Below are 144,179 nucleotides of genomic sequence, written 5' to 3'. Positions count from 1 at the left end.
GCCCCCCGGCAGCAAAAGTGGTGCCGAGAGCCTCTTCAGCACCGGCAGCAACAGCAGCACTGGGGATCGCATCGGCACCAGATTCCCAACCGGCACTGACATCCATGCTGGCACCGCTGCCGCTGGCACCGCTGCCACTGGCACCGCCAGAGCAGGCACAGCCGGTGCTGCACTAGGCTAAGAGCAGCACTGATAGACCAACGCTGCAGACTCCTCCATCTTGGATCCGTTCTCCCTCGCTCCTCTTCTCGCCGGCACTGTCCTTATCTCCACTGGCACTGCACTCGGCACCATGCTCCCCACCTTACCGCAGCAGCCGGCAAACCTCTCATCGGTCTCCGCGGTGTTTACCATCTCTCTTCCTTGAGTCAGACCCTCACTATAGGAGATATCACTAGTGTCGCTGGTCCATCTCACCTGCCTCCTCCAGCCCTTCTTACACCCGCTCTTGCTCCCCGCACCCCCCACAGGGTCATCGTTGGGAGCATACCATGTCTACTTACTTTGAAGCCTGCTCACTGCTGGACAGATTATATCACCGTGATGAGCCCTACAGCTATGATTCTCGCAGCAGTTCCTCATATAATCAGGTCCAGGTCTCATGGATAATCCTGCTGTGATTGTGCCTCTCCTAGACGATCCCTAACTCTGGCTCCCACTACATGAACAGGGCAAACTACATTCCTGCCCCACCCCCCTTCGCAACCGGAATACAGCCACCAGATAACCAGCCACCAGAGGTATCCCCCATCGAGTCGTCTTCTCCGGATTAAGCTGTCATCCCAGGGGACGTTTCTCCACCAGACGATCTCCGACAGTTTCAGGAGCTGTTCAAACGCGTTGCAGTCAGTCACGAAATACCTCTGCAAGAGATGAAGGACAAACATCACCTTTTTAAGAACCTTCAACCTCAGCACAGATCCAGATTGGCTATTCTCCTAGATGAAGCAATTCTGGAGATTGCTGAAGATATCTGGCATACACCAGCGTCCGCACCTCCAGCGAATAAGAAATGTTACCGGTCTATCGAACAGAGTAAGGAAGATCAAAGGTGTTTAAAGACTTCCCAGAGAGTTATTAAATAACCCGACTCATCTGCTTAGGGATGGTATTTCAGGTTGGGACTCCTCTTTCCATATCTAATCACCGGCAGAGTGTCAACGCTTAGATTGAGATGGCGCGTTAAATAAAAACTTAAGACTTGGGTTTTCAGTGATAACCACAAGACTATATTAATCAGATTAAATTTAACAAACAGTAGAATTTATAGAATGGTATACCTCTAATTAGCAAATAAGGGGGCAGTCCCCTATTAAACTACACGGACAAGAAGGGGAAGTCCCTCCAAGTCCCTATGCCTACCACAGAGTCTTCGACGCAGGACGATTGATGGGAAGCTGGTGACCTTCAATCCGTTGGCTATTTGAAAGCCGCAGGAGAGGAACAACCAGGTGTCCCTCGTCGGCTGTCTCAGGGTCGAAGCTGGTGACGTCAATCCGTTGGTCCTTCCAGACCTCAAGAGAGGAACAACCAGGAGTCCCACGGAGAGCTGAGCAGAATTGTTGACTTCACCTTCCGCGAAGCGCGATTCTTCAGGCTCTTCGGCGCCTCTGGAACAGGCGATGGATGCTAGACTCTGCTCTATCTAACCTAACCCTAACCTAAAAATAAAACCTTAAACTAATCCCGACGCGCCCGACGTACAGACACGACGACGGCCAACATGCGTGGACCGACGCAGCCTGACGTACAGACTCGATGACGGGAACTAACCTAACTAACTACTAAACTAACTAATCCTAACCTTAAGTGAGAAGGTCTGACCTTCTGTCAGCCTAACTCACAGAAAAATACTAGATTATATAGACTGGAGGGAACATAGCCTTCCACTAGCTTCTCCAGATAAAGCTTTACAGGACCTTTCTCATACCAGCATTCGCTCCTATGCCTAAGCCTAAGCCCGAGGCAAGCGAGACCCTGATCTCAGGATAAGCCCGAGGACCAGAATGAACTGATGCACAGCAAGAGCTTTTATAGCTTCTACTCATACATATGCATAAATGCTTCACTTTAAAATGATTGGTTGAATTAGGATGCTTTTACAGCGTGGTTTAAACTAATTGGTTGGCTTAGAATGCTCATACATATTCATAACTTATGCAAATTATAACCAACGGTGAGTGAGTTTTTAAATCCTAACAGCCACCTATGGACGTGTCAGAATGTATAACTCAAATGGATGACACCAGAGAGAATGTCTGAATACAAAATTTCATAAAATCTTAAGCTTACAGGTATTTGAATAAACAAGTTGACCTTTACATTTGAAAAATCATCAGCCCTGAACACTATACAGAGGTTCATGGTACATGGTACATTTTACATCATCAAGATATTATACATTTGCATTTCTTTTACATATTCATTTCTACCTTACAGAAAGCTGATAGGAAATATTTTGTTTCCCCTAAAGGGATGGAATTTCTTTTCACCCATCCCCAACCACATTCTTTAGTTGTGGACGTGAAAGATCGAAGACCCCACAATACAAAGAACTAGGATCGGACAAGGACACAAAGAGATTAGATTTGTTGGGAAGGAAAGTCTATACATTGGCAACTTTAATGCTCCGCATCGCCAACTATGCAGCTCATCTCGCTAATCACACCTTTGACATATTCTCAAAACTAACTCCCTTGATGGACTACCTACTGGACACCAAGAAACCCATATTAAAATTGCTAGTTCAGGAAGGCTTCACCTCAGTCAGGACAGCCCTCCAAATAGCCAGCGATGTGGCGCCACTGGCGTAGTTAGGCGAAGGGCTTCATACCTTCAAGCAGCCGGTGTCCCCAAGGAATTACAAAATAAGGTAGAAGATCTGCCCTTTGATAGAGAAAAGCTGTTTGCAGAAAAGACTGACAGTGTGCTACACTCGTCAAAAGATTCCCGTACAACTCTCAGAACATTGGGCATGTATACACCCCTATTTAGACTGCAAAGATACACTCCATTCCAACGTCAGTATGATTATTCATACGTACAGCATCAATGGCAACAACAATAGCAGAGGAATTTCGACCACCAACGCTCGCGACAGAGACCCCAGAGACACCAGAACATGGGTAACCGCGGTCAGAACACATCGAACAACAAGCAGCAAGTTTGATGCTTTGGTCAGGGGTTCATGACCAGTTCTTCACAGCAGCAACCATCACCGACACCCTACTCTTCCATCAATGCCTAAAGCCTTATTACCATCAATGGGCCAACATCACTACAGACAAATGGGTGCTGGAAATTGTTCAAACAGGTTATGCCATCCCTCTCACCTCCATTCCTCCCACCACCCCTCCTACCCCTTCCCTTTTCAGGGACCCATCTCACGAGGCCTTGTTCTGAATGATGACCCTAGCTGCTATAATCCCTGCATTAGATCGCAACGACTGGTTCGTGGCCCTCGACCTCCAGAACGCCTACTTTCACTTCTTGATCCATCCGGCACACAGAAGATTCTTAAGATTTGTTGTGGGCATGGACCACTATCAGTACAAGGTCCTGCCATTTGGTCTCTTCTCCACCCACAGGGTATTCTCAAAAATCCTGGCGGTGGTTGCAGCCTATCTCCATCGTCAAGGAGTTATTATCTTCCCATATCTGGACGACTGCCTGCTCAAGGGCTGGACTGCCGACGAAACCCTTCATATGATCCACAATACCAAACAAACCTTTCGAGCTCTGGGACTCCTCATCAACAAACGAAAGTCCACTTTGCATCTGACACAAGATCTGGAATTCATAGGAGTCCGCCTGGACTCCACAACAGCCGGGCCCTACTTACCCCTACGGAGATTCCAGGCTATCCAAGACATTATTCAGATAATCCAAGGCAGCCCCACGGCACAGGTCATTCATTACCTGCCTGAGGCTCATGGGTCACTTCGCCGCCACCACTTACGTCATACACCACGCCAGACTACACTTCCGGGCTCTTCAATACTGGCTGACACTCGTGTACAATCACACCACACATGATCTACACAGATCGGTGAATCCGCCACAATCTGTACTTCTATCACTCATCTGGTGGACAAGCCATACGAACCTTCTTTCCAGGGTTCCATTTCAACAACAACAACCACAGCATCACATCACCACAGATGCTTCTATTCTGGGTTGGGGAGCACATATGGAATCGATTTCTGTCCAAGGATGATGGTCGGCATCAGAGACCCACGTCCATATAAATTTTCTAGGACTATGAGCCATTTTCAACACTTGCAAATGTTTCCGTGCACGCATTTACGGTACAACAGTGAGAATCCTCACATACAATGTCACAGCCATGTACTACGTGAACTGCCAAAGCGGTGCCTGATCTCGCTCCTTTTGTGCAGAGTCAATCCAATTTTGGAATTGGTGCATTCGCCACTACATAACACCTGTGGTGTCCTACTTTCCAGGAATCACAAATGTCATTGCGGATTTTCTCAGCAGGCACTTCTCCACGGAACACGAATGGGAACTACATGATGGCATTCTCCACGACCTCTTTCAACAATGGGGTTTTCCCACAATAGATCTCTTCGCGACCTATTGCAACAGGAAGTGCCTCAAATACTGTTCCAGAGCCAGTCTAGGCCCCAGATCCCTAGGAGACGCATTCCTTACCAACGGGAAAGGATCTCTCCTAAACGCCTTTCCGCCCATAGTCCTCATCCCCAAAGTCTTACAGAAAGTGAAATCAGACAGAGCCAAGATCATATTGATAGCTCCAGCATGGGCTCGCCACCATTAGTTTCCATTCCTCCGTCGTATGTCGTCTCGCAGACTGATCCAGCTTCCACTACTTCCGGATCTCCTTACCCAGAACGGCAGCTCTCTGCGACACCCCCAGATTCACACCCTGAAACTTACGGCATGGCTCCTAACTGGCTGAACCCATCCGAATCTTTATGCTCTGAGCAGGTGAAACGTATCCTCATCCACAGTAGACAACTAACAACCAGGAAAACTTACCTTTCCAAATGGCATAGATTCGCATCCTGGTGTACCACCGACCATGAGCTTCCTGAGTCAACGGCTCTTCCGAACATTCTTGATTACTTACTCTACCTAAAGCAGACAGGACTCTCATTAGCATCGCTCAGAGTCCACCTGGTGGCAATCTCAGCATTCAGGCAACCGATTGATGGCACCTCCCTCTTCGCCCACCCAATCATTAAACGATTTTTCAGGGGCCTTACAAACATGAGTCCACCACGCAATCCCACTCCTCTGGTATGGAACTTAGATACCATCCTGGAAGCCTTAATGGCTCACCTATTTGAAGCACTCGCCACCATACCTTTACGATTTTTGATGATGAAAATGGTCTTTCTATTAGCCATTATATCAGCACATCGAGTGGGCAAGTTATCAGCTGTAATGGCAATGCCCCCATATACCATTTTTAATAAAGAGGGGTAGTCCTCAGACTCCATTCTAGATTCATTCCTAAGATAGCATCGAGTTTTCACGTGAATGAACCAATTATTCTTCCGGTATTCTACCCAAAACCTCATGCCTTTCCACGAGACATGGCTCTCCACACCCTCGATGTCTGAAGAGCCTTGGCCTTCTACTTAGACCATATCAGACCGTTTAGACAAAAACTGATCAGCTAATTCTGTCCCTAGCTGATAGATTAAAAGGCCAGCCCTTATCATCCCAGTGAATTTCTGAACTGATAACCTGCATAACAGAGGCCTGTGCCTCGAAGAATATTCCGCACCCTCACACACATTCCACAAGGGCTATGGCAACCTCTATGGTCTTCCTTCGGGGAGTTCCCCTGATAGATATTTGCAGAGCAGCCACGTGGTCCACGCACGACACCTTTATTAAACACCACTCCTTCTTTCAGAGGAGGCAGTCGAACTTCTCTGAAGGACTCCTTCAGAGGAGGCAGTGCTTTCCACAGCGGAAAGATAGTGACTCCATTTTTCCCGCCTTCCGATTTGGCAACTACTGCTGTTCAGTCACCAACAGTAGAACACCCACGGGGACATCCTTGAAGAAGAAAGTGAAGTTACTCACCTCGGTACAGTAACTGTCATTCTTCGAGATGGTGTCCTCATGGGTGTTCCACTACCTGCCCTCCTCCCCGCTTTGGAGTCCGTTTTTCTCTTGTGTATTATAGCTTCCGAGGCAGCCTCCAGGAACTGGCGGGAGCTGGACCGCGCATTGAGTCAAAAGAGCGCGAACGTCGCGAAACACCGCGGCTCATGCGTGGTCCAGTGGGGTAGTGCTTCTGGAAAAATCTCCGTTCAGCGGTGCCGGGGCAAGCCCAGCACCAACAGTGGAGCACACACAGGGACACCATCTTGAAGAACGACAGTTACTGCACCGAGGTTAGTAACTTCTCTTTCTCTTCATCTTCCTCGATGATAACTATATCATCTGCGAGCTCTTAAATATCTCCAGTGATGGAGATTCCACAACCTCCCTAGGCAATTTATTCCCGTATTTAACCACCCTGACAATTAGGATGTCCAACCTAACCCTCCATTGCTGCAATTTAAGCCCCATTGCTTTTTGTCCTATCGTCAGAGGCCAATGAGAATAATTTTTCTCCTTCATCCTTGTAACAGCAGTTTTGTAGTACCTAAAATGGTATCAGGACTCCTCGCAGTCTTCTCTTTGCTAAACTAAACAAGCCCAGTTCTTTGAGTCTTTCCTCATAGGTCATGTTTTCTAGACCTTTAATCATTTTTGTTGCTCTTCTTTGGACCTTCTCCAATTTTTCTCTGTCATTCTTGAAATGTGCCCAGAACTGGGCACAATACTGCCAAGGGGGGAGAACCAAAGACAGGAGGGTTGGCAAGCTTAGCAAGCAGGGGGCACTACCCCCTATGGAAAATAAAAATAGTTTTCTTGTATTTTGGCAGACGGGAAGGTGAAAAGCTTCCCATCTGTGGTTTACATAAGGATTTCTGATTTGGTTTTTCTGCAGTCTTTTCTTTTTTCAATTCTGCAAAATATTTGAGGAATTTTAAGTTACATGTACTTTTACTGTAATTCTATTTTCAAACATGTACTTATTAGAAATTGGCACAGGATATTTTTCTGAGTGGAACAATCAGATTACTGCCAAAAGAATCTTTATTCCCGACTTAATAAGTAACAATCACAGAAGCAGTTGATAGTTTGGGAAAAATTTGAGTGTGAATCATACTTTTGTAGCATGTGTTGATGACACATGATCATTTGTTGTTGTTTGTGATTTATATAGCACCACAAGTTTTGTGAGGCACTTTACAATTAGAATAAAAAACAAACTGCATGCTGAAACACTGATGCTGAACATTTAAGTAGGACTACTCACATGCATAAAGTTAACTATGTCCCTGTTGCAGGTCCAGAGTCTCTGAAAATTAAACTATCTTAATTTAGATAATTTAAGATGGATTTATATGTCAAGCACCCAAACTTTAAAAAACAACTTTGCTTAACTTTGTACATTTGTACCTGTTCATAGCCTACCTTGCCCAAGGATTAGTTTTTGCAATTATTTTTTCTTTTCAGCTCACCTGTAAGGGGTAAGAGGTGTGGGTACTTCAAAGCTGCATGCAGCGTTTCAAAGCAGCAGTGTCATGTGGAGCCCGGGATCAGCTGGGGACTCCTCCGATGACCCCAGGCTCTGTGCGGCACTGCCACTTTAAAATAGCGCGTGCACTGCAGCCTGGCACCAGGCTCCCTGTGGGTTTCAAAGTGGTAGCACCACACAGAACCCGGGATCAGCAGAGTCCCCAATTATCCTGGGCTCCATACAGCACGTGCGCCTTTGAAGTGTAGCAACATCCCTAAGGCTGTTGCTGCACTTCAAAGGCAGAGGCGCCCTATTGACTAATCGAATAGTCAGTGAAAAAAGCATCGACTATTCAATTAGTCAATATTTAACATCCTTAATCCCCTTTTTAAAAACTTGGAACTGAGCCACAGAAAGATTAAATGACTTGTCCAAGATCACACAGGAAGTCTGTGAATTGAATTGAATTGAATTGAATTGAATTGAATTGAATTGAATTGAATTGAACTGCATCTCCTAAGTTCTAGTGAACCATCCTTCCTCTTCTCTCAGGAAAGAAGTAGTATGTTGAGATATATTACAATTTTTCAGGTTTTTTACTTCTAGTCACATAAACCAAATTCTACCTACAAACACGTATACACACAACCATTGAAGAAGGTCATTCTGCATGATGTTGGTGGAAACCTATTGATCCAAATTCAAATCAATTGGAATTGCAGTCATTTGATAGCAGGACAGAATTTGATTCAATATGGTTGTATGTGCATCTGAAAACAGAATCAGACATGGAAATGTAAACAATTGAACTGCTATTTCTGTCAGCTTAAGAGTCAGGCTGCAGGAAAAGGGTAAATATATGGATATTAGGGATGTAATAATGTAGTCGATTAACCAATAAGCAAAAGCTTATCAATTAATGCTTTAGACTACATTTCCCTTCCCTCCCCCACCAATACATTTTTTAGCCGTCTGGCCAGCAACCCAGCACAGTCCTGGCTTGCGACGGGTCCAGGACCTCCCCAGCTGCAGCTCTGCATTTAAAGTTAACATAGCCTGAAGCTATTTCAGATTTCCTGAGGCATCTCAGCTGAGATGATAAAGAGTAATGTGCATCCCTTTCCAGCCCTACCTGTCCCACTCACTCCTTCCCAGCACACCAAGTCTTCCACCAGCTCCCCACTTATGGATTGTAGGTAGCCTGGGCAGGTAGCCTGTCTCAGTCCTCACTCATGCTGTGTCTGGGAGCTACCTCTGCTGTGGCTCTGCAATGAAAGTGTATTAGGAGCTGGGTGCGTGGGTGGGCAGCCCAGCTCAGTTTCGGCTTGTGTGGAGTCCAGGAGCTCACACCCCTTTACCAGAGGCAGCAGCACAGGGCGACAGGCAGCCGGTCCGTGAGGGGAGCTGGTTTTTAGACTGGCTCACCTTGCTGACCAGCTCTTGCCTGGCACCCCGTGCTGCTGCCTCTGATACAGAGACAGCAGCACAGAGTGGCAGGGGGCTATTTGGGAATGGGGCCCGAGCGTGCTGCTGGCCTCACCCCTGGTGAATATCCAAGAGTCGACTAACCTATAAGAGTTCATGAGGTTACTCGACTAATCAATTCATCAATATTTAACATCCCTAATGGAACTCCATGATGCTCACCCACAATGGGGATACCTCTATAAGTGTAGATCACACCTCAGATGGAGCATTCAGAATTAACTAGCGTCATGCCAGTAACCTTGCTAAAACCCACAAACTAAATAGGGTGCTTCTTGGATTTGGCAATTCATAAATGGGGAGCTGGTGGAAGACTTGATATGCTGGGAAGGAGTGAGTGGGACGGGTAGGGCTAGAAAGGGATGCACTTTACTCTTTATCATCTCAGCTGATATGCTTCAGGAAATCTGAAATAGCTTCAGGCTATGTTAACTTTCCATTATTCCCATTTCCCACTATGAATCCAACTTTAAGAAGGCTCCACAGGGCAGCCAGAGGCTGGAAAAAGGCTTGGTTGCATGGGTCCAACGGAGCCATCGTATGGAGGCAGGTCATAGGACTGGGATATAGTGCCAGCGGAAGCACAGGGCCTCTGCTTATGTGACTCCTGGGATCCAGGCAGGTCCCTCCATATCTGCAAGGTTTTAGTGCTGGTCCCATACTTTTTTACATGGCAAATCTCTGTGAGGTAAATTTCACTGAGATTTCCTTCCATTTAATCCACTCCTGTGTGTTTACCTGTGAGGAGATGAATGAATGGAACCTTGATAAGGTACAGATGGATTTCAAAAGAAGTCACTGTTGAAGAACACTTGTGCTTAACCAAATCAATAACACTGAATTTAGGAGGTGATGATCTCCATAGCAACGGACTCTCATATCACAAATACAGGATTTTATGGTCTAGTAACTGGAGAATCAAGCAGAAGAACATGGAGGGTGAGAAAGCACAATCCTGCTCACAATTTCCTCTTAGGCTGTGCAGCAGTATAACATCCCAAAGTGGGATAATGGCTTTATTTTTAAGGGTATGTCTACACTACAAAGTTAATTCGAACTAACGTCCGTTAGTTCGAATTAACTTTGATAGGCGCTACACTAGCGCTCCGCTAGTTCGAACTTAATTCGAACTAGCGGAGTGCTTAGTTCGAACTAGGTAAACCTCATTTTACGAGGACTAAGCCTAGTTCGAACTTACTAGTTCGAATTAAGGGGTGTGTAGCCCCTTAATTCGTACTAGTGGGAGGCTAGCCCTCCCCGGCTTTCTCTGGTGGCCACTCTGGCCAACACCAGGGAAACTCTATTGCCCCCCTCCCGGCCCCGGACCCCTTAAAGGGGCACGGGCTGGCTACGATGCCCGTGCAAGGTGCAAGCCTGCCAGCACCCAGCTAGCAGACCCTGCACCTGGCACAGCTCGAGCCAGCCACCCGATGCCCCCCAGCCCTCCCCCTCTTCCCGGGACCAGGCTGGCGGCTCCCGGGAGCTTGCCTGGGACCACAAGAGGTGGGCACCTGCCTGGTCTAGTGCGGACATCGTGGACCTCGTCCACGACCTCCGCACTAGGCACAGGAAAGCGGCCGTCTAGGGCAGGAGAGCTGACAGCCTGGCCACCCAGGAGCAGGTGTGCATGAAAATCAAGGTGGTCCACTGAGACCCCCTACCCTGAGCCCTGAGCTTACAATGGCCGTACTGGGTCAGACCAAAGGTCCATCTAGCCCAGTAGCCTGTCTGCCGACAGCGGCCAACCCTAGGGACCCTGGAGAGGATGGACCGAAGACAGTGACCAAGCCATTTGTCTCGTGCCATCCCTCTCCAGCCTTTCACAAACTTTGGGCAGGGACACCACTCCCACCCCCTGGCTAATACCACTTCATGGAACCAACCTCCATGACTTTATCTCACTTCTCTTTAAACTCTGTTCTAGTTCTAGCCTTCACAGCCTCCTGCAGCAAGGAGTTCCACAGGTTGACTCTTTGCTTTGTGAAGAACAACTTTCTGTTACTAGTTTGAAGCCTGCTACCCATTCCTTTCCTTTGGTGTCCTCTAGTCCTTCTATTATGGGAACTAATGAAGAACTTTTCTTGATGCACCCTCTCCACCCCACTCATGCTTTTATAGACCTCTATCCTATCCCCCCTCAGTCTCCTCTTTTCTAAACTGAAAAGTCCCAGTCTCTTTAGCCTCTCTTCATATGGGACCTGTTCCAAACCCCTCATCATTGTAGTTGCCCTCCCCTCTCCCACCCTCTCTCTTCCCCTCTCCCACCTCCTTTTCCCAGTCTCCCTGAGTTTTGTTCAATAAAGAGAGATTCTATTTTTGATCACACATTTTCTTTATTTTGTAAATCAGGAAGGGGGGCTAGGGAAGGGTAAGTGGAAGGAGGTGAGGGAGGAATGGGGTACGAGCCCCCGATGGGGAGGACTGGGCTGACTCTGCGGGCTTCTGGGGGTGGAAGATCTCCTGCAGCCCCCCAATTGCCCCCTCTCCCCACATGGCAGCCTGCGGCAAGTGCAGCACGTCTGATGGCCGAGTGCTGTGATGTGCCCAGTGTGGGCACTCAGGGAGCTCCAAGACAGGACTGCTTTGCAAGCGGGGCACCCCTGAGAACTGTCTGTCCGGGGTGGGGGTCGGGTCCCTTTAAGCACAGCCCTCGGCTAGCCCTCGGCAGCAGCTCCACACTCTAAGTCCTCATCTGATGCCCTGCCGGCACTGCTTCCAGCCATCCTTAATCCCGGTTCAGGGTCTACTTAATGTGGACATGCTAGTTCGAATTAGCAAAACGCTAATTCGAACTAGTTTTTTAGTCTGGATCCGTTAGTTCGAATTAGCTTAGTTCGAATTAACTAATTTGAACTAAGTTAGTTCGAATTAGCGCTGTAGTGTAGACATACCCTAAGTTACCAACAGTTTGATGTAATGGCTATTATTATTATTTATTCATTGCCTTCCATGCCCATCACAGGCTAGAGATAAGGGCCCAGATCCTCAAAGGCTCCAGTTTAATCCTAGTTTTGGCTTTATTGCAGTCCACAAAACAACTGTCAAATTGAGTAGGTGCCTAAATGCACTCAGTGCCTATTCTTTCTAGATAAAAGTTCCGTAGGCATTCAAGTTTCAGCCTCTGGGCAAGTGCACAGCTGCCTCCCTGCCATCACAATTGACAAACCAGGGAAAGATAGATGCACATCTGTTTAAGTTGTAAGCAGAGACTGGGTCAAACCAACAGTCCATCTAGCCCAATATCCTCTGTCTGCTGACAGTGGCCAATACCAGATTCCCTAGAGGGAGGGAAAACAACAGGTAATCCTCACGTGATCCCTCCCCATCACCCATTTCCCTAATCCAGTAACTATGCTCAGAGGTTCCCTACTAAATCAGATCCCATTCAGAATCCAGACAGATGAGGAAGTGCTGCCAGTCAGAGCTGGACTAAGGTGGGCGAGGCGGGCAGCTGCCCGGGGCACCAACCAATGGGGGGATCCTTATGGCAGCTGTAAGTGGTGTGTGGCATCCCTTATAGCTGCCATCAGGTGCTGCGCGCCCGGCTCTCGTAGCACCCCCCGCCCCATCCCCGAGGTGCCACCCAGCAGTTCCATTCCCCCCACAGCTGCGGGGCCCTGCACGGCTAGGAACAGCCTATCCCAGGCTGTGCACCAGCAGCAGTGGCTGGGCCGTGCATGCGCTGTGTGCCTGGGGGTGGCGCCATGCGCCTGGGCCCAGGGTGCCAAAATGGCTCAGGTTGGCCCTGCTGCCAGTACCCACCTTATAACTTTTAGCTCAGTGGTTAATATACTCATTTGGTGGGTGGGAGACCCACATTTAATTCCCTATCTGAGGTAAAGAGCATGTTAGAACTGGAGTATCCCACCTTTCAGGAGTGTGCGCTAATGACTGAAGAATGGGATATTCTGATATGGGGCTCCTTCAGTCTCCTATGTTTGGGGCTGTTCCACTGTGGATAGCTAATGAAAGAGTCATTGGAGGAAGGGGACTGGATCCTGAGTTTCCCACTTCCTAGGTGGATGCCCTAACCATTGGACTACCTTTTGGCTTAAAGTTATAATGCTGGTAACAACAGCACTCTGCTGTTCCTTTTCCTACCCACCTGATTTGTGAGGAGTTAGGGAGGCACTTATTACTGCAACAGATGCCTAAATTACCTGATACCAGGCACTTTGTTCCTGCCCATGGATTGCTAAGCAGAATAGGATCCTGTCTCTGTGAGGAGGATGCTCCAGGAAGGGCTTAGGTTACATTCCTGTTAAATCTTCCATATGCTATCTTAGGTGGCTCCTTGCCAAAAATGCTGACTTTCATAGATCACATTTTAGACTGCTTCTTTCTCCTCATTCAGTGTATATGGAGTTGAGGTGCCTAACTCAGCTTTGCAGATCAAGCTATTGGTCCTGTGATTTTTCTGGGTGCATAAAATAGTCCAAAGCCTAAGTTCCTTTGTGAATCCCATTCAAGTTTCCTACACTGAGGTGTTTAAGACCCTGATCTTGTCCGGATTTAAATACATGTTTACTACAAACTTTAGTGAAAGTACTTGTGTGTAAAATTAAGCACAGATTTAAGTGTTGCCATGACCAAGGATTAAATCAGATAACACAATGAGAGAGTCCAATACAACATAGTGAAAGAAGAGGATGGGAAATAAACACGACACAAAAGTGAACACTAACTGGGCAGCCATTATTTACAAAGACTCCTGAACATATATTTTGTTTTATTAATTTTTGTGGATGGTTCCCTCTAGATTTATTGTTTGAGTTATTTGTGTTGCTTTCCAAATAATCAGGGACATGAGAGGGAAAAGAGCTGAAATTGTATTAGCAAGTTTGCATCTGGGTTTTTATAAGATGTAATGAACAGAGCTGTGTAAGATTACCAATCAAAGAATTGACTTTAATTAAAATTAAATAGAAGCTGAATAAACCACTTCTATGTAAAAACAATTTAAGAATATTGTGGTGGGTTGTTACTCCCAGGTGCAATTTGGGAGCTGTAGGAACTGTTGTGCCTTTCTAACCATCCAGGTGGGCTGCCCGTGCCCACACTTCTTGGTTGGAGACACAGCCAATCTCACTAGGCCCTGTTATCATCTAACATGACAGCAGGTGGCACCGAACAACCAATGTGAGCTATATGAGTGCTTACCTAAACCACTTAAACAGACAGCCACTTTCACAGCTTCCCAGACTTGCACCTCCCCACTAAAACCAAAATTATACTGTCTTGAATTGCACAGGGATCTGTACAACGTAAGCTCATTAATAAAGTTTGCCTTCCCCTCAATGTGGGAAAGATATGCAACAAGGTTGTGTTAACTAATCTGAGATTTTTTTCCTAGATGCTTCACTAAAGGCACACTGAGTTAAACACAAGTTTATTAACTACAAAAGTAGGGTTACCAGATGGTTTCAACAAAAACACCGGACACACTTGACATTATATCACAATCTACATTACATCTTATTTAGAAAATACCAGACATTTATATTTTCTCATTTATAATTTCTCCATTTGTTTACCGAACAGAAAGCTCAAATACTGGACTGTCCGGTTCAAAACCAGACAGCTGACAACCCTAACAAAAAGCTAGATTTAAAGTGATTGTAAGTGATAGCAAACAGCTCAAAGTAGATTATTTAGTAGATAAACCTAATATACTATTAGCTAGATTGGATATTGCCAAGTTTTCATCCTGGCGAGTAATACAAGCAGTACTCCAAATTTCCATATATAGGCTAGAAATCCATTTAGCCTGGGAACAGCACTTCCCTCAGTTCAGTTTTTGTTTCTGAGATGTTTCCACGAGTGCTCTTGGATGGAGAAAGAGGTCACTAGATGACATCACACCCACCTTATATAGTTTTAACATATAGTAGGAACCATTTATTCCAAACTATGTTTCTAGCTCAGTTTATGAGAAATACAAGTATCCAAAATGGAGTTCAGTTTCATGTGACATAGTCACATATCCTTGTTGAGTTATTGCAGTCATTACTTACAGGCCAACTGAAATATTCCAGGAATCCATAGTTCATTGTCTTTGCTGATGGACCATCAACAGTGTCTAGCTTCTTCATTGTTGTATCTAAAAGGCCACCTTTGGGTTTTCCCAAAGTAAACATATTTGAAATACAGATAGCTAGTGAACATTCATAACTTCACATATCAAAATAATATTTGCATATGTAATCCACACACCTAGTGTGGTTACTGAGTACTGCAAGTGGCACCTAGACCACTGCAATAGTTAAGATCAAGAGACCTCTACAGCATGGGCTGGGAGCCAGCTGGCTTTTAGTTCAAAGGGTAGAGGCTCCTATAGTCAGCTCCCGAAGTCCCAGGTTCAAATCCGCCTTGGTGGTGGTTATAAGTGGGGGTTCGTCCGGGATCTCAACTGGGTCTTGGAAGCTCGGGACATGCTTCCTCACCTAGGGGAAGTATGTAACCCACACACCTACGCTATGTCTACACCTGCAGCTTCTTGTGTGAGTAATATGCAAATGAAGCTAAGTGTGGAATATCGCCGAGCCTCATTTGCATACCTAATGAGCCACCATTTTTTTCAGAAGAGGCTCTTGTGCAAGAAGGAGCGTCTACACTGCCCCTTCTTGCGCAAGAAAAACCCTCTTGTGCAATGCTGTTACACCTATTACTTTTCAGGAAGAACGGCACTACGCAAGAGGGTTTTTCTTGCGCAAGAAGGGGCAGTGTAGACGCTCCTTCTTGCACAAGAGCCTCTTCTGAAAAAAATGGTGGGTCATTAGGTATGCAAATGAGGCTCGGCGATATTCCACGCTTGGCCTCATTTGCATATTACTCGTGTAAGAAGCCGTGAGTGTAGACATAGCCCTAGTGTGGTTACTGAGTACTGCAAGTGGCACCTAGACCACTGCAACAGTTAAGATCAAGAGACCTCTACAACATGGGCTGGGAGCCAGATGGCTTTTAGCTCAGAGAGTAGAGGTTCCTATAGTCAGCTTACAAAGTCCCAAGTTCAAATCTGCCTTGGTGGTGCTTACACATACAACTAGGATAATCATATTCAGCAAATCATTACTTTTCCATAGACATCTGGCAAGACATATCTTATGCAAAAATTAAATGCATCATAATTATATAATTACACATTATGAATAATATGAGGTGCAGTGTCACACATTTTTTACACATTTTATTATGATCTGCATTATAATGTGCAACATTTAAAAGAGCCACTGGGGGGCTCACTGATTCCATATTAAATGACTAGACAGTCTTTAAAAACTAATATTTTCCCTAGTTATTGGCTCTAGTAGTATCAAGAAATCAAAATGTATTCAATATTCTTTAAAAATTGGAAGATAATTGAATTTTTGCAGATAATTTTGCTGCATGTCTACTTTTGACTTTCAACTGCAAATCAATATGCTACATGTTAAAATGTCATGGTGTAGAAACATTTCCAAAGGTAGGAGTATGTAAATGACACATAATAAACACCTAGGGCCAGATTGTTTCCTTTTGAGGTAAAAGTCAGAAGAGGGGACAACATTGTATAAGGGTTTTGCTGCCTATGGAAAAGTTACCCTCCAAATGTGGCAGACACACCATTCTCTTCTTTTACAGGGTGGGTGACTGCTATAAATAAAGCAGGTCTGGCTTCCCTGTATCGGAACATGTGCAGCTAAACTGGCCAATTAAAAGGCTGGGGCTGCACCTTAGCTATAACAAATTAGGGAGAGCTGGAGGGTAGGGTAGATCTAGACTAAGGATATTAGCAGGGCTCGCTGAACCGCAGCAAGCCCTGCTCGTGCGTAGATTGCCCAAACCCAGCTCTTCTGGATTGTAGATTGCATTATTTGTCAAGCCCTGGATATTAAGTATTGGGTAATTGACTAATCAAATAGTTGATGCATTTTTGCATTGACTAGTTGATAGAGTGCCTCTGCTTTTGAAGTGTAGCAACAGCTCTAGGCTGCTGCTCCTGCCCTGCAAGGGGGTGGGTGCCTAGAGAGAAGTGGTAGCTCTTCAGAACAGCTGCCAGTTCTCTCTAGACAGGGTAAGAACATGGGCAAAGACTTATATGGAGATATACCATCTCATGGAGCTGGAAGTGACCTTGAGAGGTCATCAAATCCAGTCCCCTATGCTCACAGCAGGACCAAGTGCTATCCCTAACAAATTTGCCCTGATCCCTAAATTGCCCTCTCAAGAGCTGAACTCACAACCCTGCGTTTAGCAGGCCAATGTTCAAACCACTGAGCTATCCCTCCCCCCCAGGCCATGCCAGATCTACGGGAGGGGGAGCATGGAAGTGTCCTGACCCCCACCCCTTCTGCCAGAAGCCCCGCCCTTTCTGGGGTGGTCTGAGGCCACTTCAAAAATAGTGAAGTGGTCCCCCCATCTAAAATTATTGCTCACCCTTGACATAGAGGATAGGGGCAAAGCACTAGTTGTGATATATCATAATGTTTTTAGTAAGGCTTTGACACAGTCCTGCATAACATTGTCACAAGCAAACTTCGTAAATATGGCCTAGATTAAATGATTCAGTATGGGTACAAAACTGATGGAAATATTCTAAACAAAGAATAGTTATCAATGGCTTGTTGTCAAGTTGGGAGGGCATATGCAGAGGTCCATTCATAGCTCTGACACTTGTCAATATTTTGTATTAATTATTTGTATAATGGAGTGGAAGGTATGCTTAAAAATGTATGAATGACACCAACTTGGGGGGAGTTGCAAGCAGTGTTTCCTCTAATTTTTTATGTCTACATTCAGAATGACTTTTGTTATATGCACCAATATGGAGGTGATGTATCCATATTATTTTGGATGTATTGTTTGGGATGTATCACCTCCATATTGGTGCATGTAACAAGTCATTCTGCACATGGACAGTGTGTGTTGGGGGGTAGAGCCAAGGGGTTTGGGTGTGAGAGGGCTTAGAATTGGGACATAAGGTTAGAGTGTAGGATTGTGAGGCTTCCAGCTAAAGTTTCAGAACTAGGCAGAGGGTTCAGGTTTGGGGTTTGGATACTGGCTAGGAGTATGTCTACACTGCAGCATTTTTCCGGAACAATGACCGTTTTTCTGGAAAAATTATATTTGTGTTCACACTGCTGTTGCGTTCTTTCGATAGAAAGTTGAAAGAACGGAGTGGTTTTTCCGACAGTGGTAAACCTCTTTCTATGAGGAAGAAGCCTTTTTCTGAAATTTTTTTTTCAGAAAACGGCGTGTGTGGATGCAGAAGAGGGAGTTCTTTTGAAAGAAGAGGCCTCCAGGAAATAACACAGGTGCACTGGTGGCCACTCTGTCCATACTAATCACAACTTAAATGCAAGATAGCATCCAATCAATGTGGACACTATCTTTCGAAAAAACACATCGCTTTTTCATTGACCTTTTGCTGTGTGGACACTCTTTTTCTAAATAAGCTTTTCTGGAAGATCTCTTCCAGAAAAACTTCTTCCAAAAGAAGCCTGCAGTCTAGACATAGCCTAGGCGTGCAAGCTGTGGAGTGGGACTGAGGATGAAGGGTTTGGGGTGTAGGATACTTTGGGGACAGAGGACTCCTCTCAGCCCTCTCTCATTACAGCAATTCAGAGCAAGGTTGGAGGTGCTTCTCTATTGCTCTCGCAGTCCAGCAAGCATGGCTGAGAGAGGGACATTATCCTCCTGCCTGGGCAGGTCTGAGCTAGGCTGGGTGGGGGACCTTGGAAGGAGCAACTATCTCTCAGCTGCAGCAGTACTGGGACAGCTCCATATGGAAGCCAGAAGATATTGGGTTATAATGCAACACAAATTGAATATGGGCCAACAATGTGATGCAGTTGTGAAAGAGGCTAATATCATTCCGGAGTGTATTAACAGGAATGTCATTTGTCAGACAGATGAGGTAATTGTCCCACTGTACTTGGCAGTGGTGAGGGCTCAGCTGGAGTAATGCAAACAGAACTGGATGTAACTCTTTGAGAAAAATATGGACCCAAGTTGGTGAGAGTCCAGAGAACAGCAACAAAAATGATAAAACATTTAGAAAAGCTAGCCTATAAGGAAAGGTTTAAAAAGCTGGGCATGTTTCTTCTTAAGAAAAGAAGACTGAGGAAGGACCTGCTAAGTCTTCAGACATGCTAAGAGCTGTTATAAGAGGATGACTATCAATTGTTCTCCATGGTGTCCCTAGCCTCTGTTTGTCAGAGGGTGGAGATGGATGGCAGGAGAGAGATCGCTTGATCATTACCTGTTTGATTCACTCTCTTTGGGGCACTTGGTATTGGCCAGTGTTGGTAGACAGGATACTGGGCTGGATGGACTTCTTATGTTCTTATGTCCACTGAAGTTAGGAAAAGAAGTAATCAATTTAACTTGCAGCAAGGAAGATTTAAGTTACGTGTCAGGAAAATCTTTTGAACTGTAAGGATAGATAAATATTGGAACAGGCTTTCACTAAATACTGTGTAATCCCCATCATTGGAAGTTTTAAATAACTAGTTTGACAAACATCTGTCAGGGATGATCTTCGCATATTTGGTTCTGCTGAGCATGTGTATGTATGTGTGAATCAGATGACTTCTTGACATCCCTTCCAGACTTCTATTTCTGTGATGTCTCCCCTTTTGACTTCCACTCCCTTTTTTTGAGTCATTCTAGGTAGCCATCTGGTTGAAATGTTACTTGGTGGTCTTCCAGTGGAGAACATCTACACGCTTTCAGGTTGTATAGTAAACCTCTGTGTAGAATAGTCTGAATTTAATAAAATTAAGCAAATGCATAATTCAGAAACCAGACAAACTGATTCATCTAGCTGTACAAGTATTAAACCTTAATGCCTTTGTCTTGTTTTTAGCAACACATAAGTGGAGTTGTCATGGATACTGAATTGCGCCCTGGTTTTGCATCTTGCAGAAGTGTTGAAGAATGTAGGGTTTTTTGTTGTTGTTGTGTTTTAATTGTGTGAAAGTTTTTTTTTCTGCTCTAGTCCTAGAGTCATCCCGAGCTTATGAGCTTGATACAAAGTCCTCTGTTCGACTTCAGTGGGATTTGGATTGGGCCCTAAGTGAATAGTACAATGCTGGTAAACTTGCTATTTTAGAGTAATTCCCAGACACTTATTTAGTTTTACAATATTTTATACCACTCTTGGAACACTATCCCTCTCTCTATATTTAAATTCAATTTTTTTCCCCTGCGGGATGACAGAGTGATATCATCACATCACTCTGTGTCCACAGGAGCCAAGCCCCATCCACTCCCAGCCTGGCCCACATAGAGAGCTGGGGCTGCCGCGCTGAGATCTATGCCAGGCCTTCCCCTCCCCAGCGGTTGGAGTTGGGGGAGAGACTGGGGTGATGTGACCTCAGCCCCGGCCCTCTGCTGCATCCAGGTTGGGGCCGAGAGCTTGGGGCTGGCACGGCCTTGGCCCCAGCCCTCCCCAGCAGCTGGGGAGCGGGGTGGAGAAACTGGGGCTGGCGTGGTCCTGGCCCTTCCCAGCTACGGGGGGGCAGGGGAAGGGCAAGAAAACAGGACTGGCACGGCCTTGGTCCTGGACCTCCCCGGCAGCTGGGAGATGGTGCTGAGAGAGTGGTGCTGGTGCAGCCTTGGCCCCAGCCCTCTCTGGTGGCTGTGGGGAAGGGGAGCTGAGAGAACGGGACTGGCATGGTCTTGGCTCCAGCCCTCCCTAGCAGCCAGTGAGAGAGCTAGGGTTGCTACATCCAGAAAGAGGTGGGTTGACAAGCATAGTGAGCAGCGTACGCAGCCCCCTTGTTATTTCTTATTTATGTTTCCTTTATCAACAGAATTTGTGAGGGGGAAACATCCTGCTTTACTAGGACATCCCAAATTAAAACCTCTGAAATATTGGACTCCCTGTAGTACATTTCCTCCCCTGGTCCATCATCCTTTCCACAATAAATTACACTCCATTACTAGAGGAAGGCAAACTTATCTACTCATGACATAGCAGCAGCAGAGAGTCTGAAAAGGTAGAAGCAAGCATTGTCAGATTAAATCTGTACTTTGATGAATTACATGCTCTCCCCCTCCTTCTTGCAAATATAACTTGTGTTAGGACTTTTAACCAGTCATATAACTGAAGTTCCTTAGGGCTACTTTCAGGAAAATAAGGCCGGATCTTGTAGCCCGTATTCTCATGAGCAGTCCTTGCACCTGAACGCCAAAACATAGAATAAGAGCAGGATTAAAATCACTTGTCCTGAACAGTCAAAGGATGTATCCACAGCTTGGCATTCTGACTTCTTCAGATATAAAATGTGACCCTATATATATCAAGTGTTAATACCTTGTCTTACACTGTGAATATGCAGATTCATGTGCATACTTGACATTATCTCATTTTGGACCACATGGTTAATGGAAGAGAAGATCAATAATATGGCATTGCCCACATCTTATGAATTTTGCCTCCTAATTTGTTCCGAATATTGTCACTGTTTATTGCTAAGTATGTTAAGGAATGGGTATTTTGATAATTGTGTAGTCGATACAATTTATATTGACTACATGATTGGTCAATAAGGGGAGGCTTACTCTGGGACCGCTGTGCCTCTGCACCAGGCTCTTACTACATAGCTGTTATAAAAGAAACTATGAGCCCTGAATTCAGGTCTTGGCAGATAAAATAATTTCCATTTCATGTATGATTTTTTCTTTTGTAGGCTTGTCTATCAGTTATCATGTATATCAATCACAATATACATTAACAATAAGTTGTAATCATTTTGAAATCAGAAATGCAAGAGTGGCATTCTGTATAAAACATTTGTATTTCATCAGGTTCAAAGGTGAGACTGTCTAAAATGACATTTATAGTATTAATGAACCACTGATGTTTGCTTTATAATGTTGCAAGGTACAATTCCAAACCCAAAATCAAGCTTGAGTAGCTGGGCCAGGGGGAGGAATCCTTCCTCCAGTAATTCCAGTTGATTGAAACTGATGCTTGGGACCTTTCATGCTTTTGCTTGCTACCATCTAACTGCAGCTGGCCTATATTCTGTTTCCTCCTCTCCATTGGCACACTGCTGCTAAGGGGCTCTTTGTGAAGAACAGGACTGGATTTGCCTTTAAGTGACATGGGGAGTTATGAACTGGTTGATGGGCACTGAGCTGAGAAGCTTAGGCATCAAAACTGTCACTTCAAGTTGCTGCAAGTTCTTGAATTTCATTTCCAACTGCAAGATTTAATAAATTTTAAAAACACTGAACTGCATTTTATTAAAGCAAGCTCACTTTTTCGCTCTATTGTCTTTTTAATGTAAAGCAGAAAATGTGTTTTTTTCCCCCAAGTAATCCTGTTCCAAGGTGTTTTTCTTACAGTATTTGTGCATGTTTGTGTGTCTTAGTTATGCCTCAGGAGCCTGAAACGTATTTTTTCAATACGTGTTATAGCATAACAAGCGTTACCATGGTACCTTATAACATTTCTTCAATCAGCAGATGGAACTACATGGAGAAAATTATTTTGCTGGTGCAGAACTTTGGAACAGAATAATGCTAAAATAAACTTGTTACAAAAAATCATGCCTCATATGATTGATGACAAATTAAAGCAAACAATCCAGTAATGTATCATCTGGCAGTTAAACATATTCTCTAATTTATCTGATATTACATCAGCAAATTCAATAAATTAAAATAATAGAAATAAGGATAACCTTTTCTTTACCCTAAACAATTTTTTCAACCCATTTCTGGGAGAGTAATTCTCTCTCCTCCTCCTCCCCTCCCAGATGAAGTTAAATATATATAGCTAGTGAAACTGCATGGTCAAGAATAGGGGCAAGAGATAACTTGTTATTTATAGGTCAGTTCACATCCAGCTCAATTCAGAGTTTAGGAAAATGTTAATCTTATGACAGTTTGATGGTCATTTCCCATGGGACTGGGACCAAAACTAATCTCTGCCAAAATCAATGCTGTTACATTTGTTGGCAGTGTCAGCAGACAGCAAAGGGGTCAAGATTTGAGTGGGCCTGGATAATGTATTACTACTTTATGTAAAGAGACCCAGGCCCTATATCTCAGTTTTCTCAGTACCATTCCACAATTTTTTATGCATTGTCTTGGTGTGTCAAGAACTTCTTAGAATGACCTTTTTTTTCTTTTAATTTATCCAAAAGTTTTGGATATTTATAACTACATAATGTTACACTGCTATAGAAACTTTTGTGTGTGCTGTTTCACACTTATTACCTAGTGAGCATGTGTTTTTGCACCATCCATTGTTCAAAGCCAAAGCTTGTTAGGCACTAAAATTACAAGTCAATGGCACAGACAAGTCAATGGAAAACCATTGCACTGGATACCCCCCAAAAAGGAGAGAGCAGTTGGATGAGGACCTAGCAGACTTTCTTTATCTCACTTTTTTCTTCTTTATGGTCACTAGAATCACAGAGAGTATAAAAGTGAAGGTAAGAGGTAGGAAAAAGGGATGCAGACTACAAAGGAAGAAATCAACCTTATTTTAATCTATTTCCTGGCTCCAGCTGGAGCTTTTCCTACCAGATGAAGGCGATGAAAGGAAAGAGGCAGAATGGAGAGCAGTTTGAGTATTTTGTATCTGTAAAAACGTTACCATGCAAGTGTCCTGGATTTTGGATTTGAAAACAAGTCTCCTTAAACATATGCTTGGGGGTGATCCTGCTAGGTCAGGGTTGAGGCACTGCCATCTGATGTAACTTGCACTGACAATGTTAGGTTTCTTCTAATAGATGATTTCAGTTTCTAGGGCTGTTTCTTAAACACCTTTCAAGAGCAAGAAATGAATACATGCATGTTTTAAAATGGCAGAGGGTAATTACAAAGCCATAAACTTTACTTTGTATCAGTATCAGGGGACAAACCTTGGAAGCTGTTTGATTGGAGATGAGACTGTCAAAAGTGAAATATCTTCAGGGCATACAGAGGCTGGTCACAGCTCCCTAAACTGGGTCATGCTCATGAAACGGTAATAACATCTTGAGTGAGGGGAGCCCTTTTCAACGGTAGCTGTGGAATGATCTGTGGCTTCTCAGCTCTGTCCATCCCTCCAGAGGCTGAATCCATGACTCTTTCCCTTGACTGATCCATATGGTGGAGACCAGTGCCAGTCCCAGATTCTGCCCGTCAAGCCACCAGATCCAGCACGCGGAGGCAGTGGGGAGCCCTAGGAAGCTGCAGGGTTCTGTTTCTGTTTTAAAACTGGAGGGCAGGGGGGAAGTTTCAGGAACTATCTCGCCCCCAGCACAATCCTATTGGCTGGTTTCTGGCCAGAAACCAGCCAATGGGAGCTGCTTGTTGGAATAACAGGCAGCTAGGAAGAACCATGCCCCCTCTTCTCGGCTCTATTCAATGAAGCACATGGCAAGGCAAGCAGGCAGGCTGGGTGGCTGGGAACCGTTTTAAGCTCTGCAAGCCTTAGCTCTGCAGGCAGGCAGGCTAGTTTGGCAGCTGACAGGTAAGTCTCCTGGCCACAGCCTGCTTCTGGCACCCCAGCCCTTTCCTACTCCAACCCTTTTCCTCCCTCCCTCAAGATAACCAAAACCTCTGTCCCCCTCTTACAGCCATACTCCCTCCGGATATGTCTACACTATTCCACGAGGCGTACAGATAGTTCGGAATAGCTTGCTAGTCCGAACTATCTAGCCCGTGCCGCGTGTAGCCGCGCGGCACAGGGTTCGAACAAGCCGGCATTTAAAAATGGCGCCGGCCGGCTTATGCAAATAAAGCCCGGGAAATTCAAATCCCGGGCTTCATTTGCACGTTCGGTATGCATACATTACCCCGCTAGTTCGCACTAGCGGGGTAGTGTAGACATACCCTCCCATATCTGGCACCCCAATCTTCTGCCCCAGATCACAATCTCCTCCTACCCGTGGTCACATCCAAAACCCCTACACTCCAATTCCCTGCTCTAGGTCACAACCACCTCCTTCACCCAAACTCCCTCCCAGACTCCAGTCTTCCTCCTGTATCCTAATCTCTTACCCCAAGCTTTCTTCTGCATCCAACCTCAATCCCAGACCCACATCTCCTCCATTAATATCATGGAAGAGTGCGGCCCTCCACCACTTTCCAAAATCTTGGAGTGGCCCCCCATCAAAAATTATTTCTCATCCCTGCTCTAGGCAATTGCTAAATCTGCTTATACCTAGCACTGCATCCAGATAGAGGAATTATCAGGGGAGTGATATTGTGGAGGAGGTGTCTCCCTACGACATAGGGGGAATCCTCTCTTTTGTCTCTCAGTCAAGGAGACCCCAAAGGCTGAGGATGCACCCATCCAACAAGTCCTGGAGCAATATGAGAAAGATCTGTCTGTTGTGGAAGAGATCAACTTTTTTCTTTCCCAACACAGACAATTAGGGGGTGGGGAGGAGCATTATGTTCCTTGACTTATCCAAATCCCCATTCTCCAATTATGATTTGAAAGGTACTGTCTGGGTTATTGCTACCAATGTTCTCTCTAATCTTTTCCATCCATAAATAGTTTTTTTCCATCCATGTGTGGAATAAATTTTTATGTGCACCAAAGCATATGTGAATGTACTTCACCAATAGAAACAAAAAGCCTAGCTGAGCACTGTTCTAAAAGAGTTGGATGGCATTTGAATCTCTCCTGTACAGCCACACAAGCTCACAGTTTCTGGGGAACATTGGTTGTTACTTTTTTGAATCTCTTCTGTAGAACTTTTCTTCTGGATTTCTCTCCTGAAAAGTTCAGGGTTTGTGGAGACCTATTCAGATGCATATCATTTGAACAAGTTATCTGCATTCTTTTGGATTTTCATGAGTCTCTGCTGCACTAGCCTGAGTGTCCTCACAGAATAGATTAGGTCCCTGTGTAGCTTCCTGCTGTATAGGATTTACTTAGATTGTAAGCTATTTGGGGCAGTGACTTTTTTTCTGTTTGTACAGTATCTAGTACAATGAAGTCCTGCTTCATGTCTGAGACCTCTAGGCACTGCCAAAAGACATATAAAAAGAATAATAATATGGATAAATAACATCTGCCACTATCAGGATTGGGGTCTGTGATGTATAGGAGGAGTGCTGGCCAGCACTCGGTGACTAAAGGGTTAAATTTAGGTAGCTAGCAAGGGTGTTGGAAGGGAACCAGAAGAACCAATGGGATACAGTGCTGAAAGCTGAATTGTATATAGATACCTGATCTGTTCTTCCTTTCTGTGACTTCTAAGAGCTGGAAGGAGCAACATGTAGTATCAAAATTACCATGCCTATAGGGAATATGAAAGAATATGTCCATCATTAATGTTTGGCATATTGCATACTTATTACTTGTTTATATAATTAAAAATTACATATAAAACATGTAATAAGTATGCAATATACCCAACATTAATCAAAGAGAGTAGTTACCAAAAACACATAACATTACATCCAAAACAAGAGGAGCAAGGGGAGGGAGTGGATAGTAGCGATATCTGTGAGAGTTTGTGATTATTCAGGAAGGGCTAGTATATAGCATTGTGGGGCAGAATTTTTGTAATATCTAAAAAAAATGCCTGATCTTTTTTATAGACATTATAGCAGAAGTTGGTGTTGAGGAGGTTTTAAGGAATAGGTTAATCTGCATGGACTATATAGCTCATGTAGAACTGGAGCTGTGATGAACATATCCTTTCATCACAGGAAATTCACATTTCTTTCTCAAAATATAAATGTTGAGTAGCTGGATAATTCTAGTGACTTACTTTGAGATAATTATATCTAAGGATGTTAGAGTTCAGCTAGTTTTTGTTTTGTGAAGAGGCTCAGAGCTTTGTTTACAATAATCACAGTCACCGTTTTTGCTTTACTGTCTAATTATAAAGGTGGCTAAGAAAATGAATTATATGCATCAACTGGTTAGTCTTTAATATTCATATTTTTAAACTGTCAGTAGGTGAGTAAAATGGGTATAAAATATACTTCATTAAAATTGAGTATTTCTTATTTCTTTCTTAAAAAAGACTGGTGGTACCGACCTATATCCTGTAAAACAATTAAGTAAAACTCCCAACAGGCAGTTCTTCGGACTCTCTCAATAAACCCTGTGGAATAAAAGTAGGTAACTAAACGTGCTCTTATTCCCTGCCCCATTTCTTCCTAATAGGCGTAGATTGAAGATCCTAGCACATCCCCACCCACTGACTGTACTGGTCCACTGACAGAGGTGGGTGGACAAGCCTCTCAACCACCTGCAGATACCTGAGAAAAAAGTTAAACAGGTCTACTTTGCTAATTTCCCAGAGAAGCAAGGAGTTCATCACCAACTTGCCAGATAAGAAAGAGATAATATTTAGTTGAATAAAATATAAGTGCTACTGTATTTGTGTGTGTGATTTAGTTCTTACCAATCCTAATTTACTGTTTTTACATCTGCAGCTTGACACAGGTAATGAGTTTTATGTACTATTTCCTAAATTAATGAAAATCAAGTTATCTAAAAAAATTACACAAAGTCTACCCTCTTAGATGATATAAAATGCTGTACTGAGCTGTAACTTAACACAATTTAGTGATCAGATTTGCAACATTGTTTGAAGAAATATGTGAAGAAATAGTGGGAAACTTGATTTAAATCAATTTTTTGTGTGTGATTTAAATCAAATCAATCCACCCTGCATAATGCTGTTTCAGCTAGCTGAAAGTTTCTGTTTTACATATAAGAAAGGCATTTAGTTACCTCATTGAGGAAGGAGAGGTGTTTAATATACTTCTACTTCCCTTTCTTGTATACCAAGTTTGCACTTTTTCAGTTTTTTGTGGTTTTGCTTTTTCTGCTTTCCCTTTTCCTCTGGGATGCTATGTTAACTAATCTTCCTCTTATTTATGTTTTATATGCCTCCTGGACAATGTTTTTAGGTCTTTGACCTTTACCATTAGCATCAAAATAGAACCGAGTTTCTATTTTTATAGCACTGAAAATAACTGAATCTTTTGTTAGAATTATTAAGCCTCCAATCTTTTTTACGGGATCACTGTTATTGATTTTTAAATAGGGTTACAATTATTGCATGATCTGTCTAGGTTTGTGATCCATTACATCTACTATCAAAGATGATGAATTCGGATGTAGTCAATCCTGGCATTTAAACTGCATAGTTTGGAAAAAACCCTTCTCTGAGAAGGGTGCTGATGCCTCTGGGTGTCATAAAGGCTCACTTGATATTTTTCCTTGACTTTTGGACCTATATTATGGCTTTTAAAAATTGGTATTTGATTATTTAGTCATGTTTGAGGGGAGATATTTCATTCTTTTGACTTTAGTTTTAGGAATACTTAAGCAAGCAAACAATTATACCTTCAAGGACATACAATGAGAAACATTAACAAGGGGTATAATGTATTATGTTAAAGATGGATATTAGAGTGAGGATACTGGGCGGGGGGAAAGTATTTACAGGGCAGGAAGTCTTGCAGATTTAAAAAGTCCCAGTAGAGGTTCTTTAAAGCTGTAGTGCTAAGATTGCCTTACTACAAGTTTTATATTTCACAATCAGAGGGGTAGTCGTATTAATCTGAATCTGCAAAAGTGACGAGGAGTTCTGTGGCACCTTATAGACTAACCGATTTATTGGAGCATAAGCTTTCATGGGAATTTCCACTACATGCATCTGACAAAGTAGGTCTTTGCACACAAATGCTTATGCTCCAATAAATCTGTTAGTCAATAAGGTGCCACAGGACTCCTCATCAATATTTCACGATATAGTTCTTACTGGATGATTATGTTCACTTTGGAAGGCTATTCTTTATATTGTGTGGGTTTTGTTTGCTGCTACACTTGGATATTTCCCCTCCATTTCAGTGTGATTTGTTAAATAGCTGATCAGCATATTTCTCTTAGCTTGTTCCCTCCTCCCCCCAGTCTGTAAGAGACTATTTAATCATAAATTTAAGAGAGAGATTAAGAAAGAGAGAGATTTCACTTTAAGCCTAATATTTGCTGGTCATAGTGTAGAGTATGAAAATAACTATAACAAAGAATATACATTTTTTTATGAGCAGCTTCAGTGTTAGTCATCAGAACTGTAACTCATCTCAGTATAACATTAACCACAGGCTATGAATACACCTACAGAGTAGCATTTTGTTCTTGTGTTTGAAATATTGTACTGCTACAGTTACATTTCTTTCCTTCTTGTCTCTAATGCAGTTCAGTTCAGCACTGGATACTGCAGTCTCCTATTGTGGTGCAGGTCACGTAGCAGTGAATGAACAAGATTGCATGAATAATGTGCTCTTTATTCAGCGATTGGGTAAAAATGAATGCCCTCAACACCTACGTACATCCAATCTCCACTGCTTCCTGTGTGCTTATTCTTCCTGAAGCTTTAATTATTTATCCTTGGAGAGAATTTGACAGTTACAAGTAGTCACGACTCAGCAGATTAACCCTACCAGCACCAAGTTTCATTTCCATATCAAGCAGACTCAACTGTGTCTTGGAATCAAATGTTAGTTTTGAAGTAATATGATTCCTAATTAAAATGAAAGCCAAGCAGGCTTTAAATGCAAGTTATTTGTAAATCTACCATGCTGCCTTTCATGAAATTAAAATGGATTTAACATTATTGCTAATTTTAAGATGAAGACTTGAAAAATTAAAAAGTTTAATATGCTTGGGCATTTGGCAGTGAATGTGCATTTTAAGGCAGTAAAGGGGAATCCAGGGTCATATTTATTAGTCAAAATATATACACAATTAGTTGTCAGATAGTACTATATATTACAAGAAAATTAGCTGGATTACAGAAGAAAATGTTTGCTAATTTTGCTATTTATTCCTTGTAATCTGAGATCATAGACCACATGTATCAAGGAATATGTATAATAGAGTCACTTCATCAACATGGCTTAAAAGGAAAATCTCTTAGAAATAGACTGGTAATACACTTTTCAAATTGCATATGTAGTTGTTTTCAGCGAGAGAACCATTAAACCTACAGTAAATAATATGGTGTAAAATGCTAACATTTTGTTTACTGCAAGGTTTTGTTAAACAACTGCATTGTAAAAAATGATCTCTTAAAATGCCAATATTAGAATAAACTGCCACGGCTACTTCTTAAGCAAGAATAGGGTATTTTTTCCCAATCGTGCCTATGATACTTTCTGAAAAATTTCCATTGGTCCTTTGGACAAGACTTCCATGTTTTCATATAAAATCATAAATATTATTGGTACATTAAAGGCCTTGATATGCAGTAATCAGAAAATAAGAGTAATACAGTAAAATAGTGCACATCCAAAACACACACAGACTATTATGCTTTTTTACTTTTAGATTTTTGTCCAACTTCTGTACAAATAGGGAACAGAAGCACTGTACAAACAGGGAACAGAAAATTCCTGTTCCAAGGAGCTTACAAGAGACAACGGATGGATACAGACAGAGACAATGAAACAATATTGGTGATAGGCAGTGGTCACAATACATTAGCTAACCATTGTCAAGTTTTTTGTAATCAGCGTGGCAAATGCGAATTTGAGGAGGGATTTGAATGTGCATGAGTTAACTTTGCAGGCATCTTCTCCTAAATATGATGGGCAGTTTAGGAACAAGCATGATATGCTTATCTGAAAACTTAACAAGCAGTTGGTGGTGGCTGGCATTAGGGGATGATCAGAGATAGAAATCAACAGCTTGCTAGCAAATGAGAGAATAAGTTAGGTGGGGATAGACTGTGAAGGTCCTTGAAAGTGAAACAAGCAGTTTTGTTTCTTGGAGGAGTCTATGGAGGTCTGCAAAGAGGCCATATCTTTCCTTCATATATTGGGTAGTTTTGACTTTAAAACAGTAGGAATTGAAGTGGCACAGAAAATAACGTATTTATTCAGGTAACAAACGGATAAAACAGAATTCTTTCTCCCCGTGCTCTCCCCTCCTTTTTTGGTCCCCATGGACAACACCACAAAATTGCCTGTTTCTCAGGCCTGTAACTTTGGTGTCATCTTTGATTCGGATCTCTTTACGTGTTTGCATCCAGGCTGCATCTGAACCTTTTTAGATTTTCTGCATAACAACTCAAAAACCCGCCTTTTCCTAGCCACTCACCCAGCTCAAACTGTCATCTGCTCCGTCTGAGTTCCTCCATGGGCTCCCCCTTCTCCATCACACCAAACATAAGCGTTTTGTCTTCAGAACCAATCCCTCACTCCCTATCTTTTCTCATTCAATACCAAAAAGATGATTTCCTGCCTCTAACTGGCTCACAATACCACTCTCCATCACCCATTTATTACATTTTCAAATAAGCATCTTTCTGCTTTTTCCAATGCTACCCCTCATGTGTAGAAGGAGCTCCCAGTAAACATTTGCAAAATTAACTCATTATCCATCCTCAAATCCCTCCTCAGAATTCTCTTTTGCCATGATATCTGCAAAATACATGACATCAGGCTATTGGGGTATATCTAGACTACATGGTTCCGTCGACGGAGCCATGTAGATGAGTTTACTAGACATAGGAAAATGAAGCAGCGATTTAAATAATCGTCGCTTCGTTTACATCAAAATGGCCACCGCGCTGTGCCGATCAGCTGTTTGGCGGCACTGCGGGGCAGTCTGGATGCACCACAGTCAACAAGGGAAGCCTCATTTCACGAGGCATACTGGAGCGGTCAACAAAGGCTTCCCTTGTCGACCACAGTGCGTCCAGACTGCCCCACTGTGCCACGAAACAACTGATTGGCACAGCGCGGCGTCCATTTTGATTTAAACGAACCGGCAATTATTTAAATCGCCGCTTCATTTTCCTATGTCTAGTATAATCATCTACATGGCTCCGTCGACAGAGCCATGTAGTCTAGACATACCCTTGGTGTGCTAAAACCATTGCCTATCATGATGACCAATGTTGTCTCATTGATGGAGAAATACAAGGAAACAACTTATCTGTATCTTTTTTATACTTGGACTAGTGCACTTCTTAGGGCAGTAGCTGTCTTTTTGTTTTGGTTGTACAGAACACAGCACAATGGGGTCTTGGTCCATGATTACAGTTTGTAGCCATGGAAGTAATACAAATAACTGATAATACTAATGATACATTTTTATCAAAAGACCATTTCTCTCTTGAGGTATGTTCAGGATTGCATTTTAACTGGCCTTTGCTCCAAGCACGTTAGAGACAGTTAACCTATTGGGAAGCTTGCCCCAGAGACCACCAGTATTGCAACATTCACATTGTGACTCTTAGCATGCTAGTTTGAGCTGAACTAGCACAAGTCTATCTATGCTGGGAATCACACCTCCCAGCTGCAACGTAGTCACACTGGGTGTGTCTAGACTACAGGGTTTTGTCGACAAAAGTGGACTTTTGTCGACAAAACTATACCTGCGTCCACACTGCCTTTGAGTTATGTCGACATATGTAAACCTCATTCTACAAGGAATAACACCTTTTGTTGACAGAGTTCTGTACATAGAAGGCATTATTGCATCTACACTCTCCTTTGCGTCCACACTGTTATGTCGACAAAGCGGCTTGCTTTGTCGACAGAACTGGCTGTAGTCTAGACGCTCTTTGTCGACAGAAGCTTTGTCGACAGTATCTGTCGACAAAACCCTGTAGTCTAGATGTACCCACTCAGTCTCCCTATGCTTTCTTCCACTTTTTATGCTGCAGAGGGAGCAAGTGAGTTTTCTGTATTTTTTAATTTTATTGGAAGATGGACTGTTGTCTTTTATTCATTATAGGGTCAATAAAAGCACTGGTTTCTGCTTTTCTGACTGTTGTAGTAAGAAAACAATTAAATACAATCAGCACTTTTTTTTTCAAACACCAGTGCCATCACACTAAAATAATTCTTGGGGTAACAGAGGTTTTGTGTTTCTTTTGAAACAAAGACATTTTTGATCAGACATTGTAAAAACATAAACTAAAATTTTATTGGCAAGGGTAGAAAGAATGGTGATTGTAAATGTTGCCAGTCTGCCCACACATCACAGCACTAACCCCTTTTAATGTGTTTTTTTCCATTAGATGATTGTGATGTTGCACAACGTACATTCCCAAGGTTATTTGAGTGTCCTGTCTCTGTGCATGCAATACACAGCCTTGTGTACCCAACCACTTTATATCTGACATCAAACATGATAAATACTCATTTTAGCATTGTTGTTTTCCCTGCTGTTTAAATAAAACTGCTTCCATAAAAGATTCAAGCTAAAATGAGTAATGAGGATAAAAGGCACTTTTTGCTGAGTCTAAGAAGGACTTGGAGTAGGAATGAAAAGATATAATTTCATAAATCCAAAGGGGAAGATGCATTATCAGAACTTTCTGATGAAAGGAGAATGATGGATGTGTGCACAAAATCACACACACCGGAACATTAAAAACCAAACTGAGCATATAGTTACCAATAAAACCAAACTGTTTGAAAAGGGGAGGTTGGGTGGGGAGTTTTAGGTGCTAAACCAGGATCCAGGTATTAAAATGTGAGTTGATTATAAAATAGCAGGAGACAGCTCTTCTATCTCCATATTGACATTTTGTTAATTAACATGTTAAATGTCACTCTTGCTCTGATACCTTCCAAATGCATCTCTCACCAGTCATGCATTATTTCTCAATCAACTGGGCCTTGGAATATAATTTTATATCTTAAGCAAGCACATAGGAATAATCAAATGTAGCATATAAATGCTAGTATCTTTATACCTTTTACTTTTATTTGAAACAAAGGATTTGAGAGTAAAATAACCATTCATCAGCTGCCAGTAGCCTGGATTCATCTGAATTAGACTTTTGGTGAGGGCATCAGATGGAAAAAGCAGTTGTTACTTTGGTGGATTATTAACTCTGTTAGACCTCAGCAAAAGCAATATTCCCATTATTGTTGCTGCTTGCTGTGTGCTCTATAATATATGTGAAAGTAATGGCAGGAGAAAGATTCTAGAGAAAGATGGGATCCAGGCAGATCTCCTAGCAGCTCATTATAGCAGCCAGACACCAGAGCAATAAGGAGAAAACATCATGGGGCACTGCAAATCAGAAAGGCTTTGAAAACCAATTTAATGAATGACCAGACAATGATGTGACAGTCATATATATGCTCTTAACAAGGTGTTCCCTGCTGTACATGAACTGGCCTGTAGGCTACCTCCACCCTCCTCCCTTCCTGCCAATGCGGTTGACACAATCAGTAAAGATCCTGTTCTTCTGAATTCATGTATTTTTATTTAGGAAACACAGGGAACACAGTGAGAAAAGGAGTTTAGGACGTGAGCTTTGATGGCAGTGGGGAGAGCACAAGGGCAAGTGGTTTATTACAGTCCACCAGTCTAGCAATCAAAGCTGTAGGAATGACAGCCTTCTGTTTCAGGAGACATCCATGGGAGTTGAATGAATGGCTTCTTGGGACTTCTCTCCTCTTCCTCCTCACATTCTAGAAGAGGAGGCTATAGAATTTGGTGAGATGGGCAGGTGGTTCATTGTAGGGGGAGTCTGTGCTCCAGATGCTTTTCCTGCACCTCTGCCAGGTGCCTTATCAATTCTGTTTGCTCCCCCATAAGCCTCAACATCTCATCTTGTGTCTTACGCTTGCTTACCCTGCATGCTCTCCTGTTCCCTTCAGTCCTTATGATCTGTAACATTGTTCTCCTTCTGCATTCAGTTGTGCTCTTTTGGTGCAGGTGGGTTGCATTTGCTTATTAAATATTTCATCCCATGTACATTTTTTTTTGCCTTCTGATCTGTGATAGCCGAAGTCCTGGAGGACTTGGGGGAGTGGATAGCAGAGTCACTATTGCAGCTGCAAAAAAGAATCAAGGGTAGAATTTAGAGAAGATATATCATAAAACACAGAAGGTTATCTTTTCTAGCACTGTGCTGCACAAAAGGCATCTGGCATGTACAAGGTCAATTTTTTCATTTTAAAATGAGTGCCTACCAAGCAGCTAGAACATGCAGCACAGCACTGGGTAGCTGAACTTGGTTTGGTAGCAGGCATGGTAAAGAACAGTTTGGGAGGTTTTCTCTTTTGCTTCTGTTTTGAAAACATGTGTGATACCGTGCTTGCAAAGGACAGCCTTCATGGCTGTCTAGGCATCTGTGTTTGCAAAGGGGCCATGTTTGCAAGGGGCCCGGCAAGAGTTTAGGGGCAACAAGGGTGCCATTTCGGGATGGTGGGGGGGCAGCAGCCATGTGCTCCAGGACACAGCTAGCTTTTCCTCTGGTTTCCTGGATGCTAAGGACGTGAGGGGAAAGTGCTTACATTCCATGTATGCCTCTCATACCTGGCTGATGAGATCTGAAAAAGATCTCTGTGTAAGCTTAAAAGCTTAATCTCTTTTGCCAACAGAAGTTGGGCCAATAAAAGATATTACTTCGCCCATGTGCCTCTTTAATATCCTGGGACTGACTCAGCTAAACAATACCACTTTTATGGAATTCTGAAAATACTCCATAATATGAGAATATTAACAGTGAACATTTACAATGAGGTAGAAATACTTTGCCAGTGTGAACCTATGGGAGTTGCCTGAAGGATCATGGGAAAGACTGGGGCAGAAGCGCCTGTTAAGATGGAAGGAGTGGTAGTGAGCAGGAGTAATCTCTTTTGCTACAAGGAAACATTTGTCCCCAAGATGGAAAAGATGCTCAAAGCTCCCAAGTAGATTTGTGACCTAGGAGCAGGTAAGGATCATAGAAAAAGCAAAAGCATTAATGAACCAGTATAGAGAAGGGGAGACTCAGGTTTTGTCTACACTACATGTTTAGGTCAAAATTAGCTGCATTAGGTTGATTTTATAAAGAATGCATCCACATCAGCAAACTCCTTCTGCTGACTTAAAGGGCACTGAAAGTCAATTCCTGTACTCCTCTTTGATGAGTGAAGTCAATTTTACACAGATGACTTTGGGATAGTGCAGACGTAGAACTGTTAAAGTTGATGTTTTTGGACTCCAGAAGGTGTCCCACAATGCTACAGTGTGACCAATCCAGCCAGCACTTTCAATTTTACTGCACTCCCAGGAAAACAGGAAATGCCCTGGGAAATTTTGAATTTCATTTTCTGTTTGGCCAGCTTGGTGAGCCCAGCTGCATACCTAACCATGATACCCAAGGTCACAAGTGAGCTCCAGCATGGAGAATGCAGGAGATGCTGGATCTGATTACGGTGTGGAGAAGAATCTGTGCAAGCAGAACTCTAGAGCAGAAGAAGAAATGTTGATATCTTATGACAAAATCACTCAGGGCATGTTGGAAAAAGGACACAGCAGGGACACCTAGCAATGCTGTGTGAAAATAAAGGAGCTCAGGCAAGCATACCAGATGATAAAGGAGGCAAAAGGTTGGCCCAGGTCAGAACCTCATACATGCCACCTCTATGAGCAGCTGCATAGGATTCTAGGGGCAAGGGCTGTGAGCACATGAGTATTTAGCATGTCTGTTCAGATGGATCTACAATTTTCAGCAAGGTGAGAAGCTATGTAAAAGCAGGGCATAGAATGTGGCATCATTATTTGACTGTAGGGTACAACACAGTCTGTGACCTTAAGTTTGTGAGGCTAATGGAGAGAGCCCTGTGCGGATTCAAAATGTGTGTCCGTATCTCCACCCATAATCACAAAAATGAGCCACATATATCCGCATCCATATCTGAGGGTGTGAATATCTGTGGCTATAAAGCTGATAGCCACACATTTGCAGGGTTCTAGATACAAAATTTGTATCTGCATCCACGTCCATGTCTGCAAAAATTAGCGGTGGATATCCACATCTATATCCATGGATGCTGATATCCATGGATCTTCAGGGCTCTACTAATGGGAGGAAAGGTAGGAAACACAGACTCAAACATTTATGTTGCAATCAAAAGAGCTCTCAGATATTTGAAGCCTGAAGCATTAGATTCCTTGAAGCCTATGAGTCTTGACAGGGTCAGCATTTTGAAAAGAGAGAACATTTGAAAACTCATAAAAAAACAGGAAGACCCAGTATAAAGGTGTGGTGTAGTGTAAGTTTCTTTCTGGTTGCTATGCTTGGGCTGTGGGCGACCCCCACTGGCAGCTGTCTGTAAGCACAGCCCAGCAGGGGGAGCCTTACCGCCCCAGAGCAATGGCTAAAACCAGTTCTACAAGTTAAGGGAAGAGGCTGAACAAAGGAACTGAGGTATTGGGGGAAGAGTCAGTCTTGGGCTGGAATCATGGAGGAACCAGTCTGAGGAGATGGCTGGAATCCCGGGACCTAGGGACCCTATCTCAAGGGGTCTGAAGTATCTTGGCCCAGACTCCTGTAAACACATCACGTCTCAGCTGTGCTGTATCCTGGAGAAGCAATAAACCCCCCTATTCTACTGGCGGGCGGAGTCTGCTCTTGCAGCTACGGGGGTGCAGAAATGGGGCAACCCTGACTGCATCATCACAAAAGGTGAGAACTCAAGAATAAAAAGCTAATAGAGGCTTTAAGACCAGTGATGGAGCAGAAGTAGGACCTATGGCAGGGGTGGGCAAAAGGGCTCCATGGGTCAGATTTGGATTTAGCATCAGTCCTGGCCCATCTCTACAAATACCTTTTGACATAATATTGGTTTTCAACAATAGGACCAGAAAGCATCCAGTAGTGGAGACCAATGAGTTACAACTTTTATTTGCTTATAATTTTTTATAAGTCATATCTCACAGGATTACTAGTCTTAAAAGTAAAAGTATTTCAATATGTTGTAACAAGAGCAATAGCATGTAAAGCACTAGGGTTTTTTTTAGCAGAGATGCTCTGTTTAGGAAGGAAACAGTACTAATTTAGGGAAAACTTCTAATCTCAGACTGGTTTAAAATTTGAGTAACTCCACTGAAGTCACTGGAAATATTTTAAATTACACTGGTGTGACTGAGTTCAGAAGCTGGCCCTTAAATAACAGTATTTCCACTAACCTGGCCTTCCACGGGATCAATTTACAAAGCTCTAAACTGTGCTCTGATGTATTCCTAGGGCCCAACCTTAGCAACAAGGTTGCCATGGAAACACAATGAAACTCTGGGAGGAGTGGGGGGAGTTTGCAGAAATTTTTCATTGACGGAATTGAGTTTGAATGTGTGAAATAGACAATGCAAAAGGATATTTTTTGTGGTCATTCTCTTTTGGCATAGCATAGGATAATATAAACACATTGTTGTATAAGCTCTGCAATCAACAAATGCTCAGTATGGAAAATCTAAATCATGTGAGTCCAACCCATGTTGGTTTTTCCCTCTGAAAAACACATTGAAATAGTTTCAGTCACCAGTTATTGCTGTCATTACTGATAGGGACTGGGATTCCTCTGATTTTTTACATCAGCTGTCTGATTCCCCTTTGAAATTCCATAGGGGCATGTGTGTGTGTGTGTGTGTGTGTGAGAGAGAGAGAGAGAGAGAGAGAGAGAATATGATATATCAAGGATATACTCTTAAGGTGTCTCTAGACTACACCTCCCTGTCGACAGAGAGATGTAGATTAGGCATGTCGAAATTGCTAATGAAGCTGGGATTTAAATATCCTACCCTTTATTAGTATAAACATGGCCACCATTTTTTTTCAAAACGGAGCTTTTTTGAAAAAAAAAAAAAACCTGGCAGGCTAGACATGGACCTGTCGAAAATAAACTCTTTTTCGACAGATCCTGTATTCCTCCAAAAATGTGGTTTACAGGATCTGTCAAAAAAGGGTTTATTTTTGACAGATCCACGTCTAGACTGCCATTTTTTTCAAAAAAGCTCCGTTTTGAAAAAAGTGGCGGCCATGTTTATGCTAATGAAGCTTGGGATATTTAAATCCTGGCTCTATTAGCAATTTCCATGTGCCTAATCTACATCTCTCTGTCGACAGAGAGGTGTAGTCTAGACGTAGCCTTAGAATTGCTACATCAAAGTTGTTGCAGGGTTTTCACTTTATTAAAAAAAATCTATTTCACTTCCCAAGAAGATGCGCTCATAATATGCTTTTGCTTGGTGATAGTCGTTTACCTGAAGTTGTGATCTCATAAATTAAGTAGGACTCGATCTGGCTTGTATAAGAGGTATCTGAAATATGGACAGGCTAGAAAATGGATTTAGTGAATCAGCAGCTGGCATTTTCCCTCTTGCTGTGAACCAGTCCCCACAAACAGAAGTATTATCTTTTATTTGCGAAGTGAAACCAAGGCATTGACCAACCAGCTGTGGTCATTAAAATTCTGATGAGACATTTTGCAAGAGTAATGCATTAAACTTAATATCCTTGTCAGATTACAATTGGGAAATAACAGTCTGTCTACTTAACTACTCTGCAGTGATACCTGGAATTTTTCTTTACACATTTTCCTAAACTATAGAGGGTTGCTATGATGCACTGTTAAACCACTGCCATTTTCCAAGTACTATAAGTAGAACTACTTTAGCTGATACCTATATTTCAGGCAGGTGAGCTGACAGATTCGCAGGGCCCCTGGGCAGGTTCTCTGTGTGTGTGTGGTGGTGGTGGTGGAGGAGAGGGGGAACAGCACTGTGCTCCCGGAAGGGGCAGGGCCTTGGGCAGAAGAGGCGGGGTCAGAGTAGCTGGATCTTGGTGCTGCTTGGGTCATACCTCTCCTCAGTGCTGTCTGAAGTGCACTGCCCAGGGCTCTGGCAGAAATGTAAGGGTCAGTGGCAATAGCCAGGAGCCCCGAGCTCCTTTGAATTACCAAGTACCAGGTCAACTGCCTCTTTTGTATCCCCGCTTCTATGATTGATGGGACTGATTTCCGGTTGCCTTACACTTTCCTTGTAAATCCCTGTTTAAAGTTACCTGTAACTTTGCTAAACTATGGCTTGTTTAGCTTTCATGCTAACGGTCTGCCTTTTTTCAGGAAAGTATCAGCAGAAACTGTTCAGCTACCTCCAGGAATGAAGATATGGAAAAATAGGCAGTTTACTAATGGTAAAAAATATTTGTAGCAGTTTCTTAGAAGAGCTCGAGCACTCTGTTGTTTGGAGCAGGGACTTGAAATGTAGCAGGAACGGTACCGGGATCAGAGAAGTGTCTTTTACTGATTCAGAACTATAACTCAGATTGACTAAGTTATAAGTCCCAGAAAAATCACCTCTTTCACATGCTCAGTACTGCTTTTGAATGTATTTCTACACAACATTTTAGAATGAGCTTCCCAACCTGGGTCAAAAGACTTGCCATACTGGGGCTTGCATTAGTGTTCTAAAAATAGCTGTACTGACAGCACTTTGAAGTTGTGGTTCCGAATGGAGCTCCAGCTCTGAAGCCTAGCCAGGGAGATGGTGCAACTTCAAAGATGTTCGTACTTTTATTTTTAGAGTACTAGTGTAGGTCATGCTAACCCAAGTCTGTTCATCTGGCCTGAGAGGTTCATGCCCATCCTCAGAGGTTTGCTGCTAAAATCTCTGAATATTCCACCTGCATTGAGCATACCCGTGCCTTCTGTCACTTTCTATCTATATTAACATATTCCCAGGCCTTGCTGATCCACCATGTGTGCTGAATATGCCTCACACAGTTTTAGCTCTAGAATGGGCAGGGAACTAACAGCAGTTACCACTCTTTTGGCCTAGGGAAACAAGTGCTTTGTTGGGTAGCCAGCTTTTCGACTGGTTGATATTAATAATTCTGTGCCATTGACAGCCATTATTGAGCAAGAGTTCATATCCCTAATTTATGAACAAATGAAGTATTATTCCCCAAGGTGCACAAAGTCACATATCATTGTGATGGAGATATAACCTTATGTCTAATATTGCACACGGAAGTCTCAACCATTGTGCCTTTCAGAATGAGTGTGCCAAGTCTCTATGGGTACGTCTAGACTGCGGGGGAGGGGGTTGGGATACCTTTGGTATCCCGAAAAAACACCACCAAGTCCAGGGAATGCATTTGCTCTTCCGCTTTCTTTTGCGAAAGAGCAGATGCGCTCTTTTGGAAGTCCTATCTTCCTCATTCCACAAGGAAGAAAGAATCTTTCGAAAGAGGGGTTTTTTTCCTGAAATTTGGCCTCTTACAGAAAAAAAACGGGGAAAAGGTGTAGTCTGGACATACCCTATGTGCTTGACTTATGTCTAGACCAGAGTTCCCTTCAAGAATCCAGAATGGAAATCAAGAATCCTGGTTCTCAGCATACCAATGCTGTGTAGTAATTACTGGTGTAAGTTACTGTTGAAATATGTTTCACATCCATTTCTAGTTCCATAGTCCCATATTACAGAATTTGTTTGATCTATTTTCCTTTTTAAAATTCATAAGAAATTACGTAAGTCATAAAATAATGTTAATGTTGCAAAATTGGGCACTCAAAAGTTAGGAAATGCTTAAAGTTGTCTATGCAACATTAATTTGGCCTCTTTTGTGGAGATGTATGGTGACAGTCTCTAATTACATGATCACATCCTATTGGTCTCACAGGGAACCCATCTCCTTCAGTGCACAGGATGTCCAACAAATGAAGTAAAGGCACTAAGAAGAGAATGGATGTTCTTTAGAGCATTGCACTGGGCCCCAGGAAAGATTAGTTCTATTCCTGGCTGCATGACAGACTTCTTATATGATGTATAGTGACAAGGAAGCTAAACTGAGGTTGCATGGCTAGTCTTCTGGCAATTTTGACAATTTTGACACTGTGCGATATTTTATTCTTTTAATGTAGATTCTTGTTTGCAATAGTATCTATATGCATAATGGTAGAATTATTATCAGGAAGAAGTGTTCAATAAATATTTCTGTTTTGTATGTGAATATGTATGGGGAACAGATAATGTCATCATATCATATCATGATGGTGCTTCTCCTTCCCAACAGTAACTCAAGAGGATTTTAAAGAACAGCTACTAAACTTAGACTATGGTAAATCAAAGGGGTTCAGATAAATTCCTAAGATTGGAAGAAAGCTAATTTTGTGCCAATATTTAAAAAGGGTAAATGGGTGTAGTTCTACAGAGGCACAAGCAGGTGATATCGCCTCTCAAGTTCCAACATGAGTACCTTCTGGAGGATTCTGTCAATCCACAAACGTGTGTCAATCTTCATATGTGAAAGGCAAAAAGTTAGAGTGACCATGTATTCTTGTTATGATTTTTTTCATACCTCTTTTTCTTCATTTCTGATTTGTCTATTTAACTTTAATGGGGGGGAAGAGCAGATATAGTTAGCATGGAATTTGATGTGTCAATTCTTTACTTTTACCTGGATTACTCAATTTACAGTCTTGGGGAATTCTCCAATTTTTACTATGGCTCCAAATGCAACGATTGCAGATTTCCCCCAGACTACATTTAATACATTGTTTTGGCAGTAAAGTATTACAAGAAGTAACTCCAGGAGCACACAGGAACAGATCTAATACTAATGATTGTAGGGAGATTGGGTCATTTTGAACATGTAACACAGAATTCCATAGAGGGCTAGCTTGTGATTTGCACTAATGCAGAGAAGCAGGGGGCAATAGATTTCCCTATTTGTAAGGTCATGTTTTTAGGGTTACCAAGACCTTAGTCAAAGATGATAACAGGTCCACAGGTCTTTGTGACTTGAAAATATAGTATTGTCAACTGTGATGGAGAATGTGGAAGAGTTGATGGGGAAAGATCAAGTGTTCAGTTTTGTCTATATTAAGTTTAAGTTGGTACCTGGGCATCCACAAGGAAATATCAGAAAGAGAGTGTCAAGATCCTGCTGCTGAACCCAGGCCTGATAGGTCCCTACACAGCATCTGTTCCTCCTTCAATCCCCTTGACTAGTAGGCTTAGCTCTAAGGGTCTGCAGCTCCCCCAAACTCACACTCCAAGCCCCTGATTGGCTGGGCAACAGCATTCCCATTGGATACCTGGACTACATAAACACCTCAATAGGAAGAGGAAGCTGTCCGAGCAATAGGCCAATCTATGGTGGTTGCTGCCTTGTCTGACACACCTACTACTTGGCTTAACCTTGTCTTCCTGTCCTACTAACCCTGGCTACCCACCCCACTGTGAGATCTCTGACTATGGCTCTGGATTGTCTCTAATCCATTTCAGCCACTGGGCATTTTCACATAGGTAGATTTGTGAGTTCTCAACAAAAAGGTGACAGTTGAAGCCATACTTGTAGATAAGAGTATCAAAAAAGTTAAGATGTGGAGAGAGGCAAAGATGGACCCTTGGAAGACACCAAGGCTACGTCTACACTGGCTCCTTTTTTGGAAGGGGCATGCTAATTTTGAAAGTGGGAATAGGGAAATCCGCGGGGGACTTAAATATCCCCCGCGGATTTAAATAAACATGTCCGCCGCTTTTTTTCCGGCTTGGGGAAAAGCCGGAAAAAAAGCGTCTAGACTGGCCCGATCCTCCGGAATAAAGCCCTATTCCGGAGGATCTCTTATTCCTACTTCGAAGTAGGAATCGAATAGGGAAACACTTATATTATAAGACAATTAAAAAAAATGAAACTGGAATTCTGCCAGATTACTTATCATGGACTCAGTTAAACCCTTCCCCCTCCAAAAAATTCAAGATTGGTTCTTAAACTTTGAATCAGCAAGAAACTCTATTTTTTCACTTTTCTCTTTGCACTCTCAGATTGAAAAAAATCTCATGTTTTATGTTACTGTCCTCTAATTTTAGTAATACAGCTTCCTGGTTAGCCTCCTCTTGCCTGAGTTAAACGAAAATTGTTTAACATTCTATCTTTGTGCTGGCAGCTGCCATTTGCATTATTTGTAGAGGAGCTCTGTTTTAAATCTCTTCTAGTTGTTTTTCATATTACCAGAGAGTTTCAGCTCTAAAGCTTTTATCTGCTGTCTTCTTCCTCTTGGGTTTTTTCTTTAATTTCTGTTTACTTCCAATAGCATGTGGTGTTTAGTAATCACATCGGGGCCAAGGTACTTAAAAAAGAACCTCTTTTTTGTGTGATGCAGTTTCCCAATTGCCTCTGCATTGCAGAATGTGGGCTTCTTTAGTGCAGTCCCCCAGACTTCCTGTCTGAGAAGTGAAACCACTTTAAGGTACAGTTCCCAATACCACAAAAGACTGAGGAGAAAAGTAAGAGATTGAGTGATAGCAGAGGTAGGGGAGATTAGATAATGAAAGAGGATGGGGTCATCTGGACAGGAAGAGGGAGTGGAGGCAAAAAAGTTATTTTGAGAAAACTGCTGTTATTTCGAAATAACTTTGCTGTGTAAACATACCTTAAGCTACCCTACTCTAATCCTCTACCCTGTCTCTGCCTCTCTCTTTCACTGGTTTACATATGATACTATTTTAAAATACCCAGTTTGCTATAGAGTTAAATATTTAGCTCCATTTTTGTAAAGAACAAAGACAAACCAGAAGATCTCTGAAGATAAACCTGTAAAAAATTGGATCTGTCAATGTACATTTGCAGCAAACAAAAAATCAAGCGAAACGTGCACATTCATGTGGCTGTCCTTGATGCAAAAGAACCAGTTGAATGAATGTCTTAGGGTGAAATACACATTCAAGAAAATGGTTTTGCTCACATCCCCTTCCTAATAAAAATCCCTTACATTTAGCTGTGAAATATCTTTACTGCAAAACAATTATGCTAGTAATTTTTAGATCATTGTAAGCAGGTTTTCCCCTCAGATTGCTGTATGAAAGATCCCGCCTGTGTTTGAAATGGAATCTTCCACTATTTAGCAAGCCTTTGTTGAATGAGTCATCCAAGCTGTTTCTTATTGGCTGGGATGGTTAGCACCCAAGGGATTGCCTGGCAGAGGCTGCAAGGCCTTGCTTCATTCACAGAAATGTTGGTATGCTAGCCAGTCCTTTCATTCACATACACAGAATTTCATTCACATTTTGCAGGGTTTTTTTTAATCTGCTTCTAATGAAGAGAGTCATTTGGGAATGGCAGGGGTTTCTGTGCATTAGAAAACAGTAGAAATAATCTATGATGTGTATATTTGCTGTTGCTATGCTAGCAGGATGAAGAAAAAAATGAATGCTGTGTGGATACTGGAGCAGGTTTGCAGTATGGTGACGAAAAGGCTATTCTGCAGATCACTAGAAATCTGTTTTTACATTGAATAGGACATTTCAATTATTCATCACTGCTGGGATAAGAGGTGCTGACTTAATGTGTCATAAATTATACTAATTAAATACCTGTATTTAACGCTGTTTTAATGTGTTTGTGCGTCATGTACTGTTGCCTTAGTCCTGGGTGAAGGGAGGGATTCCCTCAAAATAATTTCTTCAAAAATAGGCTCATTCTTTTTAAGAGAACTTGCACCATTAAACTTCTTTTGTCTGAATTCGCTTTCTTACAGTGCAGTATAATGTCCAATATCTATAATTTGCAAAGCAGACCAAATGACAAGAGCCATATAATTATCTGCCTTCTATCTTCATTATACTGCACATTTTTTATTTTTCCAACAAAAGGGAAAAAGAGATGCAAATTTCAATATTTATACTTATTCTCTTATTCCTCATCAGTGTTTTTGATTGGCATTTATGCTTCACGGGAGCTAGTGCATTTTATATTTTTTACTGCAGGGCGTCAGTATGCTGCTACAGGTATTCTTGAATGTCCCACTGATATTCCTTAATTTTTCAGAGCCAAAGCAAATATTTATTTGTGTATTTTACATTTTTTGCTTTAGACTGAAGATCAATGGTGAATGAAGGTGTATTTCTTAAGTTTGCTGCTGTACTTCAGAAAAAAATTTTCTTCGGACACAGGTACGTCATGTATCACTACATTAAAAAACAAAACAAAAGCTTACTCTTGAATACTAGGATAGAAGGATTTGTTTCTGTACAAATCTGTGATGTAACAGTTTTTCTAAGAAACGGCATTGGCACAAAAACATTTTGTTAAGGCTGGTAAGTCTGCTTTTGTGAAAGAAAATGAGAATATTCTTTAGTGTAGTATGTCCACCCATTTTTTTGAATCTGTTGTATATTATGGTTTTCTGAAAGCCTTCAAAATACATGAATCCTGTTTTGTTTCTGTATATTTATGCATTGTTATAATATCTAATGCCTAACTGACTCTCTTTTTATACAGATTGACAAATATGTGGTATGGAAGAACGTGTTAACAGAAGAACAGAGTGGAGTATATTTTCTTTTAAAAAAGTTAGTACAGCTATTTAGAGGTGTTTGTATTTGGTCACAAAAAGAGAAAAAAATTAAAGATTGGAAGGAACTATCTGTTTGAGAAGATAGGAAAAGGAAATTTGAGAATTGATTGGTGCTAGTGTGCTGTAAGTGGGTGGTTTTTTTTTTTTTTTTTTGCTACAGGAAGTGATTTGCAGTGTTCACTGAGCCTTTTGTTGAAAAGGGTCCTTCTCATTTGTGTGAGTCATGCTTTTGCTGTGAGCGACTTGGCAGCTCTAAGCAGGACTGAGATCTCTGTCATAGAAAACTATTACTTCACCCAACCTTTACGTGGAACCATACATTTATTTAATTTTTTTTGCTCTTCCTTATACTCTTCACTCTTTTTAAGGCAAAATTAACTCTCTGTCCTCATTATTATGAATTGCCTTCTATGTTAGCACAGACATCTCCTGCATTGGCATCAGATTTGCCAGAACATATGCAGGAAACTAGATAGAAGGGCATGCTTCAGCGTACCAAGTATAACCGCTTCAGGAATGATTCAGTGACATCAGTTGATGATCTTATTCATAATTTGTCCATGAACAGCAAAGTCTCAGCAGTTGCTACAACCTCAACAGCATCTTCATACCTGTGTTCGCCTGAAGTTCTCCGCAAAGACCAAGAAGATGGACCCACCACCTTTTGTAACCTCATCCATAAGGTGTCCCACTTGAAACTCTCCAACACAGGCAGCCTTTTGGGTATCAAAAATCTCTCCTCTGCAGTGAAGGAGCTTGCTGCCTCCAAATTGCAGGGAAGCTCGAGTGCTTCTAGCTCAGCAGCAGGGGCTTCAGACAACACATGTAACCTTGTCTCTGCCACTCCGTGTTCTCAGCAGGACATGAGCAAGATGAGTACAGGGAAAAAACCACGGTCAGAGGAAATGCACCTGGGAGGTGAGGACTGGAATCAAAGTAGCAGCTTTGTCAATAAACCCTCCCGAGGGTGGCTGCACTCGAATGAGAAGATCCTGGGACCTGGTGTGACGTACATTGTGAAGGTTGGTCTGCTTTCCTTCCATTCTCTTCTTTTATCAATGAAAATTTCTCTGCAGGTTTTGATGACAGACTAGTGAAGCTGAAAGGAGCTCTATTTGTATGTTCTTATTTCTGTGGAATGCATGGAATGTAAATGTAGAAAGGCAGGACTAGAAAGCAGTGTTAATTTGTTATATTAGAGAAGAGGAAACCAGCACCTTGGATCTATCAGCATGTTTTACAGCTATGTTAGAAGATTTTTTTCCTCCCCTCAAGATGAAAAAAAGCTATTTTTCTTTCATTCTGTGTTTTTCTTAATTCAGGTTTTTGGCTTTATGTGGCATGTTATGTATGTCTCCGATGCATAGATTTTCAATATGTCTGGTGCAATCTGTAGCACAGGGGGAATGAGAAACACCTTTACGTGAGAAGACCTCTTTATCATGCACCATATTTCAAACTAAAAATTACTTCAAAGAAAAGTGTTCATTTTTGGGGGAAGTAGTATTTGCAATCTCATGGTGAGAAAACCATAAATATCTGTTTTGGCTCATTCCATAAATAGGAATATTGTTTATCTTAGTAGTGCAGGCAAAATGCAGACTCATTTTATATTACAGGGTTTTGGCTATCTCAAATGTTATTTCTCTTTCCAGTTCATTGATGCTTTATGTCCAGAGCCATGAACCATAAATGTCCAGGTTAATATGGTTGTATTTTTGAAAGCACTTAAAATGTACTGTAAAAAGGATGCTTCCTTTTGGTAAGAAGGGGATGCATGAGGTTTCTCTGTGGTGGAAAATTCCAGTTGATATTTTCAAACATTGTATATAGCATATATAAAAATGATTATACTGTTCACAATTCCCTTTTAAATCACAAATTCTTACATATGTAACAGCTCTGATGCTTAAGAGTTAAATTACTATGTAACAAAGTGTTAAGCAGAATGTAGATCTATTTTTATCTCAGTTTATTCAGTGTAAAAAATCACAGCATTAAGTGTAACCCACAGTGTTTTAAATGAGTTGAAGCCACACTGAATTTGGAGAGAGTGGTGTGAAATAAGCAAAACAGATTATGTTTTTAACAATTGGAGTTTAGAGAAGGAGGTTTTTGGTTCATGATAGATTTAACAAGAGGTACAGTTCAAAACCCTTTTTAAAAAGTACTGTCATTTTTTTTCAGTCTCAAACTTACTATGACACACACAGGAAAATGAGTTTGTATCGCCCTTCTGAGTGCACACTGCTTTTCTGATATTCTGCAAGAAGTCTGTTGATAGAATTGATATCTTGATGTTGGATGTTAAGGTAGTGAGTCTCCGTTCTCTTGCATTACAGTATTCTGGTTAACAAAAGGTCATGAACAATTCTCATCTTATCTTATGAAACTCAATCCATTTTTTCTGCTTAATACAGCATCAGAAACATGCAGTTACTGGCTCTTGGAATTCACTGTTATACGTGCAATCTAAAGTAATAATTATGAAGCAGAACAAAAACAGCCCCTCCCCCCCTTTTTTTAGCTGGTAACCATGCTAGAAAAAGCTGGAAAGTTTGAGTGAAAAGAGATGAAAGAAATTATTTAAAAAAAATAAGAGTGAACTCTCAAAAAGTAACCAATATTTAATGTGGGAACAATGCAAAGATTTCTCTCTATGCAGCTAGTGTCACATGCTTTAACCAAAATGTTGGGATATTTAAAAATAGCTTTAGCATTAAACATCAGTTGGGTTTTACATGTAATCAAGATTTATAGGAGTATGATATTTAGCGTTTCTATTAAAGCAGGATGATGTCTTTAACTTTTTATTGTCTGGAATACTCGTAGATAAAAATATAAATGTCAGAACAAAGGTTAAAATACTATAAAAACAAAATATAATGTATGAGTGAAATTAAAACCGATCATAGTTAATAATTCGCCTGTTCATTAAATCTCTCTGAATATTTTCCTCAGTAACTGCAGCATTCAGATAAATAAGAACAGAAGTGCAGTTCCCACATCATTAAACACTGTTAGTTCCCAGGGCTTTTGTGCATTCAAAACATCAAATCAATACATAGATAATGTACATTGATGGGAAGCAGTCCTTGGATACCTCAGGCTATATTGAATATCTGGGGGACTTGTACAGTGTTTAATTAGTACCATATGCTTTGCTGAGCATTCCATATGTCATTAGTTAAATGAAACAAAAAATAGATTTGTTGTTAACCAGTAAAGCTTTTATCATTTTGTGTGTATAATGGCTTAGGGTTAGTATTTTTCATTAACTCATATCAGAAATGTGGAAATTATTCAAGGAGGATGACAAAATGTTACCAGTGGACAGTTTGATGTAAACTATGTTGGAACCTCTCCAAGGAGACACAGCAATATTCCTGTGTTGAGTTGAACTATATATGTATTTATTATATATGTTATAAAATATATGCCTTTTCCTCAATTTCCTTCTTTTCCTCCATGTCCACAGTTGTTAATAACATATAATGTGCAAAAGAAAAATGGGCAGATATTTTCCTCAGAGATGACAGTAGCCATTTACCTCCAGACTTTATTGCTATCCTAGGGTTTTAAGCTTGCGCACACTGTTCATTTTGAGATGGACAACATAAATGCAACATTAAACATGGATAGGATTTACATTGTACAGGAGCCATGATACAGTCTTCTATTGTGGTGGAATTTGGACCTAAAAGTATAGGTGGTATCTACAGTCTGGTTTTCCTGTTAATTTAATCTGAATTATGGATTTTTATGGTAAAATTTAATCACATAGTGCTTTTTGTATAGCAGATTATAGTTGTTCAAAATATCTTTTGATATTTTAGTTTATTTTCCTGGTATCAGACATGTATAGAAACAAAATATTGAAGGGTGTTGGTATTTTACTTACGTCTTCGGTGAACAGTCTGACAACTTGTGGAGTAATGGCAAAAAAGAGAAATATTTTGTAGTAATGGATGTCCTTGAAGACTTTCATGGTTTCCGTTATAGACCCCCACATTTAATATAGAGTGATTATAAATATTCATGTTGTTAGAAAAATAATTTCATGTAATAAAACAGTGCAAAACTGCATAATCTAATAACTAACAGCAGTTAAATGTTTCAATGAAACTCATTTGTCTCAAATTATAGAAATCTGCTGATGATCTTAACTGTGATAATGGCATAAATGTTTTGTTTATTTGTTGATTTAACTGACAGCATAGTCAACAATCATGATAGGAAGTAAATTGACGTTAGTCTTTAGATACCTGTGGCTCAGTCTTGTAATAAGTACTGATGAGATTAAAATAGTGGCCTTCAGTAGTTCTAAAGTAAAACAAAACAAAAATACTATAATATTTCAATATAATCCATTCTGGTATTTAAAACAATTTATGCCAAGCATCCAAAAGTGCTTTACTAGGTATAAATGTGGATAAATCATAGAAAAAAACACTGTCAACTGCGTCTTCAGAAAAACAAATACGTGATCAGTCTTTCAGATCAAATAAGAGACAAGATTTCCAGATATAAAGAGCGTGATACCATAAGCAAAAATCTGAATGATAAAGTACATTAAATCATATTGCAAAAATATGTAAGTGCAATGCCTAATAAATGATATCTAATAAATTTGGTCACTACACTCACACTGTGTCTTGAGTGGGAGAAATGTTTAAATTTGACAAGGAAGAAGGTGGATGCCTTCTGTGTAGCCATTTGAAAGCATAATCTAATTTAGATACCAATCCTACAAACACTATTAAACACATGCTTAACTCTACTTAAAGGATTGGACCCAGTGAAATCAACTTGACTGTTCTCATACTTAAAATTAAAGCTATGTGTATTTGTTTACAGGAGAGGCAATGCATGTTCTTCATCATCCATTTAGATTTTATTGAACACTCGCATCAGTCTACAAGTAGATTATATGAGATTTTAAATAGATTATGTGAGATTTTGTAGACAGTTGTTGAATTTAGGGAATTCTTTCTATTTTGGAGGATTAAATTGTATCTTAAAGACAGGTCTAAAAAAGGATTGACATGTAAACTGCGCCACCCATTGCATTTCAATGGGAGGCTTTGTACTTAAAGGCTACACTTCTGAAACTCTATTCCCTCTTTTCTTTCCCCCATGCTGTAGTGGACAGTAATTTGCTACTGGTCTATAACAGAAGCAGATCATAACAGCCTCTGTGCTCATTTAGTTGTTCTGGAGAGCCTTTGCCCACTTGCTCTTTGAAAGCCAAAATAGTTGAGGGAAGGAATGTTCTTATTCTCCCTTACTGCCTTGCAGGAGCATATAATCAAAGTTACAAACCAGCCCTTAGTTTTTAATTGTAGAGTAGTCAAATTGAAATGGAGCTTTTTGGTCTGTTTCTTTTGTTGCAGCCTGCTGTATTTGGTTGATGTTAAATTTGTTTTCCTTCTTTATAACAGTGCTAGAAGATTTCTGTGGCTCAGGACCTTAATTAATTTTTTGTTTTTCGTCATTTAAATCATTGCTCTGGGATGGGGGTGGAGATGAGAGGTTCAGTATGCAGGCCCACTCAGCCCTCTCTTACCCCACCAGCTTGGGACCAGGTGAGATGCAGCTCTCCATAGCCACTGCAGCTCCAGCAGGCACAGCTGGTGGAGGGGTACATGTCCCCAGATCCAGGTTCATCTGCCCCCTGTGCTCTCCAGCCAGAGTGCTGAATGCAGAAAACTGCCCTTTCCCCTTACTCCCTGATAAAGGGGAACAACCAGCAACGCCCTCATATGAATCAGCAGGCACCCTTGCATGGGTGGTTGGTTCAGCTGGAGCTGGAGTAGGCAGGCCGCTAGCCCTACCTAGAGCCCCTCCCCTTCTGCTGAGGAGAGGGCGAGTAAGCGTGCACCCTCAAAGCCTCCATGGAGCACTGGTGGAGGGAGGAGGCTCCATCCTCCTTGGCCAGGAGCACAGGTAGGGCAGGCACTGGGGGCAGCAACACTCCACCCCCAGAATGCCTACAGAAGGCGTTTTGGGGATGGAATGTGGGCAGGACCATGCCTGGCAGTTTGGGAAGGCAAAGCCTTCCCCCACCTAGGCTACTGGATGCCAAAGCCCCTTCCTCCCCACCTAAAGGCACTTGGTGGGGGAGGTTTAAGCCTGCATCAGTCTCAAAAAGGGGGGCACAATCCCAGACTGCCCCTTTCATCTCCCTGGTGATTCTATTTCATTTCTGTTTGTTATGAGAAGCAATCCCATTCTAGGCACATCCAATTTTCCTGGCACAACCAAACCCTTAGAGTGCATTAAGTTCTGAAGAAAGGAAGCTGTGTATTGTATTTGGTGGTCCTGGCTCTTACTTTAGGAGAAGTTCTTGATCAAAAAGATGGACAGACAGGCAAACGGACAAATTCTCAAATATATAGTAGACTAGAAGGTTTAGCTGACATTACTTGGTATAGGGATGTAAAATCCCATTTTAATTGGTTGACCAGTTAAACACATTGTTTAATTGGCTAACTGAATAAAGAGGATGGTGGAGGGAGCTACTCCAGCCTTTCCTTGAGTGGCCCCCATGCCATTCTGTGATATGGAAGGGCTGATCTGGCCCAGTATAACCACATTGCCTATGTCATTTTGTTGTGACTTAGTAAGGGAAAGTTTACTTTATAAGAGCCCTAGAGGAATTAAACTCCCTAATACGAGGTTGGTGCCTGACTTCATCAGCCCACTGAAATTTATATAGTGAAATCAACAGAAAGATTGCTTTGTACACAGGAAACAAAATACATTAAGATAAAAGGCAGACAAAGACAAGGAGTAGATCCAAAGATGATAATGCAAAGGATTATAAGAAAATCTTTGCAAATCTCTTCCCCTAGACACCATCACATTTATGTTTCACATAAGTTGTGTGTGTGTGTGTGTGTGTGTGTGTGTGTCGGAGGGTTCGTTTTAAATCAAATCTGGAAAAATACATTAAATTATACAAGTTCAGGAAGTAAGAAAAGCAAGAACAAAAAAGAAATTAAATCCTGTCCATTCCCTGAAGGACTTCTAAATGTCCTATATTATATAGTATGCATGCTGCATGTATCTTGATGTTTATCTGTTTTTATTATCGTATTATTTGCTAGTACAGAATTTTATACCAAGCAATGCCTTCATTGTTTGTAAAGTTTAACATCTTCATGATCTCCAACACTGTATCACCTCAATGGGCATAAATGTAAAAAGCAAAACTCTTTTTGTTGACTTGCACAAGGACCTTTTAAGCAGTACATTCATTACAGTCCAAGCATTTTAAATTGATCCTTTTCTCTTTAGCTCCTCACAAACCTGAATATTTGTGAACATTTGTTATGCCACTGAGGGCAGATGCCATATTTTGTGGTAAAAAAAGACGTCAGCCATTTTAACATAATACTAAAATAAAATAATGTAAAATCTAAGCAGCAATCAAGAGAAAAGATCAAACAAAGTGCACATCTATGAGCCTCCTTCTAAAAAATATTAAATGAGGAGTTGTGTTGCAAGCACAATACACAGTAGTTATACAAAAAGCGATAGCTTGATGTTGTGTTCAGCAGCAGAACCTGGGTCTTCTGAGACTTAAATCAGTTGTTATCCACTTGGTCACAGTGCTCTCTACATTTTCTTATATTGCCAGGGCACACTTGGATGGTCTCATTGTAAATGAGAATCAGGCCCAAGGAGAATCAAGAAAAGCTGAATACTTGTACTGTTTGAAATATGAATTAGATTTGGGCCCAGGATAGATAACTTCTCTTAAATGTTATTTATTTTAGTTTATTTAATTTATGTTAAAATCAATGTTATTTGCAGATCTGTGTGTACGTATGTACTCTTGTGCTTGTGTGTATTGAAAGCACTCGATTGTGAGCATATCAGACTGATGTTGGTCTAGAAGCATGTGACTGCATCTAACATCTTCAAAAGACAAGAAGGCAAATGCATCTCAGCTGATTTAATACCATTGAATTTAATAGGGGTATAGCAGCTTACACTAGCAGTGAATTTGACCCAAGGTATATAGCCAAGATGTTGTGATGCAGAATGAAAATTTTTGACTGGTGGATGAGGTAGACAAGGCTTTCTTCAGACAACTAAGAGAAGCTTCCAGATCACAGGCCCTGGTTCTCATGGGGGACTTTAATCACCCTGACACCTGTTGGGAGACCAATACAGCAGTACACAGACAATCCAGGAAGTTTTTGGAAAATGTTGGGGATAACTTCTTGGTACCAGTTCTGAAGGAACCGACCAGGGACCATGTGCAGCTTGACCTGCTGCTCACAAACAGGGAGGAACTAGTAGGGGAAGTAGAAGAGGGTGGCTTTTACTTTTGACTCCCTCAGAGAACTGATGGACAGGATTCCCTGGGATGCTAACATGAAGGGGAAAGGAATCCAGGAGAGCTGGCAGTATTTTAAAGAAGCCTTATTAAAGGAGCAGGAAGAAACCATCCCAATGCACAGTAAGAAAAGCAAATATAGTAGGTGATCAGATTGGAAATCTTTGGTCAGCTTAAACACAAAAAGAAAGGTTACAAGAAGTGGAAACATAGACAGATGACTAGGGAGGAGTATAAATATATTGCTCGAGAATGCAGGGGAGTTATCAGGAAGGCAAAAGCACAACTGGAATTGCAGCTAGCAAGGGATGTGAAGGGTAACAAGAAAGGTTTCTACAGGCACATTAGCAATAAGAGGGTGATCAGAGAGGGTGTGGGGCCCTTACTGGAAGAGAGAGGTAACCTAGTGATAGATGATGTGGGAAAAGCTGAAGTACTCAATGCTTTCTTTGCCTCTATCTACACAGACAAGGTTAGCTCCCAGACTACTGCACTAGGCAATGCAGAATGAGAAGGAGGTGGGCAGCCCTTGGTGGAGAAAGAACAGGTTAAGAACTATTTAAAAAAGCTAGACATACAAATCCATGGGTCCGGGTGTAATGCATCCAAGGGTGCTGAGGGAGTTGGCAAATGACACTGCAGAGCCTTTGGCCATTATCTTTAAAAAATCATGGAGACCAGGAGAGGTCCCGGATGATTGGAAAAAGGCAAATGTAGTGCCCATCTTTAAAAAAGGGAAGAAGGAAAATCCAGGGAACTGCAGACCAGTCAGCCTCACCTCAGTCCCCAGAAAAATCATGGAGGGGATCCTCAAGGAATCCATTTTGAAGCACTTGGAAGAAGGGAAAGTGATCAGGAATAGTCAACACGTATTCACCGAGGGCAAGTCGTGCCTGACCAATCTGATTAGCTTCTATGATGAGGAAATTGGCTCTGTGGATATGGGAAAGTCAGTGGACGTGATATACCTTGACTTTAGCAAAGCTTTTGATATGGTCTCCCACAATATTCTTGCCAGCAAGTTAAGGAAGTATGGATTGGATAAATGGACTGTAAGATGGATAGAAAGCTGGCTAGACTGTTGGGCCCAACAAGTAGTGATTAATGGCTCGATGTCTGGTTGGTGGTTGGTTTCTAGCGAAGTGCCCCAAGGATCGGTTCTAAGGCTGGTTTTGTTCAACATCTTTATTAATGACCTGGATGAGGGGATGGATTGCACCCTCAGCAAGTTTGTGGATGACACTAAGCCAGAGGGAGAGGTAGGTAGATTGATGGGCAGGGATAGGGTCCAGAGTGACCAAGACAGATTAGAGGATTGGGCCAAAAGAAATCTGATGAGGTTCAACAAGGACAAGTGTAGATTCCTGCACTTGGGACGGAAGAATCCCAATCATTTTTACAGGCTGGGAACTGACTGGCTAAGTAGCAGTTCTGCAGAAAATGACCTGGGGATTACAGTGGATGAGAAGCTGGATATAAATCAACAGTGTGCCCTTGTAGCCAAGAAGGTGAATGGAATATTAGGTTGCATTAGGAGAAGCATTGCCAGCAGATCTAGAGAATGGATTATTTCCCTTTATTTTACTCTGGTGAGGCAACATCTGGAGTATTGCATCCAGTTCTGGACCCACCCCCCTCCCTACTATAAAAAGGATGTGGATGCACTGGAGAGGCTCCAGCGGAAGGCAACCAAAATGATTAGTGGCTAGAGAACATGACCTATGAGGAGAGGCTTATTTGGGCTTATTTAGTCTGCAGAAGCGAAGAGTGAGGGGGGATTTGACAGCAGCCTTCAACTTCCTGAAGGGAGGTTCCAAAGAGGATGGAGAGAGGCTGTTCTCAGTAGTGACGGATGGCAGAACAAGGAGCAATGATCTCAAATTACAGTGGGGGAGGATTAGGTTGGATAGTAGGAAAAACTATTTCAACAAGCCGGTGGTGAAGCACTGGAATGGTTTACTTAGGGAGGTGGTGGAATCTCCATCCCTAGAGGTGTTTAAGTCTCGGCTTGACAAAGCCCTGGCAGGTTAATTTAGTTGGGATTGGTCCTGCTTTGGGCAGGGGGCTGGACTCGATGACCTCCTGAGGTCTCTTTCAGCCTTATGATTCTATGAGTGGCCTACATGAATAACATATTAAAAGGGTGAGTGTTCTAACAATTTTTTGTTTTTGCCAAATGAAGAAAAAAGCTTAAATCCAAGCTGAACATCATCAGACAATGGCAATTTGCAATGGCAAAAAATGCCTGAGTCCAATCTGTGCCACAGCCTCTCCCACTTTTACTTTCAATGTAGCCGTTATTCTTGCAGTCAGGTAGGACAACATGAGGCTCATTTAGGTAAACCAAAACAATTTCATCTTGGGGGCAGAACAAGAGGCATGTACAGCCTATGGTGATGGGCACTGTAGAAAAACCATTGTCACTGTTTTTCATTTTAATTATCAAACTCTAGCAAATGTATAGTAATTTCATATAGCGATGCAACAAAACAATGCTAATAAATGTTTTTGAAAATCTGAATTTACTGTTGACTGTGTCCCTCTTAAAGCATATATTCAAATGTATATTATCAACATATATACTCTCGTATAGCACTGTAGGTTAGTTAATGTAATACTTTCATTCAGGTTGGCTAAAGACAACAGATCACCTATTAGACGAAATACCATCTTTTTGTTTTGTCTTTGTACATTACCAAGCATAATGGATCAATGAATAGGGTTCGCTGGTACTGCTAAATAAATCTAGCTATACTGTACACGATTTGTGGTTTAACATATGCCATTAGGATCTTCTATTATAGCAAAATGTTTTGGTTGTAGAAGCTTTTGCATGTTCATATTAAAGGAATTCTGATGCATAACACAAGCTGCTAGAACTAATCTGCACCAGGCTTTTGAGAAAATGTATCTCGTCGGAGATGGTTGGTGAGACACAAAATACCCTGATAACTGTGGCAAGTAGTTCATCTTATTTAAGGATGCATTAATGAAGTATAAACAATGCATTGCTGATACAATATTACACAGTGTAAATATTTACATTCGTTCTGATAATCAGAGTGTCTTGAATATTGTGTCAGAAATTTGGTACACTAAAGTTTTTGCATGTGCAGTTTTCCATGGGTAACATGTGTGTACAAAAATTTGGATGCGTGATGCAAAATGAATTTGCTCACATAAAATAAAATAGGTAGATTTATTGCTATCCAGTATGTGTATATCTAAATCTACATTAAATTTTTGCATGCAAAAATGGGTAGAAAAAAATGCACCAAAGCTTGCACATGCAAAATTGTGAGTGCAGTTATTAGAGTAGTTAGTGAAGTTTTGATCCATTGACGTTTTGCACTTCATGGATATTTTTGAGCTATAGTGATAGTGATTTTAATTCATTACACAAGCATACAAAATACAAAAGATTAGAATAGTGTTTTGAAGTGTTCCTGCCAACATTATTTTGAACATTTATTTATCCACAATAATGAAAATTAGATTTTTTTCAGAACTGGAAATTTGCTTCTGAGCAGTACTTCATTTCTAACATGCCAGAAATCTAAAGCCACTAACTCATCATCATAAAGACCCGAGGTTGTAATTTGAGTTGCAGAGATACACCAATTGGTAAAGGAGCTCTGCACTTCTTACTGTGGTTTACTGGATAGCCTTTTTGTTCCCTGCTTAGGGATTGACCCTCAGTCTCAGCTCCTGTTCTGTGTAGTGACTTTCTTAAGCAGTCTTTTTTTTCTTCTTTTGTCTGTATCTGCTGACACAAGAAATGAAGGACAAGATTTAAACTCTAGCAGTGAAGAGCACAGTCAGGTGCGGAATAAATGGGTAAACAGTCTGATAATGAAAATGAATTCAAATGCATAGTGAAAATATACTAAATCACTGCACAACAATTCTTCTAGGACTGCCTTCCCACATAAATGAACAAGTTCTGCTGCATAAAATCCTTTATGCCTAATTATTCAGGAACCATATTACTAGACATGAAAAGCAGTATTTATCAAGCCTACAAAACTGCCACTGGCAACTCCTGTTGACATTGTGCTGTGTGCTGTACCTATCCTGTAATTATTCAGCACCCAGTTCTGTGAGGTGAGATGTATTCCATTTTAGGGGCTGTGCATGTACTTCTCCCAGTAAAGTCGGTGAGAGTTGGAGACACTCAGTACCTTGCAAGAGGCGCTTAGTTTTCTCCAATGCACACAATTTTATGTGAATCACTGCCTGCAGTGGAGGCACTGTACAGGTTAGCTGAGTTCTAGGGAAGAACAGAATGAGCAATTCCAAGTATGGTAATGCACCCCTGCCCATCCTAACTAATAGTCATTGATGGACCTCCATGAACTTAGCTAGTTCTTTCTTGAACCTTTTTCAGGCCCACAGTGCAGGCGGGGAGAGGAAGGGAAGGAAGAGGGATGGCAAAGGGAGTAACTGCCTTAGGGCCTGGCAATTCTAAAAGGCCCAGAGCTCCTAAGCACCACTGCCATTAATGCAGCAGCAGCAGCAGCAGTTGGAGCCCTGGCCCTTTAAATTGCTACAGGAGCACTGCACAGCATGCTGTGGGTGGCTCTAAGGGCTGGAGGGTGGAGTGGTGTGCACTGGTTGGCACTGAGGGCTGGCTGCCCTGCCCCTGCCCCTTCCACTTGAAGCCCCGTGTCTTTCTAGAGTGCAGAGCTACTTTCCCCACCCCCGCACCTTTCCCAGGGGCCGGGCATGGCTGTAGGCCCTAACCCTGAGTTGCTCCCTTTGCCCTTACTCTTTGCCATCATTAGGGTTGCCAGATTGTTTCAACAAAAATACCAGACACACTCGACATTACATCACAATCTACATTACATCTTATTTAGAAAATACCAGACATTTATATTTTCTCAATTTGTTTCCCGAACAGAAAGCTCAAATACTGAACTGTCTGGTTCAAAACTGGGCACCTTGCAAGCCTAGTCATCATACATGTTTTGCTTTTGTGAAAAGTCCATGTATTGCTCGATGGAAACTATATTTATGATAAACTTTTTGCATTGTCATAGAAGCCTGAAGCTTTTTATCATTTAAACAACTAAGCACACAAGGTTTGTATGCAATACAGAACAAAGATTGCCATTTTTTGACATTTTGCCATTAGGTAGAATTATCTAGATAAAACATTGTATAGTCACCCAACATCTATTATTATTGATATTATTGATAGAAATGTAGCCGTGTTAGTCTGGTGTAGCTGAAACAAAATACAGGACTATGTAGCACTTTAAAGACTAACAAGATGGTTTATTAGATGATGAGCTTTCGTGGGCCAGACCCACTTCCTCAGATCAAATAGTGGAAGAAAATAGTCACAACCATATATACCAAAGGATACAATTTAAAAAAATGAACACATATGAAAAGGACAAATGTGAAATGTGATTTGTCCTTTTCATATGTGTTCATTTTTTTTAATTGTATCCTTTGGTATATATGGTTGTGACTATTTTCTTCCACTATTTGATCTGAGGAAGTGGGTCTGGCCCACGAAAGCTCATCATCTAATAAACCATCTTGTTAGTCTTTAAAGTGCTACATAGTCCTGTATATTGATATTATTCTTACTGAACATTTATATTATAGTAGAGCCCCAAGATCCAAGTCAGGATCAGAGCCCTATGGTACCTGGTACTGAACAAATGTATATAAAATAAGATTCCTGTCCAAAAGAGTTCACAGGAAATTAATTGTAAAAGCTTTTAAGCTATTTAAAGCACAGCCTCAAATAATATGCAGTGACTCACAGTCATGCAGTGAAAATTTTAAAGCTGGCCTTGATTTTCTTGAGGACTAGGCACACTGGGTATTAAACAAATACTAAAGTTCCTCGTGCTGCTGCCTAGATTCACTGTTTTATGAAGTGAATTTCAAAAATATCTTGGACTGATTCAAAGAAAATGTGGAATCTCTCTTTTTCCCTGTTACGAAAGGTTGTCTATTTCTACTGTCCTAATTAAATCAACAACTTATGAAGCATACCTCCTTTCCATAATTATTTTAATAATATAATTTCAGCAATGATCTCATGATCAGAAAACCAAGCACATAGTTCAGAGAACAGAATGGAGAGAGGGAATTGTAGACTTCACAAAGTGCTGAACTGAAAGGAATGACGCATCTTTTTTTTTTTTAAGCATACACTGTGGAATGTTTGCAGCAATTGATTTTTTTTAAAGTCATCTCTGGGAGGTATTGAACTCATCCACAGAAAATGCATCTTTGTCCCCTAAATCCATTTGCTATTACAGTTGTGCAAAACTACCCTGGTGTTCAAATAGAACGTGGCAGTCAAACAGTAGCCTCATATTCACCAATTAAGGATTAATAAAGCATGTGCCATATAGATTACATTCTTTCTATCAGCAGATAGCACAAGCTAGTAATTGTATTATGTACAATATAAGAGAACAAGTAATAGTCAAAAATGAATTAACTAGGTCACCTTTTGCAGAGCTACGTCACTTGTTAGCTGACTGCATTTATAATTGTTTTCTCCATTAAAGAGGAATGAAAAACTATTGTCAATAGTATTCAATGACCGTTTAAACTAGTGTAGAAGTACTATGCTGCAATATTGTATTATTTATTTGGAGCAATTTGTGACTCTAAAGTCACAGCTGAAGGGTCAAGTCTTATTCGTTGTTAAACTCTAAAGAAGACTTGTTTTCAGATTTTCAGTTCCATTTCTATTCAATTAATTTTTACGTTTAGTTTTTTGTTTGATCTAGAACATACGTTCTGTACAGATCTTAATGAAAAAAAAAAGAAAATGAGAAATTGCAATGAGTCAAAGTTTTGTGTATGATTACATATTGCTGTAAAATTTACAAGGGCTGTCAAAAAACTCTCACAACTCAAAAATATCAATTACAGTTAATCTCACTGTTAAACAACAAAATACCAACCAAAATGTATTAAATAGTTGTGGATGTTTTTCTTCATTTTCAATATTGATTTAAATTATGACACAGAGTACAAAGTGCTCACTTTTTATTGTTATTTTTTATTACAGATAAACACAAAAAGTAGTATTTTCAGTGCACTTCATACAAGTACTGAAGTACAATCTCTTTACTGTGAAAGTGTAACTTACAAAAATGTAGATTTTTTTCTTAGTTACATATGTTCACTCAAAAATAAAACACTATAAAACTTTAGAACCTACAAGTCTACTCAGTGCTACTTTTTGTTCTGCCAATTGATAAACAAATTTGTTTACATTGATGAGATATATTACTGCTTACTTCTTATTTACATTGTCAACAGAAAGTGAGAATGAGTGTTAACATGGTACTTCGGTATCTGGTGTTGCAAGGTATTTACTACCACATAAGCTAAACATTTGTATGCCTTTTCATGTTTCGGCCGCCCTTTGAGGGACATGCTTCCATGCTGATGATGCTCTTTAAAAAAAAGTTTCATGAATTAAATTTATGACTGAACTTGAGAAATAATTGTATGTCTCCTGCCCAGTTTTACCCACATTCTGCCATACATTTCATCTTATAGCAGTCTTGAATGATGACCCAGCACATGTTTGTTTAAGAACACTGTCACAGTAGATTTGACAAAATGCGAAGACGATTACCAATGTGTGATTTCTAAAGATAGCTACAGCGTTCAACCAAAAGTTTAAGAATCTGAAGTGCCATTCAAAATCAGAGGGATGGCATGTGGAGCATGCTTCCAGAAGTCTTAAAAGAGCAACACTCTTATGTGGAAACTAGAGAACCTGAACCACCAAGAAAGAAAATCAACCTGCTGGTGTGGTGGCATCTGACTCAGATGTTGAAAATGAACATGCATCAATCTGCACTGCTTTGGATAGTTATTAGGCAGAACCCATCATCTGCAGGGCTGCATATCTTCTGGAATGGTGGTTGGAGCATGAAGGGACATATGAATCTTTAGGTCATCTGATTATCTGGTATATAAATATCTTGCAATGCCATTTCTCCACAAAAGTTTAATAGCAATTGTTATAGATGGTTTATGTTATTAAGACATCAATAGTTTTACAAATATATTGCAGAAGTTTACTAGAAAGATCTACTATGAAGTATCATAAACATTTGAAACTAAGCTATGATCTGCTTGTGAAGTAAATGACCAAATGTATTTTGTGATGCATTCTCTCTCCTTTTTATGATCATTCTTACTAATTGACTGAATTCAGTCACTTGCAATGGCAAGTGCAATTACCATCAGTACAAATTAGTGAGATGCTCAACATAATAAATGTTCAGTTAAAATAACATTTTAAAAACATTAATTGCCAATATTCCTTTGTGGCTTATAGTCCAACTACACTTACAGTACAGCCTACCTAGACTACCACTCTGGAAACATAGCCAACAAGTTGTTACCTTTTAATACTTATGTTTCCAGAGTAGTCTAGGTAGGCTGTACTGTAAGGCTGTGTCAACACTGGCATCCCTTCCGGAAAAGGGATGCTAATGTAGCACATCGCAATTGCAAATTCCACGGGGGATTTAAATATCCCCCGCGGTATTTGCATTAACAAGGCTGCCGCTTTTTTCCGGCTTGGGGATAAGCCGGAGAAAAGCGCCAGTCTAGACGTGATTCTCCAGAAAATAAACCCTTTCAAGTAGGAATAAGAGATCATCCGGAAAAGGGTTTATTTTCCAGAGAATCACGTCTAGACTGGCGCTTTTCTCCGGCTTATCCCCAAGCCGGAAAAAAGCGGCAGCCATGTTAATGCAAATACCGCGGGGGATATTTAAATCCCCCACGGATTTGCCTATTCCAAAGTGTCTAATCTGCATCCCTTTTCCGGAAAAGGGGTGCAGTGTAGACACAGCCTAAGTGTAGTTGGACTATGAAAAGAGACTTTAACAATGGTATTGCAGTGCACTAAGCTTATTGTTTCTCAATGATGTTGAGTAAAATATGCTCATTATACAAGATGTTTGTAAGTGCCAAACTTGGAAGCTCAACCTGGGACCTGAGAATCAGTCTGGGTTCTTTTCTTCTCATGTATTCTCACCAGTTGTATAGCATCTGCTGCCCAAATTAGGTCCTCAGTTTCACCTGGTCAGCTGTTGAGGCCTTTTCAAATTATGGCTTGAGTTGCACATGCATAATTCTGATGTCCAATTATGCACCGCCCTTGGGTGACATTTTCACAATCCTGTTGCTTTTTTAGCTATTAATGATCGTCTCTGCAGCTAGAATTTAGTGAAATATCTTGTTGATGCACAAAAAGATACTGAATCCTTTTCATTCACTATTAGTCATATTGGCTGTGTAGGGCTAATAAAAGTAAAATGCAGCACAAGCACAATTTGATAATGAAAATAAAGCGATATCACTTTACATACAAGGAACAGATGTGTGGTGAGTAAGTATGTGCCATTTTCACATAGTTACTTTCCAAAATAGAAATATACTTCAGGCCTGAGCATCAAGAATTTGTGCTACTAGTGAACTGATTACAGAATATATTCTAATATATTTTAGACCTTTCTTCTTTAAAAAATTGGATATATTTCAACAAGAAACCAAGAACATTAAAGCTAGTTCACATCACTGTAGAGCTAATATCAGTTCTTACACAAAAACTAAAGTATAGCAGCCTTTACATCTGTTAGGATCTGAAGGAACTGGGTTACATAAAAGCTCTATGTGGCCAATGCACATCTTATTTGCTAACACAACCATGCTATCTCTGATATAGTTTGTACATGGCACTACATTCTGTTGGTACAAACTATAATTTTGTGAGCTGCAGGACTTCATTAAAGACAATCATCTTTTTAAGCAAATGTTGCTAGTCTATTTTAGCTCATCAGAAAGATCTGTGTCCTACTAGTAAGCAGTGTTTCTTAAACTTTTAAGCCGAGGAACATCGGGGAAAGTAATTAAGCAAAAAAAAAAAAAGGCAGCCATTTTAAACTCTGTTGTTCTCCGCGGCACACCTCACCAGTGTTCCCCGAAACACAGTTTAAGAAACACGGCTGGTTAGTAAAGTATTGATGTCCCAGTAGCTCAGTTTCAGAGATTGGGAGTACTCGACCTCTTAAGATCCGCAAACTTTATAAGCATACTCTCTATGCCATTATCTAAATAGTTGATGAAGATATGAACAGAGCCAGTCCCCAAAGTGATCCTTGCAGAATCCCACTTGTTATGCCCTTCCATCATGACTGTGGACCATTGATAACTACTCACAGAGAATGGTTATCCAACCAGTTATGTACTCACCTGATAGTAGCCCCATATATGTTGTATTTCCCGAGGTTATTGATGAAAAAGTCATGTAAGACTGTATCAAATGCTTTACTAAAGTCTAATCTGTACCACATCTACCAATTCCCCCTTATCCACAGGTCTTGTTAGTGTATCAAAGAAAGCTATCGGGATGGTTTGACATGATTTGTTCTTTACAAATCCATGCTGACTGTTTATTATCATTTTATTATCTTCCGGATGTTTGCAGATGGATTCCTTAATTATTTGCCCCATTATCTTTCCTGGCACAGAAATTAAGCTGACTCTCTCTCATCTTCCATGACTTTTCAAAGATGATAGCTAATATCTCAGATACCTTCTCAATCAGCATCTTGAGTATTTTATGATGCATTTTATTAGGCCCCGATAACTTAGACACCTAACTTTTCTAAGTAATTTTAAAGTTTTCTTTTCCTATTTTATCTACATTTATATATCAGGTGGCCTGAAAGAAGTTCTCTGAGACATATGACCACTCTCTAAAATCTAGGCAGAGATTTGCTTGGTTAGAATTCAGCAGCTTGCTTGCTAGTGGATACACCGTTCCAGAAAAATGAGATGTCATGTTTTGGGAGTTGTACTAGCCACCTTGTAGGTACTGAGCAAAAATTAAGGTGTTAACTTTGACTTGCAAATCCCTAAAGGTGCGTCTACACAGCAAAGTTATTTTGGGATAACGGCCGTTATTCTGAAATAACTATGCGAGCATCTACACAGCAATTCCGTTATTTCAAAATCATTTCAAAGTAATGAGAAGCTTATTCTGACCTCTGTAAACCTCCTTCTACAAAGAATAATGCCTATTCTGAAATAGCTATTTTGGAATAGGGGCTGTGCAGACGCTCCACTTCTGCTATTTCAAAATAGCCCCTCACCAGGGCCAGTCTAACTTGTTCCTCCCCAGTGCCTCCTGGGCCTCTAAATCGAAATAGCACATCTCTATTAGGGAAGCCTGCCTCAGACTAATTTTGGGCTTCCCTGCAGTGTAGACATGCTATTTTGAAATAAGCTATTTCAGAATAACTATCCTGGAATAGCTTATTCTGAAATAAATGTGCAGTGTAGACATAGCCTAAGTGGGTTGAGCCCAGTATATTTGAAAGAGTACTTTTTTCCATGCCAAACTGCCACTGTTGCTTGACAGAGGGGCTAGCCATCATTGGATTGTTCACAAGAGCCCCAGAGCTTCAAAACTTTCTCTCTGCCTGTCCAAAATAATCCTATTCCAGGATGTGCTGCTAGGTCCACATGTTTTTCCTTAGTTATGAGGCATTGGAAAGACTCTAGGGCTATGTCTATATTGTGCTTTCTTGCACAAGAACATATGCAAGTGAGGCACGGCAATGAATATCACCGTGCCTCATTTACATACTTAATGAGCCGCCATTTTTGCACAAGGGGCTTTTGCGCAAAAAGGAGCAGTCCACACTTGCACAAGAGCCGTTCTGCCACTTATTTTCAGGCAGAATGGCTCTTGTGCAACAGGGGAGTTTTGTGCAAGAAGGAGCAGTCTACACTTCTCTTGGTGATATTCATCGCCATGTCTCATTTGCATACGTTTTTGTGCAAGAAAGCACAATGTAGATGTAGCCTAGATGCTTATAAGACCATCAGAATGTTTTAGCTGCTAGTTATAATATACACTAAGAATTGGGTGAAGGAATAGTCTGTTTTTATAACTGCATTTTAAGTCTTTCATGGAATGCCTGAAGCAAAAATAGGCTACTCTTTTCAATGATTGAGAGCACAAATTAAAATAAATGAAAATATGTGGTTTTTGTTAAGTTGACTATATCTTTTTTGTGGATCCTTGCCTGTATATTTCAAATGGATATTTTAGAGGCTAGTATTAGTGTTGAGGAGTGATTTGAGGATGACAGAATATATACATCTGTCCTGCTGTTTGCTCCCAGGACTTTATCTATACATTCTGGTGGTAGATAGTATTTACAGTCACCTTGTTACTTGAAAACATTAGCAGCCCCCATGATTTTATATTGCCATGCAGGTTTTCCATGATTCAGGATATGTCCATGTCTTTCTAGATTTTCCCCTTTTAGGTTATTATAAACTGGTAATCATGAATATGTTGTAGACCCATCAGGCATAATTTGTAGCAAATAGAAAATAAGTTCATTACAGTATGGTACATTTTATCATTGTTTATTCCTACAGTGTTATATGGATGTTTGCTTGTTAATTTACCTCTCAGAATTTGGTTCTAAATAATTCCAGACACTCCTCCATATGCCGCATCAAAGATCTTTAGCTGATGTAGTATAGCTTCATTGAGTTCAGTTGGTAACTTGAATGGGCTTTAGGTGTTCAGTCTGCAATAACATCAAACCATCTCCAGAGATACCTAAATATAAATTTAACATCTTAACTAGGTCAATATTGTCTAACAGCATTACCAACATTTTCACTCCTTATTGGGCTTTTAGAAGACATTTAGGAGTAATTTAGAGCTAAATAACGAATGCTGAGAACCAGGCATTGTGGCTGTAAACAAACTTCATGGGACCATGGGAAACTTGACGACATCCATGATAAGTGGATATCTAGCTAACTAAAACCATGCCAGACTAGAGAATGCTGGACTCAAAAGTTCAACCTGTACAATTACATGCTATCCTTTCAGTCACATCCATACTACTTTTTGCATTTGTCTGAAAGTGATCTATGTGGCATGACCATTTCCTAGAACATTTTTTAATTCCACTCTTTTATTTTCAGTTAGATTTTTTTTAACAGCAGGGCAGATTGTATTCAGACAGCCATGTGACAGAATCTGCTTGAGTGAGATGTTTCTAAATTTGCAGAATTATCTTTAGAACAATGAAGAGATGGAATTATCTTTAGAACAATGAATAGATGGCTGTCCACGAGTGTCTTTTCAGGGGGTTTCTGAACTGAATTTGAAAGCAGTTGATTAAGAGATTAACATGTTGCTTTTCACAGCATCTGTTTTATAAAGAACCCCATAGCGGTGACTATAAAATAGGTAGGAGTTTTGGGAAAAACATATAATGTAAACATCCACTTACTGCAATCACATGTGCAGATTTGATGTTTGCATTCTCAATTGTTTTTCTCACTGATGATGTCCTCTTTCAAACATCTGATTTGGGTGTAGTTATATACAGACGTTTCACATGCTATTGTATGCTTGACTTTTTGATAATCTGGCCCATAATATATGTATCTGATTATAACAAATTGATGATAGACATGACAATATCTTGGCATATTTTTCAATGTAGCCCCTTTATATATTGATTTGATTTGTACTTCTTTGAATATCTTCAAGTCTAGTAAAGAATATGAATGTGAATGAAGCACTAAGCAGTGCATTATGTACAGTGTATTGCAATGAGATTAGACATAAAAGATATGTTGACATATATCTATATTATAAATGATATGCAGTATTTATAGAACAGCCCTGTGACCTAGAGAACCTAGTTATGAAAAACTAGCTTACAAACAAGATAAATCAGATGTAAATCAAAGATTGTACAATAATGTTTATTGATTGATTGTATTTGCTCTTAGAGCTCAACAGTGCATATAATACATTATATTTTTTCTTTCTTTCTACAGTACTTGGGGTGTATAGAAGTCTTACGCTCAATGAGATCTCTTGACTTCAACACTAGAACACAGATTACAAGGTAAGACATTTTGCAAAATAATTCACATTGTTAACTCTTGTATTGTCTCCACACTGTTAAGCATATGACTGGAGAAGAGCAGATATGCAACAAAATATCTGGCCCCATTCTATGGCCCCATTCTTATGTTTCACATTTACCGTTAGACATTTTATATTAGTGTCATTCCAGAGTTACTTAAAAGAGTATTTTCTGCCTGTTCTTCTGCCTTTTCAGGCCCAAATCAGCAAAGCATTTAAGTATGTATTTTACTGCATCCCTGTTCAGCACAGCACTTGTTTAAGTACTTATTTAAGCCCCACTGAAGTCAATGAAACTTAGCATGTGCTTACTAGTAAGCAATAACGAAACATTTTACTGAATAGGGATGGACTGCAGAATCAGCTCTCAATGCCTGAAATACTAAAAAGCCTTCAGGAATTTTCTGTGTATAAATATTTTAATTTACCCCAAAAGAAGGGTAAATATTTTTAAAAACTAAAACTCTACAGGACAGAAAATATAAATGAAAATAAATCAGTAGAATGGCAATAGAAATAAATATAATCCTATTATTTGTCCAGGCAACACATAATAAAGAGTAAACATATACTGGATAGAGAAGAGAATTTCTAAGCACAGCATTTTAAAAAAATGCATTGCTAAAGCAGTCTATAAAGATTATACTGCTTTTAAAACATTATCCATGAATAATTTTATTTATAAAGAGATTCTTTAGGAGGAAGTGCAGCACATGTTTGTTTGTATATATTCTCATTTTAGGGCATGTTCCCATTTACTTTGAATCAAACCCTTACTGTAGCAAGATGCTATTGTCTTCTAGCATTTGGATAGTATAGCTTTCAAAAAAACGTAGCAAATCAGGTGTCAAAGATCCACAGACATAAATCATTCTGTTTGAAAAGAAAAACATAAAATGGGAGCAGTGGTGAAGATTGTTGATTTTAGAATTCAGGGAGGTGGGTGTGGATGGCGATTCTGGAAAATACCTTCTGATTTCTAGGGACCCATGGGCGGTGGATAACCTCACGGCTTGGGGAGGCAAGCTCTCCAGCTCCATCCCTTCTGGCTGAGGCCCCTTCTCTTTTGCCTATCCAAAGCCCAACACTCTCCTTCCCCCATGGCCAATGCTGGCCCTTCCCCCATGGCTGCAGCCTGCTCCAGCTGGCCCTGGAGTTCCAGAGAGCCAGGGGGTGGCGTGGCTGCCACACGCCCCAGCCAGCCCTGGAGAGTCAGGTGGTGGTGCAACTGCAGCCTGCTTTGGCCGGCCCTAGAAATCCAAGAGGTGGCATGGCTGGAGCCTGTCAGCCTCGGCCCAGAGGAACCCATCCCCTCCCGAATCCAATCCTCTAGGTCTGAGCTCAGTTGGCTAGCCAGAGCCTTTGCCAGAGCCACAACTTCTGCACTGCTTTTTTTTTTTTTAAAGCATGCTGGCTTGAGCTGAACTATCGTGAATCTGTGTACCCGAACTGGGAGACTTCTCCCAGCTGCAGTATAGGCATACCCTACGGATCCTTTAACTGGGTGCTCAGATACTACGATGAGATGGATGACAGAATGTTATATACTCCCATCAAACATTCTAGGCCTTAGAAGACATTTTGAGAATTTGTCTTGTAAGCTGTCCCCATAGTTTCTCTCTTTGTTTCTACAGTATTCACAATGATGGCCATTTAAAGTGACTTCCTGCTAGGCAGAATTTTAGTTCTGACACAGGTGGCACGTTTTACTTACCTCTTGGATAGCTAAATGATACTGCTTTATAAAACAATTTGCAATACCTACTTGCTTTGGGATTTTACATCTGGATATGAGCCACTCTTTAGTTGGTATACATTTCACTTGGTTTAGCATTGCTTTTTTTCCCTCCTGTAACTAGTTTTAAGACACACTCTGTCAGGAAAACTCAACCATATTTGCCAATCAAAAAGCAGTATAATCTGCAGTCATTTTATGTGAAAATGTCACTGCTCCAGTGGTCTCTGAGCACATGAATATTTTTGGCTTTAACTGTGAAACATACTTTTGGAAAAGGACATTGTTTTGTTGAAGTTGTAGGATAGCTGATCACATATGAGGCACTTTCTTGGCTCATATTCTTTTGACCACATGTAAAACATAAAAAAGTTGTAGGCAGAAAACCTTATGTTGCTCAGAGTTTCTGATTTTTTTAAATGATGCCACGTAGATTCATTCCTTATCCATTCATAGGGTTTCATTGCAAGTCCACTGATGTCAGTTGGAATTTTTTAATCAGATGCTATCACCTGAATCTTCATTTCATGAATTTCACTGAGATTAGAAATGCCCCTGGCTTGGGTTACAGTTAAAGCAATCACCACTGCAATTTCATATTTCTCATATAAGCTTATTTTTTATTAGGAGGTCACATATTTCCCAAAATTCACCTATGAGCTTTAACCTTCATTGTAAAATGTCACATACACATCAACTGGTTCATGCTGATCTCAGTTACAAACAACAAACAAAAGTCTCTATTCAGTCACATTTATTCTAGGATTGTAGTAATTCTGTAATTTATCCATAATCGGTGCCAAATGCTCTGTGTCATTGTTCATATTCTTGTATAAACAGTGTGTAGCTGTGGTGCTACTGGGTCTTTCAAATGAGGCATTATCATTGCTTGCTTGTTAGCTGATTTCTCTGTCACTCCTTTGACCAGCGAGAATAATTTTAAAGTTTGAAAACCTTTTTGTAGTGGATCAGCAGCAGCAGGGATTGAAGCTGGGGCCTGTGATGTCTTTACTGCCTGAGCAAAAGAGGTCATGTTTAGTGAGCACTCTGGTGAGAATATGAGCCCAGTCAGAATCTGCCAGGATTCTGGAAACATCTATTTTCTGGTGAACATGCTGAAGGCTTGTCACATGAATGTGTGCATAGACAGTTGCATAGTCACTAGAGATGTTAAGGGGTAACCTTACTGAGTGATGCTTATCGGTTAACCTGGTGATCCAGCTGGGCTGGAGCAGCCCCCTACTTGTAGTGTGACACAGTGGGCCTGGCTGGGTTAGAGCAGCACACTGCCTACGTTGTGGTTCAGTGGGCCCAGCCCAAGCAGCCCTGGCCATGGTGTGGCGGGGTTGCTTAGCCTGTCCAGAGCAGCCCATAGCATGGCCTGGCTGGGCTGCAGCTGCTCCCACCACAGTGCACTTGCTCAAGCCTGGCTGGGCCTGCCATGCCGTAGGCAGAGGACTGCTCCACCACTATTCGATTAAACATAGTGTTGAACCGGTTAACTTTTTAAATGATATCCCTAGTAGTCACTCCTAATATAACATTGACAGTTCATCCCATGTTGGGACTTCCCATTGCATACTCCTCTTTCTTGTGGGGCAGATTTTCAAAAGATTTCAGCTCTCACAATTAGCGCCAGATTTCTGAAGAGCTCAGCACCCAATTAGGCACCACCATAAGTGGCTACGTTTTCAGAAGAGATGAGCTCTTTTGAAAAATCTGACCCTAAAATTCCTTTTCCCAACTTTTGCCAATATCAGTAATGAGTAGTAAGGAGAGGTAAGAGATTCCCGAGGAGGTGATCACAAGTAAAGGAGCCAAGGAGTAGTTTTATCTGAAGCACAAAACCCTAAGAGCTCAGAAAACTTAAATTCAATAGTACACACATCTATTGCATCTTTAAAATAATACCAAGAGGTGGAATGGGAGGGAGACAAAGTTCCTGGAGAGGGATCAGGTTAAAAGGTTGTGTAAATGTCATGTATTTGATAATATGCATTGTTCAGGTGTATAGAATTTATTTTTGGCCAGCTTGTGACCCATTCTACTGGCAAGCTTTTACTCTTAAATAGTCCTAAGGCTTGTGTGAATAAGTGCTCATCCTTATGGGTGAAAGGCTCAACAATCTTGCCCATAATCCAAGGAGAAGAAAGTTGTAATTCACTGGGAGCTTCTGTTGATCTCAAGAGCAAAAATTTCTAAGACAGTTTTTAAAATTATGCCCATGGTGTGTCACATCTAAGCTTTTGCATATGCAAAATCACAGAGTTGTCCATACCTGTTACATTGATGTTTGCTTGTGGAGAGAAAGACAGGTTCCTTTTAGTCAAATCGCAGAACTGAGAGTCAGGCTCGTAGGTTCTATAGATTCTGGCTTCTTGTGTCTCCTTGGACAAGCCACTTAATTTCTTTGGACCACAAAGGGTTGTGAGATTAAATAAATTAATGTTTGTAAAGTGCACTGAAATCTTTTGATGGAAAGGACTGTAGAACATTAATAATGCTGATTGAGATTTTAAAAGAGTTTGATGTCCAAACAGAGTTAGATGTCCAAATTTCATTAGAAATTAATGGGATTTAGGTCTACAAATCCCCTAGAAGGTTTTGAAAATCCCACCCATTATTATTAATGAGATATTTTTTATACTGAAATCCAGAATATGCTTGGGCAAAACTAACACATGAAAAACTGGTGAAACTTTTGAAGACCCAGATAAATATGATTTGCTTAGGGGTCTTTCTTTTCTTAAGATTAGTTGTGGAAAATATAAGCTATGGTCACTGTGTTTCACTTGACACTTTGAATTGTTTATCATTTAAAAAAAATTAAAATGTTAAATATTTAATAGTTCATGTACTTTTCTCCTTGAGTGAAATCAATGAACAGCTGCTTCCATTTACTATACTAGTAGTAAAAGGGTATCAACTGAGTGCTGGCCAGAAAAAGGTAGTATTATATCATTTTGTGGGCATTGTTTATGGAGAAATGAATAGGTAAGTATGAGTTGTATGAGATTTTTCCTTGATTGTTATGAAATTTGAAGTTGCCAGAGACTTTTACTATAAAGCAAATATGAAAATTAGAGTGTTGTTGTATTGTCACTTGTACCTATTCTTCTGTAATCTTCATGTGAATCTTTGAACTTTTAAATGGATGTGCAAGCAAAAGTATCAGCAGATATAGATAATGGTAAAATAAAGCCAACTGAAATCACAGATTGCATAATTAACTATCCATTGGCAATTCTTGGCACACACATGAAGTAACGATAACTTGCCTGGGCAGCAGGATGAACAGAACTGTTCCATTTTCAATGTAAAGGAGGAGCAGCAGGCCAGACAACTGAACTAACTGCAGCTGGCAACTGGTCCTAAACTCACCATGACTCCTTCCACCATCGCCACTGAAAGAGGCCACCCTTAAAGTTTTTTGGTCAGGCCATTTGTGTCCTCAAACTTTTTATTAAAAAAAATTACCAGGTAAAATATTTTTGCCACACATGCAATGTTTACTGTTCATCTAATACACAAGTGTCTACATCTGTGTGCTTATTGTTGAATTTGTTATATTATAATGAGTTTTAGCTACCATGTTGCATGCATGAGTGTACTATACATTGGTCTGAATTATAATTGTGTTGCATGTACAGTTCGTCATACTACAGGTCTCTGGATTAAAAGGCTGCATGTTCAGTGTTGTTGTTAGCTAATCTAGTGAAATTAGTTTAGTGCATGCAGCATCTGAAAGCCATCCCACCATACTGAGTGAAACATTATGTTGCATGTTCTAAGTAGAGCATAGGAGTGGAATAACTTATATTAGTGATGGGCCTGAATACAAAGCCAGATCCTAGTCCCCTATAGTGTGTGTAGAGATGAGATACTCCAAAAGGGCTCCCAAACCAGATTCAGATCTTGTGGTTGCATTCTACCTTCATAAGGGGCGGAACCAAAATCATAAATACACTTTTCCATCCAGCACCATCCCCCGGACTTTTGAAGAGGAGGTATTCAAAATTCAAATACAAGGTATAGAACTAGGCTCAGGCCCACCACTAATTTTATTTAGGTGAAATTTCAGTTCATAGACTATTTCTTTACCTATTTTGTATTATTTACAGAAACTCATTGCCAACAAAGCTCACCCAAATGGAAGAAAAACATTGGAAAGGAAAAATGGGTCTACTGTAGCTTATGAAGAAACTTAGGTAACATATATTTTAAACAATAAGTCTTATATAGTCACTGAATTCCCTCCCCCACTTTCCCCATATCTTCTCACCTCTCAGCTACTTGGAAAATATACTACTTTTGCTTGGAAAGCACCAAGGCCCTATAGTTCAAGTGTACTTAATGGACCATGGAATTTGCAGTCTTGATGATATTGCTGGGAGTGTGCCACACACAGACTCCGATTGCAAGTGACCACATCACAGCTGTGTGTTGACAAAATGATGATGAAGAAGCTTTTTCTCTCCTTGTACAGCTACATGGGGCTGAGCTCTGGGGAGCACAGTGACAGCATGCTATTGCTCCTCTCCTCAGGGAGGAGACAGGAGTGTGCTTATAACACCAGGCAAGGGGAAGGAGAGCAATCTATACCACCTTTTATGAAAGGAGGAGCTTTGTTTCTCTTCTTGGGGCTCCAGAAAGACTTCCCCCTTCTCAGGTCTGAGATTCAAAATCCCTGTGTATCTCATGGTGTTCTTTACATAATCTGAGAATCTTCAGTGGAAGCCAGATTAGCAGTAGAAGTAGTAATTTATTAGTAATGAGTTTCATACCTGGAAATGTGACCAAGGGAACAACAGCTACTCATATGCACCCAGTAGCATGAATAATACCTGGGTAACTAGTAATTTATCATACCTGATACTTACGCTTAGGATATATCTATACAATGTTCATCTGTTGGAAGAAGATATGCAAAATCAGAGCTAATTTGCATATTGTCTTCTGATTGCGTTATCAGAAGAGGTTTTTTTTCAAAAGTGAAAGCAGTTTAGATGGGGAGGGGGTCCGAAAGAACCCTGTACACCTCATTTTTTAAGGACAAAGGGTTCTTTCAAAAAAGGGGGTTCTTTTGAAAAAAACCCATCTAAACTGCTTTCACTTTTGAAAAAAACCTCTTCCAGTAACGCGATTGGAAGAAGATATGTAAATTAGCCCTGATTTTGCATATCTTCTTCCAACAGATGAACGTCGTCTAGATGTACCCTTAACAGAGTAAGAAATACTGATGGGGAATAATTTACATCTGCCCATTTAGCTCCCATAAAGTACCATGAAAATGTGTTAGACCAAACAGACTTTAAATGTACTTCCTTAATTTTAATGTATTATTATTATGGAAACCTATTTAGTAGGGTTGGAATAATTTGATTGACCTATGATATTTAAAAAATAATGAACAGAAGTGGACCATAATGATAATTTATTACATCTGGGCAGCCCTCTTTGTCGTCTTCTGCTAGGTTCTATGAGTAACAAGGAGATTCAGAGAGGATAGGTCGGAGAGATATTTGAAGACTAATTTGCCAAAGAAGTGAAGCTGTCAGCTCTTCCATGGATGTAGCTGCACCCTGCATTATCAGACAAAAGGCTGAGGAACCTGAGCAATTATTTTGGCTTTTCTTAGCAAAGATAAATAAATTCAGTTAGTGAATAACTGTTTTTGTATTAAGGTACAAAATGCAAAACATTTCCTGACTCTGAAATGTTATGAAAATACCTGTGTGTATGAAGTTTGGAGTTTGTGGCAACTGGGAGGTTAGCTAGAAAGAGAATAAAGGCGGTGAGACTGTCAGGTCTACATTTTGAAAGTAGAACATTTTACTGAAGCAAAAAAACCAAGAGAAAATTTGGGGACTCAGTTCTGTAGTTAGTGGGATGCAGAGGGGCTTTATTCCTGCTTTTAAAGGCAAATCTCAGTGAAAAGTTTACTGTGGAGTCATTACTTGACAATTAGGAGACTGTCAAATTGTTAACACCAGATGGGTAATGTGACCTCAGACACATGAGAAACGCCGAGGTGTGGGCAAATTGAGTGACTTTTTAAAAATCATGCATAATTAGAATGCCACAAGATATTCCAGTGAATACCACTCTCCAGGTGGCTTGTAACATCGGGGATAATATTCTACCAGCTGATGTGTGGAGGCGGCCCAGAGTCAGACCCCTATTACATGAGTTCATCAAGGCTGATCTAGTGTTGGACTCTCAGGCTATCAAACCCTTGTGGCTGCACAGGAATGGACCAATCGGTGAGGAATCACAATGTTGAAGAAGAGAAGATAACTAAACTGTAGAACTCGTTGTCTTAGGATGTTGCTAAGGCCAAGTTCTTCAGGCAGAAAAGAAGGGATTGGACATTTATATAAATAATAAGATGAGCCAGTTTTACAATTATCAATCCAAAACCAAGAGTTGTTGGAAGAATTATAAGAGCTCATGCTTTAGGGTTTCAGGCAATCTCTGTCTATTAATGATTAGTGGAAGAGTCACACGGGTTAAGTATCCCACATCTGCTTACCAGGGGCTCTGAAGCAGCAGGAGTTGGCTGCTCTTAGAGAAAGGAAACTAGATTAGATAAACTTTACTTTGCGTCTGAACTAGTATGGCAATTCCTTGTCTACTGTGAGCCAGTGGTTGAGCTAGGACTAGAACCTAAGTTTCTGTAGTCTTAGTACATTGCCTTGCCCACTGGTCTGCACTTTTAGAGGCATGTTGGAATAGTGAATGATGACTTGCAAAGAAAGTTGGAGAATTATGGCTTCTTAGCTAAATTGATCTAGACTTTAAAATAGGTTCTTCCTTTAGTTTGTGGGCATCATTGCACTTACCTTCCAAAGCCTCAGCATTTTATGAAAAAGAGAATCCCTCTTGATGTGTACATGCAAATACATGCTTTTTGCGTGTACACTATATATGTACAAAAAAGGCATGCACCATATTAGAAGATTGTGTGAAAATATACCTCTTCTACTGGAAGGGCTTTTAGAGTCCATAAGATGTGTAAAAATAAAAAGGTCTTATTTTCAGAAATAAGCACTACTATGTGCACAAAAATGGATTTCTGTTCCTAACTGGTATTCACATAATTGTGCACAAAAATCAGATGTGTGTGGTCCCAAAATTGACCCTCTGTACTTGCAAAGGGTACTTATGTATACAAATTAGGTGTGTAATTGCATGCAGAATTCCACAAGACCTTTTCTGATTTTTTTTAACTAGCTTATTAGAAGTAAGTTTCAACTACAGTAAACTTCCGATAATCCGGCACCTTTAGGACCCAGGGGGTGCTGGATTATCAGATATGCCGGACTAACAGAAGGGGGGGCTATGAGGGGTCTGGGGTGGGGTGGGGGGATGCTATCCCAGACCCCCTCAGAGCTCTCCCTTCTGATAGTCCGGCTCTGCCCCAGGAGTCCCCAATTCAGCCGCTGCTGGTCAGTTTCAACAGTGGCTGAATCGGGGACGCCTGCAGCAGAGCAGCTGGGGTGCTGCTGGGTTGGTCCGGTAGCGCCGACCCTTGGCGCCACGAGACCAACCCGTCAGCACCCCAGCTGCTCTTGGGGACGCCTGGGGCAGAGCAGCTGTGGTGCTGACGGGTTGGTCCCGCAGCGCCGCTCCTCGGCGCTACTGGACCAACCCAGCAGCACCCCAGCTGCTCTGCCCCAGGTGTCCCCAAGTCAGCTGCTGCTGATACTGATCAGCGGCTGACTCCAGAAAGCCCGAGGCAGAGCTGCTCTGCCCCGGGCTTTCTGGAGTCAGCCCTGGTCAGTTTCAGCAGCGGCTGAATCGGGACGCCTGGGACAGAGCAGCTGGGGCGCTGCTGGGTTGGTCTGGTAGCGCCAAACCTCGGCGCTGCGGGGACCAACCCAGCAGCACCCCAGGTGCTCTGTCCCAGGTGTACCCAAGTCAGCTGCTGCTGAAACTACCAGTGGCTGATTCCAGGAAGCTGGGGCAGAGCAGCTCTGTCTCGGGCTTCCTGGAGTCAGCCGCTGGTCAATTTCAGCAGCGGCTGAATCCGGGACAGCTGGGATGCTGCTGGGTTGGTCCCGCAGCCCCGAGGGGCAGCGTTATTGGACCTACCCGGCAGCACTCCAGCTGTTCTGCACCCTGCTTCCCGGATTCAGCGCTGGTCAGTTTTAGCAGTGGCTGAATCGGGGAAGCTGGGGGCAGAGCAGCTCCAATGGTCTGGCTGCCCAGAGCACTTCCGGGTTCCTGATGGTGCCGGACCATCAGGAGCGCCGGACCGTCAGATGCCGGACCATCGGAGTTTTACTGTATATAAAATACTCTGTACTGCTTGTGCATAAAACTGTAGAATTTTCCAGATCTCGTAGTAGCTTAAACGACATTGATTTATAAAACTGCATTTTATTCTTATTTTATGTAGAATTTCGTATGCAGGTGAATAAATTCCTATAAAGGATTAATATCAGTGAAAAATACTGGTTATGCTAAGAAAGTCTGCCTGGTTTTTCCCCTAATAAATATGCATCCATGGAAGTTTGAAAATAACAACACCACTACACCAAATTAATGGATAACAAGTATCATTGGCAGTGAAGGTGTTAAAAACATCTATGCATTGTTGACATAGGGTGCTCTGAAATATTAAATTTAGAAAACATTTTTCAAATGCATATAGAAAACTCTGCAAGAGTAACAATTGGGCTAATCCTTTTGAATTACTATTGTGTAGTTCGATATATCTAACTATAAGTTATGTTACGTAGCTAATCAACTCCAGCGAGGTATTTCTCTATTTATTAGAGTTGATTATACAGTACTGATAGTGTATACAATTTATAAAATGTGACAAGAATGGAATGGCCAGCTTGTTTGTGTTTCCTCCTTACAGGTCTATCATAAACAGAGAGAATCCCCAATTGTAAGAAAAAAACTGAGAAGCTGAAGGGAAGAAAAAGAGAAATAGCTTTATACCATGCTGTATAAGTTTACCACAACTTGTGTGCGTGTCCATATTCATCACCGCCAGCTGATTTTACAAATCCTCTCCTCCATGCTTTCTATGATTTAGAATAAGTAGGCCAATCCATATTCCTATTTTGTGTTCGATGTAACCATTTCACATCATTAGATCTTTTTACCCCATGTACAAGCAGCTCTGCTCCAGGATTATTCACTGTACCCTTGTAACACAAGACCTGTCCATCAGCCTTTCATCTTTCTCTTCTGTACTCTCAGTTCTATTTGCATTAGCTACTTTTTTATCCTCGTCTCTATCAGACCCCATCAGTTTGCCTCTTCACCTTTAAAGCACCACTAACTGTGATATGTGAGCACTAGCCATTAAGGCTTCTAACTATTCCTTTAATCATGTCAAATGCTAAAATGTTTGGTACCTTTTTTATAAGTGAACAAACAATATTCTGATTATTAAATATATTTCTGAAAGTTTATTTATGGCCTCTGTGGGATTTTTTTTCTGTATTAAAGTGTTATTTTAATTTAAATATAACCCTTGTTTCTCCTTAGCAGGTGGTAGCTACTGTAATTTGTTTATTAAAAGGACTGACAAAGAAAGACTGTTCAGAAATAAATGAGGGCAGACTTCAGAATTCATCCAGAAATATGCAGTTTTTTTCCTAAGTAAAGTCATTGCATGTTTTTTGCATACAGTAGTGTATAGACTTCTCTTTGTTTCTGTTTCTCGCCATTTGAATCGTTGGGTGTGGGATTCAGGCTGGCAAAGATAAAAATGGAAGTATGGGATAATGTGGATAGATGAGAAAAAACGGCAAGTTTTATGGCTGTGGCACACAAGCCATTTTATGTGTGCAAATTTCTAGTCTCAAAATTGATGTATCAGGTTTTTTCTTATAATTCAGTTAAAAAGTCAATGTCACTTTTACATGCCCATCTTCATTCCCCTCCACCCCCCAAAAATAGCTTCAGCACTCTCTTTTCATAAAACATAATCAATTAAACGAGTTAAATAAATGTAACAAATCCAAAACAAAGCAAGCAAGGGTACATTCATGTTATTGTGAAAACAAAATGTTTAATAAAGAAAGAGATTTCAGCTTCCTTAAGGCTAGAAGTGTGCACAAAGTATGATGTTTAAAGTTCTGAAAAACAAATAACAGAATTATAGACTTTTAAATGGAACATGATGCCAATGTGAAAGGCATGCTTTTCTTTCTCACAAAAATATCAGATCATCAATGAGGTAAGACTGGAGAAATGCAGTATCGCATACAGACAGCACTTCACTGGATATATTTGCTTGCTGAAATCTGAAAACAGATAGTGTGTTTTGTACTGAGAAAATGACGTCAAAGTATGACCGTCTGCAAAGCAGAAAATTGTTGTACAGATTTGGCACTCAGCATGTGGTCCTTGCAATCTGTGCAGAGGCAAAAATACTGATCTAGTGCTGCACTATGCAGTACGTGCCTCGTTACCATAATGGCATAAGGCATAGAAATGTTTGCACATATTTCTGAAAATCACTTTTCCATGTCAAGCAAGCAGTACATTTATGTCTAAATTTTCCAGAGTCCATGCCATTGATTAATCATGTGAATGTGCCACAAACTTGTATTTTCAGGTTTAGCTACATGTTTGTATGCACAAGTCCGGTAAGCGCACTCTCAAACAAGCAGCTGTCAGCATAGTTAATCTGCTTTGATATGTGCCTGTACAAAGAATTGTGGGTGCAAAATTGGAGAGCATGATACTTAATATGAGACTCAAATAATGAGTAAGGAAGTGGTTAAAGGGGAAATTACAATGAGCTATGCTAGAAAGAGAACAGTGGAATTTCCTGGTGGAGTCAGGGATCAGTCTTGGTCCAGTGTTACTTAACAGTTTAATTAATGACCTTGGCACAAAAAGTGGAAGTGATCTAATAAAGTGTGTGGTTATTACAAGGTTGGGAGGAGGCCTGGACTATCATTTAAGGAGATTTGGTGCCCTTAAAAACTGGAATAATAGAAATGGGATGGAATTTAATAGCGCAAGGTCATGAACTTCAATGACTAAATTCAGTCACTGAATGGTGAAATGGAGGGATTTAATCTTGCTTTAAGGGCCTGATCCAAAGTCTGTTGAAGTTAATGTCAAGTGTTCTGGTTTGGGCCCTAGGTGAGAAATGCCACACGGCCTTAGCTATAGAGTCGTTTCCTCTATAATCAATCAATAACTTCATTTGTTAGACAATCATCTGGGTGTGCACTCACATACATGCATGCTCATACACCACACTCATGCTGATCTCATACATTCAGATGGATTATGTATTGTCAGAGTAGAATTAATGTAATATTTCCATTATTAATGATCTTTCAGGTTGTTTTTGAGATTTTGGCTATTTCTAGTTGTGTGGGTTTTCAAGCTTGCTGTGGTGTGGGGTCTCTCCAGTTTTTTATTTATATCAAAAAAGATTTTGTATAAAAGAAATGTCAGCTGTCCACTTGGAAGTATACGCACAATATTCTGTTAATAATTTGAGATCTCCCTCAAAATTTAATACTGTTAAACTGAAAAATATTGTTTATCTTTATATGTTTAAATATATGTTTGTTTATCTCAGTGGAGCCATTACAAACTATTTCATCAATCTAGCCTAGGTCCATTACAGCTTTGATACTGACGTGTCTAAGAATGACTGTGCATGCATGTTTACAGATTTTCAAGGATTAACAATTAGGCTGGCACATTTGACCTATTGTTTAAATACCAAAAGGGCCTAAAGATATTTAGCTTCATGATCTGCAAAATTACATTTTGAAATGTAGTCATATTCTACATTCAAATTACCCCTGAGTGTATGTTTCTTTCACCTAGCCTATTAGCATTAATTTCCAATGACACAGGTGTTGTTAGAAAATGAAAACATAATGTATATGATAAGATATTTGTAGGGCTAAGTCAAGGTCACAAAATATGGGGGTCATAACAAATAAATACCAGTAAAACCTTTACACCATAACACACTATCATATATTTTCTTTACAACATGTACTTTACAGCAGAATGATTGCAGAAATATTTTTGGGAGTTTTGATGCTACGTGAAACCAGCCTTGCTTCACTCCTCAAAAGTGTCAGAGAGGGAGGAAAATTATCATTTCTATGTTCTAAATGTAGGAAAAAACAAAAATAAATACAAATATTTTCAAACAGTGTTTAACACTTAAGAGCAATATTGATTTTAAGACCCAATCTCTCACAAGGATTTTAAAAAATGAAAATTGTGCAGCATATACCAGCTCTCCAGTAGTGTAAAGAATCAATTTTAGAATCAATCAAGAAACCTTGAACCAAAATTGAGTTTTATCTATCTTGTACCTCAGAGCAGAGTAGTCTAAATTTGGAGAAACATTCACATTTGTGCAGGAAAGTAGGAGGGAAATGTTTTTGGCAGTTTGTGTGTACCTTGTTTTTTTTTTTTATTGATTCAGTTTTAAAGATCATCCTCTGGTGAGAAAAGAACTAATTGACTCACTAGTTATTGGGTCTTCACTTGAGAGTGACCCATGCCATAAAGAACTAAGTTATCTAATATTCCCCTTCAGTGCAATTTGAACATATAATGAAGAAACAAATACCTACATTTGCTTTAAAGCTTATTTTCTGTCTTCACAGGGAAGCAATCAGCTGTGTTTGTGAAGCAGTACCTGGAACCAAAGGAGCCTTCAAAAAAAGAAAGGTATTTTTCTTTCTTTCTTGTCAGTAGACCATATTTCCTTAGGTCAGCATCGTGGAAACCCAGACACAGTGGGCAGGTGAGTTGAAGTCAGAGTGAGAATTGCAAATGCAAAATCTTTCAGCCTTCTCTGTTGCAGCCACCGTAAATTGCACCTACTGCCCTTCTGGTCAACATCACTCACCAGAAGTCAAAGTAAGGGAGTGTCTCCTCTGCATATAAGATCCATATCATGGCTAGAAGCATATCTGGGTGGGGAAGTGGCTGGGGAGTGAGTGAAGTCTTAGTTCTGGCCCCATACTATGGGCCACAGCAAAGGGGGGGAAGTACACTGTGCCAGATATATGGTTGACACAAACTGTTGCCCTCCTGAAGCAAGAAGGGAAGCAGCCAGATACCATATTGTGACTCTGAGTGCTTGTACAAACCTCTGGAGCAGCACAACCTTGAACTGCCCCTTACTCAGGGCTTTTGGCATGGCTACAATTTAGCCTTTAGGAAGCCTAATTTGAAGTGATGTCAGCTTACATCTGAAATAGATTACAGTTATACTATCAACATAAATAGAATGTATGGGGGAGGGTTCAGAATGAGAACCCACGCATTGTCCTTGCTGACTTTGACCCCTTTTTCTGGTATATTTTTACCTGTTATGGGCCACCTGTGATATTGTATTTAACTACAAGTCAAACACACACAAACATTAAAAAAATAATGCTCATCAAAGCAATGGAATCTGCTTTAGAATTGCTTTTTCAAAAAATACCTTCCATATTCAGACTTTCTAATGGGTGCTCTTAATCAGAAAGTAAAAGCAAGGAAAATGTCTTTTTTCTTGAAAAAAAAATAACATAAAAGAGCATTGGGAAAATGGGTGAAAGGGAGTTCCTAGTGCCCAATCAGCCGGCTTGTTGAATCAGGCTATGTTTATGCTACAGAGTTTTTTCGGAAAAACTTCATTTACGTCCACACTGCGATTGCGTTCTTTTGAAAGAAAATTGAAAGACCAGAAGGGTTTTTCCGACACTGGTAAACTTCTTTTTATGAGGAAGAAGGCTTTTCCCAAAGGGGCTCTTTCAGGAAAAGGTGTGTGTGGATGGGGAAGAGGGAGTTCTTTCGAAAAAAAGAAAAGAGAAAAAAGCACAGGTGCCCTGGTGTCCACTCCATCCATAGTAATCACAGCTTAATTGTGAGATAGTGTCCATTCAGTGTGGATACTATCTTTCGAAAAAGCAGATTGCTTTTTCGATGCGCTTTGGCAGTGTGGACGCTCTCTTTTGGAAAAAGGGTTTTCAGAAGATCTCTTCCGGAAAAGCTTCTTCCGAAAGAAGCCTGCAGTCTAGATGTAGCCTCTGTGTGTGTTAGGCTATGTCTACCCTGCAACGTTTTGGCAACACACAAGTTGCCAAAAAGAAAGTCACTAAGGAAGTCGTGGTAACTCTAGTTAGGAATTGGGAAGAAATGCTACTTTTAAAACAAACCAGCCCTTTGGAAAGGGAAATGGTGCTGGTAGCAGCACATCAGCGAAATTTTAACCACCACAACAACAAGAACAACAAAATCATGAACTTTTGCAGGTCTGTTCCCCATCCTGTCTTCATAGTGACTCCCATATTTTTGTCAGTTTTAGCTCATGTGTCTTAACTTACGTGGCTAGGGAAAATTCTCATAGACTCATAGACTTTAAGGTCAGAAGGGACCATTATGATCATCTAGTCTGACCCCCTGCACAGTGCAGGCCACAGAATCTCACCCACCCCTCCCAGAATAATGCTCTCACCTATATCTCAGATATTGAAGCCTTCAAATACTTTGAAGACCCCAAGATGCAGAGAATCCTCTAGCTGTGATCTGTACCCCATGCTACAGAGGAAGGCGAAAAACCTCCAGGGCCTCTAGTCTGTAATAGGGATTTATTGTTCACTCTGAAGATCATACTCTGCAGATATTCTGTTGTGGATCTCCCTTTGATATCACTGCGATTTCCACTCCACACATGGAGAGAGTGTTCAACAGAGATTTGCAGTGCAAGCTGAAAAGAAGACTAATAGTTTACATAGAAAAAATTATTCTGCATGAAGTACACTGGCTTAGTGTGTGCAGTTATATCTGCTTTCAGCAGCTGTCTCTAATGAGAATAAAACTCCACTACGTACTTATAGCCAATAATGTTATTCCTTCATTTCAAGTATTAAGAATATGTGCTTTTGGTGTTGTAAATACAGGATTTGACCCCCCCTGGCTATTGTACACTTGTAATGCTGTGTAACCCATGGTTTGTTGTTATTTTACACAATTTATGCTTTAACCATTTTGTTATTTGTGTTATGAGAAATGACCTAGAGAGAAAAGTAGCAGCCCATAAGAAGTGATCACTACTCATGCAGATTAAAAGTTATCGTTCTTGAATATTAGCCCTTAAGATGTCAGCTGATCCTGTGTGAAGTGTGCATTGTACATCTTGCATGCTAGAAACTGGAGGGCTACTATTAGCAAGTTGGGCTCCTGTACTGACCATAGACTGGCTAGAGCTTTTGTCTCAGAGGTACAATAGATATGAGCCTTCATCAATTCCCTGGAATGGCTGATGTTATCTTGGATGAGGTTTAAAAACAACAAGCAGTCCTGTGCACCTTAGAAATTAACAAAAACTATATAGTATCATGAGCTTTTGTGGTAAAACCCACTTGATCAGATGAGTTGGAGTGGAAATAACAGACTCCAAGATCCATATAACAGCAAAAGTAGTACCTGTCAATTGTAGGACCCATGTTAACGAGGCTAATTAAGAGGGCTGGATGTGTCCTTTTCATAGCTTTTGATGTGAAAATGTGGAAGTTAAAGACAGAGGAAATTGGCTTTGTAACCAATTAATGTCTTTATTCAAGCCCAGGGAAACAGTGTCAAATTGGTAGATGAATTCCAGTTGTGTAATCTCTCTCTGTAATTGGGTAGTGAAATTCCTTTGTAGAAGAAGAGTTACTTTTATATCCATGATTGAATGACGAGGTGGGTTAAAATGGTCCCATATAGGTTTGTGTGTGTTACCATTTCTGATGTCTGATTTGTGTCCATTTATCCTTTGTTGCAGAGACTGTCCAGTTTGGCCAATGTACATGCCAGAGGGGCATTGCAGGCACTTAAAGGTATATATCACATTAGAAGCTGTGCAGTTGTATGAGCCCCTGAGTTTGTGGCTTATGTGGTTAGGTCCTGTGATGTTGTCACTTGTATTGATGTGTGGACAGAGTTGGCAGCGCGGTTTGTTGCACAGGAAGGTTCCTGGGTGAGTGTATCTGAGGTGTGATTTGTGGCTGCTGGAAAGGATTTGCTTCAGCTTAGGGGGGGTTGTCTGTAGGTGAGGATTGGCCTGTCTCATAAGGCCTATGAGAGTAGGGATCATTTTCCAGGATAGGTTGTAGATTGAAAATGATGTGATGGATAGGTTTAAACTGGAGGCTGTAAGTTATGACCAGTGGTGTTCTGTTATTTTCCGTGTTGGGCCTATCTTGAAGATGTTGACTTCTGGGTACTTGTCTGGTTCTGTCAATCTGTTTCCTCACATTCCCAGGTGGGTTATTTAGATTAAAGATCTTTATAAGTGTCTGTCTTTGTCTCTGTCTGTGGGATTGGAGCAAATCCGGTTGTATTTTTAGTCTTGGCTGTAGAAGACAATGGATCGTGTGATGTGTCCTGGATGGAAGCTGGAGATACGTAGGTAAGAATAGTGGTCAGTAGGTTTCCGGTATAAGGTGGTGTTTATGTGACCATCATTTATTTGTACTGTAGTGTCAAGGAAGTAGATCTCTTGCATGGACTGGTCTGGACGGAGGTTGATGGTGGGGTGGAAGTTATTGAAATCCCTGTGGAATTCCTCAAGGTTCTCCTTCCCCTGGACTCATATGATGAAGATGTCATCAATGTAGAATAAGTAGAGGAAAGATGCTAAGGGACAAGAGCTGAGGAAACATTGTTCAAGGTCAGCTATAAAAATGTTGGAAAATTGTGGTGCTATGGGAGTACCCATAGCATTGCCACTTACTTGAAGGTATACATTGTACCGAAATTGAAAATAGTTGTGGGTGAAAACATAGCTCAGCCAACACCTGTTTTGAGGTATCTTCAGGAATAGCATCCCATGACTGTTTGTAGATCATCCTCATGTGGAATGTTCATGTAAAGAGCTTCTACTTTCATGGTGGCCAGGATGGTATTTTCAGGAAGATTGCTGATGTTCTGTAGTTTCTTCAGGAAGTCGGTGGTGTCTCAAAGATAGCTAGGAGTGCAGATAGAGGAAAGAGTCAACATAGCCAGATAATCTTGTTATATGAGTGACAATGCCTGAAATTATGGGACATTTGGGATTTTCAGGTTTATGGATCTTGGGTAGAAGATAGAAAACTCCTGGTTGGGGCTCTGGAAATGTATTTGTATAGATTTGGTCCTGAGATGTGTCAGGGAGATATCTTGGTTTCTGTTATTTTCGCTCCAACTCATCAGATGAGTTGTGTTTTACCCATAAACGCTCATGATTCCATATATTTTGATTAGTCTCTAAGGCAGTGTTTCTTAAACTTTTTAAGACCAAAGAACACCAAACAATATTTTTTTTAATGAGGAACACCAACGATTGTTGAGGGGAAAAAGGGGAGGGGGGGAGTTACTGAGCACAAAAAAAAAAAAAGTTGCCTACCTCTTTAAGGGCAGCCATTTTGAACTCTGTTATTCTCTGAGGCACACCTCTGACTATCTCACAGCACACCAGTGTGCCTTGGAACACAGTTTAAGAAACACTGCTCTAAGGTGCCACAAGACCACTCCTTGTTTTTAAAGTTACAAACTAAGGTATGTGGCTATCCCTCTGAGACTTTTAAATGAGGTTTGTTACACACAGTGATCCCATGGGGCTGAACAGTATAATGTAGTTTAACATCCCATTTCAGTTACCATCACGAATCGACAGAGAACTAAAATGTGCTACTTTACTTCACAGCCACCAAGCAAAGCTCTCTCTAGCATCTTGGGAAAGAGCAATCTTCAATTTGCAGGAATGAACATAACTCTGAATATATCCACCACGAGCTTAAATCTAATGACTCCTGATTCTAAACAGGTTTGTGTATAAAAATCCCTAATAGTCTATTGATGAAAAGCATAAGGCATAATGTTTGCTACTTGATAAAATGCTATTATGCTTCTAGTGTTATTTCTTTATAAAATAAAAATTAATGAAATTATAAAATGCAATAGATTAGTTTGTTTACTCATTTAACATAGAGCGGTGAAAATAATGTTCTCTCAGTAATTCCTCTAAAAAGGACCACTCTACACTGTGAAATGGCTTTTTCTGGCAGAAAAAGGTCCAGTTCCAAACTTTGTCTGTGTTGGGTGGAGGTATTTTAGTTCTGATGCATCTATGCTTTAGAGATGAATGCTATCCACAGTGGGTTTTTTTCTTTTCCTACATGTTGTTTTAGAGGGCATTCTATTCATAAGGTAATGTTAAAAAGCCTGCTTTGGGGGGTTTGTTCTTCTGTGGAATATCCTACTCTCAGAAGAAGGAAACCTGTCACAACCAATCCCTTTACTCTTCTCCTTTGTGCCAAAGGTATATGTTGACTTTGGGGAATCACTGCAGTGGGTTGTGAATGATATATGAGAAGAGAAAAAAACCTTGCTCGCTGTATAGAGAGAGCCGGTAGTGTTGCATAATCACTGCTTTGCTATTCGCTGTGAGCTAAGTACTGGGTTGAGGCACTTCATGTTCTGCCTAGATACAGCTAGGAAAAAAACCCTGCTGTGCCACAAGATAAAAAATAAACAAGAAACACACACACACCTGAAAGGTTTCCCCACCATTAGCCCTATATAGAAGATGCTGTCATTTTCTATATTACTAGTTCACACACTAGTAGCAGCACTACTGCATATTGTAGTGTTTTGTACCATTATTAAAGAATCTGATGCATGGTACTTTTTAGAAGGGCAGTTGTCTCCAGCTTTCACTCCTGGCACAGGGAACCTTTCCTTAGCACAACCCCTCTGCAAAACATACAAAAAAACTGAAGGCAATTTAAAAATAAGTTATTTTTTTAAAAAGGACAGAGTCTCAGCTCAGTGCAAAGCAGCAGACTTTTTCGGATGTCAATAGAGCAATGCTGATTCATACCAGCTGGAGAGACCCCCAAACATTTTGTCTTTTTTCTGAACTGGGAATAGAGGCAGATGGCCAATATAATGTATCTCTATATTGCCTATATTGTGATTTGGTGAGCCAGATCTGGCTATGATATGGAGGACTGGGAAATAAAGGGGTCTTTGAGAAACCAGCAAGCTGTTGGGGGATCTTCATTGTTTCTGGTCTATAATAGGAATGTTGGCTTACCCCAGAGAGTGTTTTTGGAACATATAAAAATGTACTCTGCTTACTGTAGCATACCTTTCAGAATACTGAAAGCAAGGCTAGTCAAGTGGCCTTGTGATTAATTCTTTATGGTGCCATACAGGAGATAGGCCCAATTCTTGTTACAAGTCCCTTGTTCCTGGATGAACAGGGGTTGGAAACCATGCAAAAATAGCATGTTTAGTCTTTGAAGTAGGGAGAGAAGGAGCCAACTGAGTTGCTCCATTGAGTTAACCCTGTTAGTTAGGAGTGACGTTGAGGCATGGAGTGAATGCCTTAGTCCTCCATGATCAAAGACCACTGTGATGTAAATCTTTGTGGTGATAGTGGGGAGGGAAACCCTTCCTTGGGGATAAAGAGAAATATAGTTGTCCACTGAGATTTAAAAGAAAGAAAGGTCTGTTGAAAGGTTATAGTTGGATGAGCAGCAGGGGTTGGAAGTATTCTAAAGGGAGCATGCGTTACCTGGAGGAAGCACTTCACATTATGCTCTAGTGACTCTGGGAAGGACCTCCAAGACACACTCACGTTCAGCCATTTTCTCAACAGAGCAGACACTGCTAGGCAGGTTCTTTCAGGTGCAGGAAGAAAGGAAAATGCGTTGGCTCAAGGCACGCCTCTCTTCATGATCTCCGCTTCCAAAATAAAGAATACTTGATGTATACTAAGCTCTATGCTTCTTTTTCCATAGGGGATGATTAAGGCCTAAATTCCTTCTTAATAAGAACATGATCCTGTGCCAGTGAACTCAGTGGCACACCGCTTTTTGAGGGCAGTGATGCAGGATCAAATGAACTTTCTTTCACTGGTTGTTCAGTGACTTTATTATTTCAAGAGTTAAAAATCTGACTCACAGCACAGTAACACAACAGAATCTTCCTCTTCTGACGAGGAATTCATATCAATTCATGTATCTTTCATGCTGCCTCCCAAAGAAACACTACGCAAGTTAGACCTCAGGTGAATTGAAATTGAATTGTAGTTGGTCACTTCAAATACATTAGAATTCACCTGGGCATATGGTCAATAGTACTTGCATTTACAAACTGGACTCAGAATCCTATGTGAAACACATAATTACATTAAAACATTTGCTCTGAAACATTTAATTACATGGTAGATATTATGTATAGTGTTAGGATAAGACACATAATAAGCACATACAGCAACTGCCATATACAGTAAATCGGCGAGGCCAGATCTTTAATGTATGAGAGTGACACACCAGTTTGTACCAGCTAGAGTGATGGATGAGTGAAGACTTTTAATCAGGGGTGGCCCGAGGTGGGCTGCAGCAGCTGGCGCCCCAGGCAGAACGGCCATCAATGGCATGACGCCATCATGGAGCGCCCCGGGCGCCCCATTGAAGGCAGTGCCCTAGGCGACGGCCGAGTCGACCTATACTCACGGGCCACCCCTGCTTTTAATAAGTAGAATAATATATACTGTAGTTCCATGAGAATGACCACCTCCACATCTGGTATATGACGCGTAAGTGAAGTAAGCCTAGTTCTCAATTATATTAAGACCCTGCCGACATTGTTAAATTGACCTAAAGCCTGGTGTAAGCAGCTCTAGGTTGATAGAATTCCTTCATTGACCTAGCAACTGCCCCTTGGAGACATGGGTTACATAGGTCAATGCAGGAATCTCTACCATTGGCATGAGCAATGTTTATGCTGAAGCACTGCAGAAGTTCAGCTGTGCCACTGTAGTATTTAGAGTGTAGACAAGCCCTAAGGTTTCTTTACAGTGATGTGATAGATAATCTCAGTGTGTCAGAAAGCCTGTCTGGTGTCCGCAATGTTCAAATCCACAGAAGGTTATGGAAGCCTTTAATGTTTGCCCATTATAGCCATGCGGGATGTTGGAGCTATGTGTTTTGGGTAAGTGTACCTTTTTGATCCATTCATCACTAGTGACAAAACCCTACTTCAACTGATTAAAGTTTCTGCAAAATATCTTCCTGGAACAACATTTTCAGCTATGATACTGTATGGCAGAGCTATACAATTTACTTGAATTACTTTTCTGTTCATTCATTGCTATTATAAAATGTCATCCTCATTAACTTAAGAAAAACCAGAAGTAGGGATAGCCAATATTCTTAAACTTATTTGCATCAGCAGCGTGTTCTCAGTGACTAACTCCTCATAGATGAAATGCAAAAATTTATTTTGATCTTGTTTTCAGATTTTACATCACCCTCACAAACCATAAAAAAAAAAGAAAACCAAAGTGATAATTTGCATAAGAGAAGTTACTGACTCATGCTTGTATTTTTTTTTCTGATCCAAACAGATTATAGCAAATCATCACATGCAGTCTATTTCCTTTGCGTCTGGAGGTGATCCGGTAAGCATTTCTTTAATCTCTTTCTTCCATACATATTGCTATAGGCCATATAGGAGGACCTTAAGCCAGGATTTATCTCATGTCTTAGTCAAAGGAAAATATAAGCATGTAGCTCTTGTTTCTTTTTTCATAAGCTTTCTCGACTGCTGCCATCAAACTCTTTTTGAGGGATACCACTGACAGTTAGTCACAAATCCTCCTCTTTGAATGACTGATAGGAAAAGTGCCAAAGATCCCAGAGCATTTAATATACATCTGATAATTAGGGTCTCCTATTTTTCAAAGTAAGCACAGTATTTTCATATGAATATCTTTTTACTTTTCATCTTAATTATTATCCAGTTTTCCCTTCCTGCAGTAAGGATGTAGCAGTATTTCTAGCAAGGTAGCCCCAGGTAATTTTTCTTTCCTTTTTCCTCAAATCTTTTGAAAACTGAGAGCCAAATGCTGCCCTCAGATGTGTTCATTCCACTCATATGTTAGAAGAAGGATTTGGCTTTCAGGAGAAGCCCGGATCTGCAGTTCTAAATGTGCCATGTTTAGTTTTGCTCTCAGATACTTCTGTGCAACTCACATTCAATTCATGCATATCAGAGGGCAGACTAAGGATGTTAAGAGGCAGGTAATCAATTAATCGTGTAGTTGGTAAAATTTTTATTGACTACATGATAAGGGAAGGTTTCCTCAGTCCTGGCTTGCGCCAGGTCCAGGAGTTATCTCCACTGCAGCTCTGCAGGTTAAGTGTAGTAAGAGCTGAGCATACAGGGAGCCCGGCTCCAACTACATTTAAAATGCAGCACTGGGACTGTTTAGTCCCAGCTTGTGCCAGGTCCAGCAGCCCCTGTCTGTGGGAGGCTCCCAGTGGGGAGCTAGAACCTGCTGCAGACAGGGGCTGCTGCCAGAGCAACCTCTTCCCTCAGCCAACCTGGGATGCAGCTTTGCGGCAGTCTCCCCCCTCCCGTGTAGCTGTTTCTGATAGAGGCAGAATGTGGGGGGAAGGTGAGGGACAGGTGGCACAGCAGGGATGGTGCTGGGGGGAAATGGCTTTTAAGATGGCTCCCCCCCAGCACCAGCTCTTGCTCCTCCCCTTACTGCCTCTGCATCACAGGCAGCAAGGAGGGGTTGGGGAGAGGGAGCAAGTAGTCGAGTAGTGATAAGCCTAGGCTTATTGGGTTGTCAACTACTTGCTTACATCCGTAGGGCAGACCTGGGCTTGTTCCTTGTCTACATATTCATATGAGCTGTTCTCCCAATTTCAGAAATTCATAATTTCAGAATAATGTCCTAGCCAGGAAATAGTGAGAGAATCTCGGACCAGCAAAAGTCCCTCCTGAGTCTTGAAAGCTTTTTTATCTAGATTGCTCAACCCATTCCAGAAGGGGCAGGGCTTCAGGCAGAAAGAGCAGGGCTGGGGGCTAGCTTCTCCCAGCTAGCCCTTCATCATTGTGTAGCCTGCGCTGCCCAGGACTCCACAGTGGTGATTTAAAGGGCCTAGGGCAGCTGCCCCTCGTTTTCCCATCAGCAGCTCTGGGTGCCCCACACTGCTGCTAGCCCAGACAGCAATTAAATCATCATGATTTAAAAGCAGCAGGGAATGCCCCCAACCCCAGCTGCTGCCATGCTGCACAGTGCTGCTACTGCTATTTAATAATGGCAGGGAGCTCCCAGCTGCTGCTATCATGGTGTCAGTGGACCCAGGAACCCTGGATCCTTTTAAGTTACTTGGGACCGTGGGCAATTGCCCATTTTCCCCTCCCCACATTGGCAGCCCCGTATATCTCTCCCACCTCAACTACGATATGATTTAACTGCACCAGCTCTTCAGGGCAAACTATCCTTGACATGTTTGCTGTCTGACTGCTATCAATTTGCTAAATGGGTTAATGTGGATAAAGCAGGGATACATTTGGGCCATGGTACAATAATACTTCAGGGAGTAAAAAACTGATCACCAGCACCTCTGAAATACTGTGGATTGCAACAGATGCTGGAAGTGAACAATTCCTGCAGTGGGCAGAGGCGTGATTAGTAAGATCCCTGCCTCCATAAATAAGCTCTTTGCTGCTCCATCTGCCATCCTAGTCCTAGCAACACCACCATCCATTGGCAGAGTGATTTCTCAGGAAACAACCTCAGCAGCAGCAGTAAGAGATTTGGATTGAAATAAGCAGTATTCCCAGTGTTCTAGCAAGATGAAAGTCATGCCACTGAGTAATCAAATCGGATCAAGTATGGGAGCCAACAAGAGCTGGTGTAACTGTAAAGTAAAATCCACAACAAGATGATCTCATCCTGGGGGTGGAGAGGAGGGTAGGTGTGAGCCTCCATTGACATTCAGCGGGCTTGCCACAGTAGGCTCCTACTTGGGAGGACTTTAAATAACAAAGAGCTTGCTCATGTGGTTCCTGTCTCTCACAGCTACACTTAATTACAGCCTGACACACCAAGCATGCCAAACCAGCCTAGCAGTATATCCTAACATTGCACTCACTAGTTTCTTTCCTCCTCAGGGGTGAAATCCACTATCTCCCACCAAAGTCTTATCCCATACATTAGGTCACTGGGAATATTAGAAATGCATGAATGCAGAGAGAGGGCTGTTCTGTTCTGTACAGCTTCTTTTACTGCCTTTTTACTGTGGTATCTGAGGGTGTGTCTAGACTACACCTCTCTGTCGACAGAGAGATGTAGATTAGGCACATCAAAATTGCTAACAAAGTAGGGATTTAAATATCCTGTGCTTCATTAGCATAAACATGGCCGCCACTTTTTTCTGAAATAGAGTTTTTTCGAAAAAACTCAGCAGTCTAGACATGGATCTGTCGAAAATGAATCCTTTTTTGACAGATCCTGTAAATCTCATTTTTTGAGGAATAGACACTAACCCTCCCTTATCCCCCCTCTATTCTAAATTCTGATTTGTCTATTTTATATGTGTTCACTTTTTTTGATTGTATCCCTTTGGTATATATGGTCATGCCAATTTTCTTCCACAATTTGATCTGAGGAAGTGGGTCTGGCCCATGAAAGTTCATCACCCAATAAACCATCCTGTTAGTCTTTAAAGTGCTGCATAGTCCTGTCTTTTGTTTCAGCTAGATGTAGTGGGTGTGTCTCACAGTAGACAATTACACCAGTATTCCCTCAATTATCCCTCAAGGGCACCCACTCTGAACTCCCAGATCCTCACTTATCACCTCTCTCGGGCAGAGACCTATATCTCTGTCCCTACTAACAGTGGTTATTGCAGTGTAGTTCCCTGCCTGTACTGTGATATCCCTAGCAAGCCAGATTGCCTAAACAGCAGTCACAAGAGAGAACAGCTATGAACAGCAGTTACAAGTTATCACATAACTCTTTGTAAGCAAGCATATTCATTCTTCAGGTAGAAGTGTTACAGATAAAGCCTACTAAAACAGCAACAGAACCTTCACACCTACTAATAAGCTTACCAGGGATCGCCTCTCTCAACTCCTGAGGGCTTTACAAGGAGTCCATCCTTCGAATCCCACAATGAGGCTTTTCTGTGGTTACAAGTGCATAATAACAGCCTTAGCTCAGAGCTACCACCCAGGATCAAGTTAGTATTTCCTGTATGCAGCTTGAGACTCCTCAAACAGTAATCAGTAGATATTGGCCTTCTCCCCAGGTAAAACTTCAAAAGGCTGGGTTTTGTATAACTAGATGTCAGGAATACGCGTATTCATTTTCCCCTAGAGATTCTTTGCGTGAATCCCTTGATAACAATTGTCTCCAAAGCCCATTCTTGTCAGGCACATTGTTCAGTACCGTTCATTGACATTCATAACACATCCAAAGTTTCACTTCCTGTCTCCCTCCTAGGGAGGTTACATACAATCCTGGCCCATGATAATATATAACTTTTGCATTTAATATAATGGACTAAAAAATACTTACAATTAATTCACTAAGGCTACGTCTACACTGCGGCACTATTACAGGATACCAAAAGAGCTATTCTGTGTCTTTTGAGTGCACCTGTTATTCCACGAGGTTCAGGGACGTTTCAGAATAGTTCTTTATTTTGAAATTTGGCACTGCGTATACAGTGCCAAATTTCAAAATAAGCTATTTTGAAACTACCTCGAAATAAGCTCCGCAATTTGCACTATGCAAATTGCTTAGTTTATTTTGAGGTAAGGGTGCAGTGTAAACCTACCTTAAAGTTTATACAAGGATATTATAAGTAATTGTCAGATCCAACAAAGAGTATGTCTACACTGCCACTCTAGTTCGAACTAGGGTGGCTAATGTAGGCAATCGAAGTTGCAAATGAAGCCCGGGATTTAAATATCCCGGGCTTCATTTGCATCTTGCCGGGCGCCACCATTTTTAAATCCCCGTTAGTGCAGACTCCGTGCCTGCGGCTACACGCGGCACGGAGTAGGTAGTTCGAATTAGGCTTTCTAATTCGAACTACCGTTACACCTCGTTCCACACCTAATTCGAACTACCTACTCCGTGCCGTGTGTAGCCGCGGGCACGGAGTCCGCACTAACGGGGATTTAAAAACGGCGCCCGGCAAGATTCAAATGAAGCCCGGGATATTTAAATCCCGGGCTTCATTTGCAACTTCGATTGCCTACATTAGCCACCCTAGTTCGAACTAGGGTGGCAGTGTAGACATACCCAAAGTGACTAACATCTGTCATATGTGGTTTGTTCTTGCTCCAGTCCTTTTCCCCCGGAGAAGAACTGTGTATGCAATATAATGTTTTGGTTTTGTAGGGTTTTAGTTAGTGGTGGTGGTGGTGGTGTGTGTGTGTGTGTGTGTGTGTGTGTGTGTGTGTGTATAAATACGTACTTGCTCTTCTAGGTTTATATTAGAAAAGGTCAGGTTGAAGGAGTGTGACTTACATTTGGAGTGAAAGGTGTTGAAGTCTGTGATTTCCTTACTTCTGTGGGATTTTTTTCAAAAGTTTTGGCCTGGCACTCACAAAGGTTCCATCTTCCAAGCTTTAGCCTTGCGATAGGAAGTTCCATTGTGCCTGAGGACTGGAGTTGTCAACCATAGTTTTCATGTCAGAGCTTCAGACAATCTTTAGTTATACTGAGCCCAAGCCAATGAGTGTTTTGAAGCTGACAGATAACTCAGAGACCTTGAAGTTGACTGAGGGACCTTCATTCTTCTCTCAATTAGGGCCTGATCCAAAGCCCAAGGGTATCAATGTGAGTCCTTTAATTGATTTCAGAGAGGTCTGGAAGAGTCCTCCCACAGGTGTGAATTAAGGATAATGCTTTGATGGCATTGTGTTAACTATATTATGAACATGGCCTTTTAAGTGATTCCATACAAAGTCCTATACCCAGTCCTATTGTGTGCAGAATGGTGGGTTATCAATCTGTTCTATCCTCATTACCATGGTATTTGAGCACAGGCTATCACTTCATGGGAAATACTGCTGTGCTCTTCTGTTACAGTGCAATGCAGAAACAAATCAATATATTCATCAGATGTTTATTCATTTTGTAGGATACAACAGACTATGTTGCATATGTAGCTAAGGACCCCGTTAATCGCAGAGGTAAGGTTTTTTTTTTTAATATTTGATGCCTTTCATTTAAAAAGCATATATTCATATTTTCTTTTTATTAGATTTTTCCAGAAAAAGTAAATGCAGCACAATAAAAAGTTTACATTAGGGTTGTTTACAAGAAAAATCAGCATTGCATTAATGAGTAGCCACACACTTTAGTCCAGCAAATTTTTGCCATGAATAATATATTTCAAATAATTTCAATGCTCTTCATGCCTGGACTAGACCTTCCTAGCCTACTTGCTGAAAGTCATGAGGAAAGAGATTATAACCCACTTTGTTTATGATCTTCAAAATGTTACCTAGTTTTCCTTCTACTTTCCCTGCAATCAGGCAGTGGTTTCTCTCAAAGGCACCTCTTAGCAATAGCCTCAAACAAACAGGATTTATGATTCTGTTCTGAGTCTCATAAATAAAACCAAATTATACAAGAAACAGAAGAAATCATAATCTCAAAGTAAAAGTACAAGTTTTAGACCAATTGTATCAGTATCTTCATCAATGATTTAGATAATGGCATAGAGAATACACTTATAAAGTTTGAGGATGATACCAAGATAAGAGGAATTGCAAGTACTTTGTAGGATAAGATTATAATTCGAAATGATCTGGACAAACTAGAGAAATGGTCTGAAGTAAATAGGATGAAATTCAACAAGGAGAAACACAAAGTACTCCACATAGGAAAAAACAATCATTTGCACACATACAAAATGGCAAATGACTACCTAGAAATGAGTATTGCAGGAAGGACCTAGGGCTCATAATGGACCATAAGCTAAATATGAGTCAACAGTGTGACTCAATTGTTGAAAAAAACCCTGATATTTTAGTAGGAGTGTTCTAAGCAGGACACAAGAAGGAATTCTTCCATTTTACTCTGCATTGGTTAGGTCTTGATTGGGGTATTGTGTCCATTTTTGGGTGACACATTTCAAGAAAGATGTGGACAAATTGGACAAGGTCCAGAAAAGAGCAACAAAAATTATTAAAGATCTAGAAAACATGACCTATGAAGGAAGATTGAAATAATTGGGTTTGTTTAGACTGGAAAAGGAAGACCGAGAAGGGATATAACAGCTTTCAAATATCTAAAAGGTTGTTACAAGGAAGAGGGAGAAAAAATATTCTTCTTAACATCTGATGATAGGACAAGAAGCAATGGACTTAAATTGCAGCAAGGGTGGTTTTGGTTGGACATTAGGAAAAAAATCCTAAGTGTCAGGGTGGTTAAACACACGAATAAATTGCCTAGGAAGGTTGTGGAATCTCCATAATTGCAGATTTTTAAGAGCAGGGTAGTCAGACACTGCCAGGGATGGTCTTGATGGTGGTTGGTCCTGCCATGAGTGCAGGATACTGGACTTGATGACCTGTCGAGGCACCTTCCAGTGTCTTATGATTCTGTGAAAAGGCATCCGTCTGTGTGTATTTCAGAAAGCTTTGTAAGGCCTTAAGTTTGTTACAATATATTGTATAATTACATATTAATAATAAATAGATTCTTGGTTAGAGTTTAAGGCCAGAGGGTCCTAACCGGAGTTCCTGAATATCACAGCTCACTAAACTTCATTCAGTAATTCCTATGTCAGTCCAGTAACTTGTGTTTGGCTGTAATGTATCTTTTAGAAAGAAACATCCAGCCTAGATTTCAAGACATCAGAAGATGGCAAATCTTTTACTTCCCACGGTTGTTTGTTCAAGTTGTTAATCACCCTCATTGTTAAAAAATATATGCCTAATTTCTAATTTGACTATCTCTTGCTTCAATTTCCAATCATTGGTCCTTGTTCTGCCTTTCTCCACTAGATTAAAGAGCCCTTACAGTACAGCATTTTCTTCTCATGAAAGTATTTATGCACTGTAATCAAGTCACCTCTTAATCTTCTTTTTGGTAAACTAAACAGATCAAGCTCTTAAAGGCTTTCACGGTCAGGCATTTTTTTCCTGGTCTCTAATCATTTAATGGCTCTTATTTTCACTTTCTGCAATTTAAAAAAAATCTTTTTTTTAAATGTGGACTTTAGAACCTGACACAGAATCTCTGTATTGGCCTCACCAATATCATGTACAGGTGTAAAATCACCTCTTCTCTGTCTTCTCTTTCTATACATCTGTCACAGTGAGTTCTCAGCTCAAGAGTGCCCCCTTGTGTCTGAGAGAGAATATGGAAGGAGTTTTCATAGCTAGTGTCCTCATGCCATCTGTTTTTGCACACCACCCAACGTGCTGGGTGAGAAGCAGCTAGTCCCATGCCCCTTCTGTGGTAACAAAAATATCCAAGAGAAGTCCAGAGTATCCACCTATCTTCTGGGCCCCATGTACCAGCAGTTCCACTTTCTTCAGCTTAGGAGTCAAGCACTGCCCTGAGTCTTCCTAAGGCCGCTAGCAACCTCTGGCAGGTGGAGTGAATGTGTGTAATTGGCCTTTAACTCTTCCTTGCCTGTGATGGGGTTCACCTCATTACAGTATCCCATTGACACACTTTAGAAGCTCATGTTCACCTGTTTGTCCACTGTGACCCTTAAATCATTTTTTGAATCCCTTCTTTCCAGGTTACAGTCTCCCATTCTGTAGGTCTTACCTGCATTCCTTGCTCCTAGATGGATAGCTTTGACTTTGGCTGTACTGAAACACATTTTGTTTGAATAGACCCAGTTTACCAACCAAACTACTCTATATGACTGTCCTGTCCTCATTATTTACCACTCTCCCATCTTTGTATCACCCACAATATTTACAGCCATGATTTTATATGTACTTCTCTATTACTGATGAAAATGCTGTTATTTAAATTAGCACCCACAGCATGCTTGACATTATACATACGTATAAGAATATTCATCCTTTCCCCAAAGAGTTTAAAATGGTACGTTTCCTCTCAGAGTCTAATGTTCTTGCACTTGTCCTACCCTGTCCATCTTCCAGTTGCCCAGCCTGTAACAAGCCCCAAAAATCCTCTTTGTGAGCCAAACCTCTCCTTCCTTTTATAAGGAAAGGGGTGATCCATGAAACAAGTTAGATGCCGAAATTCCAGAGTTAGGTGCCTATTTCTCCTTGCATCATTGTGATTCATGAAACTCCTGCTTGGCTGCCACCAAGGGTACCTAAAGTCATTTGTCACCTAACTTTCTGTTGTGAAAGTTTTCTAGGCTCCCAAGTATTAGACTCTGGGGTAGATGCATTGCTGCCTCTCGTTAGGTGCCTTTATACTGTGTATGATTCATGAGCCAGAAGAATACAGATATTTAGCTGCCCAAGTCAACTGCAGAGCCTGATCTGAGGCCAATAACTGATCCAATGTGGATAAATACTTGAGTGGTCATTGGGCCAGAGAGAGAGATAGAACAAAGGAGACCCCAATGGTTAGAACACCTGCCTAAGAAGGGGAAGACTCTAGGTCCAGTCCTCCTGCTCCAGTGACTCATTATTATCCACAGTAGAACAGCATCAATAGGAGAGACTGAGGAAACCCACCATTACCAAAATGTCCCATAGTCGAATGGTGAGAGCATCTTCCTGAAAGGTGGAAGACCCCCTGTTCAAATTCTTTCTCTGTTTCTGGCAGAGAGTGGGGACTTGAACCTGGATTGCCCACATCTAGGTGAGTGTTCAACCAGTGGGTGCATGTTGTAAGGTGTGCCCCACTGCCCCTTTTCCCAGACATTTGGTATGAACGTAAGAATGGCCATACTGGGTCAGACCAAAGGTCCATCCAGTCCAGTATCCTGTCTGCCGACAGTGACCAATGCCAGATGCCCCAGAGGGAGGGAACACAACTGGTAATCATCACGTGATCCCTGTCCTGTCATCCATTTCCAGACAAACAGAGGATAGGGATACCATTCCTACCCATTCTGGCTAATAACCATTGATGGACCTAACCTGAATGAATCTATCTAGCTCTCTTTTGAACCCTGTTAAAGTCCTAGTCTTCACCACATCCTCTGGTAAGGAGTTCCACAGGTTGACTGTGCACTGAGTGAAGAAAAACTTCCTTTGGTTTGTTTTAAACCTGCTACCTATATCACTTGGTGACCCCCTAGTTTTTATGTTATGGGAACAAGTAAATAACTTTTCTTTCTTCACTTTCTTCATACCTGTCATGATTTTATAGACTTCTATCATACTCCCATATAGTCTCTTTTCTAATGTGAAAAGTCACAGTCTTTTTAATCTCTCTTCATGTGGGACCCATTCCAAACCCCCAATCATTTTTGTTGCACTTTTTTGAACCTTTTCTTTTTTGAAATGAGGTGACCACATCCGTATGCAGTATTCAAGATGTGAGCGTACCATAGTTTTGTATAGAGGCAATAAGATATTCTGTGTCTTATTCTCTATTCCTTTTTTAATTATTCCTAATATTCTATTTGCCTTTTTGTCTGACTCTGAAAACACACTGAATGGATGTTTTCAGAGAACTATCCTCAATTACTCTAAGATCTTCCTCTTGAGTACTTGTAGCTAAATTAGTCCCCATCATATTGTATGTATACTGGAGATTATTTTTTCCAATGTGCATTACTTTACATTTATCAACATTAAATTTCATTTGCCATTTTGTTGCCCAGTCACTTAGGGTATGTCTAAACTACATGGCTCCGTCAATGGAGCCATGTAGATTTGTTGTTTTGGCAAAGTCAAATGAAGCCGCAATTTAAATGATCGCGGCTTCATTTAAATTTACATGGCTGCCGCGCTAAGCAGACAAACAGCTGATCGGCTGTTTGTCCTCTCAGCGCGCTAGTCTGGACGCTCCCCTGCCGACATCAAAGCCCTTTGTCGGCAGCCCGGTAAACCTCGTCCCACGAGGAATAACGGGGCTGCCGACAAAGGGCTTTGATGTCGGCAGGGGAGCGTCCAGACTAGCACGCTGAGCGGACAAACAGCTGATCAGCTGTTTGTTGGCTCAGCGCAGCAGCCATGTAAATGTAAATGAAGCCGTGATCATTTAAATCGCGGCTTCATTTGACTTTGCCTATGTGTCTAATTTACATTTGACTTTGCCTATGTGTCTAATCTACATGTGTCTAATCTACGTGACTAATCTACATCTGACGGCAGAGGCATGTAGTCTAGACACAGCCTTAGTTTGGTGAGATCTTTTTGAAGCTCTCCACAGTCTGCTTTGTTCTTAACTATCTTGAGCAGTTTGGTATCATCTGCAAATTTTGCCACTTCACTGTTTGCCTCTTTCTCTAGATCGTTTATAAATAAGTTGAATAGGATTGGTCCCAGGACAGACTCTTAGGGGACACCACTAGTTACCTCTCTCCAAACTAAAAACTTAAAATTTATTCCTACCCTGTTTCCTGTCTTTTAACCAGTTATCAGCCCATGAAGGGACCTTCCCTCTTGTCCCATGACAATTTACTTTTCTTAAGAGCCTTACTTTACTTATGGGCTACGTCTAGACTGGCATGATTTTCCGCAAATGCTTTTAATGGAAAAGTTTTCTGTTAAAAGCATTTGCGGAAAAGAGCATCTAGATTGGCACAGACGCTTTTCTGCAAAAGCACTTTTTGCGGAAAAGCGTCTGTGCCAATCTAGATGCGCTTTTGTGCAAAAAAGCCCTGATCGTCATTTTCGCGATTGGGGCTTTTTTGTGCAAAACAAATCTGAGCTGTCTACACTGGCCCTTTTGCACAAAAGCTTTGTGCAAAAGGACTTTTGCCTGAACAGGAGCAGCATAGTATTTCTGCAAGAAGCACTCATTTTAGACAATAGGAAGTCAGTGTTCTTGCGGAAATTCAAGCGGCCAGTGTAGACAGCTGGCAAGTTTTTCCGCAAAAGCAGCTGCTTTTGCGGAAAAAACTTGCCAGTCTAGACACAGCCATGGAGCAAAGCAGGCACCTAACTCATTTCCCCAAGTAACACTTGAGCCACCTGACTCCAGGTGGAGTGTTTCCTGTTTGAGAAACACTAGTGGAGATAGGTACCTACCTTTGAGAGAGGGGTGAGTCTTAGTGCACATTCTTGTTGTTAACATCTCCCATTGGCTAGCAGAGGTGACTTCCTGCCTAGTATACTAGCATTTGTCAATCTCATTTTTTGGGCTCCTGTTTCTCTTCATTCATTGTATAGGGAGCAAGGACCTAACATGGCTTTGTGGACTACAAAGTTTTTCCTGTGATTTTCTGGGCACTTAAAAGTTAAGCACTACAATACTAAATGTCACAACACCCAGATCTCTTTGTGGATCCTGCCTCTAATTCTTCCCTGCCAAGAAACCACCATTATATCCAAGGAGACGGTTTATCCATGATGTTATTTTTAATATAATTTTATTTTAAACACGTTTAGCAGCAGGCAACATACCCACTTCCTCTGTTGCATGCATATATATTATAATTCTCTGTTCAACTTAACTTCTTTCACTCCACATGTGTGGAGATGCCTGTATGTTACCTGGGGAATTCATTGGTGCTGACTGTGTAGCACAGCTAGTCAGACAGTTTATTTTTTTAAGGCAAATTCACTTCAAAAGCTAGTGGCATCAGTCTCAGTCTTTATGCAGGTGAAATGTGCATGGTTGGGGGGAAAATCCATCTGCAATCCAGAGCCAGGAACATTTGCCCTGCAGCAAGGCATCACACAACTCTACGGGTGGGAATAGCAGCCACTGTATCTGCATAATTGCAGATCTCATGGTGTCCTACCCTGGCCTTGGCATAAATCCTTCCTTTATGGCAGTCTGTGTGAGGCCTCTGCATAGATGCTCTTCAAGTGCTGCGTGACTGTGTGACAGTTACTAACACAATTGTACCACAACACACAAATGTCACCATTCCTAATTTGACCCTCCTGCAGCCCAAATCCCACTGGACATGTATGCTTATCTACACTGCCATCAGGAAATGTGATTACAGCATGCATGGACATACTCAAGCCAGCTTTGATTCAGCTATATTGTGGGTATAGATTCTTATTTGCTTAGTTATTGGGAAGGGAGTGGGTTTCTCTGCCCCCAGTAGATGTAGATGTGGTGTAGCCAGTCTCTCTCCACACAGATCCAGAGTATCAGCCTGGAAGAATGTATGCTGGGGTGCGGGTTGGGTTGTAGAGCTGCTGTACTGGCTATATGCCACTGCCTTTGCCTGGGTACTACCCAGATAGGGTATGTCTACATTACCACCCTAGTTCAAACTAGGGTGGTAGTGTAGACATACCCATAGCTAGTTACACCAACATACCTCACCGTTGTGACTCTGGAGCCACCTAGCAGGACCAAAGATCTAACTGATATCCTACATATGACTACTTCGCTCATGCCTCAGTTTGGGAAAGTTCGGAACCAGTTGGAAACTTTGTAGCACAGGTACACATTGAGATCAGTAGTTTAGAAAATCAACTATGGAGGCAGTAAAATTATGGAAAATAAATCAAAGGGAAATAAAGGTAAGTTTAATTTGGAATGATCTGAAAATGTTCTCTAGTGTCTATCTCTTTATTTTAATAGAAAGCTCAGAATTCTCCTGTAAATTGCTGCATGCAGTTACAGTCAGGTGATAATGAATTTATTAAGAGCTTCTCTTCTTGAAGAAGCTTTTCAAATTATAAGACTTGATTCTGGTCTCTCTTACATCAGTCCTACATGGTTTTATGATACTTCCATTAGACCAATGGAATCACTCCTGATTTCAGATGGTGTAAGTGAGAGGAGAATCTAGCCAATGTCTTAAGTTAGCTGTAGCTAATTGCTATTTTTGTTCATTCAGATTTTAATAACATCTTTACGTCATGAAAAGTACAATTGTCCTTGACTTTGAGGTCCTTAATTAATATGAGGTGCCATTAATTACTACATCTCAGCAAAGACTGTATAAATAATGGTGTTCAAATGTTGGTATCTTTTCTTTTTTCCTCTAGCGTGCCATATACTAGAATGCTGTGATGACTTGGCCCAGGATGTTATCAGCACCATAGGACAAGCATTTGAACTTCGATTCAAGCAATATTTACGGTGTCCCTCTAAGATACCTGCTCTCCATGATAGGTGAACAGCATTTCAGTAGAATCTTTTTCTAGTTCAGCAGTTTCCATCACCAGCTGGTAAAGTGAGGGGTGAATCTATGGCAGTGCTGTGAATGAAACCATCTTAGAAGAACTGGATTTTAAACATACTTTAAAACAGGTTCTCAAGAAATGAGTGAAACATGATTTACCTGATCCATGTGGATAGACCAATATCATTTAAAAATCATGTATATACATGGCCTCTCGGCTAAAATGATTTAAAATTATAATGTCCTATCCATACTGGCTAGTTAAACCCCTGTGAGAGATAGAAAGGTGGCCCAATGCACAGGAGAAGTGTGCTAAAGGAGTTATAGTGCACATTGTTAAATGAACCTAAGGGAGCCTAAATTGTTATAACTTACGTATTGAGATGCCAGAACAAATTGTAAATTACATCAGCTAAGAGTCATCTCTATATGTGGCCCCAGACTAAATCACTGTTTTCAGCATAGTTTTTAAATGGCTATGCTCTAGCCTCTTACCCACACTGAATGTCTTTAAGCTGTGTTAACCTATATCTTTAAAAAAATTAATTTCTGAATCCAGCTTATTTATACTCAGTGTGGATAGAGTCTTGAAGTAATGCGAGTGGATGAACTTCCCTGGAAGGATGGAACCTATACTGTAGGGTTTCTTGCAAAGTCATGCATGTTCTTGATGCAGTTTAGTCTGCTCATTTTAGAGATTTTCCTTTTTGCTGCAAGTCATAAAAATCACTGTTGTAACCCCTGATTAAAGTCAAAGAAACAGGCTTTCTAAAAACACATGAATAGAGGTCAGACCTTTCCACCCATGAAAAAAGTGCACAACATGGAAAGGTTGAGTGGGAGGAAACTCAATGTGAGATTGTTCTAAAAGGGGAACTGGATTTACTCCCTACCAATGGTAGCCAATGGTTCAGCCTTCACACTGATTTTCATATCTTTTCCCCTCATCTCAATCACTGCCTATAGCAACATTTTTAGAAACTTTCCTACCAATGCTAACTTCATATCACCTCCATTGCTATAAGCAACATTAGAAGTCCCAGGGTTGCTCTGAGTAGGGTTATTTGATGTAGTGTTACAAAACAATCCTGGCAACCCTACGCGTAGAGAGTGTAGAATGCTACCATCTGATTGGGAAGAATTTTACCTTTCCTTTACTCTGGTGCAAATGACAGCCTGATGTGCAGTGAAACAGAGAATCAGGCCTATTGAATTCACCAAATTCATTCCTGATTTACACCCGGGTTATTTAGATCCAAAACTGGTGCCAAGATATTATGAAGGATCCTTTTTTTTAAACCATCCGTCAATCACATAAATAATACTACACATAACATGGTAAATGTAACTAGGAATAAGTTTTTAATGGTTGTCATTAATAGGGATGTATAAGGCCTGATTTAAAGCTCACAGATGTCTATGAGAAGGCTCCCCTCAATTTCAGAGGGTTCTGGATCAGTCTCATTACAAGGATGAATCTGCTTGATTCATCCTATTTTAATTTATAAATGTAGCTTAATTATCAAAGGGCTGGATAGTATTTGGCATATGTAGATAGTTCTATAGCACTTCAGGTGCTACAAAGATGAGTAATGAAATGCTTTGCTACAGGATGCAGAGTTTTGATGAACCTTGGATGGAGGAAAATGGAGAGTCAGTGGAACATCCCTATTACAACAGCATCCCCAATAAAATGCCTCCTATTGGTGGCTTTATTGATGCTAGATTCAAAACCAGGATCCCAAATGCTGCAGATACTGCTCAGGTGAGTGAAATGTTACATGCTTGAGCTTTCCTATTCAATGCAATGGATCAAATATTTGAAAGCAGCATTTTATTTTCAGATCAGTGCACTGACCCTGTTATATATTTGTGAAGCTTTTTGTGTATGGCTTGAATTGTTCTCCTGCAACTGTTCTCTTGTTGCTTCATATTCAGTCATGAACTTGAATAAGAAATGAAACAAGGCTCTGTATTGCTTACTATTAATTTTTGGCTCATCCTGCAATGCATGTGCTGAGGAAGAAGAGGCTAGAAATGACCTCTTCCCCATTGCGATGTCTGAAACACCTGCTCAGTAGACAGGCAAAATCAGGGCTTTCCAGGCAGGGCTGTCCTTACCCATATGCAGAATAAGCAGTAGCGTGGGACATCACTGGGTCTTAATGTCCACCCAACCACCTTTTGCTTGCCCTGTTCTGTGGTTCTGCTTCCTCCAGAAAGGATCCAGTTAACTTAAAAGTGAAAAATCCTGACAGACCTATTAGCAGAACTCGAAACCTATGAAAGAGCCAGTCAAGTGGTAATGAGGTCATTTAACAGGCAATTGCCAAAACCACGTATAGACTGTCAGTTTCTGAATTGATTATGTTAGTTTACAGGACTTTAGTTTAAATTTGCTTTAAAATATTTCATCAGTGTGTGGCTGAAGATTATCAAATCACATCTCTAAAAAATTTGCCTTCCCTCCACACACCCCCACCCTCCCATTGGCTGCCATCAGGCACAGAAGCACCAGTTTAATAGTACTGCTTAGGGTCCCATACATCCTAAGGATGGCCCTGCTTCCAGATGATAGAATGCTAGGTGGGAGTGGTCCCTGGCTAATATTTTCTGCCCTCCATAAGACATGGCTAAGTAGCTAGGGAGGCATTTTAAGGTCCCATTCCCTGTTAACACACAAAAGGAAAGGCAGTGTACACTATTCCCATTTGGACTTAAGCCCTAACTGTTGGATTATAGAGTAATTTTCCTGCTTTCTCTGGCACAATTAACATTTAATTATTCAATTATATAATGTTAGTGAAACAACTTCAATGAGGGCACCTCATCAGGATACCCCATTGCTCAAAGGTTTGGGCATTCTTCAAAGAAGTGGCAATTCCCTGTTCAAGTTCCTTCTCCTTGTCAGGCAGAGGTAACTTGAATCCCCCATCCTTGACCCCACAGCAGGGACTGCATCCCCATGTGGAGCCCTCACCCCACCCTTCACTCCAACTCTTTGCCTCAATCCCTAGCCTCTACCAATATTCTGAATCTCTCAGCCCTGTTCTCCCAGCCTGCAGCCCCCTCCTGTACCCCAAGCCCCTTAACTTCATCCCAGACCCCTCATTCTCCTTCCCCAGCCCAGTGAAAGTGAGTTAGGGTGGGAGACAGCAAGCCACCAAGAGAGGGAGAAATGTAGTGAGCAGAGAATGGGGCCTTGGGAAGGGATGGGACAAGGAGCATGGCCCTGGGGAGGAGCTGTGCTAAGGTGATTGTTTTTGTGCAAATAGAAATTTGGCAGTTTAATAGTAATGCCCTCCCAACAGGGGTCTCCCACATCCCATGTGAAAACCATAATCACTGGGCTATTACTGAGGTCACCTCTTCTGTTGTTCTGGGTGGAGTCATGTGGCCTCTGAACACACCTGGTGGATTGGGCCCTTCGCATTAGTTAGTGGAGTAACACCTATCTTCCCCTGGTTCCTGAGTCGCTAGAAGAGCTAAGTACCTCCCTGCAGCCTGGGTTCTGTGAGGGTGTGAGGTTTGTGACCCATCCAATTTATCAGCATCTCCTATTGGCTAGATTAGGTAGCTTTGTGGGTTGCATTCCAAGATCCTTATCTCTCCTCATTCATTGAGCTGGAGCTGAGGTGCCTAACTCAGCTTTGTGTGTCACGGTGTTTTTCCTGTGATTTATCTAGGCACCTAACAGGTGTTGTGATGATCAGTATCACAGGCTATGTCTAGACTACAGGCTTCTTTCGGAAGAAGCTATTCTCGGAAGAGATCTTCCGAAAAACCTTTTTCCAAAAGAGAGCATCCACACTGCAAAAATGCATTGAAAAAGTGACCTGCTTTTTCGAAAGAGAGCGTCGAGATTGTATGGACGCTCTCTTGTATGGTAAGCTGTGATTGCTATGGATGGAATGACCACAAAGGCTTCTTTCTCATAGAATGAGGATTACCAATGCCGGAAAAACTCCTCTGTTCTTTCGATTTTCTTGCAGAAGAATGTAATTGCAGTGTGGACGTTCCTCAAGTTTTGTCAGAGAAATGGCCATTTTTCCGACAAAACTCTGTAGTGGAGACATACACGCAGTGCCTAAGTCCCTTGTGGATCTGGGCCTAGGATCCTGCATACAGATGCAGAGCTACTTTCTTTGCTGACTTAGGTAATTGGATGAAGCGAGTCCAGTTAGATCCAAAGTATGACATTGAAAGGTTGAGCCTCTGTAGTTTTTTGAATTGACTAATACAGTAGCTTCAAACGTTTTCCCCCTACAGGCCACTTGAAAATTACTGAGGATCTCGGTAGACAATTTAATGATCTTTCCCAGTGTTGTTTGTACCATTAGCTAACTATTGTAAAGAGCTATGGATAAAAGCACTATATAAAAATCTTAATTAATGGTTTTGTTCTACAAATAAAAGCACACAATTAATATTTCAATATCAGTAGTCATACCTTTCTAATGCAATGGATGTGTCTGTTTTGGAGAGCAAAGTTCAGGGAAGTTGGGTATAAAGTTTGTCAGCTTTAGCCTTAGGTCAGGTTGAGCATTTCCCCTACTTCTGTGTTTGGAATTGAGAGTGATGAAATGATGAAAATTCTGTCTCACATAGGTATATAGTAGCAAATGGCACCAGAAAACATACTACTTGGTCTGCACGTTCTAGGAAAGGTCTTTTAAATTCTGACCATAATGTTTCGTCTCAAGAACACTCCAACAAGCACTCTTGTGCCTAATTGAACAAACCAGATGCATCTCACTGATTTCAATTAGGAAAGGATTATGTATCCAGTTGTTAGGTTCAGCTTCTACTAGAAAGTAATCTTCAAACTGTTGTTTAAGAGCAACAAGATGTTGTTCAATGTCATTTTTTTCAATAACCAGTTCATTTCAGACAGAAAACCTTGCAATGTTGGAACCTTAGAGGGAACTATCCTCACACCATCTGAATTGAGCTCACATGCTACCTGTGATCCATGGACTACAGTTTGAGACACTCTGGACTAATATTTCAAGCTGGTGGAGTCTCTTTCTCTTAACCATAAAGGAAATGGTAGTTTGAACAGCATCCAATTGTTTGAATGCTGGGTTAAGACCAGAGGATTTTCTTACAGGACCAGTCTAACTGTTCCCATTCAGTCAAAAATGCAAGGATTGGTCTCATAGATGGAAATCCTTCAAGCTAAACTGTGAAGGCAGATCCCTGTACCTATGTGGAGTCCCACTGACTTCAGTGGGGCTGAGTAGCTGTAAGAGGCTGGCCATATAAAGTTTACTGAAAACAGCAGTGCTCTGCCAGTCTGAATGAAACAGCATTCATGAGCCAAAGATCATAACGTTGGCAGCACATTTCTATTTAATTCACAGAGATGTCTTGTCTGATGAGAACCCCTATTACCATGCTGTCATTGGGTACCAGGGAGTAAATCTTTCTGTTAATCCTTTGGAAGATGCTTGCCCATTCTTGTATTTCATCACCAATTTCCTGCATCCTCAATAGGTTTGCAAGGTTTGCCAAAAAAAGAAGGCAGCATATTTTATAGATGCACCTGGTATTGTCATTGAGCATAGCAAAGGTTAATATAAACAGGAAAGAGTGAGATTTTCATGAAGGCCACTCACACTATTGTTCCCCTATGCAAACACATTCAGGACAGACTGTTCAATTGTAATGTCATGCATAAGAAATGAAAAGTCTAGATGTAAGAAGAACAGAGGTAAACAAAGTCTCGGCATTTTAAAGGAAGGAGTAGCTGAAGAGTTGTTGTTGTATCCCCATTCTAGTCTGCAACAGCAGCAGGACGGGAACAAACATACTACCAGAGTCGCCACTTAGGAGACAAATTCAGTGAGGATTGGCAGCATGTTCCTGTCAAACAAGGTGAGTTACATCTGAAGTAATTGTACTTCTCAAAGGGGACGGCTGCATTGCTGCTGTGGGGTTTTGTTTTGTTTTGGGGTTTTTTGAGGATTTCATGCTTGGGTCAACTGACTTGAACTCATAGGACTTGTATTCTGAGGCTATTAATGCCAGGGTAGATTCTTCTACCAGGGCTGGCATGTTTTCAGAGTCCAAACTCCATCCTACTCAGGAACTGTCTATCCTGCTATTTTTTAGTACTGTAGTGCAAGCCCTGTGAGCCTGAGTCAGTTAACCCAGGCTCAAAACTCACTGCCATGGGTTTTTTTTCAGTGTAGACATTATATGGGCGCCAATCATAGATACAAATCTGACTGGGCAGATTGGGAGCATAAGGTGAAAATCTGATACATAGAAAACTCGCAGCAAGACACAATAGTCAATTGTTAGTTTCTCTCCTTCCTTAAAGTGAATTTTAGCATCTGTGTTTGTGAAAGGTATTAGATAAACAGCTCTGGGAATTGAAATCCAATATATAGCCTGAGAATGAAAACATAAACATGCATGCACATACACACCCGCACTAAGTTTTCAGCCATGATTTTGGTGTGCTTTAATTTTTGGCTGCTCAAGTTGACATGTCTTTAAGCAGTCTGAAAATCTGACCCGTTGGCAGTGTCTCTAGTTGGGTCCTACAAATCAAATCAGTCAAAAAGAACCAATGGTGGTGTGTGTGTGTGTGTGTGTGTGTGTGTGTGTGTGTAAGAGAGACAGACAGACACCCTCCCCCAAGGGTATATTCTGGACTGGTGAATAGTTGTCTCATCCTTGCTTTCTAACCTTTACACTTCTTTGCTGTTGCCTCCACTCCTGGACTGTTTACAAACAGCCTCTAGCATGTAAGACATTCCCAACTATGTCTATGTACACTTGCAACCTTCTAGTCACACTCAGGCTTTCTCTAACCTGATTTATACTTCAGGATAGCCCCCCCCTCACCCCCACACACCCAGTCCTAGGCTTTTCCCCAGAACTATTCATCTTGTATTGTCTCCTCCTCTCCTGGACAATATAAGCTCATACAAAGTTCATCATTGTATAAACAGAAATGCTATATACAAATCTTCAAATGGAGTTTCATAAACACTTCTATTCAAACTAGATAAAAAATAAAGCACATTTATTAGCCATATAGAGCTAGGAATACAAGTAATGAGGCATATACTGGTTATAAAAGTGAATACAAGTAATGAGGCATATACTGGTTATAAAAGTGAATACAAGTAATGAGGCATATACTGGTTATAAAAAAAATAACGATGAAATGCAGCAAGTGGTTAATGAACAATGTTAAATTCAATGCAAAGTTTCTCTCACCACATGCTCTCAATACTCTTGCTGGCCAAATTTCTAGACCGGGATCCTGTCCTCTGTGTAATGGCTGCTTCCTTTGCTTCTTCTGGTGAAGTCAATCGATACACAGAGAATAAGAGAGGAGAAAAAGGAGAGATATCTTGGGGTCTTTGTCCCTCATTTTTATAGTCACTCTCCCTCTTAGAAAACATTTTCAGCTGAGATTCAGGAGTCAAAAAAAATCTAAGGGGAGGATATCTCCTGCTGGTTTTCCCATTGGTACTGCCTTTGTTCTTGATAACTCTATTTTCTGCTTAAATGCAAATTAAGCAGAGCACTCAGTTTTTTGTCTGAGACAGTCCTGTTTGCCAACATATGTTTGGGCAGGGCTGCTGTTTGGAACATGTGTTAATAACACTATAGAGTGGAATCTTATAACTTTATACATGATATAATTCAGGACAATACTGACCAGTGAACTGAGTTTTAAAATGATATCTTACAAGGCACACTTTGTACAAAGATTATTACAGTGATGTGCAAAGGGTGAATACAGGGATACAACCAGACCATCTTAGTGTCTGTGCATGCACATGTGTGCATTTATGAGCTTAGCATAGCAAATTATTTGTAACAATTATTGATTCATAAAATTTTTCTGTTTTGCTTCTTGTGAATGTCATGAGCAAATCATAATATTCTGAACTATATGCATTATTCAGAATTATGAAAATTTCCCTCATTTAACTAGTTTGCAGTATTGTTGTAGATATTTGATATTTAAATACCAAAACTAATGCTGTGTTAGTTGATTACTAAAATCAGATTGGCTTACTCCAGTTCTCTGATCGCATGACATAAGTAACTAACCAATGCTTTACCAGTTTTGAAGGTTCAATCAAATACAGCCAATATTCAAGTTTTAAAAGCACCTTTCTCTGTATTTATGTAACTAAAGAATAGGCAGAAAGTGAAGACAAAAGGGCCACAAAACCAGTGAAATCAAAACTCAGTTTGAATTTGAATAAATATTCAAGGATGAATAGTCCTGAAGCACCTTAGAGACTAACAAAAAACATTGATGGTATCATGAGCTTTCGTGAGCACAACCCACTTCTTAGCTTTTTATGTCATTAGGGTTTGGAATGTAGTAGCCCAGTGTTTCTCAACCTTTTTTTTTATAAAGTACCCCTTTAAAAAAAAATTATAAGTACCCCCAGTACCTACAGTTTTCAGAGACACACCAAATTTTTCTACCATTCCAACATATTTGTTTAGACAATTTAATCGTAGCTGGGAGGGCAGTGAATTTTTTGGCGTAAAAAGTACAAAAATAATAAAGCGCTGTAAAACTTAAAACAAAAATTCAGTTTTCTCCAAATTTCAGTTGTGTTGATGTACCCTCCAGGCTTCTCTCAAGTATCCCTGAGGGTACTTGTACTACTGGTTGAGAAACACTGTAGTAGCCCATCTTCATTCAGACCTCGTTTCCAAGTGTTAAACTTGTAAATGTAACCAAGTTCTGTAGCTTCTCTCTCAAGTTGGTTTTTTAAATTGCTTTGTAATAATATAGTCACTTTTAGATCCATTAGGATGATTTTTGCATTGTGCCAAGCTCTAATAGACAGACATATTGTTTGTCTTTTCATTTCTCATTCCAGAGACTGCTGAGTCTACACTTTGATTAGTGATACCTCCTGTGTTATTTTAAACAATGCTGATTTATCCTTCCAAATGTTCTTACAGAGAGGGGGAAAATAAGTCTTTTGAATTTTCCAGGGTCCTTAGACATTTACAGTGTCCCAGAAGGGAAGCTGCAGGTAACCGTAACAGGAGAGGTCCCTGCTTATGTGAACACCCAGCATATAAATATGGAAGCTCTACTCCCGCTTCAGGCAGATGCTGAAAGTATATTCAGTGGAACAAAAGACTATACCAAAGACAGTAGTCCAAGAAAAGATCTGTTTGATATGAGTGAGTTCCCTTTCATCTCTCACTTCTAATGACAGATGCTACATAATTAGTCTTTTATTTTGAGCCAACAGAAGTGTCATTTATGCATACCTAGGATGGTTTGAATTAATGAAGGTGGTCTGTCTCTTTCTGAGTTTGAAATTAAGGCTTCTTATAGTTTCGAAGCTAAATAAATATAAAAGGTGTTAACTTGCACCTACATTAGGAAAAAAGTTGGGATTGGGTAACAAATGTTAACTCATACTGACCTAATATGAACCTCTTTTCATAATTTAGTCTATAAACTCATGAGCTCATTAATGTATGTAATGAAAGATTGGGGATCTTTGTTAAATTAATACTCTGTTTTGAAAAGAGAGTGGATATCTTTGTAATATACTTGACTATGCAGATGATGCCATTTAAAATTAAGTTATTCTAACTGGACAGACAATAAGAGATCTCCAGTCCTGTCCAGAATATAGAAATACCAGCGGCCTACAAATATATGACCATTAGCAATTACTAAAAAATAAGTCAAAATTGGCTCTGATTTTTAATATATTTGTTTACAAATAATGTTCTCCATACATTAATGGGATTAGTCATACATGTGCTGTGTTTTTCTTAAAGGTACATGAAAGTAGTTTTAAAAAAAAAGGGTTGACTAGAGTTATATTGTATTTTTTTAATGCAGTTTACCTGTGAGTGATCTTGTACTTGTTTCTCTACCTGTAACCAGAACCTTTTGAAGATGCTCTTAAGAACCAAACCACGGGGTCTGTTCTGAATAAGGCTACCTCGGTCGAATGTACCAGTCCTCCATTATCTAGAGCAGCTAGTTGTGGTATAATGGATGAGCTGAATACAGAACCTTGGTATCAAGGAGAGATGAGTAGGAAAGAAGCGGAACAGCTGTTAAAGAAATGTGGAGACTTCTTAGTCAGAAAAAGCACCACAAATCCAGGCTCCTATGTGCTGACCGGTATGCACAATAGACAAGCCAAACATCTTCTTTTAGTGGACCCAGAAGGAACTGTAAGTGTTGACTCCTGGATGAGAGTAAAAAAGTGTTGATATGCCAGAAAATGAGCCCTATTTGTAATAATGACTTGTTACTACAGACATTTGTAAGGCGCCCACTATCTAACCTTCAATCTCACCTCACAGTGCTTAGCTGAAGGATTGCTGCAGGATTTCTACATGTAAAGGATTTCTACATGTAAAGGGGGCTCTAAGACTACTTTGTCTTATCTTTTCAAGCTGTGCTCAGTGCAGTACAGGGGCAGTAAAGGTATTAAGTCGCTTTTGTGACCCCCAGATTCCATGAGGAGCAGTGTCTGGTCTCTCACATTAGTTAGAACAACCTCTGCACTGCCTGTGCACCCAGCTGCCTGAGGCCCCAAAGAGTTGTTCTGATAAGAGTGATCTCCAGAATATGGGGGCATGACTTCCTTTTCTGGAAAAAAGGCCCTCACACAGGCCTGGAAGGGAAACAGCATACTCTGCCTCACTGCCACCTGAGAAGTATGATTAAATTGGCCTTCTAGCAGCAGAGCAACTTAAAGTAGCCAGAACTGGGCATGAAAACTGGTCATTGGTATTTATGTAGCAGCCCATCACGGAGCAAATAGGTAGATGACACAAAAATACAGAAAGTGGAAAATAATGAAGAAGGCAGGTCATTGATTCAGTGTGATCTGGGTCACTTGGTAAACTGGGTGTAAGGAAACAATGTGTTTTAATACAACTAAATGTATCTCAGAACAGAGCATGTACAGCATGTAGACCATACTTACAGGATGGGGGGCTCTTTCCTGGGAAGTAGAGCCTCTGAAAAAGATTTGGGGATTGTGGAGGATAATCAGGTGAACATGAGCCCCTAACGTTATGCTGGGGGCAAAAGATCTAATGCTAACATTGGTTACATAAACCAGGGAATCTCTAAGGGTATGTCTACACTACCACCCTATTTCGAACTAGGGTGGTAGTGTAGACATACCATTAGAGAAGTAGAGAGTTTATATGTGGCACTGGTGCAAACACTACTGTAATACAAGAGTCCAGTTCAGTCGTCCACAATTCAATGTTGGCAAATTAGAGACGGCTGAAAGAAGAGATGCATAAATGATTAAAGGCTTAGAAAACATGCCTTAAATTGGTAGACTTCAGGAGCAAAATCTATGTAGCTTAACAAAAGGTGAATGAGTGACGTGGTCACACTCTTTTCATGAGATCTTCAGTCTGGCATAGAAAGGTATAACTGGATCCAGTGGCTTGAAAGCTACACAAACTTAATGGGAAATAAGATGTACATTTTTAACAGTGAGAGTTATTAATCACTGGAACAATTGTCGAAGCAAACGCCTCACTCAGTTTACGTGGCTAAACAGACAGTTTTATTGGCCAATAAAAGCAAAGTGAGCCAAACGTGGTCTCAGCAAAGCCGGGCCCAGTAAGGCTGCCTAATACAATCAATCCTAGTATCTTTATACCCTTAACCAAACAGTCTGACGTCAGGGCATCCAATTACAGAAATAATCAATTAAACTAGGAAAAACAAAGCCTTATCAACAAGATGGCGGACAGGTACGAGGCAGTACCTCTCCTCTCTGAACCAGCCCAATTAACACATTCCAATAGCACATCTGTCTTGGCCTGGCGCATGGGGTGATAGAAAGTTCACTCTGGCCTACGTGCAAAGACAAAAAGCTGAAATGGTTTCTGTTATACAAGATGGCTTCTAGCTAAACATAAAATAGCTTCTACACAATTTACCTAGGGTCATGGTGGATTTTCCATCACTGACCATTTTAAAATCAAGATAAGATGTTTTTTCTAAAAGATCTGCTCTAGGAATGATTTTGAGGAATTCCTCTGGACTGTGTTACATGGGAAGTCAGGCTAGATGATTATGGTGGCCCCTTCTGGCTTTGGAATCAATGACTTTGAAAGTTTGTAAAGGGGTTCCACCTGATATGAGAACACGGAAAACTCTCATATCATATTTTCAGTTCCCTGTTCCTAGTGACTAACCAGTCTGGCATGTAATACAAGACTTTCTATTCCTGTTTAAAATTCTAATTTAAGTAATAAGCATTAGCACAACTGATTCCTGACAAAATGGTGCATGTGCATACATAAGGACTCACTGTGTTAGGCCGTACTCCTATTAAATTCAACAGAGAAACTGGTATGAGGTCTGCAGGGTTTGATTCAGAGAAGGCAGCTGTACATGCTGTCATTCCACTTGCCACAGGAGGGCAGTCAAAGAATATTATTAAGCTGTTTTCCATTATAGCTGGATTAATCTGGAGGTTATATGTGTTTTGTGTCAGCCAAAAGAAGCCAGCAGGAGTAAGCGCTGAACCTCTGAGATATGAACTTCTTCAACTCCCTGACTGAAAGTTTACCAGTGTTTCGTGACTCCTGCAAGAGGGCCTTTTGGTTTATTTGCAATGCAAGTTTGGGTTCAGGATCCATGGAATCTATGCAGAGATGGAAGGAGAGTTCTGATTTCTGTAACAGAGTGGCCTGCCTCTTTAGGGGCCAGGAGGACTTGGGTCCACCAGCTCTATTAAGTTAGCCTCACTCTGTCACATCTATGTTGAGTGTGGAGTTTAAAAGGAGGAAAGCCAGTGGCTGCAGGCTGGCTGGGGAGGAGATTCTCTGAGCCAGAGACGGGCCTTTTCATACATGACACTCCAGGCTGGAGGCCCTGGGAATTGCTGCTAGATAGAGAGTGAGAGGCAGCTGTAGAGTTACTTGTGGTAAGAGTGTGACAGTGAGCAGGAGGTTCCTGCAGCAGAGCCTTGACCATGGAGAGACCACAAGCCTGGAAGCCAGAGGCAGAGAGCTGAAGAAGGTTGAGGACTAAGGAAGCAGTAGAGGAGTTTGCCTCTGCTTTTTTTTGGAAGAGACTTTTCTGAAATTTGGCCCATCTACAAGAGGCCAAATTTTGGAAAAACCTCCTCTTTTGGAACATCCCATATTCCTCATACAATGAGGAATAGAATACAGGGATGCCGAAAGAATGCGCCTGCTTTTTCAGAAACAGTTCCAGAGCTTTTCCAAGATTCCAGAGGTATCCCAGAAAACTCTGCAGTGTAGACATAGCCTTTGGCATCAGGGTTTATTAACAGACAATCTAAACAGCCCTTACAATCCAAAAATACAGTCTATCAACACATTGCAGCACCTTCTAGCTAGAGTCTGTCTCTGCTCTTCCCAGAAGGAACCTCCTGATCTTCCTACCAGAAGTCCTTTCTTCCCCTGAAGAGTGTCCAGCACTCAGGCTCACTGACATGGATGAAGGGAGGGCAAAAGGAGCAGTTTTTCCTGACCTCTTTGAATAGCCCCTGAAGCGCTGTACATCCCTGATATAAAGGAAAGCTCTTGCAAGTTCCACCCGAGTCCCCACCCCTTCTTGGGGAAGGAGCGGACCCTGCTCACACCCTTACCTTGGGGCCCACCGTTGCTGCCAGCCCTACTGCCAGCTCCCTCTCAGAGATCTCTATTGCATCCCTTCTTGCCCCCGCCTCATATACCCCTGTTCTCTCCCCACCCCTCTTCAGCCTCCTCCTGACCTCCCCTCCCCCAGGTAGGGTTGCTAGGTGTCTGGTTTTGAACCGGACAGTCCAGTATTTGAGCTTTCTGTTAGGGAAACAAATTGAGAAAATATAAATGTCCAGTATTTTCTAAATAAACTGTAATGTAAATTGTGATGTAATGTCAAGTGTGTCCAGTATTTTTGTTGAAACCATCTGGAAACCCTTCCCCCAGGGGGTCCTCATACCCCACACATGCTGGGAGCTGGCGGCAGTTTCCCTGGGCAGGGATCACAGGCAGCTCCACTGGGAGCAGCCTGGGGCCAAAGCCTATCCCTATAGCCCTGAGCCACTGGGGCACTGCTTCTGGGGTGTGTGTGTGTCTCTTTTACCTGCCCCCAAGTGTTGCCCACCCTGGATCAAGGGCTGGGCCAAACAGGGACTGGCCAGGCTCGGGGCACTGCCCTGGGAGAGGATCTTGGGGAGCAGTGGGACTGGCCCTGCTGGAGAGTCCCCCTCCTGGCTGTAGCCCGGGCTACAGGGGCCCTGCAGCAGTCTCCCTCCCTCTCCCTCCCCTCCCCATCTGCCGGGCTCCTGCTGCTGCTGCTGAGTCCTAGTGCAACATCCACCATGCTACAGCCCCTGCCTGGCCCCGGCTTCCAGAACCCCTGCCCGCAGCTGCTGCGTCCTAGTGAGCTCTCTGCTGCGATGCAGTGTGCTGCGGCCTAGCAGCCAGCAGTTCACTGCCCGGCACCAGTCCATAGAAAAGACTAGCATAATGCATATGCAGGAGGACGCCCTTAAATTTGGCACTTTTTAGTCTTTCAGTGCTCGACTTTGCAATCTTTTAGATTTCTTTTAGATTTTTTTAAATGTAATCATGTATGAAGCACTGGAGTTGTACAGAATACTGGTAAAATGGGTTAGACAAATAACAGGTTATTTTCTCTGAAGAGCTTTCAGTCTAAAGACACAACTATGTAGCAGCAAATACAAAGTACGGTCTGCGTAGCTAGAATATTTCTTCAAGCCAGTTTTCAGACCGCAGAGAGGAAGGCCATTGAAACCTAAGTAGAAGGTGCAGTACGAAAGATGCAAGTGTCTGAAGGATAGAACTAGGTTCTGCTTCCTTTACTGATCTTGAAGGATACCTCATTGAGGAACTAACCTTATTGAAAGGTTAGGCAGCTCAGTGAGGCAGCTCATGTGGTAATAGACGACTTGGGGGCTACACAGGATATAGTTGGTCAGAAAATGTTTTTTTTTTCTATTGACAAACACAAAATATTTCATTAATATCGCCTACATTTTCAGCAAATTTCTTGCTTTTTGTTGATAAACCAAAGACCAAATATTTTTTGGATTTTGGCAACAAAACATGAAAAAAATGGCCCAAAAGTTGCCTATCCCCAGAAGCTTTGGCTTTCAATTTTTCACACACACCCCACAAAAAATGACCAAGTGTTTGCTCTCTGCAAACAATCTCCAAAATGTTTAATTTGATCAGAAGGTTGAAAAAAAGTTGTGCTGGAAATTTTTCAACCGGGCTTAATCAGTGTGAGTAAAAATGGTCAACAGGAAAGCATGCAAAATGGAAGTTTGGAGAGAAATGAGGGAGCAGGAAGTAAAGCGACTAATTTGGAGATGACAAAGCTTCTGTTGACTCTAATGGAAGAATGATTAGACTCTTAAAAATGGGTGTGTGAGACTACAGATATAAAAAGAAAGTATTGTGTCTTATATTCAGTTAAATTTATTTTAATGTTAAAAGATTGATCCATATTTAACCTTTACTTTTCCATGCTCTTCTTTTAAGGTCCGTACGAAGGATCGTGTATTTGACAGCATAAGCCATCTCATCAACCATCATCTTGCGAACAATTTGCCAATAGTTTCTGCTGGAAGTGAACTCTGCCTCCAACAGCCAGTTGAGAGGAAACAGTAACCCATGGTGACATGTTCAGCATTTGTAAGCTATAACCTTTGCAGTAAACACTGCAAACCTGGAAACATGTACATTAAAATACACATACATATGTATCTATCAATATGTTTTCTCGAGCTTTAAAAAGCCCCATCCTACACAGAATCACCTGAAATTTCTTACTGCTCTTTGCAGATATGAGGCCTGATGAAAAACACAGACGATTTCTTAAAATGTAATTTCAATAAAATTGTTCTGATTCTTTAATGTGAATATTTGACAGTGTACATACACACATTATATATAAATACAGTAATATATTTATATTTTTCAAGTCAGTCTGTTGAAGGTATGGAACTAATGTTCTGTGCCAGGTGTTTTTAACTGAAAAAGATGCCCATTGTGATTGTTCAGATAAAAAGATAATTCAACAGTCTCATTTCCTTGAGAATATAATATTAGAAGTCTTATTTGTAGTTTTATCTAATAAGCACAATTATGGGGAGAACAAAGGCGGATGACATTGGTTAAATACCAGTCAAGGGGTTTAAATTGAACAACTAGTATTCTAACATGAAAATTTAGCTTAATATGATTTTTAAAAGCATTATTCAGTGTCTCTGATTTCAAAAGCATTTTCTCTTTCTGATGTCCAGTTTTAAATCTTATATGATGCTACTCAAGATATTTGTAACTTGCTTTGACAATGACTTTGTGTGATCTCTCTATGTACAAGTTGTATGCATTTGATTTTTCTAACAATAATATAATTGAACTAATATTCTGCAGCTTTGATTTATTAAATTCAATACTAAGGTTATTTACAAATAGTTCACTTCTTGTGGTAAACAATTAAATTATTTTGACTGCTAGTCACTGATGAGATGTCATAGATTGACTAAGAGGGTTCAAACTGCTTAGTTTTATTTTAATATATTTGGTGCAAGATGATTGTGGTTGGTCAAAGACCCAATGGATAAACCTTTTTCCTTATAGAACTGTGACAAAAAATGAACACTTAGCATATTAGTCTATTTAAATCACTTAACTTTGATTCACTTAGTTTTTATATGTCTCTCTCCTATGTGCAGCTTCAAGTTGACCTTAGCAAGTGATTGTTTTTATAAATGTATTGTATGTTCCTAATGAATATCTTAGAAAAATAGCTATACATTTGAGTTACTTTTTGGCACACATTTCACTAACATTTGGAATTGGGAAGTGCCCATTGAAAAGTGAATTCTGCCACACACACACATGTACACACATTCACACACTTCATTAATTTGCCTTTCTTCTTTTTAATGGACTTTGTCTTTCAGTTATACATATCTAACTGAGGGTCAAATTCATATCTCCATTTAATGGATGCAGTTCCTATAGACTTTAGTGAAAGTTGCATCACAGTAGCTGATAGCAAAATTTAAACTTTAGTATTTCTAAATCAGAAACTCAACCGAGTTTCAGGACTTGGTAGCAAAGGTCCTGATTAAGGAATGTAGTTCCATCTACCCTCAAGCATAATACTTCCATTGAAGTCAATAGGACCTTTCATGTCCTTAAAGTTCGACACATGCCTAAGTATTTTGCTGAAATGGGGGCCAAGCTGACTTTAAGATTTGCTTTAGAATCCATTCCTTGGATGGCTGTTTTAAAGCTCCCAAACAATGTTCTCCTTGTGACATGGACTCAGCAAAGGTCATTACTTTGCAAGTTTGCCAAGGATTAATCTCTCATTCAAAAAGGAAACGCACAGCTGCTATAGAGCTTACTCCCTGAAAAGAACTATCAGAGGAAGAACTGACTTTCAAATGTTTTCAAGATCGTAAAATTACATAACATCTAATCTCCCCATCTCAGCATCTTTCACTTCCCCTTGTATTGCCATTGGACCAGCCCATAGCTAGCACCTATCTCCCTGTCCACCCAGTCACGTGAAACTTCCCAGCCCATGCTGATCCCTTCTTGGGACTCCTCCAACCATCCCAGATTCACCATACCTGGCATCTCACACTGAATCGCTCATCGGGCTTCTTTCAAGGTCCCCACCAACCGCTTCCTGATATATCTTTACATGTAGGTCACAGAGCTAGATAATCACCAGCGCTTCCACTTACAGCGGCTGGACCTTCTCTGCCTCATTAGAGCACACCCAAATCTGCTTTTCTCCCCTTCCTTGGTGTGTATGTGGGAAAAACCAGTTCTCCTAGAAGACTGGGAAATATGGGTGTATCCTTCCCTTCTCCTCCTTGCTGTGATGATGCAGCTGTTTGCATCAGATCCCATCTCCTCTGCACAGAATTGTTGTAGGAGCAGAAAGCACAGGAGAGGTGTCAGACACATCATAGCAGTCCCTTCTGGCCTGGATGGAGATCCTCAGCTTAGGTCTTCCCTATTCCATACTGGACTACAAAAGGCTGAAATATGGAGGTACTTAAGTACTACAGTAGCACATGTCTGGCAGCTATGACCATGATTTTAGGAAAGAAAAGCTTTGTTTTGATTTTTCTGTGATTATACTGCACACAATGACTATAAAACTGGCATCTTGGGGTGAGGGCTAAATTAATCAAGGCAATCCAGGGCCTGAGGCACGTCAATGGATTCCCATGCTACTCTCTTTGGAGTCACAGCAAGTGTCAGAGTGAAGATGAATGGGACAAGCACCTCTGTTTCAGGCTCTTTGGTCACCATATCAAGCTTTTCTTAGCATTCATGAGGGCTATCAAATGAAAACTGAGATTCTGACTTTATTGTGTCACTGTAGCAGCTGGGACATGAGACATGGTCCTATAGTGCCTATAATTTATTCTGCCACAGCCGGTGATTCAATTTTTATTGTCTTTCGGTGATTCCACATCACATTTGCACAGTTTATTAGTGAAAAAGTGTTATCTCTAACTTGTGACCTTGCTTCAAAGTGAAAGTCAAAAGGGATTGTTTCTAGTCTGTGCATCACCATTGGAAGGAAAGATTCAACAGTGAAAATAGTTGAAGCTATCTAGATGAAACATTTCCTATCAGAAGATGATTTCCCCCCCCCCTACATTTCTGCAGAAAAATGTAGATTTAGGCACATTTTTTGTAAGTTACCAATTGGGGAAATCAAAGGAGAAAAAATTCATCTTGAGTTGAGATGTCCGAATAAAATGACATTTTTCAGCTTGAACTATTAGTTTGAAACTAAAAATGCCATTTCAAATGTTGATTTGTTTTATTTAAGTTGCAAGTGTTAAAATTCTCTGTTTCAACATTTCTGATTCAATTTTTTTTGAATATTTTGTTTTATGAATTTTTCTGATATTTTGACTTTTTGTTTGACGCAGAATGGAAACTTATTGTGAAATGTCCAATTTTTCTAAGGGATCTAGTTAAGATTTAGCTAGCAATTCCATTTGGCTTCTTCTGCAATAACAGAGCGTAACTAACTATAAAAATGTCAGTTGTTTGTACATTTTGAACAGCTAATGTGGAGTCCAATCCTGTAAACTTTTAGAGAAGGTCTGCACTTCAGTTGACCATCACTCATGCCTGTGAAAAAGCTCCTTTACCCCCAGATGACACCAGTTTTGCACTGTCCACACCAGGTCTGTCAGTGGAAGGTCTCCTGGTAGTTTCTGCTTCTTGCTGCAAAGGTGAAAGCTTCAGTGTGGCTGTGCTGATTATAGCACTCTAGGGTAGATTTGCCGTTATGTCAGTAGCACACAAGAGATAACGCATGGAGGCTACTTGCATAAATGAATACTAATCATCTTGAGTGTATGTCAAGATGCTGTAAACCTCCTTGCAGGAGGCATAAGGGATCTGTTGAAAAAGGCTTTCTTTCTCGACAGATCCCCCCTCTAGACTTCCACTTTTTGTCGACAAAGTGCTGAGTCGGCAAAACGTGGTGGCCATTTTTATGCAAATCAGGCACGGGATATTTAAATCCCTGCCTCATTTGCAATGTTGACCTGCCTAATCTGCATCCCTCTTCTGTCAGAGGGATGCAGTCTAGACATATCCTAAGTGAAGTAGTGCTGGGGTAGGGACAGTGACTGGAGAAGAGAGGTGGGGTGGGGGGCAGCTCCAGAGTCTCTGTGAAATGGTGTGTTTCCTAGTCGCTGGAATGGATCTTTGTGTGATCCATCTCCTGCACTTTGGGTTTGGCTTTTGTTATGAAAATGATAGAATTAGGACATAAATATGTGAACACAGGGCCCACTCCTGCTCTGGTTAAAATCAGTGAGCAGTTTGTTAATAACTTATGTGAGGAAGGCATGACTATCCTTTAAGATAGAGACTTCATTCTTGTAAAGTGCTGCTAACCCCAAACATTAAAAAATCATGAGTCAGGGCCAAAAAATCAGAAAATGGGCTTAAAATTATTAGATTTTTAAAATAATAATTCTGGGTTTTTTCCTTCTGATGTCTGGGTCTTTAGATTATATGTTTTCAAGCTTTTTTCACCTACTGCACCAAGGGCTACTTTTTTAAAATGAAAGTTGAGATTAGTGTATCATTCCATGAGTCTAGGACCCAGGATATTACAAAACAACAACAACAACAACAAACCTGCCAAATTTGTGAAACATGTTAAAGCCACAGGCATTGCCACACTAGCGTGTCCTCAGTTTCTTCCAAAGGAGTAGTTGAGGCTATTCAGAACTACAGTATTTAGGAAGCTTCAAGTATCTTGCCTTATCTGGCCTATTGTCTATACACATTCTGTATTGTGTGTGATGATGCCTAAAATCTACCCATCAGTTTGGTTTGCACTTATGTTACAGTTGTATGAATTGTGTGCAATCAACATGCCTGAGGGACATGTTACTAAGTCATCCTTTCGTGAACCAAATGTTTCACATTTAATTATGCAAGAGTTGTTTGACTGAGATTAATGCAAATTTCTCAATGAAGTTAGCTGCCTTAGTTCTGGCCACTGAATTTCAACCTTGTTTCCAAAGTTTCCATCAGACATTTTGGTTGCCGCAGAAATTTTAAGCATGTAGATGGTACAAAGAAAACAAACAAACAATTAGCTTCTGACGTCAATGGGAGTTCTATCCAAAAAAGCACTCCCATGTTCATCTTCAATAATGTGAGTGTGGGAAAGCGAGGCTGCCCATGACTGAGTGGGGAGCCCAGAAAGAAAGCAAGCTTCCAAAACATGCTGCCTTCTTGCTGGGGGAAGAAACTCAGCAGAGCTGGGACTTTGTAGGTTGGCTGATGGTGTGAGGCACAGGAGAGGACAGAGACAGTCAGCAACTATTATCCACAACCCTGCAGACCACACAGATATCACCAATGGGAATTCATGCTGCCCCAAGTAGCACTAACTGTTGCAGGATCTTTCCTAGGGTTTGTATTAGGGAGCTGTGTGGGACCAGTGGTGCCATTGCTCCTGAGTTGACAGAACCAAGGTCTACTGACCGCAGTGGAGTCAGTGTGTAGGTTTGGCGTCCCATGTCCTCTGCTTTTTCCACAGTCCCACTAGTGTCCCATCATAGGGCTGCATGGCCATCTCTTATAGGTTTTCTATGAGAGACTGCAAGTTAAGACTGAACAAGGAATATAAGGAGTGAGTAGAAACTAAAGCAGTGCATGAAGAAAATGTAGGTACTTACTAGAAATCTGGCAGGTACACCTCCCACTTTTATAACTTCTGGACCTGGGATTTATTATTTATTCCCATTGTGGAATGGCATTCTCATATTTTTTAGCATGATGGTCTCCAGGGTCCATGCTGTGCAGTTAGGAAAGGAGAATGAATAAATATTTATACCCTTGTACAATTATTGCTCACAGACAAAATACCAGTGCCAACTAAAGTTTATTCATAATGGAATTTATACATATTTATATATTTGTAAGTAATAAATGCCCCCTTTTAAAGCTGGCACATTTTTGCAGCCTCCAGGAAATTTGCAGCTTTATACCAGGACTTTACAACTTGTGTGACTGTTTAATAATGTTTAGCTAAAAATCCATGTTCAAGACTTTTGTCTGGGGAGGCCCAGATACTCAAAGGTATTTAATTGCCCAACTCCAATTGATTTCAGTGGGAGTTACATCCTTAAATATCTTTAAGAATCTGGGCTCCATTGTCTACTGAATGCAGCTAATAGAGCCAAATATGTACATTAAGTGTAAATGTATATAAACAATGATGTAACTCCTGTGGAATTTTCAGACATGCTCAGCCTTCACCCAACTTTTCTGTCAATATGTCAGACTTGCATTGATTTTACTGGGAGCAGAGTGTGGTCAATGCTCAATGCTTTAGACCATCCCACACCAGGAATACAAGATAACTCACCTCAAAAGTTTACCAACAAATTTTTTACTTCACATAGTTTTCCAGTTAAAAGTTTTATGAAGGTTATTTACCCTGCTGCTGATTAAAGTAGGGGGAATTTGTTCACTATATAATATATTTGACGCTCAGAATTCTTGTAGCCTGAAAGTTAAGAAATACAGTGGCTAAATTTGAAATGTGTTCATACCTAATATGAAGATCTATTCAACAACCTTCTCCACCAGTTCCTATACCTTTAGTGAGGTTGAAAAAAACCTAGAAAATATTCATTATACATCAATGAAAGTACAATATAAACTAATGAAAATAACTAGTATAGTTGGTATGGGAAATAAATTTTTGTCCTCTGTGACTAAGTTTGTGTGTACTAACCAATTCTGTTCCAAGTGGAGCGCTCTAGTCCAAACATAATGTAAATCCTGGAACAAGCTGAGTTTCTTTTTAAGGGGAATGTTTAAGGGGAAAGGCGTGATTTTTTTTAAAAAAAATACTGCTGTAAAATTGTTCAAAAGTACATATAATATTTATTATTTTTAAAAAACATATTTGATTGAGATTTGTTCAGACTGTACTCCCTGTAAAGACGAGTGGTGTGTGGCAATACTATGGTAATTTATTGTCCCTGGAACTTCTATGAGTATAGAAGGAAATCTATTGTGAAATGTTTTACTATGTCCTAAGTTTTTAACTACTGGGTGGCCACTTTGATCTGAGAGCTGAATCCTTAGGAAATCCTTCAGCCATGGAATTTAGTCAGTTAGCTCATTTTTTGATTTTCCAACTTGGTCAGAAATAATGAAATCATTACTTGTATCAAATCTAAGGACTTGCTAGAGAGGTGTGAATAGTAGAGTGCTATAACATGTTGCACTCTAACTGCCCCATGTAGACCCTTTTGGCATGAGCTAAAAGGTACATTATTAACTAGGTATTTTTCAGTTTGTGCCTGCATAGTCTACATGGGCCAGTAAGAGCACAGAACATGAATGCTCTACAAATCACCCCTTTCTGGCAGGCGTATCCACCAGCATACAAGCAAACACTCACAATAAGCAGTGGGTCGGATTCTTAACCCCCTGATTTTTTCACTCACTAATTTAACTAATTTTTTACTTCATTGGAATCTTTCCTGATGGAGAGCAGAAATAGACAGTGAGATCAGAATCAGGCCCAGCGTGAGCCAGGACCAAATTCTACAGGCCTTACTTCACTGAGGAGGCTGACAGATGTCAGTGAACTTTTCATCTCAGAACAGTAGGTGGAATTTGACTCCAATTATTTTATATATTGGATAAATAAAAAATAAAAATGGCACAAAAGCAAAATAATATGTAATGAATCTGGCCTCACGTACACTGGAGTAACTCCATTTGTTCTAACAGAGTTGCTGATGTACAAGAAATCATGTGAGAACATAAGCAAACCCCATTCATGAGGTTTTTGCCAAATACCATTTTCGCAACACAAATAATTGCTGTTAAATGGCTTGATTCTAAGTCCTGATCTGTATGCAGTTTCCCCCCTCTCGAGTGCAAAAGGAGGGAGATGGTAGATTAGCCAAATCCACAGTAACATTTTATCCCGTCAATAGATTCTATGGAGAGCACTAAAAGTTGGCATTGATGCAGGAGGAAGGCTATTGGTTGAGTATGCTGCAGGGTGGGGAAAGGGCAGCCCCAAATTGGATCACAGGGAGGCTGGACTGATACACATCAACCCAACCTCCTGCTAGTCCTGCAGATTACTTGAGAAAGCTAATAACTTGTACTAGCTTTCTTGTAGAAAAGTAGCTAAGGCCAGAAGCCATGCCATGAAAGAGTGTGGATGGAGAACCATAGCTTAGAGACAGTAGAAGAAGCACTACTGTAGAAGCACTTCTGGTTTTTGGGCAAACAATACTGGCAAATCTCCGAGAAAACTCCATGAGATTTTTTTTAGGCCCTTCTCATGGATTTTATTCGTGGAAAGAGCAGTCCAGGCTCCTAACACAGGCTGAACCTACAGCTCCTGCTGAAGTCAATGGATGAACTTGTGCTCCGATTACATTAGTGTAAATCCCAAGTACATCATTAAATTAAATGGCGCTCTGCCAAGTTTGCAATGGTGGAATTCAGCTCCAAAGGTATGGCCCAATAAGATTTGATCAGCACTTCTTGGGGGTTCATAGCTCTGTGGATTTTCTTATAGCAGATGGAGTTTTGTGCATGTTATTTGTTTTCAATTTCATTATTTCTGCAGACGAAAATAATGCACTTTCAGGCAATGCTGCCCTTCTGATTACAATTGGTTACTGGGAAATATGCCTTTATTGTGCAATAATGTAATTCTGCTTGTGTAGCAAACCCTTGGCACATTTAACTTGATTACTAAGGATCTGCGCTTCTTCCCATTGAAATCAGAAGCCAAAGTCCTTTTGACTGCAACGGGGTCAGAGCCTATCATATCTGGTTGACATTTTGTGTAGGTACAATGCTTTCAAGCATGATTTTTAATAATTTAACTAAGTTTTCTATACAAACACAAATTCTTGTTCCATTTCTTCAAAAGGGACTACTACATAACTTTGGTTCAAGAGTTTGAGATTTTAAAAAAAGTTTTCTAAAATGTTTATGGTACTTAATGATTTAAAAATACTATAGCGCTGTAAGATTGTTGGCAATAAAAACTCTCGTGAAAGCTCTTTTCCTTAGGTGGTTTCTTTTGTAGCCTGGAACAAAAATAAAGGCCCCAGTTCATGAAACAATCTTTGAGAGTGTAGTGTCTATTTCTTTTGTGGCTTTTCTTCTGTGTACAACAAATCAGCTACAGAATGAGGGTTTGATTCTGATCCCATCTAAATGCAACTCTTGGTCCAGTGCAGACCCAACTATTTGGGCTGTATTTTAAGTTGCTCCTTGTTGTTTTGGGTGACAGAATCAAGAAGGGAGATCCTGCACAATACCTGTATTACCATCAACACTGCCAATTCTCTAGCTTTCCTTACCCATAAATCCCTGCTTTTTTTCACTGTCAGATGGACTTCCTATACCCAGCCTCTCCTTTTCACCGTGGATTTGCAGTGGGCAGTGCTCTCAGTGCCCATAAAGAACAAAGCTAGATTTATTAATTTGTGTATGTCTCATATATTATAATATTGGCCATTACATAGGCATGCACAGCCAGGTAGCCAGCTTTAAAATGAGCAGAGTGCAGAGCTGCCAGGAAGTGGGAGTTTGAATGAGGAATTCCCCACATTTCTCTCCATTGGAATCCACTGCCAGCACAAGGGGGAGAGATCAGGGTTGAGTGGTTGCCACGTCAACCCAGAACCATGAGGCCCCAAACAGTTGAATGGCTTACATAGCTTGTAGACTGGGCTAACTCAAATAGCTTCTTAGACTAAAATTGGGCTTTTAAGCTCATGCTTCTGGACATATATGTGGGCTTGGCTACTATAGTAGAACCTCAGAGTTATGAATAGTAGAGTTATGAACTGACCAGTCAATCACACCTCATTTGGGACCAGAAGTATGCAATCAGGCAGAAGAAGAGTCCCCCCTCCCAAAAAAGCAAATAATAGTACAGTTCTGTGTTAAATGTAAATTACAAAAATAAAACAAGGGGAAAGCAACATTTTTTTCTGCATGCAGGGGAGCTAGCAACCTCCACAGGCCCCTGGGCAAGCGGGGCTGGCTCCCAAGCTCCTAGATGTTGCAGAGCCAGTGCAGCCAGACCTCAGTGCTGCCCAGAGCTGGACACCCCCCAGTCTTCAGAGCCACACAGCATGGTGGCAATTAGTAGCTATGGCTACAGCTGGAAACTGGGCCCCTTTGAATCATTAGGCCTGGGATAGTTGCTCCCTTTGCTCTCTCCCATGAGCGGGTCTGTCTGTATAGCAAATGTTTCAAAGCTGTATTAAGTCAATGTTTAGTTATAAACCTTTGTAAGTCTGAAAAAAGCATGGCTTTTTTTCAGCTATTTCAGCGTTACTAACAACCTCCATTCCAAGTTATTTGTAGCTGAGATTCTAGTGTATGTATTTTCAGTCTTATTTCACATCTAAGTACAGAGATCCGTACATAACATCTTTAAACTAGAGACATGGGGTGAGTTCAGCCACAGTCTTTTCCCTAACCCTAATGGGAGTTGAGTTGCTAAATCTTTTCTAATTTACAATAGCTGAGAATGCAGCCTTTGGGCTAGAGCTAAAGACACATGCTATTTAAACAAACCAAACATTTAGAACAGGGGTCTCCAAACTACGGCCCGCGGGCCGAATGCGGCCCGCGAGGCCCTCTCATCCGGCCCGTGGAGACCGTCCCTGGGGCGCCGCCGAACGGGCCCTTCTTGCCGCGGTGGGGGGGCCCTGTCAGGGGTGTGCTGCGTGTACTCACGCCGCGCCGGGGCAGGAGAAGCGGGCCGCTCCGCTGACAAGCGGCCGCGCGGCGGCAAACGGCGCAGGGGGCGGGGGTTAGCACGGGCGGCGTTCCCCCGCCCAGACTGACAGGGCAGCCGGCCAATCGGGGGCAGGATGGGCGGTGGTGGTAACGCCTGCCTGGCGACGTGCGGGGGAACGTGAACCCCCGCAGGAACTTTAAAAAGGTGACCCCTGATTTAAATCGATATTAAATTCTTTCAGATCTCTCCTAAAAGACCAGATCTAGTGCCTAAAATCAGCTTCTACGTGAGGAAAAATGTTAATTTTTAATGCTTCATTTGTCCCTTGCTCCTTTTAAGTATTTTTCCCACTCTCTGGATTTCTTCTCGCTGGCCTGAAGGGTGAGTTTTCCCCAGTGCATTAATGCAGTGCCCCATAGCATGTGCCTGGCATGCTGCTAATTTGTTTTTGGAACAAGTACAGGCCAACAACTTGACGCACTTTCAGCAGTGCAAGGTCTTCATGGCTGAAGCAACAGCTGAGTTCCCCACGTCTGAAATATGTGAAGAACAATTTGAGAACAAACTTGTCCGATGATAATCTCAGGTCACTGTTGATGTTAGGGACAACAAATCTAAAGCCAGAAATGTCTGCTATTTTGGCATCCAGGAAACAATTTCACCATTCACACTAATACAGGTGTTCATGTGTAGTGTATCAATGTGTTATTAAATAATAACTGAATAAAATAATATTAAATAAATAATTAAAAACAACATCCATGTTTTGATTGTTTTTTATTTGGACCTCAAGTGTGTAGTCGGCCCCTGAACTGCTGTTTGATAGTTAATGCGGCCCTCGGGCTGAAAAGTTTGGAGACCCCTGATTTAGAAGAACAGGTAACAGAAGGACTTTAGAAAACATTTGCAATTATACTCATTTCCAGAGAGTTGTCCAAAACTGGAAAGTATAACCACACATCACTCCTAGGAGTAAAGTGGTACACCATGCAACTACAATACAGACAGTTCTGTTTATAATATAAATATGAATACAAATCTTACAGCTTCGATTCAATTCATAGCTACATGTCAGTCTCCTATGTCATGGCACTTGACTTCTTGCCACTCTTTGCCAAGGTTTTCTTTCAAGTGCCTAATAAATTGTAACTCACTGCTTTGGGCAGTTCTACTTTATACAAGTCATTTTCATAGTTATTGGTAACTTCACAGTTGCTGCAAACTCTCCTCTTTCTTCTTGCAGATGTCAGAAGACCACTGCTGACATTTTTACACACAGACTTTTAAACATAAAACCATATATTTTGAAAGGCTATTGCTATATACACTGGGCATGCTCTTTAAACACAACTGCTTTAATTACGATTAAAAAAAACCCATAAGAACCAGTTTTTGTAAATTATGAATTAAGAACAGCTATGATTGTTTGAGGTTTATGTGAGTATACTTTGCTTTGTGACTTCCCTGCCACTGCAAGGCTTCACGCAGTGGTGCACCTCTTCTTTCCCTGTGGCACATAATAGTATGGTCTCCTGTGTGCAGTAATACTTTGATCTAATTTTGGCTGTTGGGTTTAATGTGTGGGTGCTGGTGGGGTGGGGAACTGTGATATACAGGCACTTGGACTAGACGGATGGGTGGTCCCTTCTGGTTTTAAAATCTGATCTGTGTCTCTAATGCTTGGTTTGATTCAATTAGGTTGGGATTTTTCAAATAGATCCAAGGGAGTTAGGTGCTCAACTGCTATTGAAAGTCAATGGCAGCTAATCTGAGCATCTAATTCACATGGGTCTGTCTGAACCCCTGAGCATAAATCAGTCATGCTGCACTGATGTCATGCAAGCTATGCTGATTTAGAGTAGCTGAGGCTCTGGCCCCATATATTTACGATCTTTTAATCACAATGGACCAGACTACCTTGTCTTCAGAGACCTAATTTGGAGGGGATTGAGGGGCGGGAAAAGTCTACAAAGTCCTCAGAGGGGATAGGTTTAGGGTCCTAAAGTTGGGAGTACAACAGTGATAGGCAACTTGCAGCCCATGGGCCACATATGACATTTCAAGGTAAGCCAGTGGTGGGCCGCCGGACAGGTTGTTTATCTTGTACCCACAGGTATGGCTGCCTTCAGCTCCCATTGGCTATAGTTTGCCATTCCTGGCCAATGGGAGTTGTGGGAAGCAGCGGCCAGCTGAATCCCACAGCTCCCATTGGCCAGGAACAGTGAACTGCAGCCAATGGGAGCTGCGGGTAGCCACCTGCAGATGCAAGGAAAACAGCCTGTCTAGGGGTCTGGCAGTGGCTTAACCTGATGAGCCACATGTGGCCTGCAGGCTGCAGATTGCCCATCACTGGTATAGAGGGCAAGGTGAACTCATGGGGATTAATGCCACTCTTAGAGGAACAAACTGTGCTATCCCTTCTCTGGTGCAGCACAACTCCAAATGACCCATTCTGCAATGGCTGGATCTGTCTCTAAAAGACGTTATTACAGCTCCATGCTGTATTGGCTCCTAGATGGAATTCCGGAGGGTCTGCAAGGATTTTGTCATGGTCCATTGTCTTTTTAAAGGAAGCCTGCTTTAACTGTATGAGCATGTCAATTTGTATAGACTTTCACAGATTTGTCATACCATTTGCAATACATTTAAAAAAGTAAAATATATTCATTGAAAAAGTACCTATATTTTATATATGTGTGAATTCTTAGATCATTTTTAACTACCTTGAATATTAAACATTTATATTCACATTGTGAGTGGTTATTTGCCATAGTTTGCTTAAAATAACTGAAAAATGTGGTCACAGCCATAGTTATCACGGTATTACTATGTAAACATGAGCGATTTGTGGTTATTGATTGCAAGAAAAAAGACTTAGCATTTTTAGCTACACAGTTCAGGATTACTACGTCATATATTTTCAAACATACTATTTGAAACATCTACATACTTGTATAAACTGTATTATTGCATTATATATTGTAATACTATATGTTGCATGATGCAAACTTCTGCCATACAATTATGATTTAATAAAGAAATGTACAAATATACAATTATTTATACAACATACATGTAAGGCCATTAACATAACAGCAAGATATGTATAGAGCAATATAATGCACTTTGTATACTGTAAGTAATCTATCTCCCAATTAAACAGGATAGTGGGATAAATATAATAGTTGACATTTCTTGTAGGTGACACAGATGTACTGTAAGATCAGACTTTACCAAATACACTGATTCCATAAATGTCATCATGACACACAAGGATTTGTGCAGATGGCTGAGTAGTAGAAAAAGCTTTCCTGAGCCGGATCTTTTACAGCATTAAAATCCAAACCAAGTCATGTGATAAATAGGTTCTCAGTTAAATAAGTGGTTAGTATTTTCCCCCTATGATTTAAGTTATGATTTAAGTGCATGAAAACTGAAAGTTTGTAATTGAATCCTAAAAAGCCATAGATGAGTTCTTGACTTACGGAGTCCTTCATTTGCACAAGTTTCCGTTCTGAAATGATGATTTATTCTTTTCAATTATACTTGAGGGAGCACTAATCTGAAGGAAATCATCCTTTGGTTTCTGTGTATTGCTGCTGCTAGACTTACTTCGGCTTTGGTCTGGAGTGGGCTGAATAGGCAAAGATCTAGACACATTGGTCTTCATTAGACAGCCACAAACAAGGCGAAAGAAAGCCCGACGCATTTCCTTACTGGCTAAAGTGTAGATGATAGGATTCATTGCAGAATTGAGGACAGCCAACGCAATGAACCAGTCAGCCTTGAATAAAATGGCACACTCATTTACTCTGCAAGCTACATCTATAAGCAACAGAATAAACAATGGAGACCAACAGGCAATGAAAACACCAACTACAATAACAACTGTCCTAAGCAGTGCCATAGATCTCTCTGAGTTATTGTGATTAGTGACGTTACGGCTACTGGATTTTACCAGTATGTAAATACGTGCATAAAGGATGACAATTGCCACCAAAATGGCTATGAAGATACTTATGCAAAATGCAACATATTTCTTGGAATAAAGAGGCAAAATTGTTGAGCAGTCTGGTAAATTGTTGATACAGTTCCAGCCAAGGATTGGCAAGGCACCCAAGGAAACTGAGATAAGCCAACATGTTCCAATAAGAAGGAAGACTCTGTACTTTTTATTTGCATCATAAGGCCGCATTTTAATCATAGTTAAATGTCTCTCAATAGCTATGGCTAATAAGCTTAATGTAGAAGCTCCCAAGGCAACAAACATACTGCCTTCCCTAATAAACCAGATTGTGTAGGAGAGGCTCAGAGTTCTTTTTCCAGACATAAGAATGTTTATTTTGTAAACAATTCCAGCTAACAGATCACAGAGAGCTAGATTGCCAATAAAAAAGTACATACGGTTGTGAAATTTGTTATTTTTCCATATGGCAATCAATACCATCAAATTTTCCAGGACTATGAAACTACATATGATCAGAAACGAAACAGTTGTTATCCCGATGCGATCAGTTGCCTTTTCTCTTAGAATAAGTTTTCCTGTATAATTATAATGTAGCACGATTAGAGAGTCAGACTCTTCATTTCCTTGAGGGGTGAACGTGGCAGCAAATGGCATAGTAACTGTTGCCATAATTAGTTTGTTTTGTTTTTTAAAAATCATGAAAATTTAATTCCAATATCTTTCCATAAGAGGGAGCTCAAGTCACAGTCCCTAAAGCACTTCTTGGAATTGTCTGGGGATGCCCAAGGTTTCAGTTGCTGTTGCATGTCAATCTCCAGCAATGGCAGTGACGCTAAGAACCTGGGGGAGAACAAAAATCAAGAGAGTCAATATCACTATCTTATGTAAAGCAAATTATATGTACATGCACTGTAATAATATATACCAAATTTGTAAGAACTTATGGGGATATGTACACCATGGACTGGCGTTACAGCCGGTTTGATAATTTGGTATCTGAAAGCCAACCATCTACTAACTAAAACTTTAGTCATGTTACTTTGCATGGGGGATTTGACCCTCAAACTAAACATTAAGTTCACACCACAACTGCTAAGTGCCAGAAGGCTGCTTGTTAACCTTGTGACCTCCATGAATATGGAATGAAAGTGGAACAACTGCTACAGCACAGGATGATGCAACACCAGGCCCACCCCAAGGAGACCACCTGTTAGTCCTGCAACTGGACATTCAATTCAGAGACAGCTACTCAAGTCCCATTTCAGGAAGCTGAAAAAGGACTTGAACCCACTTAACCCAGACCCACACAAAGGGATTTAGCAATTTAGACCTTGCCTTATTGCTATTTAATAACAATGGCATAGCCTCAAGATGCTTCAAGGGGCACCCCACCTTAGCATAGCCCTATGTCACTCACTGGGGCTCACACATGAGAGAATGCAGAGTCCTATTCAAATCTCTTCTCCTCAGACAGGGAAAAGGAAACTGAACCAGCATCTACCCCTTCAGAAACCAACCTCTGCTTGCAATCCCTGGCCAGGAACCACGTAGGTGACAAAATCATTTTTCATGAGGAACCTTTTAATGCCCCACCAAAAACGTGAGGCAAGCGGGTAAAGGAGGCTGAGGCCTACATGTAACGTTTAGCCCAATGGTTAAGGGTCCTTACCTGTGACTGTAGGGAAGGGGGGGCCCAGTTCCCATTTCAGCATGGGGAAGCCATTACAAAGGTGGGATATGCTAGAGCTCTATAAACCATGAATAAGAAAGGTGTTATTCACCCCTTCACATAATACAAAAGCCAGGGTGATCCAAGGACATGAATAGGCAGCAGTTTTAAACCGGACCAAAAAAGGTGCATGGTTTTAATCCAGACCCGAAAAAGATGTGTGGGAAAAGGGATCTACAACAACCCATATACATGCCTGGTTCATGCAGCTAGCTATAGTGATGGAGGCTGGGGACTCCTTGAACTTGGCTGTTGAACCTGAGACATTTTAGTTAAATATTGTTTTGGTAGCAGCCACTCTGCATTCCAGTGATTAGACTGCCTTCCTTGCTTCATAGTGCTATGGGTTTGAATTTTCCCTCTGCCTACCTTAAGAAGGACTTTGTAGGGGTTTCAAACATGGTTCTGCAGCATGTACCCTGGGCAATGTAGTGCTTGCTTTCTTCTTGTCTGTAGAAGCTGTTTAATTAAATGTTCATTGGGCCAGGAGCTGCTTCTTATTTCCTATGTAGCCCATAGGTTTGGCTATGGGCTTAGATTATAGCTGGTGGATTTGGGTCTGCCTTGCTGCCGGTGTCTGCCCCTGTTCTATAATAACCCTGAGTTTGCTGCTCTTTTGTCTATTGAAGCTGCTCTGCTTGAGTTAAATGTGCTTTGGGCCAAGCTCACAGCTACCCTCACTCTCTAGTCCAGTTGTTTAAAAAAGACACCAGGAGACCAGAGGCATTTCATATACATTGTGAACAGCGACTGGTGGGCATTTTGGACGGTTTGATTTTTATCAGTAACTAGGGATGTAAGTGACTAGTTGAGTCACTACTCAACTACTTGCTCTCGCTCCTCCCTCCCCCCACTGCCACTGTATCAGAGGCAGCAATGGGGGAAGAGCAGGAGTCCGTGCTGGGGGGAACCGGCTTAGAAGCACCATCGTTGCAGGGCGGCAGGGGAAGCAGTGGTGCTGCAGGAGACAGTCCCAGACACTGCACCTCTGTTTTTTAAATGTAGTAAGAGCTGCCAGGCTCTTATTACATTTAAAAAGCAGAGGCACAGCAGGAGACCCAGCACGAGCAGAGAATCAGCTGTCCTGGCTGTACCAGATCAGTAATTGGTTGTACCAGATCAGTAATAACTTTGTGGAGCTTCTATGGCCTGAAGTAAAGCCATACAATGTGGCTATGGACATTCGGCACCATGGACTCATGCTGCCAAGCATAGTGCTGTTATAAAAGTACCCTGAGGTACGCTGAATTATTCATAGAACTTTCAAGCAAGCCTGAGTTGTTTTAAGGCTTTCCATGAGACCCACGTAAAATCCCCTGTTTCTGGACAGTTTCAAACTTTCATCTGTTTTACATGAAATGTAAGGTAAAATGCGTGTGCATGTGTGTATGCCTGTTTGTGCGTGCACACTCCTTTCCATACTAAACAAGTATTGGCTCTAGTTCTGGCCTGTTTTGAAGGCTCTTATACTATGGGATCATAGCTTACAGAAACGCCACGAGTGCTCCTCTATGTCTGCTTATACAACATTTCACCTTATTTATATAAGCTGAAAAATCTCTCCTTAAATAGATACTGTGATGTTGGCAGACTAGTTGCCAGCTCATGCCAAGGTCTCCATGTCTCAGGGAGAGATTGACAGACACGTAACTGGATCCTGTCTGGCTCATTTATGGGTTAATATTGATAAAATAGCTTGGGTGGCGGATATTGTGGGCACGGGGAGGCTGGGTATCCCCAAACAATCTATTGTTGCCCCTTCCCCTGTCCAGTGTACTTCCTACAAGGCATCAGGTCTGGAGCCTTGGAGTTATGGGGGCAGTGACCACACCACTCAGGAGCTGCAGGTACTGAAGCTGTGGCACACAAGGGCTGGGGCCTTGCCCCACTGCCTCTAGTTGAGCACTGCTAGGATTGTGGGCCATAGTGGGCGTGCTTTGGTCTCCTGCAGGGGTGAGGGGAGTAGAACGGGGGGTGGGGTGGGGGAAAGGGGTACACAGGGAGGGGCCACGGGCTAGTAAAGACTTATTTTTTATGGCATACAACTACTGCAAAAGAATTTCATGACTATGGGAAAATAATATGTGATAGTATAAGTATAGTGATGCTTCAGCCCTATGATTTTGCAGGAACAGTTAGAACTTAATTAAATACTGAATGGTCAGCCTCGTATCAGCTCTTAGTTATTAGGATTAGGCGACTGTAGAAAATACATTCACGGATCAATAAACACTATTACAACTTGGGCCTGATCCTTTCCCCACTGATGATGGAGGCAAAACTCTCACTGATGTCCCTGGAATAGACTGGCCCATTAGGTTGCAAAACAATCTTTCTGAGCCCTATAAATGTGAACCTTTTAAACAAAATGTAATCTAAGCACAAGTTGAGAATCACTGTACTTAATTTACAGTCTGCACACTGTATTGCATAAAACTTTTTGGGTGTTTTCTCCTTCACTATAAAGGGGATTTCACATTGCCAACATTCACTGTAAGTGCATTCCCATTAGAATGCATTCCTATGTGTGACCGTAGACTAAATCAGCTAACCATAGATAGATAGCACAAGGATGTTCATCACTGGTCACTTATTAGTTGATGCATATGTATGATATAATGGAAATGTATTTTACAGTATAATAGGTAACAAAATAAATATTTCAGTAGTAACTATTTTGTGAGTAGATCCCTCATTTTGTCATGTAGAACAGCGGCGCCCAACCATGGATCCGCAGACTGGTGCCGAGCCATGAACCGCTGGTTGCTAGGCGGTAGCAGCTTGGGCTAGGGTATGCTCCCCAGTACCTCTCCTCCCACTGTGTCTGTTGGGAGAGGTGTGTCCTGCCCCACCTCTCAGCCAACCAGAGTTGGGCAGGGGTGGTGTCTCCTCCCGGACACAGAAAAGCGGTTTGCTGTGCAGCAGGAGAGCTGTGCGGAGCCTGACACAGCATCCTTAGAGAAGCCACAACCCAGGTAGCAGCGCACAGCTGGCAGCTGAGAGGCAGTACAGGGCTAGGTGAAGGGGTCAGGGCTAGTGCTGGGGGGCTCTGGAGATGGTGGGTTTCTAAGAAGTAGGGGGCTGGCACTGGGGGGCTCTGGGAGCAAATACTGGGAGGCTTAGGGTGGGGCTAGTACTGGGGAGCCCGAAGGGATTGGGGGGCTTTAAGAGGTGGAGGGCTGACATTGGGGGGCACTGGAGTGTCCGAGGTGGGGAGCTGTCACTGGAGGGCTCAGGGGGCGGGGCTAATATTGGGGGATGGCACTAGGGGATGGCTCAGGGGGGATTGGGTGCAGTGAGGCTCTGGAAACAGGAGGCTGTCACTGGGGGGGGGGAGGGCCTGATGGTTGGGGGCTGTAAGGGGCAGGGAGTTGGCACTGAGGTGTTTGGGATGGGGGGCTGGCACTGGGGGACTCTGAGGGTGGAAGGTTGGCATTTGGAGGAGGTTGGGTGCAGGGGACTCTGGGTCAGTGGCTGATGCTGGGGAGTAGTGGAAGAGTGGGGGGCTCTAACGGTTTCAGGGGGCTGAGATGTACCCCAGACTCGCCATGAACAGCTGGCTTCAGCTGCGGTAGTCGTCAGCCACGTGGAAACTGCCAGAGCTGAAGCCAGTTGTTTGTGGTGACTCGGGGAGCTGGAGCTTTTGGTGGACAGATAACATTCTATCTGCATATTTACATAGTCATTATTTGCAAAATAAATATTCAAATATGGAGATAAAATGTTGCCAGTCCACCAAAAGTTTGTGAATGGGTTTGCTGGTATAAAAAAAGTTGAGAACCACTGGTGAAGAAGGACAAGTATGTTGCTTTCTGTCCTCTGTGTAATTAATAACGTGTTTAAGTTTATAAACCAGTACAGTTCCATTAAAGTCAATGTAGATGCTCTAATTTACACCACCTGAGGACATGGATTATATATTTAATTAACAGAAAACACATAGGATATCTTCCATTATTCTTAACAATCTCCCTTGTTAAAATGATGAACATAGGCAATATCACAATCAAAGTAAATCTCTGTTTGCTTTGGACAGTTATTGGATAATGAACAATAGTGTTGCCGGCTGAATGATGGATTTCATCAATGTGATCTAAAGAAAGCAATATTACCTGTTAGGACCTATAGAAAATGAATCTCAATGATGAACCTTTTCAATGTTTATATTAATAATAATGCAAACAATAATTTAAGAAAATGCTTGAAAGTTAAAATTTTATCTGAAAGTGACATTTTAAAGTGACATTTTTAATGTTTTGGATCATATTATGCTATTGATTTTTAAGCCAAACTTCCAGGCTTTCTGTTTAAAAATCAATGACATAATATTGGCCTGTTCATTTTTTTCAACAGCTGGTTAAAATAGCTGAATGTTACTATAAGAAGATATTGTCACCCAGAACATTTTACAGGACTTCTTTGTCAACACAGAATTACAGCTGTAGATATTCTACAAAATGTCTTAATGCCAGTTACATATAAATGGTCACTGCTTACAAACTATCGGCCTGATCCTGATATCTTTAAAAAAGAGAACTTTCCTCTTAAGTTTGTGTCAGTTTTTTTTTTTTTGGTTAAATGGGTCTCAATAAAAAAACAGACAAAGAGCCAGGATTCACTGGCATGTTCAAACTGCTTTGTGCTGCAATGGAACCATGAACAAAGGTGGGAGTGAAACAGAAAATCTGGACCAAAGAGTTTGAAAGGTATTTGATTACAAATACCTTCCTGACACAGTTGTTCAGGTTTCATGTCCTCAGTACCTACAGTACCAAATCCTATTTCTCCTGTTGTCCATAGAATTTTCCAAGTAAAATAGGGTAGATTAGATCAAGTTGTAACGTGACAAAGAAACAGAACCTTCCTATTCTCATGTCCTCTAAATAAAATAAAAGCCATGTAAGTTTTCTTCACACATCATAAATTAAAGAAATAAAAAATCACAAACCCCTAATTTATTCTCCTTTAAATTGGCCAAAGTATAGCAGCCTCATTGCTGCTCCAGTTCACTCAGAAATAGTTTCCCAGAACCCACTAAGTTGCTGTGGGATTACAAAACAAAGCAGCACCACTAATGTGCTCTTGATGCACAAGAACGGAGGGACTAGTATAGAATCAGGAATGTGGCTAAGCTAGCTGGTGATTTTCCAACCACAGGGAAATGCCTACCTGCCCAATTAATACCCGTTGTGGTCCCACTATGCTGCTGGAGTGGGTCATAGGGTTGTATGGAAGCCAAGGACTTGCCTCTTAATATTGTTGGCTTCCGTCTTGCACCAGTGAAATCAGTGCAGCAGGAGCTGCTCCATTACACATAATTAATGTATAGAGTCTATACTGCAAAGCTCTAAGCAACTCCTGTAAGACTCCCATTGGGAACTGAGGGCTCTCAGCATCGCACAGTAAACACTCGGCAATTTGCAGTAATAAGGTTGAAGAAATAGCAACCTAGGAGTTGGAACAACAATGGGACAACTTTGCTCTCAGTTATACTCAGCCTGAAGGGCAAAGAAATTTGATGAGTATAAAGGAGAAAAGAGCTTTGGCTCGTTGCTTCTATGTTCTACCACTTACTTTTGTCTAAACAAGGATATATTATACCACACTGTCACATTACCAACTGAATTGTATCTCTCTAGCCAGTTCACCATTGGAACTGACCTTTTTATGCATTTAAGTAGCAACAAAAACTCTTGAATAAAAGGGAGAGACACTCCACACATTCAAGGTCTCTGTCCTTCCCCATATGTAGCCTAGTCATTTACTTTAGCCACAAATGATAAATGTAAGAAAGGAGAAGGAAAATAAAAATAAAAATGTACAATGCCAACATTTCTTCTGTTTTATTTATTTTTAAACCTTTTCCACGTGATGAGTAAATGTGTGTAATTTGTCAGGCATGCCTTGGTGGTGTTAGATTTAAGACCAGAAAAAGCTTTCTGAGAACATAGGTGAATTTTAATATACAGTCCCAGTTTGAAATTGAATAGCTCTAGCTGCAAATGGGGTTTAGACAAAAAACAAAACAAAAAAATCAGCGGCAGAACAATATTTCTAGGAAAACACACAAAGAAAGAAAAATTTAACCATTTTAAAAACAAATGTGCTGGCAGTGGTATGGCTTAAGCCAAAACTTTTCATAAATAGTTATTTTTCTTGGCTTCTAGCTTTTAGACAACAGAAGTTTGCATTAGTAATTCTTCTAAGTAGAAAGCATGCAAATCTTATTCATGAGCTCTTGAGTGCTTTGAATCTTGGTTTAAAGAATACTGCAGGAAGTTATCTTTACTCTTCTCCTCACTCTCTCTAGCTGCCCTCCCTCCCAGAAAAGCATCCACTGTTCTGTTTCCTGATTCTGAAAGGTTACAGTGACCTTAACTTTCACTTTGGGTCAAAGATCTTTTTTTTCCTAAACATAGAACTGGAGGTATGCAGAGAGCGTGTCAGCACCAATACTATTGCATGACTATTCTAAACAGGAACTAATTTTCTAATCCAAGACAGCTCCCATGACTATACCTGTATAACCAATTTCCTGAAAATTCAACCAGTCCGACATTGAGCCTTTACTTTAAATAATTTCTCTTCCAGTATATTTCCAAGTAATGTGGCAACAAATCAAAAAAGCAGCAAGTAGCAACAACATGTACTTTTACAGGTTAACTAATATAAGGAAACTTTAGAAATTATATTAAGTACGATATTGGACAGAGAACTGGTTATAAAAGCTGACAATTTTTAACTTGAACAGTCTTTAAATAAAGAAAATGGGAGCCATATAACTCTAAAGGCCTCAAAGACTGACCACATAAGAGTGACAAATAAAAATTGAGTGTTGTGGAATAAAATATGACAGGTACTAAAATTTTGCAAGGAAAAAATGAAATAACTTTTAATTCAATTACCAGATAAAAGCAGCATTCACAACATATGGTTTTGCCTAGGTCAATATAACAACCACCTGTAGGGGGAGATCTAAATTTGTAATTGAGTCC

The 144,179-nt window shown here is 40.9% G+C and overlaps 2 protein-coding genes across 9 annotated transcripts in view; one reads left to right on the top strand and one right to left on the bottom strand.

Annotated features, from left to right (window-relative positions):
• The first annotated feature begins 37,176 nt into the window (after positions 1–37,176).
• Positions 37,177–125,007, top strand: SHC3 (SHC adaptor protein 3). 8 transcript variants are annotated; one of them, XM_075931869.1, is made up of 16 exons: positions 37,177–37,440; positions 45,629–45,707; positions 46,036–46,106; positions 46,680–46,834; positions 46,969–47,133; positions 68,349–68,419; positions 82,795–82,858; positions 87,849–87,968; positions 91,560–91,613; positions 97,108–97,159; positions 105,044–105,170; positions 106,792–106,945; positions 110,961–111,057; positions 114,169–114,363; positions 115,085–115,380; positions 120,706–125,007. In XM_075931869.1, exons 5-16 carry the CDS (start codon positions 46,975–46,977, stop codon positions 120,832–120,834), a joined length of 1,518 nt encoding a protein of 505 aa, XP_075787984.1. In that variant the 5' UTR covers positions 37,177–37,440; positions 45,629–45,707; positions 46,036–46,106; positions 46,680–46,834; positions 46,969–46,974; the 3' UTR covers positions 120,835–125,007. The 8 variants fall into 8 exon arrangements, with proteins under 8 accessions (XP_075787984.1, XP_075787983.1, XP_075787980.1 ...); XM_075931868.1 differs by lacking the exon at positions 46,680–46,834 and having other exon boundaries at positions 46,972–47,133; XM_075931865.1 differs by lacking the exon at positions 46,680–46,834.
• Positions 125,008–132,362: 7,355 nt separating this feature from the next.
• Positions 132,363–144,179, bottom strand: part of S1PR3 (sphingosine-1-phosphate receptor 3) — a 14,353-nt gene continuing 2,536 nt past the window's right edge. The window contains exon 2 of the mRNA XM_075931872.1: positions 132,363–136,295. Within this exon, the coding sequence (XP_075787987.1) occupies positions 134,982–136,154 (1,173 nt within the window). The 5' untranslated portion in view covers positions 136,155–136,295 and the 3' untranslated portion in view covers positions 132,363–134,981. The remainder of the gene's footprint in view (positions 136,296–144,179) is intronic.

Source organism: Pelodiscus sinensis, chromosome 6 (assembly GCF_049634645.1).
Source record: "Pelodiscus sinensis isolate JC-2024 chromosome 6, ASM4963464v1, whole genome shotgun sequence".
NCBI lineage: Eukaryota > Metazoa > Chordata > Testudines > Trionychidae > Pelodiscus > Pelodiscus sinensis.
This window is presented reverse-complemented; position numbering and strand designations above follow the sequence as displayed.

What these genes read in the sequence shown, in the direction of transcription:
- SHC3 (XM_075931863.1), top strand. Translation starts at nt 46,594, where the DNA reads ATGCTTCAGCGTACCAAGTATAACCGCTTCAGGAATGATTCAGTGACA. An exon ending in GGACCCCGTTAATCGCAGAG is followed by an intron (nt 97,160 to 105,043) that starts GTAAGGTTTTTT and finishes TTTTTCCTCTAG; the next exon opens with CGTGCCATATACTAGAATGC. An exon ending in ATACCTGCTCTCCATGATAG is followed by an intron (nt 105,171 to 106,791) that starts GTGAACAGCATT and finishes GCTTTGCTACAG; the next exon opens with GATGCAGAGTTTTGATGAAC.